The 144179-nt window shown below is 47.8% G+C and overlaps 1 protein-coding gene and 1 pseudogene across 2 annotated transcripts; both read left to right on the top strand.

The window, feature by feature from the left end:
* Positions 1–47444: 47444 nt before the first annotated feature.
* On the top strand, positions 47445–99382 carry PGAP3 (post-GPI attachment to proteins phospholipase 3). Of its 2 annotated transcripts, none has more exons than XR_013595076.1 (8): positions 47445–47702; positions 61831–61928; positions 63848–64057; positions 65861–65923; positions 74468–74529; positions 88259–88395; positions 89007–89211; positions 93591–99382. XR_013595076.1 is itself a non-coding variant. In XM_078645659.1 (8 exons), exons 1-8 carry the CDS (start codon positions 47531–47533, stop codon positions 93652–93654), a joined length of 954 nt encoding a protein of 317 aa, XP_078501785.1. In that variant the 5' UTR covers positions 47456–47530; the 3' UTR covers positions 93655–99382. The 2 variants fall into 2 exon arrangements, 1 of the variants encoding a protein (XP_078501785.1); XM_078645659.1 differs by having other exon boundaries at positions 47456–47702; positions 63848–64000.
* A 40554-nt stretch (positions 99383–139936) lies between these two features.
* LOC144752835 (telethonin-like) overlaps positions 139937–144179 on the top strand; it is a 13216-nt pseudogene continuing 8973 nt past the window's right edge.

The following is a 144179-nucleotide window of genomic DNA, read 5'->3' as shown; positions in this document are numbered from 1 at the left end:
TTGTTCAGCTCCTGCCCGGTGACCTTGAGTTTCAGATAGCCTAGGCACGGAAGGCATCCTCCCTTCTCACCTTTCAGACTTCTTCAAAGACCTTCCGGGTATCTCCTTAAATCTAAATCTAAGAATAACGAGGTCGAATTCCTGCACCTGCAGAAGGATGAGAACATACTGTCTTTGCACACAAAAAGGATTCATTTAATTATTTCTTGAGCAACCAATGCGAGTGCGTGTAAACCATGAGTATAATGCACCCATACAATTTAGAGTGCTGTAAGCGCTCTCTCACATGGCAGGGAAAACTGCCTTTGGCATGCAGAAAAAGACTATTTTTCTGTATTCATAAGTCACCCTAAAAGTGATATTTTGTAAAGTTATTTCCCTGCTTAGTTTTTAAAATCTGACTTAAATGTAAAACCATATTTCTGATAACTTAAGCAGAGAAGTACAGTTGTAAACATAGTATTTTGGTTGCCTAAGACCGAACTGGAATACACATCTTTGGCTTGGAGAGTTAACAATGTGGCTCCGAGGACAATGACTTGCCTGTGGGCCCAGGAGAGACCAATGAGTGTTAACTGTGAAGAACATTTAGCATGATTAATTATCTGGGAGTGGACAGGGACAGTTGGCAGAATCTTAGTACTACCTCTCTTGACTTGGCAATGCGAAGGAGAGCTTTTCTATTCATTGCCAGGATTCTTATAGACAGTTAGGCTCCGCCAGTAGAGCATGGGAAACCGATTTTGACCCTGTCAGAGAGGGGAGTGAGTAAGAATCTGAAGACCAGTATGCCTTGTTTCAGATGGTGCCACCATCTTGAAACAGGCGTTCCTAGGTAATTTTACAGTAAGACAAATTGGGTGGGAGGAATTCCTCCAATCACTGGCTGGTACACAGGATAAATATAGTAGCTCCACACCCACCTCCTCAGAAGAAGCCTGGACTTCATCTGAAGAAGAAGGCCCGGCTAAAAGAAGCTAGCGGCTGCAGGACTTACCCAAAATAACATTTGTAGAAGTCTGAAGGTAAAACCTTTGATTTGGATTACCCACTTGGCGTATCTGAGCTCCACTTCATTGTGTTTTGCCTGAAATTGTGCCTAGGTCCCTGTCCACCACGAACTGTTGTTTTTCGATCATGCTTGAATTTTTTAGGTGCTTTTGCATTAAACGTTAAAAATCCAAATATCTGGTTCCCTTTATGATCTTATATGCTCATTAATATTTTCTCTATTTTCTAAATTGATTTGAAATTTTCTTGTGTTGTGTTCGTCACTCTAAAATTGTTAATACTGTTTGAATTTAGCACACACTTCTCTAGGAACTGCCTGATTCTTGAGCAATAGTTACTACAGGTAAAGCAGACATTCTTCAGATAGAGTAGTGCCCATCTTGATGGTGGAAGACAATATCGCTGCCATCTCGCTGGTGCTATGCCTGTCAAATGTAGAGATGACCGCCGTCCCAGCGGTCACTCAGTACTCTGATCTGTCCCTCAGTGACAGATTTTTCCTGGTGGTGAAAGACAGGAAAAGAAGGCCAATGGTGATGTGGGGGTGCGCAGATCAAAGAAGTCCACTAGACATGTAGCAGTATAAAAATATAAAGTTCTTTATTTTCCCAATTTTTGTTTAAGATTCAGCAAATTGAGATAATCAGCCAACCTGTTTCATTCCCACATAGGGAACTTCATCAGGGCTGAAATAATGACAAACAATACAAATATTACAATCAAAAACAAATGAAGCACAGGAAAAACACAACTAAATATACATACATTGATACCATAATAGGACTAGACTGTGATATACATCTAAAATACTAAATCACACAACTTCAATAAACATTCATTTGGACCAACTGAAACAAAAATATATAATAAACTTCAGACACTTAGGGTGACATTTACCTTGGAAATTTTAAACCAAAAAGCACACAGGACAAATACAGTTGTGATGAGAATTAGAAAAACAAGCAGAGCGTGTGTGGACATTAGAGCATAATCGTCCATATGCAACAATGCCCACAGAAGATGACAGAAAGCTGTGAATGGAATCAGAAAAAAGAGAGATGGAACCCAAGCTCAACAGGCTTGATATTGGAGGGTTTTAAAGCATACTAGTCTTTTATTGAAAATACAAACAGAGGACAACAAAACCCATGATAAGTATCTGGGTACGGATAGAGTGTAAGGTAATACAACTTTATATTTGCGTGACATAGGACAGACCAGTTATCAAGGTAAATGCAGCCATCATGGTATTATATTTGTTAAAAAGTGAAGCATAATATAAGATGCAGGTTCGGGGCAGGACAGGAAAACATGGAGCCGCAATAGGTACCAACCAACGGAAAATAAACGCTGGAATGTGCTGACTTGCAAAATAATGTGTGAGTATAGCACGAACTGTAGGTACCCCCCTTTTATGGAATCAATATATGTCCATATAAAGACTGGTAAATTAAAAACGTTCAATTTTAGATGCATAGACAAATAAAGCAATAATATATCAAAGCCATAGAATCTACACAGATATAGGGCAAAGTATGCCTTGCAAGGCTTAAGGGGGACAAATCCAATTAATATACGTCCATATAGGTTAAATATCATCCACTAAGTTATGACATTGTAGTGTTGAAATGATGGGGTGAGAGGCAGAGGCAGAAATGAAAATTCCCAAGAGTACTGGTCTTGACTATAGTGCTAATGTCAGGGGAACCGCTAGCAAAACCAAATAATACCTACCAGGAAAGTATCAATAAAGTTCAGTATATCAGAAATGTAAGCGAGCGATTAAATCAACTGCAGACTCCTCAATAGGATATCTAATATAATACAAGCTCTTAGGGGAAACCTGTTAAATTGAAATAATACAAAGTTAGTGGAAAGGAACAATGAGTGATGGCCTAGTGAAACTTGAAAAGTCTGAAAAGAGTGGTAGTACTTAACCAGATTATCATCATAAATGTACCGGAAGCTAAGTATTGAAACACTTCAATTATAGAGTGACCATGTAGTTATTAGTCCAGTTCAGTCTGTTGGGACTGTCCAAAATTCGCTGGCAGGTATGATAAGTCCTGCTAGTGTGATTCTATAAAAGGAAAGAAAGACCATAGCTGGAATCATGATCAGAGTCAATTGTTCTAAATTGTATTGAAAATGGAAAAATAATGTGCCCCCTTAAATACGTCTAAATGGAACCTGAAACACTCACCCAATTGTTAACCCCCAGGTAGCAGGCTTACAACGGCGATGAAACTGCAATAAGCATATTAGCAACAATATCCTCCTGAGTCCATTAATAAACGTGGTGCCTTGTCCCCTAACTTTAAAATAAGCACAGTTGAAAAGCCCCTGCCATGCATCCTAATCAGTGCATCCAGATTCACGGGCACAAACCTCCAAGTAGTCTAAACGCAATTATATATGGACATAGAATGATTCCCATCAGCCCCCCAAACTAACAGAGGGAGCTCTACAGAAAAGTAACCACCCCTCATATTGGCCGCATGCACAAGAAACCCGACAGCCCACTGGACATAAGCATCTTACCTTGAGAAATGGCGTCCTGTAATGTAAAGTAGGCGCCATCTTGAAATTACTAGTGGCGACATAAAAATGGAAATATAGTAAATAACGGGTGGCTATGTAAATCGACATCCGTTCAAGGAGCTGGAATGGTTGTAAAGTAAACTCAACCCCCTCAGTGAAACAATCAAAATTGTATGGATTCCAAAATTAGACACAGCAGAAACAAGGTGTTCGAAAATGTATAAGTTGTAAAAGCGTCATCTTAGAATTGCTAGTGGCGTCATGCCGAGTGTTACATTTTTTTTTCAGAAATGCAAAAATTGGGGGGCGTGGCTAAGGCAGCCAGTATGGCGGACGCGGCTTAGGTGAGCTCCGTCCTGCCGATTGACTACCCGTCCAATTATCCTGGTTCCCCCCCTCACCCGTGCGTGTCCCGCAGCAGGGGAAAGTAGCAGAAGGTGTCGAGCAGGCGCTGGGAGGCTCTGCACCGCATCGGTGACGCTGGTCGTGGGCTATCGTTCCCGGAGGCGGAGCGGCAGGCGCTGAGGAGCAGCGCCGGGGCCTCGAGTTTGGAGGCATCCGGAGGTGTGTGCCGACCGTCGGCGGGCGGTCCGACGCGGCCGCGGGAGCCGCCCGCCCTTCACGGGGTGGAAACACTGAAGAGAGCGCCTTGTTGAGGTGGAGGGTCGGCCCCGGTGCTGCACCGAGAGACCTGGCTGGCCGCTAGATCACAGCGACCGACGGAACACGGATTGGCTGACCGGAGGCGGCGGAGGGAGCCCTGATGGACCCCCGGGCCCGGAGACGCGACCCCTGCGGTGGGTGTACACAGGGGTGCGCGGTGGCGGCCCTGGGAGGCGGTGGAGCAAGGGAGACAACACTGGGAGCCCGGCTGTCATTTCGGGCCACGACCGACCTTGGGGTGGAGAGCACAGGACGGCGTCCATTTTGGCTGGGAGTCGCCTAAGACTCGGCGGTGGATTCGGGCACAGCGAGCTCCTGGGGAGGCCCTAGCAGTGGCACGGAGATCCTCTGGGTGCTAGGACCATTTGCAATCAGTGCCACACGTCGTGGGACCACCCCCCTCTCGACCGCCCAGCCAGCCATAAATAATCTGAGGCAGTTGCCTTGGGGTGTCCTCGGGCCCCGGGACCACACGACCGTATCCTGACCGGGAGTGAGTGGTATCGCGGGACACTTTGGTGTGCGCTGAGGAAGTGCTAGGGGCCCGTGGAGCCGCCATTGGAGGCAGCAGCTCAGTCTGGAGAACCACCAAGTGCGGCCAGTGCTGTTGACCGTTTGAACCCGGTGCCCCGCAGAGAGCGAGCTGCTGGCCCTGCGAGCAGCCTGCAGACGGAGACGGCCCTTGGGGTTGAGGCAGTGGTGCCCCGAGGTGCTCCGGCAGGACTCCCCATAAGTCCGACCCACCGGCCACGGAACATGACCAGAGGCGGGAGTGGCGGCCGAGCCTCGAAACAAGGTACTCTTGACAAATTCACCGGCTCCGGTGGAGCGGCCGGGGCCTCCGGGAGTCCTCCGCTCCAGGGGCCGGATAATGCGGCACTCCTGGCGGTGATCACCCAGTCTAGAGACACCCTGGACACCAAGATAGGGGCCGTTGGGGCTGATGTTACTTTATTGCGCCAAGATTTGCGAAATGCGGTAACCCGCATTACTGAAGCCGAAGCGAGGATCACCGGAGTAGAGGACGATGTGGCAATACTGAAGAAGAAAGTGGCCACCATGGAAGGGATTCAGAAGGGCCTGGCGCTCAGGGCGGAGGATGCCGAAGGACGGGCTCGGCGCAACAACCTGCGGTTTGTCGGCTTTCCGGAGGATTGTGAAAAAGGGAATATGGAGGCCTTCCTCACTCAGTGGCTGGAGGGCTGGCTGCCACCGGATACCCTCTCTCGCTGTTTTGTCATTGAGCGGGCTCACAGAGCGCTCGCTCCGAAGCCGCCGGTGGGGGAGCGCCCACGACCGGTGATAGCCAAACTGCTTAATTACCATGATCGGGACACTATCCTGAGACAAGCCCGCTTGAAAGAACCCCTCATGTGTGACAATCAGCGGATTATGATTTTTCCGGACTATACAAGGCTGGTGCAGCGACAGCGGCAATCCTTCACAGCGGCCAAAGCTCGCCTGAGAAGCCTCAAAATCCAATATGCCCTACTATACCCGGCCACTCTGCGGGTGGTGTATCAGTCACGTACTCTGTTCTTTAATACTCCGGAGGAAGTCTTCACATGGACTGATGAGACGGTGAGAGCTCGGCCGCGAACCTCGCCGGCAAGGGACTCTGATTCGTCCTCCTCGACGGCGCCGCGGCGGACTCACCGACGTTCTCGCAGCAGGAGCAACTGGAGGTCCCGCTCAACCAGGATGTCCCCCGCCAGGAAGGGAGATACGGAGGAGGTTGATCCTCCGGACACTCAGACAGTAGACCCGTGAATGGCGATGGACCGTACGCTACCACTTTTGAGTTATGCAGCGATATGGGACCTGTAAGCGGTGACATGCGGCCCAGCTGATGATGGTATATGCCTTGTAGAAGCACTGAAATACTGTGTTACAGCCTTCTGCTGTTACTTATGGGATGCGGGAATGGGAAGGGTGGGGGGGGGGGAGCAGACAGTAAGGTGGACATTTGCCTTAGGGTGTGGTTTATGGGGATCCATTGGAGTGGGTGGCCCCCGACCTCCCGTTGGGGGTTGGGGCGCTCCTGCACCACGACAGATACTTCAATGTTGCTGAGGTATAGGGGTGGGGGGAGGCCAGAATTTGAGGAGTTGGGTTGGGGTTTGGTTGGGGGCTGAGGGGGGGGGCATGAGAGTTGGGGACCAATAGGGGTAGCCTTTTACAGCACGATGGTACACCAGGTTCTATTGGGGTTTCGTATACAGATGCATCTCCCTACACCCGGACATTTGGACATTTACCCGATTGATGGCGGCTAGAGGCCTTGCTTTGGAGGCCCCCAGGGCCGCGTTGCGAATAGTGAGCTGGAATGTACGGGGCATGCTAGACAAAATTAAAAGGGGCGCTGTACTGCCACAAGGGAAAAGAGAGAAGGCAGATGTCCTATTGTTGCAAGAAACGCACCTTCTGGGTACCAAGACCCTTAGTTTGCAGCGATACGGATATCAACAGGTGTTCCATGCCGGTTTTGTTAGAGGGTCCAGGTTGTGGCGATATTGATTCACCGTAGGATATCTTATGAGCACTCCACACAGTGGGTAGATGCCCAGGGCAGATACATGTTTGTTAAGGGGATGATTGATGGTGAGCCAGTGGTCTTTAGCAGTGTGTATGCCCCCCCCCCCGCTGCAATGGTCTCTTGTGGAGAAACTGTTCACCGTCTGGGCTGCGATTCCGGACGTGCTGGCTGTGATTGGAGGTGACTGGAACGATGTTATGAATTGTAATGTAGATCGCTACAGACCGGGTGGTGGGCAGCCGATAACTACCCCTACGAGATTGAATGATATGGTGAGGGGCATGGGCTGGACGGATGCATGGCGTTACCAACATACATATAGCCGGGAGTACACGTATGTTTCGGCGGTCCATAAATCCTTCTCCAGATTAGATTACCTGTTTGTTCCTTGTGCCAGGATGGGGAGGGTGGAATCAACGGCTATACTACCACGTGGGCTCTCTGACCACTCCCCCATTGTCCTTAACTTACTTCTGGATAGGAGGCAGAAGCCATTACAATGGCGCCTCTCAACCTGGCACCTGCAGCAGGACGATTACCAGTCCCATGTGCGGGAGGCCATAGCCCATTACTGGAACGATAATGAGACGTCAGGATTGGATGCTGTGACCCTCTGGGAGGCTATGAAGCCCACACTCCGTGGAGTAGACATAGCCTGGTGTGCGACAGCTCGTAGGAAGCGTAGGGAGGGCCTAGAAAGTGCGGCGGCTCGGGTCCGCACTCTGGAGGAACAATGCACCGAGGCGGGGGAAGAGGGAGACGTAAGGCGGCTGCTACAGGAGTCATGTCAGGTATGGCTTGCCACACAAAGCAGAATCTACCAGTGGGCGGATAAGTCCAGCACGATGCTGTATAGACTTTGCCAGAGCACGTTTCAAACACAGATGTTGCCGGAGCTTCGAGATGCGGCCGGAGATTCTATGTCAGATCCGAAGGTAATTGCAGACAGCTTTGCGAGCTACTATGCGACACAGTATGCCCCTAGGGAACTCCTCCCAGCAGATGCTATTGATCAATTTCTTGCGGATCTCCTGCCACAGGGGATCTCGGATGAGGAGCGCGGTCGCCTTGAGCTTCCACTGTCAGCGGAAGAACTAGGGAAGGCCCTCGGCGAGCTGAATGCAGGGAAGGCCCTAGGACCCAACGGGTTCCCGTGCGAGTTTTTTCGGAAATATCATCTCCAGTTAGGGGCACGTTATAAAAAGGTGCTGGACACTGCTAGGGAGTTGGGTCACCTACCGGGGGATTGGAGACACGCCGAGATAGTGGTCTTTTGCAAGCCTGGGAGACCCCCCGACCGTCCCGTATCTTATCGGCCCATTTCACTACTGAATATCGAGGCGAAGATACTGGCCAAAGCCCTCGACAACTGCCTCCTCCCGCTGATCACTAACCTGGTCCATCCGGACCAGGCCGGTTTTATGCCACACAGAGCTACAAGACACAATATTAAGCAGGCCCAAGTGACATTAGAAATGATGCGCGCCACCGGAACTCCGTTAGCGCTGTTGCTGGCTGATATTGATAGAGCCTTTGACTCGCTGAGCTGGGTGTACCTGCACGCGCTACTACCTTGCTTGAATCTGGGTCCCCACTTCCTCTCCTACATACGGCTGCTATATACGGATTTGACGGCGTCTGTGAGAGTGGCCGGCGCGGTCTCGGGCGCCTTTCCTATTGGACGAGGCACCCGACAGGGGTGCCCCCTCTCGCCGTACCTGTTCGCCCTTGCCATGGAACCGTTAGCGGCGTGGGTACGCATTGACGCGCAGATGAAAGGTTTTGAATGGGAGGCTGGACCATCTGATAGGATCGCACTCTATGCTGACGACGTGCTCTTCTTTCTCACAAATCTAAATAGGTCGGGACCGAGAGTCCTTGAAATTATGCGAGTTTTCAGAGAGGTTTTGGGGCTCCATCTTAATGTGCGGAAATCCACTCTATGGACCCTGGGAGGTAGTGTGGAACTAGGGGACTGGGCGTCGGTTCTACAGAGGGCTACCAGGGGTATTAAATACCTCGGGGTATTCCTGACGGACATACCGGGAGTTTCATGGGAACGCAACGTAGTTCCAGTATGGGACCGAGTCCGGTCTGACATGAAAACATGGTCCCGTATGCCCTTAAATCTCTATGGCCGCTCGGCCATCTTCAAGATGGTGGCCCTCCCTCGTCTGCTCTATCAGTTGCAGAACCACCCCTACTCAGTCTTGCCGCAGTGGTTTCGTCAGGTTAATTCGGCACTGGGATGCTTTCTGTGGGCCGGGGGCACCGTCCGGGTGGCACTCCGCACCTGCTTCCTATCTACCTATTGTGGCGGCCTTGCGTCGTCGGATATTCTATCCTATTATCAAGCATCTCACTTGTTAGTACTAAATGAGTGGTGGTACGGGGATCGAGGTGACCCGGCGTATGCCCTGGAGAGATTTTTGATGGAACCGGACACTATCCATACGCTATTGTACTCGGCGGGGAAGAGGAAGAGGCCCCCGGTGGTTACCCAGGTGGTCTTTCGGATCTGGCGTGGAGCGCTTTGCCGCATGGGATGGTGGAACAGGCTAACAGAGGAGACCCCGTTGTGGCGGAATGGCCAATTGCCGGCTTTGGCGGCCCTGCAGGGGTTCAGTGGCTGGGATGCGATAGGGATCTCGGCGCTGGGCCATGTCATGAAGGGCTCGACCCTTAAATCATTTCAGGACCTGAGGGACGAATATAACATGCCTCACACTCAATTTTTCAAATACTTGCAGTTCAGACATGCCATTTCCCCTGCCCTGGAGGGATTGGACTCCCTTCCGGAGTTCAGTCCACTGGAAGCTAAGTTATTTATGGGGGATCTGGAGGAGAAGAAAATATCCCGCATTTACCAGTCACTGGTCACTCACTGCTCCCCTTCTCTGGACAAACTACGGATCACCTGGGAGAGAGACGTGGGAGACTTCGATGAAGACGGTTGGAGGGAGGCTCTCGCTGCTCCGAGGGAAGCGGCTATCGCCGTACGATTGCGCTTTATCCAATTTAAATACTTACATAGAGCCTATTTTACGACAGAGAGGTTGTGGCGGGCCGGTTTGATTGCTTCCCCCGATTGCCAGAGATGTGGCTGGGAGGTGGGTACGTTCCTGCATACAGTGTGGTCTTGTGGGGCATTGGAGAGATACTGGATGCGTGTATGGGATTGCCTGGACGAGGTGTTGGGTTGGAGGCTCCCCCGTACCTCACAGCTGGGCCTTCTTCACGTCATGGAACAGGTGGGTGGTAACATCTACAAACGACACTTACTACTTCTAGGTCTCACGGTAGCCAAGAGAGATGTGGCCCGTGCTTGGAAGGACCCCAGGGCCCCCCCGTTAGAGGTGTGGAAACAAGGATTGGATTATTGTATGGGCTTGGAACGTCCAGTATATGAGGCCCGGGGCTGCCCCAGAAAGCACTATAAAATTTGGAAGAGATGGGTGGAGTACAGAGGACTGTGGCTCGAGCCGCCGCTACAGCGGGATGTCGCTGATCAACAAATGTTTTGAGAACCGGGGTGGGGATGGAGTGCATCACCAATTCAAAATGACTATTTTGTTTGCAGACCTGAGTGGACATTGTGAACGGGGTTAGGGTGGGACCCGGGAGGGGGTAGTTCTTACAGGGTAGGGGGGGTGGGGATTTTTCTGATTATACTGTTTAATTTTGACTGCTGTATTGATTGCAACTCCTTGCATTTTGCTTTTTCTTCTCACAGTCCCTCCGATGTTCGGAGTACTGTGGATGTCATGCAATCTTACTTTAAATCAACAATAAAATCTTGTTCTGAAAAAAAAGAAATGCAAAAATTGAGCAAGCGACATCTTAAAATTGCTAGTGGTGACATGAAAAGAGACATAAAATAAAAACGGCTTCATAAATCTTAGTTGGTACAAAGAATAGGATAAGTTGCGATGTTGACTAAACCTCGTTAATTAAAAGTCATATGTAATGTAATCCGTAATTAAATAGAGCAAAAGTAGAGTCGCCCAGACAAGTTATTATGGGAATAATTGGTAATGACCATAACTGAAACAACAATTGGGCACTATTTGGAAGTAAATAATTACTCTAGTGATCCATTTGAGCCAGTAAGATAATGGCACATATAACTTTGAAAGAAAGGGCAAAATTGGATGCAAGATTGATGCCGAAATAAAAAGAAGCTCAAGATGAGGCCAGAAACAAGGTGAAAAACATGATCTGTTTGTTTACCCTGTTTCTCTGCAAAACATGTTTTTTAGGACATGAAGCCCTATTTCTTAAAAAACGCTTGAAAATCAATAAACAGGATACCAAAGGTGTCAGAATAAGAAGTTTGTAATCTGTTTAGGTAAGCAGGAATTCCAACCAAATAAGCTAACAGGAAGGGTAAACTAGATCCAAAAATAAGCAGAGATAAAGTAAAGCCACACTCCATGGATATTTCAAGAGCTGAAGTTGAAAATGTAATAAACAGTAAAGTATAAAGTTTTGAGTACTGGAGTAGGGACAAAATTGTGTTCTAATCCCATCTACTTAAGGCATTACAGGGAAACTGGTTTCGGAGCAAAGGGTAGGAGTTCAAATCAAGTAAAAAAGAGACATGGAGTATCATGAATCCACAGATTTAAGGGATGAAAAGTGGTGGAACAACAAACTGTGGATATTCCCAGGTATTCAATAGTAAAGGTGTATGCAGTAAATTAATTGCAGTGACAACCTTTAAAGTAGAATAAGAGAGAAATTATGACAATTTTTGTGCCACACGTAGGGTGTTGTAGAAATGTACACTATACATTAAAATGCTTAATACGGACACGGTCACATTTGGCAACACAACATAATAGGGCAAGTTTGGGAATACAGCAATGTTCTCATATGGATGGATATATTTTACGCTTGAAGTGATTATAGGTGTTTTGCAGTAAATGAAGCAACAGTTCAAGGTCTATGCCCAACAAGTTGTCCTCTTCAACCACTTTCTAAGAAGTAATGTATTTCATTATCAGTGTTAAACCTTGACTAATGCTCTGTAATTTGCAAATCCATTTGGATTCACATTGCCTCATACGGAGTTCCCTGTCACCACCCCTCGTTCCCATTTCAACATGGTCAATGGCATGGAACCAAAAAGTGGCATCCCCTTGATAATGATGATGATGCTTACAATAGTGTTCCGTCATAGGGTACCTCAGGTCCCCCTTAATAATCGTTCTCCTATGTTCTTGTACACATAACTTCAGGCTTCTTTTGGTGCTTCCCACATAAATTATGCCGCGGGTTTCTTGTGCATGCGCCCAATATGAGGGGTGGTTACTTTTCTGTAGCGCTCCCTCTGTTAGTTTGGGGGGCTGATGGGAATAATTCTATTTCCAAATATATTTGCGTTTCGACTACTTGGAGGATTGCCGTCATGTGCCCGTGAATCTGGATGCACTGATTAGGATGCATGGCAGGGGCTTTTCAAAAGTGCCTATTTAAAAGTTAGGGGACAAGACACCACGTTTATTACTGGACACAGGAGGATATCGTTGCTAATATGCTGCATTGCAGTTTCATCGCCATTGTGAGCCCGCTACCTCGGGGTTAACAATTGGTTGAGTGTTTCAGGTTCCATTTATGGTTTAAATCTTTTATTGTTTTCAAACATGACAAAAGGAAACAGGACCCCCTGCTCCTCAAGACAAAGCGATACAGACATCAGTTGTCAGCGCTGTCAGTGTTACCAAGTAATTGCTGTGAGCGGATCAACAATAGACAACTCAGGGGTAACAAATGAGGGGATCAAAACATCAAACCGTTCCCACCCCACCCTTCCCCTGTCCACAAATCATACGGGTAAAACCAGAAAGGGGATAAATGGTGCCAGCATTGTGGGAGTTACCGTGACCTCTGGGGAGCACGTTTCTAAGGGATTTGCGTGTCCGCCAGCCGGAGGAGCCGTAGATGTTGAGGGCATGTCAGTTCCCTGAACTCCGCTTTAAGCAGTGTCAAGAAGGGTCATCACAGCTCAGGGAACTCGTCCCTCCTACCCGCCAAAGTGAGAGAGAGTTTCCTCATCCCCAGCACAATCCATAACCTTTATAACCAGCCGGTGTGTGGGGGAGCCTGGGCAGAGCACCAGTGGGTGAGTATGTTTTGGGTAGCTGCTCCTAAAGCAATGGCAATGAGGCGGCCTCTTCTAGATTTCAAGGGGTATATCAGCTGGGAAGCGTGGGAGTTGAGTTTCAAGATGGGAGTCTATGTCGTCTAGGATTGTAGTCCAGTATGAATGGATTCTATCACAGCTCCACAACAGGTGCTCTAAGGTGCCCAGTTCCCCACACCCCCTCCAACATCGGTCGCTAATGCGAGGGTCGAAACTGTGGAAAGGGTGTAGGCGTTCAGGTGTGTGGTACCAGTAAGTAGCAACTTTGGTCAGTGTCTCCGTGAGTCCTGCGTGATAAGCTGAATGCCGTGCCCTATAGTATATGCCACTCCATTCTTTGTGTGAAAGGGTCCTGCCTAGGTCCCGCTCCCACCTTACCTGACTGGCGTTGTAAGTGTGAGTGTTGGCCGCAAGGAGGTGTTTATACAGGTCAGAGATTAGTTTTTTGTCTGATGATCACGTAACCAGCCATTTCTCATAAGGGGTTAATAATCTTTGTGCTCCAGGTTTAATTTGGGGTTGGAGAGCCCAGTGCCTAAGTTGCAAATAATACAGTCTGTCTGTTTCTGGAATGCCATAGTACTCCCTAATTTGTGGGAATGGGATGATGCCCTGTAAGTCAAACAGGTGTCCCAGAGATCGACAAGGGGAGAGACGCCAGTTCACAAACGCTTTGGTGTCCAGTCCCGGAGTAAAATTGGGGTTATTGAACAAAGGAGTCATGAGAGAGGGAAACGAGGACAGCCCGCGTGAGAGGGCTGTGCGGTCCCAAGCTTCCAGGAGTGTACTCGTGACCTGGGAGGCGTAGAGATTAAGAGGTCTGTGTTTCTTCCAGATAAAGGGAATACCCCGCCAGGGCCTGCCTGCAACCGCCTGGTCCTGGAACAACCAGTGTTTTTCGGGTTCCAGGCTGTGGCACTCCACCAGATAGCGGAGCTGCGCCGCATAGTAGTAAAGCTGCAGGTCCGGTATACCGACTCCACCCTGTTCTGGGGGGAGGAACGCAATAGCTTGCTTAAACCGTGGCCTTCGACCTCGCCAGATGAAGTGCGCTAGCTCTGATTAGGTTTGTTGGATCCAGCCTGACTGAGGGCGCAGTGGGAGAGTTTGAAAAAGGTATAGTGTACGGGGGAGGTTCATCATCTTGATGGCAGCTATCCTGCCTAACCATGACAAAGGGTGATGCTTCCATCTGCGTAATTCCCCGCGAATTGTGGCTTGAAGCTTATCGTAGTTAGCCGTGGTGGTAGCCGGGATGTTAGGGCCCAATTGCACTCCCAAGTAGGGAACCGTAGTGTCTGACCATTGGACAGGGTGTTTCTCCTGTATGTGGGTCAATGTAGCCTCGGATAACGAGATATTAAGGGCAACTGATTTGTCTGCTTAAATCTTAAACCCCGAGGCCAGCGCAAAGGTATGCAACTCAATAAAGAGGGTCCGAAGGGTCTGAGCAGGGTCAGTGATGGAAAGCAAGATGTCATCTGCATATAAGCTAATTTTGAGGACATTTCCCCCAAATGTAATCCCTTTAATGTGAGGGTGGTGCCAGACTCTCTGCGCAAGTGGCTCCATATAGAGCGAGAAAAGAAGGGGGGAGAGGGGACACCCCTGGCGGGTACCTCTACCTATGAGGAAGCGGGAGGACGTTTGGCCGTTGACCCGCACTGTCGCTTGAGGCGAGCGATAATAATTGAGGATGCGGGTACAAAGGACCTCCCCTAAGCCAAATCGCTGTAGCACTTGTTCTAGGTAGGGCCAGTGGACCCTGTCAAAGGCCTTTTCCACGTCAATGGCCAGTAACATGCAGTCCCTTGGGACATGCGATGCTGTTTCTATGAGGTGTATCACCCTTTTTGTGTTGCCGCTGGTTTGGCGCTGTGTGATAAAACCTGCTTGATCCGGCTCCACTAATTGAGGTATATAAGGGGCTAATCGCGACGCAAGGATACTCGTGTATAATTTAATGTTGATGTTGAGGAAAGAAATCGGCCTGTACGCGCTACAGCTAGCGGCGTCTTTCCTGGGTTTCGGGATAACTATGATCGAGACCTCCAGCGTTTCTTCCGGGATAGCACCAGGTTAGGAAAATGTGTTAAAAAGGTCACGCAGCACAGGAGCCACCTGCGAGCAGAAGGTCTTATAAAAGGCTGCAGAGTAGCCATCCGGGCTGGGGGATTTCCTAGACGGAGGCGCGGGATGGCCGCAATGACCTCCTCCAACCCAATCGCCTGATCTAAGTGTGCGGCCTGAGCCGGGTCCAGAGGAGGGAGCCATGCCCCGTCGAGATAAGCCCCACTATGAACCGCGTCACCCGAGTATAACCTGGCGTAGAAGTCCCGGAAGGTTTCAGCTATAGTGACATCATCAGAGACGAGGGCACCTCCAAGAGTGCGAATATTTTGTACTCCCTGCTTCTGTCTCATTTCCCGCAGTTTGTGCGCTAATAGGCCGCCGCATCTATCTCCCCCGGTATAACAGGAGTGACGCAGTCAGAGGGCTGCGTACTCAGCTTTATCTTGGTCCAGGGCCGCAAGTTGCTTTTGCTCCGTACAAAGTTGCCTCTAGGCCCTGGCCACCCCAGTGCGCTGATGCAGCTGCTCCAGCTCTGCCACTCGTTGCGTAAGCTCGGCTCACTTCTGGCACCGGTCCTTATTAATGGCCGTGGAGATGGCTATGAATTCTCCCCATAGGACGGCTTTAAGGGCAGTCCACTGTGTCGCCAGCGAAGTGTCGGCGTTGGCGTTGAGGGCTAAGTAGTTCGAGATTGAGGTCTTAATTTGATCAGTGACAGAGGCCTGGTGCAGAAGTGAGTTGCAGAGGCGCCAATGCCACTGCAGTGGCTGAGCGCATGGGAGGGAGAAAGACCTCGTGACTGGGGAGTGGTCTGAAAGTTGCGCATTGAGTACGTCGGCGTCCGTTGCGAAGATCGCTAATGGAGTAGAACACAGGAAATAGTCCAGCCTAGCATACGTCTTGAGGGCCCCTGAATAGTAGGTGTAGGACCAACTATGGGGATGAAAGTGCCGCCATAAATCAACTAGGCCCAGATCTTGAAAATGTGCAAGGCCAGCCCGTGAGAGGGCCCCCACCTGACTAGTGCGTTGGCATGAGCGGTCGGCAAGGTTGTCGAAGACAAGGTTTTAGTCGCCCCCCAGAAGCAGGCGCCTCTCAGGGTTGGCTGTGGCGTCAATGAGCGCGAGAATTTGTCCCGGCCTTCATTGGGAGCATATAGCGACCCTAAAGGGACACACCCGTAACTAAGAATTGGTAAGTGATCTCCACCTCCTTTTGAACCACTTTGCCGTGGAAGGAGGGGGAGACCAAAATTGCTACCCCAGCTGACTTGGTGGAGAGTGAGAAGAATAGCTGTATGGGGAAGACTCGGGATTTCATCCTGTGTTGGTCCTTGTATAGTAAGTGGGTCTCCTGGAGGAGGCAAACATCAGCCGCTAAGTGCTCTAGGAAATTCAGGACTGTCCGCCGCTTAATAGGGTTGTTCAGTCCCCGGACATTGAGGATCAATACCTTAAGTGTGCTGTGCGCCATCTAGTAGGGAGGAAAGAAAGGAATCTGACGCCGATGCCCAGCCGTTATGACGCAAGAATAATGCAGGGGGAAGGCCGCAGTAGTAGCCTTGGGCACGTTGCGCACTAGCATATGGGGGAGAGTGTGGATAGGGGGACCCACCCGGCAAAGGGCAGAAACTGAAGGAAAAAAGGAAAAAACCCAGGGGGAAAAAGAAGGGGACCCAAAAACCCAGGCCAAAGGATACCCGACTCACCCTAACCCCAACACAGTATAAGCCAAAACAATCTTCGAACAAAGTCCGTCATCCTAAGACGACCGGAGTAACAACCCTGTGGGGACCATAGTCAGTCAATGACGAGAGACGCCCCACCCCCGCCGCCCGCCCAAACCCAGCAAGGACGCATCAGAGGGAATCTTGACTGGGAATATTTACTGGACCCTCATTTGTCGTCCGAGTTCCCTCCGGCAAGGGCCTCCGTAGCTGTGGCCAGGGTATCCTGTTGGTTCCGAGCGATTTCCTATGGCAGGTGGTTTCCGGGGACGCCGTCTCCTGGTTTTGCCACTGCCAGCCTGACGGGGAGATCTCAGGTCCCACTATCGGGTCATCGGTGTCGCCTTCCTCGCTTGGGGGTGTCAGGCCCAGCAGGCGGCCGGCGGCCATCAGTGAGCTATCTGGTGCAGTTTATTGTTAAATCGGAATATGGGAAACCTTGTTGCCGCAGGTGATCGGTCACAGGGTGGAAATGCCTGCGTCTCTGCATCGTGATTAATGCTAGGTCTTGGTACAGCACCGGTGTGTGACCCTGGAATGAAATCGGGTGCAGGGTCCTTGCTTTGGATAAGATGGTTTCTTTAGTCTTGAAGTCCTGCACACACATACTTGTAGTCACCCAAGATATGCCGGAAGAGGCTGGTTGTGTAGGCAAACAGGTCTCTAGTGTCGTCAGAGCTTCTGACCCCCCGGATTCGAATATTATGCCTTCGGGATCGGTTCTCAATGTCCTCAAGGCGCATCTGCATATCCACATTTTGTTCTTGCAACCTGAAACTTCTTGCTGTATTGTTGTCAAGTCCTTAACCATAACATCACTCTTCTCCTCAAGCGTGGTTACTTGCCCTCCAATATTATCAAAGTCTCGGCGCACTTCTATAAGTTCCGTGGCAAACTTGGCTTTCACCGACTTGATGTCCTCTCGCAGCGTGAGGAAGAGCGACTCTAGAAAGGCCTTCGTGATGGGCTCATCCCCAGGGGTCGTAGGCTGTTTCAACGCCACGTCTTCCGACGCTGTAGTTGCCATGTCCAGGTTGGACTGAGCACGGCCAAAGATGTCTTTCTGGGGCTTCACCTTAACACTTCTGGTTTTGGACATGCTATTTGTGCTCCAATACCACCGGGGCGGAAGGTAGAACCTCGAGGGCACAGATCCATCCGCGGGAAGCCGCTATCTGCAGAGGGCGCATCGCAAATTAGGGAGGGCTCGTAAACAGATCCCAGAATCCGGTACTGAGTGTTAGAGGCAGATCTCAGGTCCCGAGTCACAATGCCGCCCAGGGAGCTGGCGCGAGATCGCTGGGTCAGCTGTTTCTGGGTCACCGTAGGCCCAGAGAGCAGACCTCTCACCGTCTGTGCGAGGCCTCAGGACCTCCTGCCGTGCCGCGCCCAAAAATGGTGCAAAATCCTATGCTTTGGGTGGTCCGGTCTTCCATATCATCTGAGGCCTGTCCCAGGCCTCGCCGCTCTGGACGCCACTGAGGTGGGGCACGAGTCCACAGCAGACTCAGGTGATTTGTCGGTTGAGGGTGTCAGTCAGGTGTGTTGGCGCCAGGTAGGGAGAAGGGGCCTGTGAGATTGAGCCACCTCTCGGGAAGGGCCCCCCAAGACCAGGCTGCTCCGGTGAAGAGTCCGAGGGCAGACACAGTACTCAGCAGATCTGGCGTAGGGAAGGAGCACTGTCTACGGGCCACGCTCCCAAGGGCCTGGCCTCTCCTGCGTCGCTGCGCTGTCCCGTAGCAGGCCACCCGGTCTGTCACAACCTCGGGCTGGGGACCCACACGCCCTGCCCTGCTGGTGCAAGAGGCTTGGGCAACCCGCACTAACCCCAGGGGGAGGCTTGGGGAAAAATCCTCCTCAGGCATGTGGAGCAGCCGGGCAGGCCCCGGTTAGAGCATAGCTGTCCGGGGGGGGGGGGGTCGAGGAATCCTCCAGCTGCCTCCCAACCGCCCGGCTCTCACCTGCCGTATCACTGCAGAGTGTGAAGAGGTGTAGGGCCCCCTCCCACCCACACCGAGCCGGGGATCTGCACGCCCTGGCACTATGATACCGGGTCGCGAGCAGCACTCAACCCGTGCCCGGCGGGGGGTCTGTGAGACCTCCTTGTGCCAGTCGTGTGGAGGTCGCTAATGTCCTGGGCAGACATTGCCGATTGCGGGCACCAGGTTGCGGTCCAGTTCATCTAGGTGCTAGTCGGCACTTTTCACAGGTGCGGTAGTCCTCGGTGCCTCCTTCAACCTTTAGTGGCAGGCCGCCATCTGAGCCATCAGTAGTCAATATCCACGGGGTAGGGGCTACCACGGGTCAGACAAGCACCCATGGTCACCGTGTGACTCTCCATGGGTGCCGACATGCAAGGGTTCCAGCCAGTGTCAGCACGCGAGCCGCCCCAGGAACCATGGGGCTCGCGTGGCCAGCCGCCACCCCCGCTGTGCTCCGTACCGGCAGGCGTGCACTCGAGGCCGGCGATCCGTGTGGCCCAGATCTTCGTGCAGGCCCAGGGACTCTGCTGTGTGACCCTGCCAGAAGTAACGTCCGCCGGGGCATCTTCAGTGCACCGACCAGAGCCCCGGGGACCATCCGTCAGTCGCACATATGGGTAGGGGGCCGGGTGGGCGACTGGAGAGGGAAGAAGCTGGCCTCAGTGCCCCAATTCCCGAGCACTGCGTTGTCGAGGCCGCACAGATGTGGGCGGCGGGGTGCGCCTCACCGTTCCTTCTGTCTCCGTCACCACAGGAGTCAAGATGCAGACTCAGGTGCGTCGGCGGGTATCCAGTGGGCACACAAGTCCGATCCCCCACTAAACGGGCCCCCAGGGAGCCGTGCTGTGCTGACTCGGGCGAGCGATGGGCAGGAGCTTGAAAACCAGCGTTCTACCCCGCCGCCATCATGACCACGCCCCTTCAGATTCCATTTAGACGTATTTAAAGGGACACATTATTTTTCCAATTTCAATACAATTTAGAACCATTGACTTTGATCATGATTCGAGATATGGTCTTTCTTTCATTTAATAGAATCGCACTAGCAGGACTTATCATACCTAGCGCCGAGACGCCCCTGGGCATTTGCGCGCTCTATAAATTTCATAAATAAATTAATACCTGCCAGCGAATTTTGGACAGTCCCAACAGACTTCACTAGACTACCCACATGGTCTCTCTTAGAATTGAAGCGTTTCAATACTTAGTTTCAGGTACGTTTATGATGATAATCTGCTTAAGTACTAACACTCTTTTCAGACTTTTCAAGTTTGATTAGGCCATCACTCATTGTTCCTTTCCACTAACTTTGTATTATTTCAATTTAACAGGTTTTGCCCTAAGAGCTTGTATTATATTTGATATCCTATTGAGGAGTCTGCATTTGATTTCATGGCTCACTTACATTTCTGATGTACTGAAATTTATTGATACTCTCCTGGTAGGTATTACTTGGTTTTGCTAGCGGTTCCCCTGATATTAGCAATATAGCCAAGACCAGTACTCTTGGGAATTTTCATTTCTGCCTCTTCCTCTCGCTCCATCATTTCAACGCTACAATGTCATAACTTAGTGGAGCAAGACCGCGGACTCATTGTCTGTGAAATTGCTCTCCCTCCCTCCCAGCTCCACCATTAAGTGAGGCCTTCCCCCGAGCCCCTGCACTCTCGAGTGTTGGTGTTCGAGGCTCTCCTCCACTCGCAGGTTTCACCTGCGCCTCTTTCCTGGTGGCCCAGTGGACCTCTGTCTCCATTCTCTGGCTCCGCTTTTTCTCTACTTTTTTACTTGTTTTTTCCCTCACATCTATCTCCCCCTTCATTCTCCTTCTGTTATGTTATGTTATGTTAATGGGAATTTGTTGAGCGCACTGTCACCATGAGTTTCCTGGCGCTAATAGGACACTGAGACTGTACAAGAGGGATTTTATTGGGAGTGTGAGAAAAACAGAGTTTTTAAAGATTTCCTAAATGATAAGAGGGAATATGAGGTCTTGAGTGAGAGTGGGAGAGAATTCCATAACTTGGGAGCCAGATGAGAGAAGCTGCGGCCACCTAATTTGATAAGTTTGAACCGGGGAATGACTAGGAGCTGAAGGTGAGTGGACCTTAAAGTACGGGAAGGGCAGTAGGGGATAACCAAGGACTTCAAGAAAACAGGAGAGGGACCAGTCAAGGCTTTGAAGACCAGGCAGCCAACCTTGAAGGCTATTCTTTCACTAACTGGTAGCCAATGTAGTTGATGTAATAAAGGTTTGGCCGACTGCCATCTGGGGATTTTAAATGCCAGTCTGGCAGCCTGGTTTTGGATGATCTGTAGCCTAGACAGCAGGGATTTGGAGAGGCCAAGATACAAGGAATTGGAGAAATCCAGACGAGACATCACCAATGCTATTAGGACTTGTAGCAGAGCTCCAGGGGTCAAGAGGTGGGCAGCTTTCCGTATCCTGTGTAGCTGGAACATACAGGAAGATGTTACGGCCCTCACCTGGGCCTTGAGAGTGAGCTCAGAGTCAATAATGACGCCGAGACTCTTTACACAGCCAGCAGGAGAAGGAGACGGACCAAGCTCAGATGGCCAGTACTGGGGGCCCCAGTGGGAAGCGTTTCTCCCAGGGAGGAGGAGCTCAGTTTTCCCAGGGTTGAGCTTTAATTGATTTTGATTCATCCAATGCTGGATGTGTATCATGACCGCCTTAAAGTTGGTGACGGCGTCAGGAGAGGAAAGGGGAAAAATAATTTGTAAGTCGTCAGCGTAATTGAATACTGTGACGTCCCAACTACCCAGGGAGTGAATAATAGGCTGAAGATACAAATTAAAAAGGAGGGGGGACAGAGAAGAACCCTGGGGAACCCGCAAGATGAAGGTGCACTGGTGGCGCTGAAGGGACCCAAGCTGACTGCTTGGAATCTACCCTCTAGGAAAGACTTAACCCAGGACAGGGCGAGCCCACGGACTCCGGCAGACTCGACACGGTGGAGTAAGATGTTGTGATCCACCGTGTCGAATGCCGCCGACAAATCCAATAGGACCAATGCCTGGGGGCGTCCTCTGTCGGCATTACATCTGAGGTTGTCCAACACGGCGAGGATCACAGCCTCGGTAGAATGGGCTGGTCTGAAGCGGGCCTGGTTCATTTCCAGGAAGTTGGACTCCTCGATGAATTGCGAGAGGCAAGTAGTCACGTGTGCCTCCAAGATTTTAGACAGGTAAGGCAAGAGAGAGATGGGCCGATAGTTGGCGAGGACCGCTGGGTCCGCGCCAGGTTTTTTCAGCAAGGGCACCAGTACAGCCTCCTTGAAAGAACTAGGGACTGTGCCAGAATTAAGGGAAGTGTTAAGTAGGGGTAGAATACAGTGCGGTAGAGTATGACAAATGTCACAGAACACAGAAGGAGGACAACAATCCTTGGGGGAGCCAGATTTCACCCGAGTAGCCAACTTGGCTAGGGAGTCGGGATCAAGTGTGGGAAAACAAGTCAGAGTCGAAGTGTTGATGGGGGGGACTACAGCTATAGCTGAGAAAGGGGAATGAGGGATGGAATTTTTAATTGCCAGGATCTTGTCAATAAAAAAGGTGTTCAAGGCATTACATGACTCTGCGGAGGGGGGCAAATTCGGAAGTGTCCTGGTGTCCGATGTTAATTCACCGAGGACCTTGAAAATCTCTTTAGATTTGTTGGGGGCTGTTGATATTCTCTCAGAGAAAAAAGCAGACTTAGTTGTGATAATGGCTTTTTTGTATGCCTTACGTGCAAGCACGTACCCCTCCCTATCTATACTAGAATAATTACGCCTCCACCTGCGCTCCAATTGGCGCAGCTCGAGATGTTGTACTTTCAGTGTTGAATTGAACCATTTGTGGGATTTACTATGGCGTGAGTGAGGGAAACGGGACAGGGGGGCGAATTGGTCGCTAGCAGTAGTGAGCCAATGCGCAATATTAGCGTCCAGTATATTGACGCCAAGAGCATTACTGGGTAGGGGCTGAGTCTCCGCAAGAAAGGAGAGAAAGGCAGAGGAGTCAAGAGCGTTCCATTTCCGAGCGATCCCACCCTTCAGAGGGGGTGGCTTGACCAGGCCCTTTACAGAGATAGAGGACTCGATCAGCGAGTGGTCAGACCAGACGCAGGGGGAAATACTCGGACAGGAGAGCGATACCCCCTGCGTCCAGATATGATCCAGGATGTGGCCCCCGATATGAGTAGGGGTGGTGATATGCTGGGTCAGGTTTAGACTGAGGAGTGCCTCAAACAGTTCAGTGGCGTGGGGGCCGGCATCGGCATGGTTAAACCAGTAATTGAAATCACCGAACATGGCAATGCAGGCAGAAGAGGTCATCAGGGCGGCGAGCTGTTCACTAAGGGCAGCGGGAAACAGGGGCATAGGAGTGGGGGGACGATACAAGACGATAAGGGTCAAGGCACCAGCTTCCGTTGCCAGATTGATGACAAGATTCTCAGCCTCAGGGAGACATAGCGAAGAAGATGCAATGAGTGTCAGATCTTTACGTATGATTGCCGCCACCCCCCCGCCACGTCGAGCTGTAGGCCGATTGGCATTCAACATGTAGTAGTTAGGAGGTAGGGCAGCCAGGATGTCGGGGAGGGAGAGATCAGACAGCCAGGTCTCAGTAAGCAACAGGACTTCGGGGTTCTCAGCTGTCAACAGGAGAAAAATATCGGCGTGATGTTGGGGGAGGGAACGTGTGTTAAGATATAGTATACGAATCTGGGTCTCGGACAGGGTGAAGGCCGACAAGGAATTTTGGGTGAGCCTAGGAGAAGGTGTGTCAGCCGAAATGCCAAGGGATACAAGGCGGTCCCAGATTGTAGACAGATGGGCACAAGGAGGGTGTTGTAGACCTCTAAGTGTGGCAGAAGAGTAAGTAATGGAGAGGGCAGCGCCCCAAGGCCCTGGGCCCGTCTGGCCGCGGACGGGCGCAGACGGGCAGGACTTTGGCGCGCTGACGGCGTGCCCGCTGCGCCCGTCCGCTGCGCTCCCTGTAGGGGGGCGCCATTTTATAGGGCTGATGGCGTGAGGGGCCGAGCGCTATACCGCTCGCCTAGTGACCCTCCTCACCCAAGATGGCGGCTAACTACGAGTCCCGGCAGGACTTTGATCTCCTGCAGGGGCCGAGTGGTGATGAAAGGGGGACAGATGCGGCGCTAATAATGCCCAGCGCGCATCAACAGAAGTACCTGCACAACAAAAAATTTAATTAGAAACACAAATATTAAAATGTCATTAAAATGCGCGGAGTGCGCAAATCAAGTCGAGCGAGTAGCAGAAATCCCACAGAGCCACTCGGACAAGCCTCGAGCGTCCAATCAATTGGGAGGCTAAATCAGAATGACTTTTATAGGGCTGATGGCGTGAGGGGCCGAGCGCTATATCGCTCGCCTAGTGACCCTCCTCACCCAAGATGGCGGCCAACTACGAGTCCCGGCAGGACTTTGATCTCCTGCAGGGGCCGAGTGGTGATGAAAGGGGGACAGATGCAGCGCTAATAATGCCCAGCGCGCATCAACAGAAGTACCTGCACAACAAAAAATTTAATTAGAAACACAAATATTAAAATGTCATTAAAATGCGCGGAGTGCGCAAATCAAGTCGAGCGAGTAGCAGAAATCCCACAGAGCCACTCGGACAAGCCTCGAGCGTCCAATCAATTGGGAGGCTAAATCAGAATGACTTTTATAGGGCTGATGGCGTGAGGGGCCGAGCGCTATACCGCTCGCCTAGTGACCCTCCTCACCCAAGATGGCAGCCAACTACGAGTCCCGGCAGGACTTTGATCTCCTGCAGGGGCCAAGTGGTGATGAAAGGGGGACAGATGCGGTGCTAATAATGCCCAGCGCGCATCAACAGAAGTACCTGCACAACAAAAAATTTAATTAGAAACACAAATATTAAAATGTCATTAAAATGCGCGGAGTGCGCAAATCAAGTCGAGCGAGTAGCAGAAATCCCACAGAGCCACTCGGACAAGCCTCGAGCGTCCGATCAATCTTCTGGGTCTTAACCTCCATTTTCTGTTGTTTTCCCTTCATTTCAAGCTCCCTCCTTCACTCTCCTCTGTCTTTCCTCTGTTTTTCACTCATTTTTTACCCTCATCTCATTCTCCCCCTTTCACTCTTCTGTGTCCTCTGTCTTTCCTCCACTCTTTCTTGCACTTTTACTGCCTTATTTGCACTTTTCTCTCTCTTTTTCCCTTTTTCCTTTTTTAGCCCGTTTTTCCTCGCCGCTGCTGTCCCCGCGGCCCATCCCCCCAGCACGACCAGTGCAACCGCCCAATCCAGCTACCCTCCCCACCTCCCAGCTGTCCAGCCCTCCCCGATCCCTACTTAATGGAGGCCACTGCGCGGCTGCTGTGCAGCCGCCCCGCCGGAGCGCCAAAGGCAAACCCATCTTCGTCCGCGACCCGACTACGACCAGCGCCAAGAAACCTGGATCTCTGCACCGGCAACGCTACGACCCAGCGGCACTCCACGCTATCAACCCAGGCCACAACAACAACTGCAAGCTAGCATCACCAGCCGACACCCACGGACCCTTCAGCTGTCACCGGCACACCTGCAGCACCGCCAAGACCACTGACACAGCGCAATCCGCCCGCAAGAACACAACCGAACCGAAGACCCCGCAATGCATCCTCCTCAACGTACGATCCCTCCACAAACACACCACCGAAATCTGGGACCTCCTCGACAGCACTACCCCGGACGTAGCATTGTTTACCGAAACCTTGACCAACACCACCTTGGGACCGGACATCGTCATTGCCATTCCCCAAGGACACAAGATCTCCAGGAAGGACCTCCCCACCCGCACTGGAGGAGGAATCGCCATCGTCCACAAATCCACCCTCCGCCTGAGCACAGTCCCCGACGAGCCCACAGACCTGATGGAACACCTTCACTTCAAGATACTGGCCAGCCCTACCTCCACCCTCCGTGGAACCCTCATCTACCGACCCCCTGCACCCCGCGGACTTTTTGCCAACTCCATCACGGACATCATCTCCCCGCATGCCATCGCATCCACCAACTACAACCTACTGGGAAACCTCAATTTCCACCTAGACAACCAACTGGACCCCAGCACCATATACCTCCTGGCAAACATCTACAACATTGGACTTCGCCAGATCATGACCAAACCCACGTACTCAGCAGGACACACCCTTGACCCCCTTTTCACAACAGGAAACTCCATCACCTTCAGCCACACCACCAAACTCCCATGGACTGACCATCGATGCGTCCATTTCACCTTCAGAACACCCACCATCCACAGACACCAGCACCTGCTCCCACGAAGAAACTGGACCAGAATCACCGACGACCAGCTAACCTCATCACTTAGCAACTCCACCCTAACCATCGCGGAAAACGACGACGCCAACACCGCAGCCCGAACCCTGCACAGATGGATCTCCGACAGCGCCAACACCATAGCCCCCCTCAAAAAAAACAATAACACCCATGCCAATAAAGCTAGATGGTTCACCACTGAACTTTGAGAGTTCAGACGCACTTGTCGCCGCCTCGAAAAGGCCAGGAGGAACACCAAATCCAAAGAAGCCCACAACAACTTCAGAGCCGCCTCCAACTCCCACCACCAACTCATCAGAAAAAACGAGGAAAAAAGAGATTGAAGACAGAATCTCCACTCATGCACACAACAGCAAAGAACTCTTCAACATCATCAAGGAGTTCACCCAACCCACCAGCGAGTTCACCGACATCCCTCCCTCACAAGAGCTCTGCGACATTTCAGCACCTTTTTCCACCACAAAAACACTCTGAACCCTCACCAACCACCCCCGACACCCTGAAGCCAGTGATGGCGATGAAGTAAATCCACTCCGGGGCACCCACGGACCTCTGCCTCACCACATTTTCAACAGAGCCTCCGACACCATCGCACCCATGCTCTGCCATGCCATCAACCGCTCCCTGGCAACCGCCTCGATCCCTGATGACTGGAAACATGCTGAGATTTACCCCCTCCTGAAGATACCCTCAGCGGACCCCACCGACCTCAAAAACTACAGACCCATCTCCCTGCTCCCGTTAACAGTGAAAGTCATCGAGAAAGCCATCAACAGCCAACTCGCCACATTCATCGAAGAGAACAACATCCTCGGCTTCAGAAAAAAACCCTGTACGGAAACCGCCCTCCTTGCCGCAATAGACAACATCCATACCTTACTGGACAAAGAAAAAACAGCAGCCCTCATCCTCCTCGACCTCTCAGCGGCGTTCGACACAGCCTCTCACCACACCCTAATACGCAGACTCCACAACGCAGGGATCCAAGACAAGGCCCTCAACTGCATCCGCTCCTTTCCTGGCAGAACGTAGTAGGTCAGACTCCTCCCTTTCCTCTCAGACCCTACACCTATCATCTGCGGAGTCCCCCAGGGGACCTCCCTCAGCCCTACGCTGTTCAACGTCTTCATGGCTCCGCTCGCCCCCGTCATCAGAACCTATGAACTCAACATTGTGTCATACGCAGACGACACCCAACTCATCCTCTCCCTATCCAATGAACCCAACACCGCCAGACACAACTTTCGAGAAGGCATGGAAGCCGTCGCCAAATGGATGAAAAACAGCTGCCTACAACTAAACACAAACAAAACGGAAGTACTCATCATGGACCCAAACTCAGATGCCTGGAACGACACCTGGTGGCCCCCCGCCCTCGGAAGCCCGCCCACCCCCACGGACCACGCATGCAACCTGGGAATAATCCTGGACTAAGAGCTCAAAATGGACCGCCAGATCAACTCTATCTCGTCCTCCTGCTTCCACAACCTCTGCCTCCTTTGTAAGACCTTCAAATGGATCCCTCTCGAACACAGAAAGACCATCACTCAAGCCCTGGTCACCAGCAGGCTTGACTACGGCAATGCACTCTATGCCGGAATAAACAAAAACCTCACCCCCAAGCTACAGAACATCCAAGACTGGTCCTCGACCTTCCAAGCCACTGCCACATCTCCCAGCACCTGCGCACACTCCACTGGCTCCCTATCGAAGCTAGAGTCACCTTCAAGATGCTAACCCACGCTAACAAGGCTCTCTACAACACTGGACCAGCATACCTGAACAGCCGACTCAAATTCCACGCACCCCAAAGGACCCTACGATCAGCCCAGCTCTCCTATGCCGTGGTCCCCCACACCAGAAAGACCAGATCGGAAGGCCGCTCCTTCTCCTTCTGGGTGGCAAGTGCCTGGAACGACCTTCCGCTCCACCTCAGACAGATAACATCGCTCCCCATCTTCGCAAGAAACCTCAAAACCTGGCTCTTCGACAGACCCCCTTCTTGATGGACTGGAACCTGTGAACAAAGCCCCCCTCCTCCTCCCTCCCAGCGCCTTGAGACCCTTACGGGTGAGTAGTCGCTCTCAACAAACACCTGATTTGATTTGATTTACTTGACCCATATGAACGTATATTCATTGGATTTATCCCCCTTAAGCCTTTCGAGGCATACTTTGCCCTGTTTCTGCATAGATTCTATGGCTTTGATATATTATTGCTTTATTTATCTATGCATCTAAAATGTAATGTTTTTAATTTACTAGGTCTTTATATGGACATATATTGAGTTCATCAAAAGGGACCACCTACAGTTCGTGCTATACTCACACATTCTTTTGCAAGTCAGCACATTCCAGCGTTTATTTTCCGTTGGTAGGTACCTATTGCGGCTCTAGGTTTTCTTGTCCTGCCCCGAATCCACATCTTATATTAATTCAATGGTACGTTATATATCATTCGATGAAAGGATAAGATCAAACTCCACTGTTATTGTCTTGTTTGTTATTTATTTAGTCCAGTGAGAGTATTTGTTTCACCAAAAAACCAGCCGACACGTGTTTCGTCAACACAAACTCGGAGAACCGACGGACTACTCCCCCTTTTTTCTCGCAACGGCAATAAGCCGACGAATTGGGGCAAGCGGATCGGCTTGCCAGTGTTTTGACCGACCGCATACCCGGCGGCGGACCTTTCTACCCCTAACATTTCTTGGATGCTTTGGAAGTACTCCCTTTCGCGTCCGATATTATTTACACCCGATTAGGACCGGGTTGGAATTATCACCGGTTCGACGATACTGCCTTCATCTGAACTTCGACAGCCCTGAAGAGTCACGGGTCTACCCCGTTATTGAGGAAACACGTGTCGGCTGGTTTTTTTGTGAAACAAATACTCTCACTGGACTAAATAAATAACAAACAAGACAATAACAGTGGAGTTTGATCTTATCCTTTCATCGAATGATATATAACGTACCATTGAACTAACTTAGGTTGTGTGCGCTTGACTTTGCTTACATGTATACAGAAGGTGGAGCTCTTCTCTCCCCTCTTTTCTCAGAGACCAAAGTTATCTCTGATCAAGAAGCACCAACCACTTAAAACCTCACAATTACCCTACAACCACTACCTGTAGAGTGCCATCATATTTCTGAACACTCTCATAACCCTTCGCTGAACTTTGTACACATCTTATATTATGCTTCACTTTTTAACAAATATAATACCATGATAGCTGCGTTTAGCTTGAGAACTGGTCTGCCCTATGGCACGCAAATATAACGTTGTATTAACTTACACTCTACCCTTATACAGATACTTATCATGGGTTTTGTTGTCCTCTGTTTGTATTTACAGTAAAAGACTAGTATGCTTTAAAGCCCTCCAATATCGGACCTGATGAGCTTACGCTCCATCTCTCTTTTTTCTGATTCCATTCACAGCTTTCTGTCATCTTTTGTGTGCATTGTTGCATAAGGACGGGTATGCTCTAATGTCCAAACACATCTAGTCTGACCAACACACGCTCTGCCTGTTTTTCTAATTCTCATCAAAATTGTTTTTGTCCTGTGTGCTTTTTTGTTTAAAAAATCCCAGGTAAATGTCACCCTAAGTGTCTGAAGTTTATTATATATTTTTGTCTCAGTTGGTCCAAATGAATGTTTATTGAAGTTGTGTGATTTAGTATTTTAGATGTATGTCACAGTCTAGTCCTGTTATGGTATCAATGTATGTATATTTAGTTTTGTTTGTCCTGTGCTTCATTCGTTTTTGATTGTAATATTTGTATTGTTTGTCATTATTTCAGGCCTGATGAAGTTCCCAATGCGGGAATGAAACGATTGGCTGATTATCTCGATTTGCTGAATCTTAAAAAAAATTGGGAAAATAAAGAACTTTATATTTTTATATTACTACATGCCTATTGGACTTCTTTGATCTACGCACCCCCCCTTCACCATTGACAATTCTTGATTGGGAGCACAGTAACGCCAAACAACGGCTGGTGTTGGGGTCGACTGTGCAGAAGCATTATCAATTGGAAATTGCATGAGGTGCTGAACTAGGTCCACCATTGTTTCTTTGGACATTCAGACAGGAAAAAAGGCTTCATATTATTTGTCCTAAATATGGCATATGGTGTAATGTTTATCCTCAGATGGCCTCAACTCAGTGGGACAGCTGGTGAAAGCATTCCAATTACAGAGCCAGGGCAGGCTCAGGTGATGAAATACTTACGGCTCGTCTGACTCTAAATACTGAGGGCGGACTGAGGGTTTGGCAGGCAGGGTATTCTGATGCTGTTGCAACAGAATACCTAACTCTAAATCAGCTCCTGTGTTTTGACCTCATCAGAGTTGGTCTATTGAGTTAGCCAGGGTGCACCCCAACCCAAATTAATAATCCAACTTCTGACATAGGAATATGCTCAATTTCCCTTCTCAAAGATAAAGCTTCTGGAGGTTTCATATCAGATTTCGGCTTAAAGTCGGTCCCTTCTTGGGTCAAGATGATCCATTTTGATGAAGTTTTTCCAGAAAGCGATTCCAATGATTGTTGTTGGTTAGTAACTGGTCCCTGTATCCCGAAAGGATGTTCCTCTGCATGTAACAATTGTAAAAACTTGTATCGTTATAAAAGATCACTAAGTGCTCACTTCAAGGAATCATCACAACCCTTGTTAGGGTGAAACCTCAACGTCACTAAATTTACCTGAGCTTAACCCTCTGGAAGCTATGGCACAGAGCATACAGGCTTAATTTAGGGCAATGTATATGGCATTTGTACAGTACAAAACAGCAATAAAGTCAAAACATAAACCAATAAAAATCTCAAACTAAATTTGAAAAATAGAGTGAAATGTAAACAACAAAATGACTCCAAAATTTAAGAAAATCAATAAGAGGGACTAGGGATATGATTTTTTAATGTTTTAAGTTTAAATTGTGCCAAAAAGCATAAAGCGCCATTGGTTGCGGTAGACCGGGACCTATGCATAATTTGAGGCTGACCGTGATGGATCATAGGCTGCATATACCAACTAGTTTTGCCCTGGTCAAAGATTTTACCTTCTGACTGTGGTCCTGATTCACAAAGGCAACTTACATTTTAGAATAGGTTTACACTTTTGAGTAAATGTACTACTTTTCCATATTCACAAATTCTGAGTGTTAGTTACTGCTATAAAACACAGTAGCACGTCTAGCCCTACCCATGGCCAAACACAGGCCATGTGTCACCCCTGGATCTCTCCACCTGTAGTGCCAGGCACATTCCTTTCCTTTCTCAGAAGGCATCCTTGCTTCTATGCGCGGAGATAGCTCCTCAGTTCTTCCAGCAGAACATTTTGATCAGATGATGAACACTCACCTCTGGGAGACTGGCTGTCAGGCTGACACTGGTACTAGGGGCACAGCAGCTTTTTGAGTACTCTATGGAACACTTCCTTTCTGAAGAAGAACTTGGGACTGAAACAAAGTGAAGTAATTTCAATCCCCTTTTCTATACATTTTCCAGACAGAAGGTGAGTATTAATGGTTTATGGTTGATTCTCTTTCGAATGCCTTTTCTTGGCTGCTTTCCAAACACAGACTTGAACAGAATGATTTTGGTAGCAATGGGCTGGCTCCAAGCAGGAGTACCCAAAACATGGGTACAATGAAATGTGAGATCTCTGAACTTGGTCGTCATCACCCTTCATGCAGCAGGGACAGACAAAAGGGTATGGCCTGCCTTGACACATCCTCACATTGAACAGCAGAAACTGCAGTCCCTCCCCGAATTCTTATCATTCACCAAATGGTAGTGCTTGGGAAGAACTAATCAGAAGTATTTTGCTAACATGGCCCTAATGGAATTTCTAAAGGTAGCCTGGGTGCTGGATAGTAATTACAGCCACCAACTTCTAATTCTCTGCTGCACGTTAAAGCCTCCACAGTTGGCAGGTTGTAATATACATATGTAAAACTGCCTCAGAGTATTTTTTTATTTTCCTTAAAAGGAAGCTCGTCACAAAGTTGTTGTGAGTGATGAACATGTATCTGATATACATAAGAGTAGGCAAGGAGCGAACAACAGCAAATGTCTCCATAGAGGGATTATCGGCACATAGAATTTTGCTGGAGTAGTAGTATACCTTAGCCGAGGCGTCCGTTTTTGTAGGATTTGTGGGCAGTTTGGACTCCGATAAAACCTCAGCGGATTAATAAATCTGCCATATTATTTCAAAGAGGGAACACAATCTCAATCCCTGTTAAGCATCTCAACTGCAATTTACCAGGGAAAATAGCGGTTGTTTTAAAGTTCTTTCCTTTAATAAACACAAATTACATTTCCTTACAACACATGAGAAAAGTGTAACCAATAAAACTGTAAAATACGCCAATCACATAGCAGGCTCACATATATCCCCTAATGACGTCCTTTTCTCTTTGTTCATGTGAGGATGTTAACCATTTTTCCTTTCACTGGTACATTTTCTGTACTATACCTAAGGGGATAATGTAGAGTCTGTTATTGAGCTTCTGTATTTAATATTGATTTCCAATCTTTTATACATTCTTAACTGTAATACCTACATTACTACTTCCTAGAACCATCTCTGAAACCTTACTTTGTTTGCTGAAAAAACAACAAAATAGATCCAAAACATTGAAGTATATATGTCATAACCATGCTTGAAACCCACGATTGGCCATAATGGAAAATGTATTACTTACTTCTAGCCATCATTTCTCCAGGGCACGGAACTGAATCTCATTTCCTCAAGATTCCTGGGAGGGATAATCCTCGCCTCAGTTTCCTTAACAGAATTGAAACTTTGCTTCTCAACAGCTAGGAAATTTTACATTCTATGTCATGTTTAAAGCTTACTTACCACCATTACAGCTGCGTCAGAAATCTGTTTAAAGTAGAATTTTTTGAAGGACGATTCAGATGACCAGTCTGCAGCATTCAAATCTTCAAGTCTTCCTCCTATTGCTATTGCCTTGGAGGCCTTTTCCCTGCTAGTTGAGTGAGCCCCAAATCTACTTATATCAGTTTGAGTCTCTTGCATGATCCATTTTACCTACCTGGCAATAGAAGGGGATGAAACAGTCTTAAAAGGTAATTGTGTCTCTCCTAGAAAATTACCTCTGCAATCATATTCTTGTTGGACCCGGCCTCGTGGCGTGGTTCGCCTCGGTCCCTCCACACCCTGTGAGCGTAAGCCTGCACCCCGAGCCTGGTCGTCCCCCTCCAAGTAAACCTAGATCCCCCGAGAACCTCGACCAGGCCTGCCTTTTCCGCTCCACGCCCGGCTCCGAGCGCCTAACCTTGCATGGCCCACAAGGCCCGGACGCCATCTTCCCTTCCCGACATCCCTGTCTCCCTGGGCCTAGCGTGACCCCGGCCCCAGCGAACCCCAGACTCCAAAGGCGCGCCAGTCCCGGCTGGGGGGTAAAGGGCTCCCCGAGTGAGATAAGCCAGGGAGTTTCTATGGCACCTCCGGCCTCCCCTGAGGGGCTGGTTTCTGTCACACCTTTGGCCCTCCCCTGTGAGCCAGTTTCGATCGCACCTCTGGCCTCCCCGAGCGCTGGCTCCAGACCCGCTGGGCGTCAGGGAGTTCCCGGACCCATCTTTCAAAGGGATCAAAGAGCCGACCGCCGGACCCCGCCAACGACCAGCCCCCCGGGCAGGAGACCTCTGCCTGCGAGGGTCCGGAGATCAAAGAGCAAAAGGACTATAACTGGGCCCACCCGACAACTAGCGGGCAGTTGTATCTTGGACCTGAAGCCTGCTGATCTGATCGCGGCTGACCCTAAGAAGACTCATCCTGAACCTCTGAGCCCTGCTGACGCTGTCGCGGCTCCTTCCTCGCCTTAAAGAACTGAACCACCTGAGCCCTGCTGACGCTGTCGCAGCTCAAGCTGAACGTGTAACCATCGGAGCCCTGCTGACGCTGTCGCGGCTCGATCTCTCAGACCACCGGAGCCCTGCTGACGCTGTCGCGGCTCAAGCTGAACTTGTAACCATCGGAGCCCTGCTGACGCTGTCGCGGCTCGACCTCTAAGACCACCCGAGCCCTGCTGAGGCTGTCGCGGCTCGATCTCTAAGACCACCCAAGCCCTGCTGACGCTGACGCGGCTCCTCACGAACTTCTCCAGATCGAGCCCTGCTGACCTCGCCGCGGCTCGAGGAGTACTCTGGTCCGGCTGGACCATCGAGACCACCATCACGACCGAGCCGACTCGACGGAGGTGAGGCAGCCAGTACGACCATCATCCCGTATCCCCCGGCTCGAGGATTGAGAGCTGTGCGTAGGGTACGCCTCGTACTGACCCAGAGACTAAAAGACTGTCCCGCTTCCCCCTTCCTGAATCCTCCAAGACTTTGTGGTCCCTCGACCACTGTGTATATAAGAGTGCTTTCTTCATTTATTGCTTATATAAAGACCTTGTTACTAGATTCCAACGGTGTGGTGTCTGTTCATAGTGTGGTGTGAGCTCCGTGTGTACTATCCTGGACTCGAAGTCCTCCCCGGTGAGGACCTCACAATCAAGACTCGGCAAGTTCTGTGGGAGAGGTGGGTCTGGGGGTGTCTGGGTGAGCACAACCGGGCCCTCTGAGATCGCCCCTTCTAACATTGGTGGCAGCGTCGCGATAAGAACCTACGTCTAGGGATCGTACAGCACTGACACACTACCCGAACGAAGAGCAACCATGAGCATCACCAACGACGAAACCACCTTCCAGATGGAACTTCTGGGAGATTATACACACCGGCAGCTGAAGCAGTTTTGCATAAATCGCCAAATCCCGACAACGGGACTAAACACCAAATGGGGTCCTAGTCCCCCTTCCTAATTCCCCTATTCCCTAGGTGTTGACTGAAAGATGTTAGTTGATTGCTCCTGATAGTCTGTTTTGGGTCTGGATTGATCGGGATGGATGTGGATGCACACTGATGTTCCACTGGCACATCTGGGGGAGGTGGGGGGCAGAGTTAAGGGTGGGAGGGGTAGTTTCAGGGGGGGGAGAGGATGAGGCGAGGTTTAGCAGGTTGAACGGGTGGAGACTGTTGGACAGCAACGCAGAAGAATAATTACTGATCCCACTAGGAACTGTGCATGGGGGGGAGACAAGGAGAACTGGAAAGTAGCATTGCCATTTCAAGGACGCCCAGATGCTACGGAGTCATACTATATCTCCTTACACGAGTTTTCATTTCCGGTTGCGCCGCTCGACCTCCGGGGTGTGAGCTAAACGGCTGTGTGGAACAAGTACAGGAGACTAATGGGTATACCGGGCAACGGGGGGATTGATGCTAATGCTTTGTTTGTACCACCTAATTTGCTGCAATAAAAATATATTTACAAAAAAAAAAACGGGACTAAACACCAAAGAGGACTTTCAACAAGCTCTAACAGCCTGGATGGAGACCGGAGCCCAACCTCCAGCACCGACAGAAGCCGATGGAGGGGGAGCCCCCCGGATCGAAACCCACGCCCCAGAGCAAGAAAGAGCAGAGTCCCCGACGCGGACTCACAGCACAGAGAGAGGTCTATCTCGAGAAGAGATGACCGACCGAGAACGCAACCGAAGCCACGAGCTAGAACTAGCCCGTTTGAAGATGGAGGTAGAACTCAAGCTGGCCGAGAAAAAGCTAGCCATCGAGCAGCTGCGGCTGCAAGGAGAACTGGAGGAGAAGAAACTCCAGCGAGAACATGACGGAAAGAAGCTCCAGCTGGAGCACGAGCGCAGCATATTGGAAATAGAACTAAAGGCCCGGAACGAAGACAACCGAACAGCAGCGACCCGAGAGTCCGTTCCCCCGGTGGAACCCAAGGTCCACATCCCCAAGGATGTGGTCAAAGAATATTACAAAAACGATGACATCCAGCAATGGTTCAAGGCCTACGAGGTCGCCATGACCTCCCACCGAGTTCCGCGGAAAGATTGGGGAGCCGGGCTGTGTGGTCGATTCCTGAGTGAGGGGAGAGACACCCTACTCGACTTACCGTCTGCCGAACAGACCTCCTACAGCCACATGAAAGAGGCCCTCCTCACAAGGTACGGGCTCACTCCAGAAATGTACCGCCAACGCTTCCGAGAATGCAAGAAGATCCCCGGCACCACATGGGTAGAATATGTCAATTTCTACAGCTGGGCCCTGGAAGGGTGGATCAAGGGCAGCAAAGTATCCACCTTTGAGGGACTCATCGACCTCATTGCGTATGAACATTTGTCCCTGAATTGCTTTGTGGAACTCCGACAGCACCTCCTGGACAGCAAGTTGGCTGACCCACGGAAACTGGCCGTCGAGGCCGATCGCTGGGTGAGCACCAGAGTACCCCGGGGGCCCAGGGGAGACTCTGGCCGAAATGAACAGGGATCTTCCCGCCAAAGGGGAGGGGGGAATCAGAATAGACAGAGGGGATCCCAGGGAGGGTCCCCGCGCAGCCCCCCCAGAAACCAGCCTGGCACCTCGCCTCCCACAGCGCGAGCAGGGTTCCCCCCAACTAAACCAGGGCCCCGGGTCAGCCAAGCCTGCTACCATTGCCAGCAACCCGGGCACTATGCCAATGACCCCCGCTGCCCTTTGTTCAAGAAGCCTGCCGCTGCAGGGCCCCCAGTGCGCCACATCACCTCAGTAGCCCTAGAAGAGGAGGGGGAGGAAGAGTTCGAGGGAGCGGACCCCGCAGCGATGATGTTAGTCTCCCTGGGTGATAGGGAGATGGTCCCAGGAGCCCCCCTACCTGACAACACAGAGAAATACCGACAGCAGGTGACTGTCAATGGCCATCACATAGGGGCGCTCCGAGACACGGGGGCCAGTATCACTGCCGTCAAACGGCACCTCGTCACCGAAGCCCAGATTGTTCCCCACATCTCCTGCAGGGTGATCGCAGCCGATAACTCCGTCCGCACCTGCCGGATAGCTCAAGTCCCGTTCGAATGGGGGGGCGTCCCTGGAGAGTTACGAGTGGCGGTCCGCTCAGACATGCCCGTGGACTGCCTGCTCGGCAACGATCTAGAGAGCTTCCCATGGCAGCGGGTTGAGAAAAGGACCCACTTGGAGATGGTGGGCCTGCCCGAGTGGGCCTGTGTGAGTACCCGGTCGATGACCGCCCGAAGGACCACCCCCGAAGGGGCGACCGTAGAGGCGGCACCGGCAACCCCCGAGGACCCCGAGGTCCCTGAACTCTCTGAGACCCCTGGGCTGTTCCCCGGAGGGAGCTTCCCCCCCGACGCAGGTCCCCTCAGCCCTGGCGTCGAACCGACCCCGAGCCTGGACGACCTTCCTGAGCTGGCCCAGTGGCGCCAGGAAGGAGGACCGTCCCGAGAAGAATTCTGCCTAGAACAGACCTCCTGTCCATCCTTGGTTGGGCCGCGGCAGCAGGCCGCCGCCCAGGCCGCCGGTGACCAGTCCGGCTCCCACTTTGTCTATTGGGAAAACGGCCTCTTGTATAGCGAACAAAAGTCCGCCGAGCTAGGGTCAAGCCGAGTGCTGGTGGTACCCCTACGCTTCCGCGGCTTTCTCCTGAATCTGGCCCACGATGTGCCCCTGGCGGGACACTTGGGTCAAGACAAAACATATCACCGCCTAGTCACCCACTTTTACTGGCCGTGCATGCGCTCCGATGTGGAGGCCCACTGTAAGTCCTGCCCCGCGTGTCAGTCCAGCGGAAAGAGCGGGGGGAAGCGCAAGGCTCCCCTACAACCCTTCCCCGTGGTCAGTACCCCCTTTGAAAGGGTGGGAATCGACATCGTGGGCCCCCTCGACCCCCGGACCTCCTTGGGGCATCGCTTTATCCTTGTCCTGGTGGACCATGCCACCCGATACCCCGAAGCCATTCCCCTCCGAACGGTGACCGCCCCCGTAGTGGGGCGGGCCCTCATGGCCATCTTCTCCCAGGTGGGATTCCCCCGAGAGGTCGTCAGCGACCGAGGGACCAACTTCATCTCGAAATACATGAAGTCCCTGTGACAACAATGTGGGGTGACGTACAAATTTACCACCCCATATCACCCCCAGGGTAACGGTCTGGTGGAGCGATTCAACCGGACCCTCAAGGGAATGATCATGGGTCTCGAAGAGCCCCTGAGGCGTAAGTGGGACGTCCTCCTTCCCTGTCTCCTCTTCGCATACCGCGAAGTCCCCCAGAAGTCCCTGGGGTTCAGCCCCTTCGAGCTCCTCTACGGGCACCCCGTCAGGGGACCCCTCACCCTGGTCAAGGAAGGGTGGGAGACGGCGGCCCCAGAGCCCCCTCCCGATGTGTTTCGATACATTCTGGCCCTCTGGAACCAGACGAGGAAGTTCAGAGAACTGGCCGAGGCAAACCTCGAGGCCAGTCAGGAAGAAATGAAACGGTGGTAGGACCAGAATGCCATTCTGGTCGGGTTTCAGCCCGGACAACAGGTCTGGGTGATGGCCCCCGTGGAGCCCTGTGCCCTGCAAGACAAGTGGACAGGGCCCTTCAAGGTGGTGGAACGTAAGAGCCAGGTGACCTACCTCATTGATGTAGAGTCCCCCAGGAACCCCTTGAGGGTCCTCCACGTGAACCGCCTCAAGCCCCACTTCGCCCGGTCCGAGTTGAGCTTGCTCCTCGCCACGGACGATGGAGAAGAAGAAGAGACGGAGCCTCTCCCCGACCTCCTGCGCTTGAAAGAAAAAGATGGCTCCGTAGAGGGGGTGAGTCTCTCCTCCTCCCTCTCTCCCGAGCAGCGCGAGGACTGTCGCCAGTTGTTGGGACAGTTCTCGGACCTCTTCTCCCTCACCCCCGGCGTCACCAACTGGTGCGTCCATGACGTGGACACCGGGGACAGCCCACCGGTACGGCACAGAGCCTACCGCGTCCCTGACCGAGTCCGGGCCTGCATCAAGGCCGAGGTATCAAAGATGTTAGCTCTCGGGGTGGTCGAAGCCTCTGACAGCCCATGGGCTAGCCCTGTGGTCCTGGTTCCGAAGGCAGCCGCCCCCGGTGCTGTTCCCGAGCTGAGGTTCTGCGTTGACTACCGCGGGCTCAACGCAGTCACCAGAACCGATGCGCATCCCATACCCCGAGCCGATGAGCTTATCGATCGCCTTGGGGCTGCTCGCTTCCTTAGCACGTTCGACCTGACCAGTGGATACTGGCAGATCGCACTCACCGAGGGAGCTAAGGAAAGATCCGCTTTTTCCACCCCGGATGGTCACTACCATTTCCGGGTGATGCCCTTCGGGATGAAGAACGCCCCCGCCACCTTCCAGAGACTGGTGAACCAGGTACTGGCGGGGTTGGAGGAGTTCAGCGCTGCGTATCTGGACGATATCGCAGTGTACAGTTCCCACTGGCCCGAGCACCTCCAGCACCTCTGGGCGGTGCTGACGGCCCTGAGAAGGGCCGGACTTACCATTAAGGCGAGCAAGTGCCAGATCGGACAAGGGTCCGTAGTCTACCTCGGACACCAGGTCGGAAGCGGCCTCGTAGCCCCCCTCCAGCCCAAGATCGATGCCATCGTGGCCTGGGAGGCCCCCACGACCCAGACGGAAGTGCGGGCGTTTCTAGGGCTCACGGGGTACTACCGCCGGTTCATCAAGGGTTACGGCAGCATCGTAGCCCCCCTCACGGAGTTAACCTCCAAAAACCAGCCGAAGAAAGTCAGATGGACCTCCACCTGCCAAGAGGCGTTCGAAACGTTGAAAGACGCCATGTGCACCGCCCCCATCCTACAGGCCCCCGACTACTCACGAGAGTTTGTAGTCCAGACGGACGCGTCCGAGCATGGCATCGGAGCAGTCCTGTCCCAGGTGAACGAGAGCGGCCTAGACCAACCAGTGGCATTCATTAGCCGGAGGCTACTCCCTCGAGAACGAAGGTGGAGCACCATCGAGCGGGAGGCCTTCGCGGTGGTTTGGGCCCTGAAAAAGCTGAGGCCCTACCTGTTCGGTACTCACTTCCGGGTCCAGACCGACCACCGACCTCTCCGGTGGCTAATGCAAATGAGAGGGGAAAATCCCAAATTGCTGCGCTGGTCCATCTCGACTTCACTGTGGAGCACCGGCCTGGTTCGGACCACGCCAACGCCGACGGCCTGTCCCGATTCTTCCGCCTCAGCGAAGAGAACCCCCAAGAGGATGGGTAGTTCTCCCCGCCTTCAGCTGGGGGGGACGCGTGTTGGACCCGGCCTCGTGGCGTGGTTCGCCTCGGTCCCTCCACACCCTGTGAGCGTAAGCCTGCACCCCGAGCCTGGTCGTCCCCCTCCAAGTAAACCTAGATCCCCCGAGAACCTCGACCAGGCCTGCCTTTTCCGCTCCACGCCCGGCTCCGAGCACCTAACCTTGCATGCCCCACAAGGCCCGGACGCCATCTTCCCTTCCCAACATCCCTGTCTCCCATGGCCTAGCGTGACCCCGGCCCCAGCGAACCCCAGACTCCAAAGGCGCGCCAGTCCCGGCTGGGGGGTAAAGGGCTCCCCGAGTGAGATAAGCCAGGGAGTTTCGATGGCACCTCCGGCCTCCCCTGAGGGGCTGGTTTCTGTCACACCTTTGGCCCTCCCCTGTGAGCCAGTTTCGATCGCACCTCTGGCCTCCCCGAGCGCTGGCTCCAGACCCGCTGGGCGTCTGGGAGTTCCCGGACCCATCTTTCAAAGGGATCAAATAGCCGACCGCCGGACCCCGCCAACGACCAGCCCCCCGGGCAGGAGACCTCTGCCTGCGAGGGTCCGGAGATCAAAGAGCAAAAGGACTATAACTGGGCCCGCCCGACAACTAGCGGGCAGTTGTATCTTGGACCTGAAGCCTGCTGATCTGATCGCGGCTGACCCTAAGACTCATCCTGAACCTCTGAGCCCTGCTGACGCTGTCGTGGCTCCTTCCTCGCCTTAAAGAACTGAACCACCTGAGCCCTGCTGACGCTGTCGCGGCTCAAGCTGAACGTGTAACCATCGGAGCCCTGCTGATGCTGTCGCGGCTCGATCTCTCAGACCACCGGAGCCCTGCTGACGCTGTCGCGGCTCAAGCTGAACTTGTAACCATCGGAGCTCTGCTGACGCTGTCGCGGCTCGACCTCTAAGACCACCCGAGCCCTGCTGACGCTGTCGCGGCTCGATCTCTAAGACCACCCAAGCCCTGCTGACGCTGTCGCGGCTCCTCACGAACTTCTCCAGATCGAGCCCTGCTGACCTCGCCGCGGCTCGAGGAGTACTCTGGTCCGGCTGGACCATCGAGACCACCATCACGACCGAGCCGACTCGACGGAGGTGAGGCAGCCAGTACGACCATCATCCCGTATCCCCCGGCTCGAGGATTGAGAGCTGTGCGTAGGGTACGCCTCGTACTGACCCAGAGACTAAAAGACTGTCCCGCTTCCCCCTTCCTGAATCCTCCAAGACTTTGTGGTCCCTCGACCACTGTGTATATAAGAGTGCTTTCTTCATTTATTGCTTATATAAAGACCTTGTTACTAGATTCCAACGGTGTGGTGTCTGTTCATAGTGTGGTGTGAGCTCCGTGTGTACTATCCTGGACTCGAAGTCCTCCCCGGTGAGGACCTCACAATCAAGACTCGGCAAGTTCTGTGGGAGAGGTGGGTCTGGGGGTGTCTGGGTGAGCACAACCTGGCCCTCTGAGATCGCCCCTTCTAACAATTCTCATATGCGTTTATGCATCTAACAGCACCTAATTTAGGTTTATAATTGAAAGATGGGTATGATACTTACCTTGTATCTGTTTTTTTTTTTTTTAGGTGTAAACATATGCTCTGAAATATCCAACGCCCTGACATCTGATACTGTTTTGCAGGAAAACAAACAGAAGAGCATTGCCAATTTCCTGGTCAATAGTTTATCTTGCCAATTGAGAAGGAATAGTAGGACAAAAATGAACGTTTCAGAGATTGGAATAGCTGGTTTCTACAGGTTTTGATGATTTAATTATTTTCAATAAATTGCAGACCAAATTAAATTTTCCCTACAACGGTCTCCTTAATTGGGTTATGCCTTGAGGAAATTGTCAAACTGAACCTATTAGCCATTCTGTAAGTGAGCCTGGTCCGGGCTTTCAAGGAAATTCAATATATGGACAATTCCTGCCCTCATGGGATTCAAATGTTTCTCCAAGCGGCCTCTCTTGATGGTAGCTGCTGCCCATGCTTATTTCAAGAATTTTGCAGTGACCTCTGAAAAATGGTTGTTTTTAAATCATCCTGTAAAATTCTCCAAGCCTTGAGTCTGAGATGGCCTTGCATCACTAGTGGATGTGTTTCTGTCACGAGGAACTACCAGTTTGCTGTTTGCTTTGTTGTGTTGGCCTGCTGTTGGTGCTGCTTTGATCTTGGGCAGTGAAATGACTGAACTTTGCTTTCTGTAGCCTGGCTTCCAAAGTTCACCAAGGGCTTGAATTAAGCTGGCCTCCTGTTGCAGAAGTCTCAGGGACATCAAAAACTTCCTCCACATCTTGTGACCAGCACTTGGAATCTTCTGCTGTGAATTCTGCATTCCCAAGTGGTGCTAAAACCAGTTCTGGGCCCTTGGAACTGAATGGCTGTGCGGTAATCCCAAGAAAAGCAATCCAGACGCCGTCCTCATGCCAATGCTTGCACCGTAGCCGTGGTCACCACTCGTGAAGATCAAGAAGCACCGTCCGCGACAACATCGCAACTCCTGGTTTGTCAACAACAGTGGCATCAACTTAGGCAAACGGCACCGCTGCCTGCACCGTGGCTGTGGGCACCTGGACTCCTCTGTTGTGAATCCTGCGTTCCTAAGTGGTGCCAAAACCAGTCAGGGACTCTTGGAACTGAGTGACTGTGCTGTAATCCCCAGAAAAGCAATCCCAATGCCGTCCTCCATGCCAATGCTTGCACTGATGCCATGGTCACCACTCGTGAAGATCAAGACGCACCGACCCCGACAACATCGCAATTCCTGGTTTGTCGACGACAGTGGCATCGACAAACAACACCGCTGTCTGCACCATGGCTGAGGGCACTGCTCGTGAAGTACACAATTCAATACCTGGTCTCACAACTCAGCCCCGGGTCTGCAGTTGACCGTGCTCAGTACAGCCACCGCGCCATTGCCTGCACCGAAGACATGGTCACCGCTTGTGAAGAGCACGAAGCATTGTAGTTAAACAAAATGGAATCCACTCTGGAAAGTGGTTGTGATCACTATCAAGTGCTCCTACGTAGCCGCAAGTCGTAGCACGCCGCACTCCGTAGAGGGGTGCGAAGGCCCCGATGATGAAGCATGACACCAAGGGGCCTTTTGGTGTGTGAGGGGCATTTAAACAACACTGTGTGCTCCCCATCACTTTAGGGATCACGACCACTTTCCAGAGTGGATTCCATTTTGTTTAACTATATTGCCAAGGGAGACCGAATCCACTTGTCTCTCTCTCTCCCCTCTTTGTTGTATCTGAGCACGAAGCATTGACCATGACAAAATCGTAGCCCCGGCCCCGCCGGCACCAGCGCACCTGACCTCGACATTGTGGAGCTCGGTCCCCAGCATGTGTGATTCCAAAAACTCAAGGACTTCTGCACGACTTTTGGAATCGATGCCTGCCGATGCATCTTCTTCAGATTTCATCACAAGTTCCCGAGGCCTCTCCACTTCCAACAATACTGTTTTGCAGGTCTGTGCGACGCCCCTTCACTGAACTGTTGGATTTGTGTTGTTCCCGATGCTGTTATAGACCGAGTTGGCGCAATCGACTTCAAGGAACTGTATTTGTAAGTTTATTCTTGCAAAATCCATAACTTTACTTGTGTATGTTGGATTTTTATCATTTTGGTCTTGTTTTACTCAGATAAATGGTGTCTCTTTTTCTAAACTGGTGTGGAGTCCTTTTGTAGTGTTTTCACTATTTTGCTGTGTGTGTGTACAAATACTTTATACATTGCTTCTGAGATAAGCCTGACTGCTCGTGCCAAGCTACCACGGGGGTGAGCTGGGGTTATATTAGCTGTGTAACGTACTTACCCTGACAAAGTGAGGGTCCCTACTTGGACAGCGCGCATACCGATTGCCAACTAGAGACCCCATTTCTAACAGGTCCCTCGCCCTGTCCCTGGCGAGGGGCCTAATGGCAAAACAACCAGACAGAAGTTCCAGGCAATTTATATGGAGGTTCAATTCCTCTTTTGACCATCTTCTTCCCACCAAAATGTCCCTGCATCTGGCTGCCCATCCCCACTGACTGGTGCCTGATTCTATTTTCAGTTCAGGTGAGGCACAGAAGATCACTCTCCCATTTCAGTCGTCCATGCGATCCAGTCATCACTGAATCTCCATCCTGGCTTCCGATGACAAGGGATTTAGAAATTGGGCTACTGGCTGGCAGGCGTATGCACCCTGTCGAAGCAGGAACCATAATCCTAGTCAGGATAAGGCACAACGCATCTTAAATTATTAAATCATGTACTGAGAATAATACAAATTTCTACTGACAGAATTAATTGAACATATTTATTGCTCAGATCTTTTCTTGCATGTTCACAAACTTTATCTTCATTTTGATCACTTTTTAAAATGTTTACAATAATCTTCTTCCAGATATACAGGGAAATGCATCCAAGCCTTGATACAAGATTCTTTTTTAAAAGATACAAAGAATTACAGCCAAGCCAACACGTGTTTTGCAAAATTAATTTGCTTTTTCAGGGCTGCCAATGTGAGAATACATCCTTGTGTATCCAATGTAAAAATCTAAACTTTTCAAAAACTATTCTCAGTACATGATTTAATTTAAGAAAATCCCTGGAAGGAAAACAGGGAACTGAGAAATAGCGCTGGGCAACGTTTCTCTTTTTTTCCTGTGTTAGAACCAATGCACCTTAAATCATCTTGTGGTCACCCTTTGATAGCTTGGCATAGAGCAGTCAGGATTAACTTAAGAGGCAATGTGTAAAGTATTTGTGTAACACTTCAAACAGTAACACAGTGAAAACACCACAAAAAGACTCCACACCAGTTTAGAAAAATAAAGAATAATTTTATAAATAAAACAAGACCAAAATGAAAAAAACCAAACAAGTAGGAGTCGAGCTATGCATTTTTAAAGAATACATGTAAAATAAAGCTTAGAAGCAATAAGAGCCTAAATGGTATATATGGTTGCGCTGGACCAGGGCAAAATCAAATGTTCAGCCTGACTGTGAGGCAGCATGGGACGGAAAATTTAGGCCTGCAGAACCAAAGTACTTTGATGTGGGATGTGCCGTCATCGACAAAGATGTGCGGTGCCGCCAAAGCGATGCGTTGATGTCACGACATGCAGTGGACAAGTTGCGTCAATTTTCGCCACACAACTGCGGCAATGCACAGCTTCACAAGTTCAGAAGTGTACTGAAGTCATGGTGTTAGACGTCCGACACCTATACTCAGTTGTGCCTTTGAAGTGGGGAAGACCTCAAAGAAAGCTTTGAAGTGCACAGAGGTACTCCCTTCCTGTCCTGGCTCCAGACTCACTGCACCCCTTTGTGTTTGGACAGGATGCAGCCTATTCAGGTGTAAGTGTAAGGCTCTGCTCAGCTCTTCCCTCCCATCACCCAGGATAGCCCATCAAGACACACCTAAACTTCCTTTGTGTGTGGCTGTCCAGAGAAAATACACAACGCCAATTTGAGCAGTTGTTCGCTAATAGGTGTGGTAGCTATGAAAATGGCTGGGATCGGGCTCTATCTTCCTCTCCTGGAAGTTGCTTGTCCTCAAGGAGTCATTCCTACTCTTCTCTCTCATATTACTGGGAATATTTTTGGTCTCTAAAGGGCTCCATTGAATGTGGGTGGGAGCACCGATAATATACCACATAGTAGGCACTTAAAATGTATTACACCCTTACTGTGTATACGGACAGCCCCCTCACTGGTGCTCAGTTTAAGTATTTTTTTTAATATTTTTGCTTATTTTACCCAAAAGTTATCAGGCAAGAGGGGCTGAGATGGAAGCCCTAGGTTGCCTTTTCCACGGTAAGGGAATTCCCTCAAGCGCACCGCGACTGCAGCGGGTAGGGGTTCAGGGACTTCCCTGCCTCAGATCATAGTCACTCGCACCTATGAGAACACAGAACAGCACTACCTAGGGATTCTCGCACAGGTGTAGAGGACCCAGAGTGCTCATCTTCCACACCTGAACTGAAGCCTACAGCGCTACAAATGGACACAGGGTTGCGTTCCAAAGTGAAATACACCAAGGGCCTCGTGTAGGTAAATAGTATTTACTGATTCGTAAATACCGAATTTTACCGATTCGGTATTTACGAATCGGTAAATGCTATGTAGCTAAAAAATCGGTAAAAATTACCGAATCGTTAAGATTCGGTAATTGGCATTCATTCCTATGGGCCTGGAGGCCCATAGGAATGAATGTCAATTACCGAATCGGTAAATACCGATACGGTAAAAGGGGGAAAACATTGAAGGGTGGCAGGGTGTCACTTTGACACCCTGTTGCACCCCTCAATTGTTTATGGGTGCACATGTTGCAACATGGCACTGAAGCAATTTGCATTAAATTGCTTTTTTTTTTTCTTTTCGTTATACAAGTTGGGCTTTAACGAATCCTAACATGGGAGAAGCACTCATTTAAGTGATCCCTACATTAGGAATTCGGTAACTTACCGAATCGGTATTTAAGAAATCATTACCGAATCCTTAATTTCGGCCCCCTACATAAGAAAAGCCCATTACCGGTCGGTAACGGCCGAAATTCGTTAATTTCAATTCGTTAATTTCGGACGTTACCGACCGGTAATGAGCCACCTACATCTGGCCCTCGATCACTTAAGGTTTTAACAACAGAGAGAAAAACTGTAAGACCACTTAACTAATGAGCAGTGAAAAAGAAGGAAAGGACTTCATGTGGGTATACACCAGCCTGGTATGTGATTGGCGGACTATACTGTTATTTGGTTACTTTTTCCCAATGCGGTTTGTGTATATTAAAGGAAGGAACTTTAAAGCACTGCTATTAGTAAAAAAATGAAAAAAGATGTGCATAATCCTCGCCCCCGGTCCTGACAGAATGTACTCAGAGTAATTAACACATTATATAACTGAGTCACAGCCTCACTGTATACACCAGCAAACATATCAATGACGAGCAATCTTATCAACCAATAAGTCCTAGCTGTTGGAAGCCATGAATTCCAAGGTACTACGGTGCTTTCTCGGTGGTTTGTTGGTATCCTACAGGTTTCGTGACAGCAGCAGGACTTCCTAATTATGTAGGCATGATTCGGGGCCAGCAATGCGGTGGCACCTTCTGTCGCTCTGTTTTGTAAACTCACAAGCTGGTTGGTACTCTTATAACGATTCTATGTCCCTGTCGGCCCCCTCGTGTAAATCTGTGTTTCTGCTCAGCTTCTTTCTTTTGAGCGCTAAATTTTTCCCCTAACTCTTTCGGTGTGTTCCCGTTTCCGTCTTTTGATAGAAGTCACTTCCGGTGGTGTTCCCTTTTCGCATTCCCCTTCCAGATGCGCTTCCTGTGTGCTGTTGTTATTGTTCCCCCTCTGGGTCCAAAGATAGCTTCCTGCTTCTCCATCCTGGGGGCGGATGGCGGCTCGGGCAGCGCTGCTGCTGCTCCTTCTGGGGGTGGCCGGCGCCTCCCAGGGGGACAGAGAGCCCATGTACCGGGACTGCGTGAGCCAGTGTGACCGCAGCAACTGCACCGGGGCCCGCGGGCGGCAGTGGAAGGAGCGGCAGCCCTTCTACATGAACCTGACGGGTGAGTAGGGCTCGGGGGGAGGCAGGTGGAAGTGTGTCTCGGTGGGCATATTCGTTTTCTCGACAGTCCGTTTGCACCTCTTACTTTGGATTATGACATTAGTCTCCTTTCTACATTATAATATAGAACAAGCTACCAGCCTTTGAGAAGCAAATTAATTTATTCATGGATTGTTTGAATAGCGTTTTTACGCAAGAAACCACGAAGGAGCACCACACAACACACAATTACACACATGGTATTCTTATCTGTGTAGTTCTCCACCTAACTGAGCAGCTGGATTTAGAGTGCCTCACTGACCTTGAGGGATGTCAGTCTATTTCGAAGTGCGGGTCACATCAAAAGATTGGAGGACGCTTACAGTTTAGGTATTGATCTGTGTACTTCCTGTTTGACAAGGCTTATAATTCTATGGCAGCATCGCAGGCAATGGTAATACTGTTACGCTATACAATGTAATGGCAGCCAAAACACAACAACACTATAATGCACATATTTCCATTGGCTAAAAGTGCAATAAATGACCCCAGTCAGTCCTACAGTATTTACATATATCTTCTCAGTATTCTCTTTCTTCATGACAGCTAAATGCCCTCCATTTTATTTGATGCTGGACATTTACGTGCTTAGGGCAAAGAGAGCATACCTGTCAAGTGGCTGCATGATTATTGTGCCAATTTGTGAGGGTGATTGCTTGCAGTGGCTTTTTCTTCCTCCCGCGCACGGGTAGAATATCACTGGCCTTTCCAAGCACTCCTATATTCTTTCCTTTGCATCAGCAGTGCCAACAGAAGTACGTCTGGCTATTTTAAATATTTGTTTAGCTTCTGGACACCTGTTTTAATTATTTACCAGTTTGAGCAGCATAGCGTGGATCTATTTTTTTTCTATCCTACTCAAAGTGTAGATAATATTTTGTCCTGAGGTGTCCACATATGATTTATGTTTTTCCTTATCTATAGCTGATATGATTTATGTTTTTCCTTATCTATAGCTCACAGATTAGAATGCAACACGGAGCGATTGCCATTGGTTAGATTTTTTTAGCAAGCATTCCGCCCGTCACCTTTGTGTGTTTGATGACTTAAGTGGCTAAGGGTATGCCCAGTCATGGGTCCTGTGCTCACTGTGCTACTGGAACGAAGCTGCTCCCAACTGAAGAGCAGCAATAACGAGGAAACCGGTCTTTGGTTGATTATGTTCTGGTTCAGGAAGATCCTGGCAGTTCAGACTGTACTGCCCCGACTGGAGCAAAGTCAAGACTGATATGTAAACTGCTGCCTGGATATGGAACGACCTCCCCCTCTGGCAAAGCCCTACACTTCTGTAGTTAAGGAAAGATCTCGAGAACTCACTCTTCAGATGACCTCAACGGAGCTGCACACACCCCACCTAGCATCTTGAGACCCTAGCGGGTGAGTAATGTGCTTTACAAACCACTGACTGATTGAATGGTGGGCAAAAGAATGATGGGTTGGGATGCCCCACTGAGCAATTGATATTGGTTAGACTTATTGCAAGCATTCCTTCCATCCCCTTTTGTGTTTCTGCGCCATAATTGCACACTTTTAGTTCTGCCTTCACAGTGCAGCTCTCACTATACCTTGAGTGAACTCCAGAAAAAGATTTAAGAAGACATATTAAGATAGGGTCTTAGCTTCTGCCTATGTGTTGGTCTTTTTCTGTACAAACTTGATTAGGCAGGAGGTGTGTGCTTCTACTGAAAAAGAGTGCTTGTTTTGCCTTGTGGAAACGTTTTTGCTCATTACGGTGAGCTTGAGTTGGTTATGGCTACAAGCCTGATTGTTTTGTCCGGAAACTTTTTGTCAGCTGCTATAAGTCCTGTCCATTTACAATAAGAAGGTAGAAGACCTACCTTACTCATTGTGAAAAGATATTGAATCCAATAGAACTTTTTAAGGGTGAGTAGTAATTAAATCTGTTGAAGCCTCCACATAGGTGTTTTGTTACCTAGAATCTCACAGCTTGGCTTGTTTTTTCCCTCTGACAAACCTTAGGGGCAGACGATTTGTACTAAGAGAACCTTTTTAGGCTCTTCTTTTTAAGAGGTTTCCTATTTTGTCAACTGTAATTTTGTACATATTTCTAATTTCACGACTATATATCTGATAGTTGCCTTGTGCAAAAGCTTTTTTCCCTCAATATAGTATACCTTGGGTGGTTATGGTGACCGGTTAGTGTTAAAATCTGTGGCTTGGTTGGTTTGTTGTTTAAAGTTATGTCAGATGCCATAGGCATGATCTGTTTATTATAAAAAAAGTGGTGACAAAGACAGTAGGCCTGAATGTTGGGGTGTTGTAAAGAATATGTTAAAGCCAATTGACCTTTGGTTGTGAATTTTTATTTCAATACGTTAAGGCATGACGACAGGTATTTTTCTACGTAGAATCTGTTGTTAGGCAGGGTTTTTGGGTGTTGGTTACCCCTCTGAAACACTTAAGGGATAGATTTGCACTGTGATAACTCTCACTAGGCCCTCTTGGGAGGTTGTTTATTGTGTTTTTTGTTTACTCGATTATAGTTTCTTTTATAACCGTCAAATCTCTGTACCAACAATGAAATGCCTGCGAATATTAAAATTGCGGGACAGTTTTCCCCATATACCAGAGACCCAGGGCAGGTTTTTGCTTGTGCAACCAACATAGTTCTCTCGTTTTCCTTAGCTTTATACTCTGTGCCACCCGGGGAGCTTATCGGTAATTTCTCGCCATTCCTGAATATTACCAGGAATCCTCTCATCCGCTCTCACCATAGACATTCCAGTGTTCTCTGAACCCTTTATTTGCATCTCTTCAGCAGAAATCTCGTCCGAGTTAGGCCTAATGGTTGTAATCGGTGTATTCTGCTTTTTGCTAATAAGAATGTGTTGTACCTTAATTCCCTCAAGTGCATCCTCTCCTTAGCTGCTCAGCCAGAATTAATGTGATGACTGCGTGGAATGTTGGAATGCCTGATGAGAGAGAGAGAGAGAGAGAGAGAGAGTGGAATGTTTGTGTGCCAGCTGGTGTGGAGAGAGTGACAGTTGGAGAGAGTGGGCTGAGCAGCAACCATGCTGCTCCTGGTGGGACCTCTATGAAACTTGTAACATACTTCTACTGAACCAACCAATAAACCTTCTACTTGTATTTGTAGCAAATAATGTTCTTGAATCCAGTGAGTATAAGTAGGTATGATTTATTGTAGGTTAATCCAAGTTAAGTTAACAATTAAATGATCAATAGATGTAATAATACAAACCCCACCAGGAGCAGTTCTTCTCTCGCTCAGCCTGTCTGCCATCAACTGCCTCTACTCAGAGCAGTCAGGTACCAAACATTCTAGTGTGTCATCAAACATTCTTCTAGATGCAGTGGCTAAGCAATGGGGAAATCCAAGCAAGGGAAATGCAGAGCATAAGCAAGATGTAACACATCCCCCTTCCTTAGAAAACAACAAACAAAGATAAGAGAATATATATACAAATCATATGAATGGAACACATTGCATTGCATTCCCAAATATATAACAGTTGAAATATAATAAGGATTGCATTCACAAATATAGTGACCCCATCCCCCTTCCTAGGGAAAATTAAACAGATGTTCATATAATCTTCGACAACCTCCATATCCAAAATACATACTATATGAACTCCTCTAAACATTAGAGCACTTCCGTGGTTCATATCAGCCAATAGAGTAACTTGCGGCTCTTCACAACAAAATAAATACAATATGAACTCCTCTAAACATTAGAGCACTTGCGTGGTTCATATCAGCCAATAGAGTAACTTGCGGCTTTTAACAACATTGAACAATGGAACTCCTCAGAGTCCATAACAAGAAAATTGAGCAACTACGGCTCTTCTAAACTTCAACAATTGAACCCCTCAGAGTCCATAACAAGAAAATTGAGCAACTACGGCTCTTCACAGCATTAAACAATTGAACCCCTCAGAGTCCAAAACCAGAAAATTGAGCAACCTACGGCTCTTCACAACATTAAACAATTGAAAAGGATGGAGCGCCTCAAAAATGAGCACCGAAGTGGCTCCCCCAAAATTACATATCCAAAATGGAGCGCCTCAAACATGAGCACCGAAGTGGCTTCCGCAAAAGTACATATCCAAAATGGAGCGCCTCAAACATGAGCACCGAAGTGGCTCCAGCAAAAATACACTCTAATAAGTTCAAACACCTGAACAACTAATCTTCAACAAAAACAAAATTGCATTGAACACCTCAAAAACAAAATGAGCACACTTGTGGTTCAAATCAGCATATCAGAATCAAAAATATCTGCAAATAAACACGAGAAAAAAAACAAATTGAGCACCACAACCAAAAGTAGAGTATAATAATGGCTCACTCCATAAATAGCTAAAACCAGAAATCTGAATAAAAATGATAGGGCACCTCAACATACGTTGAGCATAAACATGGCTCTCACATACAAAGTACACACATACAAAGTACACACATGCAAAGTACACACATGCAAAGTACACGCATGCAACTAATATGAGAAGAAATACATTGCAAATTAAAAATGATGTGCTGTCCTCCCAATAAATACATAAATGAAACTTCCCTCTGAAAACAAGTTATAATAAAGATGTTAAATTTCTACAAAAAGATGAACATACACTCCGGTGAGCGAACTCTCTCACCCGAGAAGTGCAGAACTCATCCAATGCTGATCGACAAAATCTCTTTTCCAGTACCCACGTTGATTATCACCAGCAGTCACTAGTAGAAGTCCAACAGTCACTTGTTGAAGTCCAGTCACTAGCTGAAGAAGAACGATGTTACCGCTGGACATCGCACAAGTAATGTAGACAAATGACACCATCCAAGAGTCAAGCTACAAAATTGCTCAAGAACAACCGGTGAAAATAAAAGCTCTTGAAATCAGTAACCAGAAGAAAAAAAAAATCCCCGAAGGTGTCACATAAATATGACGTTACGCACAGTTTACTGCAACGTTATGACATGTAGAATCTTCCGATTGCCATGGGGAGAGTAGAGATCCCAGAGCGGACAGAGCGTCTGACGTATGCTCACAGTAGAGATTCCAGAGGGACAGAGTGTCTGAGGTACACCCACAGTAGAAATTCCAGAGCGGGCAGAGCGTCTGACGTACGCTCACACGCCAGAGACACTCTTCACAGACTCCCTTCGAACATTCCACGACGTCACCAGAAAGCAACAGATAGCAGTCAGGAAGGATCGCTCTGCTCCTGTCAACCAACTGCCACAATGCCAGGGAAGACAGCATGGCACACGTTGAAAACAAGAGGTAACAATCTCAAATATTGCCAAACCACAAATGTTTCCTGCAGACTTTAAACTCTTATCTTTGAGGAAAAACACAGCTGGCAATGTGAAAGACTTAGCTGACAGAGTTTCCATGCTTCCATAAATCAAATTCACAAGCACCTCCGATGTGCTCAGTTCATGAATGCAAGTGCAGGGCCTCAAGAAAAATAAACGGACTCTTTTTTTTTTTCATGCTGCACATTCAGTACCTATAACTGATGGTAGACACGGTTTTCTCTTTACATTTTAAATATAACGTTGCGAAGCAAAACTTTCACTCTCAAAAATGTAGCCAATATGTAAAAGTTCACTCTCCAAATATGAAAATTCAGGCCAATGTGATATAAAGTTCTCTTGCAAACCAGGCCAAATCACGCAGTCTGAAATCAAACACCCTGGGATGGTAGGCTGTCCAGATGACTGGGGACACTGGTGGGGCTAACCAGGGCGTTTCTGTAAATTTACCTTTTCTGTTCCGGCTTAAGTAGTTCCTTGGTTGCAGTAGTAATTCATTAAAACAGTCCTCTTTCCACGCATAGGTTCTGTTCTGTACCTCGTCGCCAATTTGTAGCAAATAATGTTCTTGAATCCAGTGAGTATAAGTAGGTATGATTTATTGTAGGTTAATCCAAGTTAAGTTAACAATTAAATGATCAATAGATGTAATAATAAAAACCCCACCAGGAGCAGTTCTTCTCTCGCTCAGCCTGTCTGCCATCAACTGCCTCTTCTAGATGCAGTGGCTAAGCAATGGGAAAATCCAAGCAAGGGAAATGCAGAGCATAAGCAAGATGTAACAATTATACCTCCTGTCTACCTCTGATCATCATTTGGATCCAACCGTGTACCATTTCAACATTGGCAACGATCTAGAAGAAACCCTGCGTGCTTTGGCACAAGACTACAGAAGGTGAGGAAACTTACAATTTTACAGAACTTTATATGTTCAAGAAACTACTTAAAGCAGTTCAACTTTAAAAACAAAGGAAAAGAACGCCCTCCCGAGTCCCACCAGTCTCCTCCAACATCTGGACAGCCTACCCAGGGCGCTTTACATTCCTTATATTTATGGATTTATACTTCAAAGGAAAATAAATGTACCGTTAATCAGTATACGTTTGAGACTGGCTTACTTTAAAAATCCTGCCTACCAAAACGTGAACCTGGAATAAAAGAATAAAAAATTGACAATCTTTAAACTAATGTCTTTAAACTACTGCCTTCAGCAGAGTTTAACAGTGTGTTCAAACATTTGGAGATGCCCTCATTTGCAACCTTCAGAAACGGTTACGGCAAACTGTATTATCTTTTGGTGTGTAGAGAGCACCATCCACTCTGAAACTTGTCATTCACCTAATATCGGTAAATATCTTTATTCTAGCAGAGCTGCAACTATCACCATAGATGATGATTTGGCATTAAATAACTTATCTACAGTGTTTGGAAACGAGCGCTCCCTAACTGACACGACAAGCTCCATTTACTATGGCTGCATATGTATTTCAACTGACATTACAGCATTTGCTTTTCACCGGGTTGGCAGCTACTGGACAAGAGTTGTGTGTCTTGAGTCATGGGCAAGTATGGAGCTATACCTATGTCATGGGTGAGTTTTTGTCCGTGTTGGTTTTTAAACTTTGAGCCTTGTTGAGGGTGTGAGCCGTTAGCAATGCGCATTGATGTTTGCTATTTGAAAATGTTGCGCGTGGCTTCCTCAGCATGCTCGAGCTCACCTGCATTTCCTCGTAAGGCGTCTCTGCTTCGATGCCTGTCAGAGCTGCTCCTGGACGGCTGTGTGCACAGACACAATGTGAGCCACCGGCACGGCATCATGAAGCGTGCTGCCATAGTGTGTTTCCACCAGACTCATGTACCTAAGTCACGCTGTCTTCCTGTGTTCACTCCGTGGTGCTGCTTCTGCCAACCACGTTTGTTTTCCTTTTGGGGGACAATAACGTTTTTCCGAACAACACCAGGACATCGTATCCTGCTAATTCTTCAAGGTCCTGCCTGCTCTGATGCTCTGTGGAAATCAAGTAGCGCAGCTTAATGAACAGACATGTTGCAGTGGAGCAAAAAACTTTGGGACTAACTTACAACAATTGCAGAGAAGTATCCTTGAAACTGGAACTACGGTGACAACTTTAGTTGTGTTAGTTTATTGTGTTACAATGGACAGCATGTCTTGACATTTGTTTTCCACTGTGGTTACTTCCTATGTTTACATGCTTTCTTTGTCTGTAATGTATTCTTTATTAGTTATACTACAATCTTAGTGACATCTCACAGTAGTGAGTTGTTCACTCTTCATAATACTTACATTATGATTTCCCGTGACACCTCATAGAGTTATGCTTCGCCTTATTGTTATTTGGTGTGTTTAAGGGTCACTTTTTAGATCTAATTTTTGCACCTTTGGCAGTATATCTAATTGGTTTTTCCTGACTTAGATACTTTCAGGGTATCAGGCATTTTCTTTAGGGTATTTGTTGTTTAGGAGCTGGTCTTCTTACACTTGTTTTCATTCTTTAGTGGGGGTAGTGCGCACACCCTTTACACTGATTTCACCCTGCACAGTCTTTTGTACCTAGCAGTAGTGTTACACTTGCATTACCATTTAGATTGTTATCTAGCAGTGGTTACTTGCGCAATGGGCAGTGTACCCATCTTTAGTTATATACGCAATGGGCAGTGTACCCATCTTTTATTTAGAAATGCGTAATGGGCAGTGTACCCATCTTTAGTTGGAATGCGCAATGGTACCTTATGTAGAAATATGAAATGGGCGGTGTACCCATCTTTAGTTAAAATGCGCAATGGGCAGTGTACCCATCTTTATTTGTAATGCGCAATGGGCAGTGTACTCGTACTTCATTTGGGCTGTGAACCAACTTTTAAGTTGAAATGCGCAATGGGCGGTGAACCCACTCTTCGGTTTGTTATGCACAGTGGTACATTAGTATATTAGTATATGAGGCGTGCAAAAGAGGATGAGTGCATAGGTCTTTACATCTCCCCGGAGTTCTTCACTCTCCCAGACCTGCACTATCTCCTCTATTGTGCGGTGTGTAGAAACGTAGTTAGGGTGTTAGACCTTTTGGTCTCCCTTTTCTCCAGCTTTCAGTTACGCTACCGCCTTGCACCTTTTACTTAATTTCATTGTTTTGCCTTCTCTACCCTCTCTTATTATCCCCTTATATTCTGTTTTTCCTCTCTTTACTTTTATCATACTTTACTTGAATGTTTTACACGCTGTTTTACATGCAATGTTCTAACCTTTTCTATTATTTTTCCCAAGGGAAGGGGAAGTGCTATCTTGTATCTTTTCGAACTCGAATCTTTGCTAACTTTCCCACATGAATCTTTGCTAACTTTCACACTTCCTTCATTCTAGTTTCTTTTTGCTATTTACTCACCTCTTACTTCTTTCTCACTGTATTTTCATCCTTACTCTTCATATTTATTGTGCGCGATGTTACATGCATGTTCATTCTTATTTTTATGCTGCAATGTCGCAATTATTGTTGTTTATTGTTGCCAGGGGAAGGGGATATGTTGTACCTTAATTCACTCAAGTGCATCCTCTCCTTAGCTACTCAGCCAGAATGAATGTGATGACTGCGTGGAATGTTGGAATGCCTGATGAGAGAGAGATTGGAATGTTTGTGCGCCTGCTTGTGTGGAGAGAGTGACAGTTGGAGAGAGTGGGATGAGCAGCAACCATGCTGCTCCTGGTGGGACCTCAGGATTATACAAAAAAAACTAACAGCATTATCCTATGGCCCTTCATTAAAGACCATATCAGCAAAATTATTACTGACCTTGACATATGGCTCTGAAGTATTAAACGGGAAAGATGCGAAGATAATTAATAATGCAGTTGCTAAAATCTACAAGATCTTATTTCATCTACCGTATAATGCCTCGCAAGCACAGGTGAGGTTGGAGTTTGGGATAAATAACCAGCTATACGCACGAAAAGTCAGTTTCTTAAAGTATGGAACCGTATAAAAAATGACCTTGGAAATCAAATGTCCCAGATACTGTGGCAAGAAGTCAAAGATAACCGGAAATTGCAAGCTTGGGCCTATCTAAATGAAGCGAAGGAAGAATTCGGTGTAATGTCAATTTGGGAGAATACAATAACCCAAGAAAGTTTCAAAAGAACAATTAACAAACTGACTAATCGCCTGTCGCTGATAAAAGACAAGGAGGTATTTGTAAAAGGAAGACACGCATGGCCAATTATAAATGGATAAAAAAAAAACAAGGCCAAGAATATCTTGAAACATCATGGTCACAGCAAAATAAACACATTTTTATGAGAGCGCGTTTTGGATTATGGCCGAGTTTATGTCATCTACCTTCATGGAAGAGTAGTGAGGACAATACTACATGTAGGCTATGCAAATGTGGGCAAGAGGATATTATACATCTACTATGTCTTTGTTCTGAAATAGAAGTTGAAAGGAAAATTATCCTCAAGAGACTATTCAATGCTCGTGGAGTAAGGACATGTAGACAAGCGTTGATGGCATGCCTAAATCCGAAAGGCGTATTTATGAATTCTGCATTTGTAAAACTTTTATGTGTTATTGGTAACTTGAAAAGAACATTTTTGTGTTGTATTAACTATGCGATATTAGAAAAATCATGTATATGGTGTTTTACATTTTTATACTTGGTTGATATTTTAAGCATTTTTGTAAGATTTTAATTAATCAAACAAATAAACTTGACTTGGTGGGACCTCTGTGAAACTTGTAACATACTTCTACTAAACCAACCAATAAACCTTATACTTGTATTATACCTCCTGGCTACCACTGGTCATCACTTGGATCCAACCTTGTACCATTTCAACAGAATCAGACAGACAGACAGACACAGACAGACACAGACAGACAGACACAGACACACACACACATTTTTGTTTTTCCTTTATTAGTTATACAGTGAAGACCCAGTATGCAATGTGTTAATGAGAAAGTAACGGATCACTGTTTTGATATAAGGCATTATTCTGATCCACTCTGTGTACAGTGTTTCGTTATCTTTTTCTCATTTTTCTTATAATACTAGGAAATGTAGCTGTGCGTTAACTATAAGTGTATTAAAGTACTTCTGGCCTAACAGATTTAGTGCTCTGCCAGGTGCTTGTGGTGGAAAAAAAGGCTATTTGAATGATACACACATTAAGGGTTTTTGTGTCAGTCGTCTTCAGCCATTTGTCTTGTCGAGGGTCATTCATATTCATCTGCCCATGAAAGCATGCAGCAGTGGGTCAGTCCATTGGCTGTATTACCACTTGACAACCAGAATTTGCACATGTGCCTGAAAATGGACCCTGTTAAGTGTTTGAGCTGGTGGGCATTTTGTTCAGTTTTTCATATTCCCATTTTATTGGTACCCTTTTACTTCTTTTTGTTCTGGTATAGGGCTCGCCTCAACAGCTTTATCAGTATGGAAAGAGCTCGTTCACTCTTACACCACCCAATACATCAGGTACACACATATATAAAGGGGCTTTGGACATCCTCCTTTCTGCCAAAGGCTACTATGGTTTATCTAGTTAATGCATTGGCTTTTGTGATTGTACATCTGTGCTGGAATTAACCCACTACCTTTTGCTGATGTGAACTCCTTAAGTAAAGAAGGATCGCTCACACATAGTGCCTACAGTTAATTTTAATCTGTTTTGTAAAATTGTATTTTTAATTGCGGAATGGACTCTAAGCGCCCAGTGTGTTGAATCTCCCCAGCCTAATCTGTTTGCTGCTCAGCTGTTCTCCGCAAGTCCCCAACCACACCACCCGCATTATGAAGGTAAAGGGCCTCACAGGTTTGAACGAAAAGGAAAAGCGTTTTCGAGGAAAAGAATAGTAAGAACATATGTTTCTTTAATTCCTTGCGCCTGGAATGTCGTAATACATGGCGGAGTTCAATTTTAGACTAAAGAAGGGTGACCTGTGCCACAGTTTGAGAATCTCTTTAGTAGGATTCGAAGAGACAAATCCTCTTCGTTTCAATGTAACCTTCTATTTCAATATTTTACGCAACGTGCTAGCATTTCGGTGCAAATTTAGTGTGACAGAATGTTGTACCTTAGCTATAGTGCTATTCATGTCATCCACTGCTCCACCAGTGGAACCCTGTAAGGATGATGTAACATGGAATGTTGGTGTATGAAAACCACAGTTGGATAAGGGCTGAGCACCACGCTGGCTGCTCCTGGTGAGGCTGTATTACTGCTGTACTATTGCTTTACAATAAATACTCCTAAAACATCTCAACCAGCCTGGAGTGATTACTACACAGAATAAAAATTAAGCGGCAATAACAATGCCTCACAGAATTCAGCGCTTTTTCTTAAGTACTCTGACCGTCCCAAGTTAACTAATTCTGTAGAATTTGATTTAGGAGTAAAGAGATTCTCTCCAGCTGCCATAGAGCGGCTCAAAATCAAGGGACTTCATGACGAGTATTTCATAGGACTTCTCAGCAAATCCATGGCACTAGAGAAACACCCATCCACGTCAATGTGGTCTTATAAAATAGTCTGTAAAATGTCAGTTGAGTGGAATATATTCGTGAAGAACACGCAGTTAATTCAGCAATTTGACAGCAAATGCTTAGTACAAGTTTGAAGGAACACTTTCATAAGTCTGAGCGCTGTTCAGCGCAGCATCTATGGAACTGTATCTAAATAATCTGAACTGGCCTCAAAATGCTGTCAAGGTGCACAGCTGAACAGACCCATCACCTCGGTTATGTGATCCGGGTTCTGAAGGTATTGTGGTGGTCAATCAAGGAGCAGCTTCCTCACCCTGTGGACAGAACCAGCATATTTACCAAAGTGATGGGTAGTGAGGCCATAAACCACTGACTACTCGTGTACCCAGAGAAAATGGCTCACAGTTTTGGTCTGTATTCTTAACTCCTACAGAGGGGCTCGAGATTAGCCTGAACTGTTAAAAAGTTGTATTTTGTCAAGAGTCAAATAAGGCACTCTTGATAAAAAAAAAGTATCAACATTTCCTTTTGTCAAAGTGTGGTTTATGTGCCTGGAGACACTAATACTCATGATTCTACGTGGCGTGGGAAGTATTGTATGTACACATCCCTATTGGACAGATTCCGTTTTATGAGTTATCCTCTCTTTTTACCGGCTGGGCATGAAGCCCATAGTCTCTCTCAGACCACTGTCCGTCCCCATGGGCCGTGCATACAGTCACCCCTCCTCCATGTGGTCACCTGTTCATCACCACTCATACCAGAAGGTCCTGTATTCTCTCCCTGTGTCCCTTCCACTTCCACCCATTCACTGACTGTTTCTCCCATGTGCCAGAACGCCATTCACACCCTGCCTGTCTGCCAGCCATTCACTGCGCGTGGCTTCTGCTGCTGAACCACAGGCCTATTTTGTAATGGTTTATTTCCATAGTATAAAAAAGGAACGTTTAAATGATGATAAGTGTATGTCATCTAAACTAAGATTTGAAAGAAAAAAATATTTTCTTGTTGTTTTGCTTGTGTTATAGAAAGCAGGCTTATTTTTAGTCTGACATTTGCTGAATTACTTTTTATGTGAAAACGTGAGATCTTTTATGCATTTTCCTCTTTGATGTTGAATCAAAGTCAGTTTGCATTTCTTGTAACTTGAAAGATTTTGATATGTTTATTTTGCAAGGCGCATTTACTAGGAACAGAGTAATAATTTCACTTTTGAAAGATTGTTAAACACATAATGTTTTTGGGTAAAACTGGAGTACATATTGTTCAGTGCATAAATTGCAGACCGCCTGACAGGGAGACTTGGGCAGAAACCCTGGTTTCCTTGATTGAGGACATTGAATTGTATCAGTTTGAACCGCTGTGCTTCACTGTCTTTGTCAAATTCAGGAGAGTTAAAAGTGCTTTACATCAGATAGTAAACTATACAAAAATAAAATCCTTGCTTGTGTTTGGCTTAAGCGTAAAATTTTGATAGTTAAATGGTGCACATCACAGCCTCAGTTGTCTCTTGGCAACGAGCAGCACCTTGCAGAAACAGAGCGTTTTGTGTTTCAATTTTAAACCTTTCCAAACGTCTTCACCAATCCAAATGTGCCTTTATGTCTGAGGATGAACTTAGTAGATAAGTGGAGATAAGATTCTAATTTTCTGTATTCCTGTTTTTTTGTTGTGTGTTGCTCAGCACAGGCATTAAGTAGGAGTTGGTGCATAATGTCTTCCTATACTATTATTAATTTTAATTTACCATGAACTAATCTAACTTTAAGTACTAGTATGGCAGGTATTAAAGAAATAGACTGTTTCCTCCGTACATGGCCCTTCTATTGATGGCCTGGCTCGTATTTTGATTCTTAGGATCAAGCCAGTCAGCCAGTTTAGCTCTCCCTATGAATTTGCTAGCTTGCCTACCTCTATTCCAATAAGCACTTTGTCTCCCCCCTATCTCTTTATCCTATGTTCTTCACACTGTCTGACACTCTGTCACTCTCTCTTCCTCTGATTATCAAACACTGTCCATCGCATGCTTTTCTCTATTTTTTTAATTGTTTCCTCTTCAGTCATACACTTTCCTCTCCCTCCATGCAACGATGATCCTCATTGCCCCTTTCATAAAGTCGATCTCGTTCAGAGACGTTGTTAACTGCAAGGCAATATTCGCATTAAACCACTCTCCATAAAGACGAAAGCCTGCATGGAGGTCTATCCTAAGCTGTTGTGAGCAGCACGAATTACTGGAGCCAGAGAAGGCCTTGCCATCCTCTCTGCTGAGCCACTGTCTCTCTTTCTCCTGTCAGGCTGGAGCTGCCATGATGATTGCAAGTACGACTGCATGTGGTACATCGTTGGGCTGTACATCAGGGAAGGCTACAAAGTGCCTCAGTTCCACGGCAAGGTGAGTGGGTTCTGAAGTGTTTTACCAGAGGGGCGTCGGCTGCCTTTGAGCTGGAGAAGGTCCCAAAATGTTTGATGGCCCATGGCCTTGTCTAGGGAGTGAATGGGCAAACTGAGCTGGACCTGAGGATGGTACTTGATGAGTTTATTTGAAGCACTAACAATTGTAGGCTTCTTTCATTTCTAAAGGAGTGGGAGAGAATTCCCTATTTCAGACTCAGCAGTTTCATGAGGCTCCTACACCGTGAAGAGCTACTAGCCAGGCATGGAATGTTTACTGGATCTTGTTGCTACTCGTGTACGAGCTTTAGCTTTCTCAGGGAATACACGTTTCAGCAATTAATCTAGTTTAGAAAGCTGTTTAGGTTTCTGGAGGATCTTGCAGTATGGAGTAAAATGTTAATTAGGGTCCTAGCTCTCCATCCCTCAAAATAGCAGGCTACCTCGAAAGGCGGTAGAAGTTTATTAGAGAAGGGAAGTTCCTAGTGGGCGGAGGTATTGCTAACTCTACAGTGAAAAATGTGATGTGAGATGGGGTTGATCTGTTATGATGGAATTATACTATGGTTTTGTAATGTGACACAGTCTGAGCTGAGTTGTTTGTGTATTGTTTTGGCAAGACATTAATCAACAGATTTTATTTTTTGTTTGTTAAAAGGAAGTTGTTTAGTTTACACCCCAACCTCTGAGGATCACAGAAAGAGAAACCCTCTCACAGAAGGTCAGAGGTGTAACCCCATATGTCAGAGGTGTAACCCCAGATGTATAACTAGGAGGGGAGAGTCACCATCAGCTTTTACTTGTGAGGTGCTAGCGCCCAAGTATAGAAAGCCCGTGGTCTGTTGTGTTTTTTACACTCTTCCCCCCTCCGCACTTCTTATTTGCTTGAGAGGGCGCGGCTCGAATGTATAGCAAAGTCATCCTCTAGTAAGCACTCATGCTTCCGCAAAGAGGGTGCGCAGACACTTGCCATATTAAAGGGATCATCTAGTAAGTGCTTACCTTTCCGCAAAGAGGGCGCACAGACACTGTTGGCATATCAAAGCCATCTCTGGTGAGCGCTCACGCTACCACAAAGATGGTGTGCAGACACTATTGCCAGTGTCCTCACAATATGGCATTGGTTTGGCTCCATGGCATAGGATGGCACCCTGGTGCAGCAGAATATTTTTTTGAAAGAGCAGACATTCATGCACCAGTTACCACAAGTGATGAGGCAGACGGTGGAACTGCTATAATGTGGAAGGAACCGTCTGTGTTTAGCTTTTGCTGAGATACAAGAGTGAAAGGACACTGGTTCACAAGGGGCACCCAGTGAGTTGTGGGCATGTGGCGTGGGCTTGGCCACTCTTTGAGCGTCCATTCTGTCTCCCCATCACACAGTGTCCCTTTTATGCCCTTCGCTGAAATAATGGAAATGAAGTCAAAGAGCAGTGGTAAATGGGTCAACCGTAGTAGAAGGAGGCACTGGGCCCAGGCTACTCATTGACCCTTGAGAGAACTAGATAATTATAATGAATAAGAAATTCTTATGTCAACCAAGCCAGACAAAGTTACTGGTTCAAGCATGGGTAAGAGATGCCTACCACACCAATTTCCAGGCATGGTTCTGAGCCTTTGTAATATATAATGCTAAATGTTTCAAAGGTGTCTCAGGATAGAGGTATTGTAATGCCAACATTTCGGATGGTTAGTCAGATAGTGGCTTTTCCACTGGATTGCTGTATGAGGCCTGAGACGTTCCTCCCAAAGGTGTTGGGACGCAGGTTGGTGTGACATTGAGTGTCGGTGTTTCTGCCTAGGTGCAGCTGGTTTCTTGTACACGTTGCTGTTTCTGGCTAGGTTGCTACCGCTGGATATTCCAGAGACTTCTGTTGTCCCTAGTGATCTGTTTTTCCTTGTTCCTTCCTTCCTTCCTAGTGGCCGTTCTACCGGTTCCTGTTTGTCCAAGAGCCAGCCTCTGCATTTGCCTCATTCCTCAATGGACTTGCCAACTTTGTGATGCTGAATCGCTACCGGACCTTAGTCCCCCCTGCATCTCCCATGTACCACACCTGCGTGGCCTTCGCTGTGGTAAGCAGTGCAAGGCCTGGACATATGTGATTTATTTGAAGCTCCTCTTCATGGCAGGTATTACAAATGCAACTTCTCCTATATTTTTCAGGCAGATCCAAATACATCTAGATAATGTCCTCTCAAGTTTAAGCACATTGTGTCATCTGGTCAAAACAAAAATGCCTTGGTGACTATACGAATATGTGAGGTCATGGTTTACATTTGCTCCCTTTTTTAATCATCACATACTATGTTCCAACTCTGAGCAAGGTTTGTTTTTCTAGTACAAGGTAAAATTCTGCATTTTGTAAGTTGTAATTTTATACATCCCCCATCCAGGCTGCTCGGGTTCTTCGTCAGAAGTGAGAGTTTATAGCTGAAGTGGTAGGCTTAAATAAAACGAGTACTGCATCCATTGTCCAAGTGGTTTTAACCTTTATTATTTGATTATGTGAAAGCCCTACAAGTTAAGTAATTAATCTGCAGTTAAAAAAATCCAGATTGGGTTGATAAAATACAGCATCACGAAATACACTTAACTGGACTTTCGGGTAGGGAAGACTTTGCAATTTTCAAAATACACAGTCAGATACTCGATATCTGGAGGAATCCCCTAAAACAAACAAACTGTTTTCTCCAGCATTCGAGTATGTGACTTCAGGCCAGATGTATCAAGTCTTTTTGCGGACACAAAGGGTCCGATTCACAAAATCTATCCATCTGTGACCACAAAATGCCCTTTTTTGTAATGTACCAAATCCAACATTAACGAATCGCAATTTGGGTTTGTGACTGAAAACCAAATTGATATTTTGAAGAACATGTTTAGCGAGTCCCTTCCAAAAAGCATTTCGAAATGGGATGTATTAATGGTTCGTGGCTGAAATCCGGTCACTAGCAATTCATATTTTACTGCCCACTCAAAGGTAGGGGTTAACTATTTTGCAAACAGGAAGGGGTCCCTCAGGGTTCCCTCCTCCTCTGTAAATATTGACATGCATTTTTTTTCAAGAGCTCTTAAAAAATGATTGTGTACGATTCCCTTTTATTTTTTTTTTTTAAGAAAATTGAAGACAAGTAGGCTGCAAAAGTTTTTTAAAAAAACTTGTTTATTTTAATACAATTACAGACATGGTAGCCTGCTAGCCACCATCCCTGTGCTGGAAGCGAATCACAGTGGGTTTCAATTTGCAGCCTGCCTTATTAATATTCATAAGGTAGGTCGGATTTCGACCAACTATGATTCAGTATTTTATGAACTAACATATTTGCACTGGTCACAAAAATACTGGTCGAAAATTGTGACCTGTATTTTGTAACGAGTGTTTAGTGAATCTAGCCTTAATTATTTTGAAACTTGCAGAAACCCTTCGTATTGTGATTTTTTAAAAATTTATGTCAATTGATTATACATTTGATTTCAGTGTCACTTTTTCACTGTGCGATCACCTAAGAAAACACAAATATTTTTAAGACCCTGTATATGTTTAGTTTAAATATAACTTTTTCTAGATATTATGGCGCATATTGTAGCTGTGATTTTTGATTATCAATAAAACAAACAAATATTGTGCATTTTGTATATATCATAAAGATTACTTGGCAGCACAAGGGAAAAGCAGAATAGGTTGCTAGATGGCTGTCCTACCAGAGGCTCATTTTTGCTTTTGTACTGAACTGGTTTAGCAGAATCACTGCATAGAAATGCTGACAGATCACAGAGGTGGTATAAATGGTGTTATTGTCAGAATACTAAAAACATGCACTCGGCTTATTGAGATATAGGTCGAGTGCATGTCATGAGTGTTCTGGTTGCCCTAGTTACTGTAGCATTCCTACTGAAGGTGTACTGACTGGTTTTTCTGCTCTCTGTCCTAGATCTCTTTAAACGCCTGGTTCTGGAGTACTGTGTTCCACACCAGGGATACTGCATTGACCGAGGTGCGTTAAGTTAAAAAGAGTGCTGCTTGTGTTGTGCAACTTATACCGTACAGGGGAATGTCTGTTCAACGGAGAGAGTCCTCTGTGAAACAAGAGTGTTTTTGACAATAAGAATCAAGCACAAGTAATTTTGTATGAATGTGTCACGTTTTTGCTCTCCATCGTCTTAAGGGCAGGTAGTAAAACTCTTTTATGTAATCAGCTCTCCTCCCTGTATCAGGGTCTTTGGGATTCTGGGCTGTCTCATCTACTCACTCCATTTTACTCGTCTGTGTCTTACCATGCCCAGGTACATGCCTTTGGTCTCTTCAGCACCTCCTGTGCCAGCGTTTCAGTGCTGCATGTACTATGAGAACTAGTCCGCACCTCCCTGTGTCTGGCTTTCACTCCATCTACATACCCTCCTTGCCCCAGCAGATGATTGTAGGCTTTACTTCTGCATCTGGCAGCTCTTTGACGGCTGCCTCTTCCTTGGGTATCTTTAGAATATTACCACCTTCCTCTATCCTGCTGCTCGTTCATCACATTCTGACTTACTGTCCTAGAGAAATCCCTGGTTTTTAAGTCTCTGCTTCAGACATCGATAAGACCTGTTTTTTTTATACATAAAGTGGGCTTCAGGACACGCTCCTTGCCTCTGATTGGATTACTTTCTTCTAGTTTCGTGTTTGTCCCACCCTGGAGCATTTTGGTCTCAGTATCTTGATTGATTGAGGTATCCTTCCACTGCTGATGCCAGACATTGCCTTGCATGTAAGGGACTATTTTCCCCCTCTCTGTCTACCTGCTTTCCCTTCTCCCTCTATTTATTTTTCACTCCATCATATTTATAAAATAGAAACCCTTCTCCTTGTCCTCCCATCATCCCCTTGCCCATGACCCCAGCCATATGTATTTCTGGTCATCCACCTCACCAGAGCAGGCGGCAGTATTCACATCTTTTGACCATTTCTAGATGGTTACCTACATGATCAGCAGGCGCCTTTCAGTGAGTAGGTTTTAATTAATCCTAACAGCCATCTTTGAACAAGATTGGTAAAATGCTTGTAAAAATCAAATGCTTTTATAGTTGGCAGCCGTAGATCCACTGTAGGTGCAGTAGGCACCTTTTGAATGCATTTTATTTGACCTTTCACAATCCAGTTTAAAGATGGCTGCCACAGACTAGCCCATTCCTTCCTCCACCTTCCATGAAGCAAAAAGATTTGGCACAGCCAATAGGTTTCATTGCCTAGACGTATTGCCTTTACCTGGGCTGATTGTAGTTCTGACTTTGACACCAGCAGAAGTTTCTGTTCTACTTTTGGATCTCATGGTATATTCCTATCGGTGTATATAAGGCACATAGACCTAAGTTGTATCAGTCTCTGCACTACTACCTAGGAGCAATGGTACCTGATCTAGGGTCTACCCTTGCAACGAAAGCAGAGTACTGGTAATCTTATAGTTCTCGGCTGGGTTACATGTACGGCAATAGGTGTGAGTTTTTCGTTCAGTGATTAACTGTGGTCTGTTGCGCTTAACTTCTTGCAACGGACTAACAAATGCGGCCGGCATGCCTCGCGGGCAGGCGGTTGCTGGGGAGGTTGCACGGGGGATCATAATATTTTTTAAACAAAAACAATTTAAAACTGACTTTAAGGCCGGATCCCGCGTCTTCTCAGCTCCTGCTGGAACTGGAAGCAGGCAGCCAGACTCCCTCCCCTAAACCAATCCTGACGCTGCAAGCAGTGTTGTAATTGTTCTGGAGCGCTGTAACACGGCGCTCAACCAGGGGCTAGAGGGGTGGCATGTTCTCCATGCAGCCTACACATGGCTGTTTTGGGCGGCCCGAGAGGGCCAACCAAACAGTCTTTGCACACTCAGGAGTGGGCACACCTCTCCTCCCCTGTCCTGCTCGGAGAGCAGAGCAGCCCCGCCCACCTACAAAACAAACATAAAATGGTAATAACTAAAAGTTATTACCATTTTATATTTTTGCTTCTCACACTGCGAGAAAGCAGTGGGGCGACACTCCTCCACCATGGCAGAGGAGCCGCCCCTGCTGACTAATGTCTTCTGGCTTGCAAAGGCTTTGATATGCTTGTTGTTGATGTTTGACCAAGAGGCAGTGGACCCTCCTTGTGGCCCTGCCATCGGTAAGAGGCTAACTGAGTAGTGTCAGGGGGCTGTGATAGCATAGCAGACTGAAGCTTACATGTGGGCTGATGCTTGGCGGCTCTGAACTAGCCTCCTCCTATCCTATCCATTAAACTACCGACTTCCCTTTTTAGGTCTCGGCAACGAGAACTATTGTCGCCTAGTAAGCTAGCAAGGGACTACAGAGAGGTGGACGAGCCGACCAGGGTCTGTGGACGCGCACACACAAAGGCAGGCAGGCAGGCAGGCACACACCAGACACACACAGACACAGACAGACACACGCACGCACACACACACACACACACACGCACACACACACCCTCCCTCTCTGCCCACTCCCTCTCTGCCGCACCCCCTCTACCCCCACTCACCGGGCTCTTTCCCTCCGCAGCGGGTCAGTCACGGCAGCAGGCAGACTCGGAATCTTCTCCGGCGATCTTCAGCTGATGTGCACGCTCACGCTGCGTCTCCTGCGCGCCCACCACGCTGTTTCGCGCCCGTTGATGCTCAGCTTGTGATTACTACTCCTTCTAACCCGGATTCCAAATTACTATTTCTTGGTTCTCTAACTCCACTCTGTTGATTCATAACAAACTGATATTCAGCACATTTCACAGTCTCGCTTTTGCTTCTCATAAATACAAGAAGATTATTTTAAGCAATGTCTACCCTTCTTTTGGTTCTGTGCCTATTATGCTTCGGACTATAGAGTTTTAGAAAGTGTGGTGGAAGAGTCCATGATATCAGTGGTGTGCACAGTGCAGAGTGAGTGTGCAGAGTGCAGAGTAGTGAGTGCAGAGTGAGTGTGCAGAGTAGTGAGTGCAGAGTAGTGAGTGCAGAGTAGTGAGTGCAGAGTAGTGAGTGCAGAGTAGTGAGTGCAGAGTAGTGAGTGCAGAGTAGTGAGTGCGAAGAGTAGTGAGTGCGAAGAGTAGTGAGTGCGCAGAGTAGTGAGTGCGCAGAGTAGTGAGTGCGCAGAGTAGTGAGTGCAGAGTAGTGAGTAGTGAGTGCAGAGTAGTGAGTAGTGAGTGCAGAGTAGTGAGTGCAGAGTAGTGAGTGCAGAGTAGTGAGTAGTGAGTGCAGAGTAGTGAGTAGTGAGTAGTGAGTGCAGAGTAGTGAGTAGTGAGTGCAGAGTAGTGAGTGCAGAGTGCAGAGTAGTGAGTAGTGAGTGCAGAGTAGTGAGTGCAGAGTAGTGAGTGCAGAGTAGTGAGTAGTGAGTGCAGAGTAGTGAGTGCAGAGTAGTGAGTGCAGAGTAGTGAGTAGTGAGTGCAGAGTAGTGAGTAGTAAGTGCAGAGTAGTGAGTAGTAAGTGCAGAGTAGTGAGTAGTGAGTAGTGAGTGCAGAGTAGTGAGTAGTGAGTGCAGAGTAGTGAGTGCAGAGTAGTGAGTAGTGAGTGCAGAGTAGTGAGTAGTAAGTGCAGAGTAGTGAGTAGTGAGTGCAGAGTAGTGAGAAGTGAGTGCAGAGTAGTGAGTGCAGAGTAGTGAGTGCAGAATGCAGAGTAGGGAGTGCAGAGTAGTGAGTAGTGAGTGCAGAGTAGTGAGTGCAGAGTGCAGAGTAGTGAGTAGTGAGTGCAGAGTAGTGAGTAGTGAGTGCAGAGTAGTGAGTAGTGAGTGCAGATTAGTGAGTAGTGAGTGCAGAGTAGTGAGTGCAGAGTGCAGAGTAGTGAGTAGTGAGTGCAGAGTAGTGAGTGCAGAGTAGTGAGTGCAGAGTAGTGAGTAGTGAGTGCAGAGTAGTGAGTAGTGAGTGCAGAGTAGTGAGTAGTGAGTGCAGAGTAGTGAGTAGTGAGTGCAGAGTAGTCAGTGCAGAGTGCAGAGTAGTGAGTGCAGAGTAGTGAGTGCAGAGTAGTGAGTGCAGAGTAGTGAGTAGTGAGTGCAGAGTAGTGAGTGCAGAGTAGTGAGTAGTGAGTGCAGATTAGTGAGTAGTGAGTGCAGAGTAGTGAGTGCAGAGTAGTGAGTGCAGAGTAGTGAGTACAGAGTAGTGAGTGCAGAGTAGTGAGTGCAGAGTAGTGAGTGCAGAGTAGTGAGTGCGCAGAGTAGTGAGTGCGCAGAGTAGTGAGTGCGCAGAGTAGTGAGTGCGCAGAGTAGTGAGTGCGCAGAGTAGTGAGTGCAGAGTAGTGAGTAGTGAGTGCAGAGTAGTGAGTGCAGAGTAGTGAGTGCAGAGTAGTGAGTGCAGAGTAGTGAGTAGTGAGTGCAGAGTAGTGAGTAGTGAGTAGTGAGTGCAGAGTAGTGAGTAGTGAGTGCAGAGTAGTGAGTGCAGAGTGCAGAGTAGTGAGTAGTGAGTGCAGAGTAGTGAGTGCAGAGTAGTGAGTGCAGAGTAGTGAGTGCAGAGTAGTGAGTGCAGAGTAGTGAGTGCAGAGTAGTGAGTGCAGAGTAGTGAGTGCAGAGTAGTGAGTGCAGAGTAGTGAGTAGTGAGTGCAGAGTAGTGAGTAGTGAGTGCAGAGTAGTGAGTAGTGAGTGCAGAGTAGTGAGTAGTGAGTGCAGAGTAGTGAGTAGTGAGTGCAGAGTAGTGAGTGCAGAGTAGTGAGTGCAGAGTAGTGAGTGCAGAGTAGTGAGTGCAGAGTAGTGAGTGCAGAGTAGTGAGTGCAGAGTAGTGAGTGCAGAGTAGTGAGTGCAGAGTAGTGAGTGCAGAGTAGTGAGTGCAGAGTAGTGAGTAGTGAGTGCAGAGTAGTGAGTAGTGAGTGCAGAGTAGTGAGTAGTGAGAGCAGAGTAGTGAGTGCAGAGTAGTGAGTGCAGAGTAGTGAGTAGTAAGTGCAGAGTAGTGAGTAGTGAGTGCAGAGTAGTGAGTGCAGAGTAGTGAGTGCAGAGTAGTGAGTGCAGAATGCAGAGTAGGGAGTGCAGAGTTGTGAGTAGTGAGTGCAGAGTAGTGAGTAGTGAGTGCAGAGTAGTGAGTGCAGAGTAGTGAGTGCAGAGTAGTGAGTGCAGAGTGCAGAGTAGTGAGTAGTGAGTGCAGAGTAGTGAGTAGTGAGTGCAGATTAGTGAGTAGTGAGTGCAGAGTAGTGAGTGCAGAGTGCAGAGTAGTGAGTAGTGAGTGCAGAGTAGTGAGTGCAGAGTAGTGAGTGCAGAGTAGTGAGTAGTGAGTGCAGAGTAGTGAGTAGTGAGTGCAGAGTAGTGAGTAGTGAGTGCAGAGTAGTGAGTAGTGAGTGGAGAGTGCAGAGTAGTGAGTGCAGAGTAGTGAGTGCAGAGTGCAGAGTAGTGAGTGCAGAGTAGTGAGTGCAGAGTAGTGAGTGCAGAGTAGTGAGTGCAGAGTGCAGTGCAGTGCAGGTGAGTGCAGTGCAGTGCAGGTGAGTGCAGTGCAGTGCAGGTGAGTGCAGTGCAGTGCCGTGCAGGTGAGTGCAGTGCAGTGCAGTGCAGGTGAGTGCAGTGCAGTGCAGGTGAGTGCAGTGCAGTGCAGGTGAGTGCAGTGCAGGTGAGTGCAGTGGAGTGCAGTGCAGTGCAGTGCAGGTGAGTGCAGTGCAGTGCAGTGCAGGTGAGTGCAGTGCAGTGCAAGTGAGTGCAGTGCAGTGCAGGTCAGAGCAGTGCAGGTGAGTGCAGGTCAGAGCAGTGCAGGTGAGTGCAGGCGAGTGCAGTGCAGGTGAGTGCAGTGCAGTGGAGTGCATGCGAGTGCAGTGCAGTGCAGGTGAGTGCAGTGCAGGTGAGTGGAGTGCAGGTGAGTGGAGTGCAGGTGAGTGGAGTGCAGGTGAGTGGAGTGCAGGTGAGTGGAGTGCAGGTGAGTGGAGTGCAGGTGAGTGCAGTGCAGGTGAGTGCAGTGCAGTGCAGGTGAGTGCAGTGCAGTGCAGGTGAGTGCAGTGCAGGTGAGTGCAGTGCAGGTGAGTGCAGTGCAGGTGTGTGCAGTGCAGGTGAGTGCAGTGCAATGCAGGTGAGTGCAGTGCAGGTGAGTGCAGTGCAGTGCAGGTGAGTGCAGTGCAGTGCAGGTGAGTGCAGTGCAGGTGAGTGCAGTGCAGTGCAGGTGAGTGCAGTGCAGGTGAGTGCAGTGCAGGTGAGTGCAGTGCAGGTGAGTGCAGTGCAGGTGTGTGCAGTGCAGGTGAGTGCAGTGCAGGTGAGTGCAGTGCAGTGCAGGTGAGTGCAGTGCAGGTGAGTGCAGTGCAGGTGAGTGCAGTGCAGGTGAGTGCAGTGCAGGTGAGTGCAGTGCAATGCAGGTGAGTGCAGTGCAGGTGAGTGCAGTGCAGTGCAGGTGAGTGTAGTGCAGTGCAGGTGAGTGCAGTGCAGTGCAGGTGAGTGCAGTGCAGTGCAGGTGAGTGCAGTGCAGGTGAGTGCAGTGCAGGTGAGTGCAGTGCAGGTGTGTGCAGTGCAGGTGAGTGCAGTGCAATGCAGGTGAGTGCAGTGCAGTGCAGGTGAGTGCAGTGCAGTGCAGGTGAGTGCAGTGCAGTAGAGTGCAGGTGAGTGCAGTGCAGGTGAGTGCAGTGCAGGTGAGTGCAGTGCGTGCAGTGCAGGTGAGTGCAGTGCAGGTGAGTGCAGTGCGTGCAGTGCAGGTGAGTGCAGTGCAGTGCAGGTGAGTGCAGTGCAGGTGAGTGCAGTGCAGTGCAGGTGAGTGCAGTGCAGGTGAGTGCAGTGCAGTGCAGGTGAGTGCAGTGCAGGTGAGTGCAGTGCAGTGCAGGTGAGTGCATTGCAGGCGAGTGCAGTGCAGGTGAGTGCATTGCAGGCGAGTGCAGTGCAGTGCAGGTGAGTGCAGTGCAGGTGAGTGCAGTGCAGTGCAGGTGAGTGCAGTGCAGTGCAGGCGAGTGCAGTGCAGGCGAGTGCAGTGCAGGCGAGTGCAGTGCGTGCAGTGCAGGTGAGTGCAGTGCAGGTGAGTGCAGTGCAGTGCAGGTGAGTGCAGTGCAGGTGAGCGCAGTACAGTGCAGGTGAGTGCAGTACAGTGCAGGTGAGTGGAGTGCAGGTGAGTGCAATGCAGGTGAGTGCAGTGCAGTGCAGTGCAGGTGAGTGCAGTGCAGGTGAGTGCAGTGCAGGTGAGTGCAGTGCAGGTGAGTGCAGTGCAGTGCAGGTGAGTGCAGTGCAGGTGAGTGCAGTGCAGGTGAGTGCAGTGCAGTGCAAGTGAGTGCAGTGCAGGTGAGTGCAGTGCAGGTGAGTGCAGTGCAGTGCAGGTGAGTGCAGTGCAGGTGAGTGCAGTGCAGTGCAGGTGAGTGCAGTGCAGTGCAGGTGAGTGCATTGCAGGCGAGTGCAGTGCAGTGCAGGTGAGTGCAGTGCAGGCGAGTGCAGTGCAGTGCAGGTGAGTGCAGTGCAGTGCAGGCGAGTGCAGTGCAGGCGAGTGCAGTGCAGGCGAGTGCAGTGCGTGCAGTGCAGGCGAGTGCAGTGCAGTGCAGGTGAGTGCAGTGCAGGTGAGTGCAGTGCAGGTGAGTGCAGTACAGTGCAGGTGAGTGCAGTGCAGGTGAGTGCAGTGCAGGTGAGTGCAGTGCAGGTGAGTGCAGTGCAGTGCAGGTGAGTGCAGTGCAGTGCAGGTGAGTGCAGTGCAGTGCAGGTGAGTGCAGTTGAGTGCAGTGCAGGTGAGTGCAGGTGAGTGCAGTGCAGTGCTGGTGAGTGCAGTTGAGTGCAGTGCAGGTGAGTGCAGTTGAGTGCAGAGTGGTGTGTATTGACAATGTAAATGACAATGCCATTTATTTATGATTTAAAGAAAAAAAAATTGTCATGAGCAATGCCAATAGCTCTACCTTTAATGATGCCGAGACCATTGCATTGTAAATGCTTGTTTTTTTACTGATGCTTACACGCAACTAATGACAAAAACAATTGGTTTCACTGATTGTGTTAATTTTAATAATGGAAAAAACATAGTACGTTTTATTTTGAGACTCTTTCCATGTCATCAGTCCCAACTGCCTGATTCGTATTGGAGTTGTTTGCCAGTAGAGGGGATGATAAATAAAAATAAAAAAAAGATAGGATTTCCTTTAAAATTTTAAATAGCTGCAGATGGTCATATGTACTTCTGTTACAATGCTAGTCATTTTAGGGTTGTCTTATGTTACTTTATAAGGCCATTTGGCTCACTAAAAACAGGAGAAACTGAGTGTGAATAATCATTTATCAAGTAAATACGTTTGAACTTGTGGTAGGTAGGAGTAACATTTTTTAAATTACCCAAAAATAGATATTTATAAATACCAGTAAATGGAATTGATAAATATGTATAAAAATGTAAAAAATTAAAACGCCAGATGAATCTGGGGTTGTATTTGATGTGGCTCAAGAGCATATGTGAGTACTGACTGAATTTAGGATTATGGGGTTGTTTTGTGAGCCTGAGGCATGGGTGTCTATGGGTAATAAGGGTCCTGGGAGCATATCTAATTAAGAACCCTTGTTCCAGAGTGGTGATCATGCCTTGCTAGGTGTAATCCTTATGGAAATGGCTTCTGCTAGCTGTGTGTTAGTGTCATTCACTGTAATTTTTGACTGATCACCTCTTCTTACAGAAAATGGATTACTTCTGCGCATCGGCTGTCATTCTGCACTCCATCTACCTTTGCAGCATGAGGTAAGGCCCAGCATAACCAGAAGAGGCACAAGAGCTCATCCTGATAAACGTGCCTTCTTGCGCAAAGGATGAGGGTGCAAGAAAAAAAATCTCTTTTAGGTCTTATGTATTGCCGCTTGAGTGTCCATGTAGCTCTGCTTCCAAAGCTTATTCGAAGAGAGCTTTTCTAGAGAGCAAGAACTATTTGGATACCTGAGATGATACAGCACTCATTTTTAACGACAATGGGGTCCGCACTCTTCAGTGTATTTATTTTATTTTATACTAGCGTACCCGCTGCGCGTTGCTGCGATCTCTGAAGAAAGGAAATTCAAGGAAACTCTTCATGATAACATTCAATTTACATTGTGTCATTTTTATTGAAACGTATTCATTTTAATATGGAAAACATTTCAAAGTGTCATTTTAATTCTATTTATTTATTCGAGTGCTTTTGGATACACGATTTTTTGTTTTTCCGTCTGGTGCGTACATCAGAATGCGAAAGATTATGAGGGCCCTGGGGGGGCCGATATTAAAAAAAATTGTATGCCAGAAACCTTTGTGGGAGTGTACTCAACAACTTCCCAAAGTTTCCTGGCGATCGGATGAATGGTGTTATAATTCTATTTATTTATTAGAGTGCTTGTGGATACACGATTTTTTGTTTTTCGGTCTTGTGCGTACATCAGTATTCAAAAGATTATGAGGGCCCTGGGGGGCCGATATTTAAAAAAGAAATATGGCAGAAACCTTCGCGGGAGTGTACTCAACAACTTCCCAAAGTTTCATGGCGACAGGATGAATGGTGTTTTAATTCTATTTATTTATTGGAGTGCTTGTGGATACACAATTTGTTGTTTTTCCATCTTGTGCGTACATCAGCATTCGAAAGATTATGAGGGCCCTGGGGGGCCGATATTTAAAAAAATGTATGCCAGAAACCTTTGCGGTAGTGTAATCAACAACTTCCCAAAGTTTCATGGCGATCGGATGAATGGTGTAGTAATGCATAAAGGACAAACAGACAGACAGACATACATTTGTTTTTATATATATATAGATATAGCACGAACAAGACCACAGGGGGTATCTGAGCGCTTTAAAGATGGGTAGTTACCAGGGTACAAGAAATAATGACATTAGCACAGACCAGCCCAGCAAAGGCCAACCTTGGTCACAACAGTCAAACATTTCAATAAAGGCAAAAGTAAGAAAGAAAATCCTAGGGTAAGACTGAAGGTCTAAATAGAGATTTCTTCAACAGAACTCTTTTAACTTTCTTAGGAAAGAAGCCGAAGTTCATATCACAACGAACAGTACAGGGGCAAAACAAATAATATCTTTCCTGGCAGATTCACTCGAGACAAGAGTGAGATAGCGAGACCTCAGGACTAGCTCAGGAATTTCTTTATCAGAATCGGTTTGCTTTCCTTTTTGAAGGAAGCTGTGGAATTATTCTCTCTTGTTTCAGGTGGTAAGGGAGCTACAAATTCTAGGTGAAATACCTGAGAATGCTTGATTGTAAGTTTACTTTTTATGGAATTTCTGACGTTCAAGTAGTAAGGTGCTGGAGCCCCTAAAGGATCTGGAGCCTCCAGAGAGCTCAGGTGTTGAGAAAGATATAACGGGGTGTTGAAGTGTAGAGCTTTGCATGCAAGCAATTTTTAGTTGAATTGTTGCTTCATACAGGAGTCATTTAAGAGCTTTTAACTCAGGCGAGATATGATGATAAGGCCTCTCTCAGTTCCCCTGTGAGGAATGTTAAGTGGAGCTATTTTCAGTGTTTTATCTAATGTTTAATATTCTGCTCTTTTAACAATTAACTTAAATTCAACACAAATTTGTCTGGACACCGTTAAATGGCACAATCAGTACTATTTAGCTGGTCAGCGATTGGTTAAGGAACGCTCTCTAAGCAGAGATAACTTTAACTTCCAGAATAAATGTATTTAGTTAATTATATAGTAGTTTTGTAACAGGCTAGCATGTCACCTTCCGGTTACTTTAGTGTGTTGAAGTGACAAGAAGTATTTTAATTTGTTTACAGTTATTTTAATAGCTAAATGCAACAAAAGCCAAACACGCTGTTCTTTTTAAAAAAACGATTTCTCATTTATTTTATGTACCGCATTTTCTGGCGTATAAGGCGACTGGGCGTATAAGACAACCCCCTACTTTTCCTTAAAAATATAGGATTTGGGCTATATTCGCTTGCTCATAAAATGATCCCGGCGTATAAGACGACCCCCGACGTTTGAAAAGATTTTCAAGGGTTAAAAAGTCGTCTTATACGCCAGAAAATACGGTATGTGAAGGCGAATTGTGTTCTCTATGGCTCCCATAGAGAGCCTCTTTTTTTCAGTTTCTTAATGTAATAACTCGCTGCCATGACACAGAAACAGTGGATAACAACACTTTTGAGCCACTGTTGTGTAGTCATAAAGGCCTTTCAGGCCAGGCTGACGGGGCTGTCCAAGAGCCTGTAGCGCAGCGCTGCTTGTCATCTTTAACCTCATCAATGCTACAGCAATTTCCCGTGAGTGCTGTTACTCCAGATTTCCCATTGTTCATGACGAGCTCAGCTCGTCATGAGCACACGAGCAGTGTACTGCATGACGAGCTGAGCTCGTCATGAGCATGGAAGGGGTTAAATGAAAGCAGACAGCACATCTGCAGGAGGCAGAAGCAAGGCAGAGAAGTTGGGCGGGTTTGGTTAGGCATTGCAAGTAAGTATTTTTTAAATTTTTATTTGGGCCAGGGCGGAGAGGCTGTGTTATTTATAACTCCCCCATGAATTCTCTGCTCCTATGTAGCAGTTGAAAGCAGGTGAAGATGATTTTGGAGCCTTACATAACACAAAATTATAGATGGGTAATAAATGAATTACGGTGATGTTTTTCACTTCGGGGTTCTGAGTGACATCATGGACAACTCAAGCTTTGCTCTCATTGTCTATTTGTTGTCACTCAGAACTTCTCAGTGAAAAACATCCCTGTAATTCGCTGTTAATCGTCTACATATTGCTACACTATTGCAACATAGTTCAGTGGCTTGGCCCGTTATTTAAATTTTTCCTGATGGTTTATTGTGTAACCCAATACATTTCTGACTTCCTGCTTTCTCGGGGCAATTCAGTCATCAATTTACAAACTCATCGACCCTCATACTCTAAAGACTAATCAAAAACTTCTCCTTGATAAATCAATCCAAGTAAAGCCAGATTAACCAAATAGACCTTATATGGGTTATGTGGGCTACACAGTTTCACTGAACCTGTTACTTTTCAGCTTTTTGTAATTTGTATTGCTCCTTTTATATTACTGCCTCCGCAGTATCCATCTCAAGTTTTAGGACAACTGCTTTAGTCCTGTCTACTTATTCAGACTTTTCTGAAACCGTTAAAATAATTCTAATCATCATTAATCATCATCCACATTTGTAAAGAGCGAACAATCACCCGTAAGGGTCTCTAGGCGCTGGGGGCCGTCGGGAAGATTAAGCAAGCTATTGCCCAGAGTCACATGGTTCTGGGCTAATCTGCTGCCGGCACCGGGGATCGAACTGTGACCCCCAGATTCCGCAGTCAGTCGCCCTGGCCGCGGCGCCACACCTCTTCAAATTTTCTGAATCGTATGTACAGAATATAATGTTTGCAACATGTATTGATGTAGATCACATGCTCATGCATAGCTAAGGGTGTCTGGATTGAGTCTGGAATTCCAGTTGTACCTCATTGGCCTGTCCTTTGTTGAAGAACTCCTCTTTGGGCCGCAGGTTAATTCCATGTTGAAGAAAACACGGGCAGCAGCAAAAGCATCAAGCACTAGATAAAGCAGTACCAGATGCAGCAGTCCTTTCTTGAAAGTCAAACCACTAAAACTTACTCGGAGGCGGATGAGTGGAAATAACAATGGAAAGGATGGAGCCACCCAAAACAGGGTGTCCTTGGCATCTAAATAGTGGCCATCACTAATTTCGACTGATCACACAACCCATATTGGGGAATGAGTAAGCTTTTTTTTATTGCTCTTTATTAGAAGTTCTCCATACTGATGACAACAACATTTAGTATATGTTATGTATCAAGTATAGGACCGAGTTGCTTTTACAGTTCAGAATCTTGGACACAGTGAGTTGAGTGCAAAGAAATCACAGTCGGTAAGACCCATGTGAGTGAAGAAAAGTAGAGTGGTGCCCCAGTGTGTGCAGTGCTTGGTAACCTGCCGGGGACAACATGCACCAGTATCGGCGAGAGAGGGAGTAGCGAGCAGTGTTAACACCAGTAGCGGGGGGGGTGCAACAGTGTTAAGTGGTGCAAGCCACAGTGGGCGCTACTGTACTGCCCGGCTCATTTCACCAGGTTAATTGATCAACCCCTCATGGCAGCCGCAAGTCAGAATTGGGTTCCAGCACCACGCGTGATGTGCATCCCTTGTGCCCAGCCTGTCGCTGGAGCCGTTGCATCACATCTTTGGTTCATGCCTAGAAGTGGATTGAGTTCCTGCTTCTAACCCACTACTGGTGGTGCCAAGACCACTTTTCAGTATATTGTAGTCAGTCACCCGCCAGTGGTAGCGGCAAGTCTATGAATTTGCACCAGCTTTGTCAGTTTTTGGGCAAGGCACCCGAACCAGCACTCACATTTTTTGGCTTGCGGAGTCTTCCCATTATATGTGTTGTGTTGGCACAGACTTCTGTCCCGAACAAGACCAGTGTTGTGCACTGTCACATCATATGATAAAGGGCAGCAAATTCTGTACCACATCTGGGGCATATATGTGGCACTGTACTTAACAATCTGTGTAACTGCGAGGGGTAGGTCAAGTATGTGTAGTGTGTTGAATATAGAAACCAAAATCCTGGCTACTATACTTGCGACACGCCTTTTAGCAGTCATCACCTCCGTGATTCTCTAAGATCAATCTGGCTTTATGCCAAAACGAGCCACACACTACAACCTACGAAGAGTAGCCTATTGGATGGATGCTGTCCGAGAACTGGAAGAGGCCCACTTGCTCCTTTCCCTTGATGTTGAGAAGGCGTTTGACACCATCCACTGGTCTTTTGTGAGGCACGCTCTAGAGAAATTCGGATTTGGCCTGGGTTTTAGGGAATGGGTTGTGCTGCTTTATACTAAGCCTGAGGCTAGGGTTCGGGTTAACGGAGCTCTATCGGAAACCTGGCCAATTCAAAGAGGGACCAGACAGAGATGTCCCCTTTCCCCCCTACTTTTTGCTCTTATTCTAGAACCCTTGGCCTGTGTCATTAGAGCTTCCCCGGGGTTGGTGGACTTGTAGATGACTCCCGATTGCTAGATGAAGAACGCATGTCCAGCTATGCGGACGATATTTTACTTTATGTGACTAACCCAAAAGAGACGCTCCACAACTCCTACACATTTTTTAGACATCCGGGTGTCATGTGGGATATAAAATCAATTGAAGTAAGTCAACCCTATACCCAGTCGGGGGGAGGTGGAGCCCCAAACATAACCCGGTAGTTTACGCTGGTCGACCAAATGATTTACCTATCTAGCCTCTACATCACTACAGATGGGACAGCGAGCCTAAGTAATATTAGGCGGGCCCTCTCAAACTTTCAGGAAGAAGTCTAGAGATGGAGAAGACTTCCCTTAACTATTATGGGGAGGCTGCTATGTACAAAATGATTACACTTCCCCAGCTGCTCTATGTGTTTCAAAATATTATAATTTCAGACATGATGTTCAAACTCATAAGATAGCGAATTGCGCTTGCTCCTCTGGGATGGGGCCTATCCACGCATGGCACTTCAAACTCTACAGAGAAATCCATATAATGGGGGTTTGACCCTCCCAGACATTAGGGCATACCATAGAACATCCCACCTCATAGTTATCAATGACTGGATTCACGCATCGAGGGATCACTCGACGTATCAGCTGGAAAGGTTACAGTTTTAGAGAATGCACACACCTTCACTATATCTATAGGGGCAAGGGAAGCAGGCAATTGCTACAGGCGACCCAGAGGAAATTAGAGACATGGAAAAGCTCCGAACGACAAATGCAATGGGACCGGAGGTGTACCAGGGAGACCCCGCTGTGGAAAGGAAATAGGTTGACTGAAGTTGGGAAGCTGAGAGTCTTTAAGAAATGGGAACTGATAAGCATTTCTAAAATAGGGGATATCCTGGACCGGGTGAGTTGGCCTCTTTTAACACACTCCAAGCCAGGTATCAGCTACACGACACTCAGGCATATGCATTCCTTCGTCTGAAGCATGCATGAATTGCGGAAGGGCTGGAGAGGGAGACACTGCCCGAATAAGCCCTGTTAGAGGGTCGACTCCCGCAGGAAGAGATCCCAGCTAAAGCCATTTCATTTTCCTATAAGACGTTACTCAACAATATGCCTGACAAATTAGGTCCACTCTGAACTAAATGGGAAACCAACACCGGAGTTCTGGAAGATATAGATTGGGAGACTGCTCTCTTGCATCCACAGGAAGTGGCCATCAAACTTAGGTTACGTCTCATCCAGTACAAAATTCTCCACCGAACCTACTTTGATAGAGCACAATTGCATAAAATAGGGAGGGCGGAAAGTCCAGAATGCCTCAGGTGCTATGTAGCAAGCGGAACGTTCATACATTCCCTGTGAGAATGCACACAGATCCAGGTATACTGGTGAAAGATTGTGAGGGAGCTTAATAACATACTTGAAGTCCAAATGGAATTAGAGCCACGGTTTCTTCTCCCGACCGACGTGAATATCCCAAGACGCAAACTTATATTAGCCAACTTGGAGTTAGTGGTGGCCAAACGGGATATAGCAAAATATTGGGGGCTGAACAAACACCAACACTCAATGAATGGAGGACTAGTCTTGATCTGTATATGGTGGCAGAATTAGTGATGTATAGGGCTAGGGGCTGTCAGTGGAAATTTCGGAAGATATGGGCACCGTGGAAATAAAATATTACGATCGTGAGGTGGAAGGGGAAGCGGAGGGAGGGGGATTGTTATCAGGACAACCGGGGGGGGGGACCTTGAATGATGTAATGTATGTCCCTGCTCTTGGGAAAGATGTGTATTACAGTCTTGGATTTTTTTTCATGCCTGCCCGGCTCGTTCAAACTCCGACAGATCCACTTACAATGGCCTTTACATTTGGACAATTGCCATGGGAGACAAGTGTTGAAGGACAATTATTGTGCATTGTGTATCATTCCTTGTTTAATGTGTTATTTTCTTTTCAAAATAAAAATATATTTTTTTTAAATTATGTGTAGTGTGTATAATTTAACTGCAACAATTTCAGTCACAAATTTCTTGTGATTTGCGTGATATAGTTCAGGATCCTGTTTCAGGCCTCATCTGTAAAGGCAATTTGGAAGTCCTGGCTTTAGTGTTGCCTCAAACTGATCAGTGCTGGTTCCACCGCCTTGCCAAGCGATGTGTTCCCATTAAGTGATTCTGTGCCTTGTGAAGAGGTGTGGCGCAGCGGCCAGGGTGCCTGACTCCTGACCATGGGGTTCACGGTTTTATCCCGAGTGCCGGCGGCAGGTTAGCCCAGCACCATGTGACTCTGGGCAATAGCTCGCTTAATCTTCCCGAGGGCCCCCAGCGCCGGGACACCTCTCCGGAGGTAGCTGTGCGCTTTACAAATGCTGGTATTTTATTTCATTTCCATGTTAGCATGAGTAGTGCTGGCTTGGGGAATAGGTAAGGTTATATATTCCCATTGGGAAGAGATCACCTCGGATAAGTGGTTATTATTCACAGCTAGACTTCCAGACCACACCACCAAATATTTCAACTACTGGCACACCATCAGCTAAAACCAAAAAAAGGCTTTTGCAAGAGGAAATGCAGGCACTGCTTTAAACGGGAGCAGTAGATCCATTAGTGGTGAAAAATGGATTACTCTTGTACTTCCTTATTCCCAAAACAAGATGGCACACTGAGGCCAATAATCCATTTCTGACTGCTCAACCGGTATATCTTCTTTGAGCACGTCAAAATTACACACTCTGGTGCCCTATATGTGACTTGTGTGGCGACCCTCAATTTCAAATCGCCTACTTTCACATCTCCATCCACCCAGCCCATCACCTGTCCTTCTGCTTCATGGTAGGTGGCAAACATTACTACTTCAAACTACTACCCATTGGGGTGACATCAGCCCAATGGTGTTTATCTAATGTCTGGTAGTGGTTGTAGTGCAGCCTTGCCACTATTCTGTTTAGATCTTTCCACATCAGGATGACTGGCTGCTAAAGAGCAACAGCCAACAGCAGTGTCTTGCCCACTGTCAACAGTGTTCCTTCATCACAAGCTGAGCTTTAGAATCTAGAAGTTCACCAAACGTTCCTATGTGGGTGTTCGCATCTGCCAAGATGCACAAGGCGGACAACCTGTTCTTTAGACATTGTTCCAAACATCTCCCGCTACAACTAGCAAGCTACCCCTTTAGTGAGAAATGCACTGCTTTTCCGTGTCTGCAAAGCAGATGCTGCAAACCTGAAATGTTACTTACCTGTAACAATTGGTTTGCAGCTTTAAGTACTGAAGATTCTCATGTGTCCTCCCACTTCCCCATAGACAAGATTATGGTATGATATTTTGGATAGTAATTACCTTCAAATACGTAGTCTTACCACATCAGTCTAAATAGAATGCGCTGCTTAGCATCTCTTGAACCGGTGTGCCTAGGTAACAGCACCTTACCCTTTTGAAAGTGGCCACATGGGAGCAAACGCGTGAAAACCGAAAACGCTCACACCCAATGGCGTTATAATACATTTAATTGATAGCAGCAACAATCAGTGGAATGGCTGCACTATTATCAGAGCGTAGATGTTATCCCATTCACTCAGTGGGGCTACTCCTGGCACGTTCACTGTTTCCATCATATATTCTTGTGGTTAGGACACGTTCTCAAGGCCAGTCTTCACTCTCTGTCGGCAGTAGCACTTTACTAGGGTACCCCCGTCATACGCCTTAGTTTGGAACTTTCCAGAATAATTTGTGTATACAAAGGCAATGGCTTGCTTCCTCCTGCGGTCTCTTTTTTCCTGCACCCTGTGCATGATTGTTACCTTTTTCTCCTATGGAGAATTACTAGACTGGGATGGTGTCTCTTTGCTAAATAAGAAGTATCCCTGCTTCTCGAGTCCCTTCCCAATAGTTATATTATCTGTCACCAACTTACACTCAAACTGATACTTTACCCCAGTGACATTACACACCACTTTCCAGATCATGTTCACATTCAAAATCAATGCTCAAACCATTTGTATATTCCTGCACTTGAATCTTCATTTTTTTAGCTGATTCTAAGCAGGTAGTTCAAAGAAACTCTACTCCCCGTTTGAATCCCTGTACCTTTCTCAATATTGCAATCTACACCGCTCCCTGTAGGCATTACATCATCTGCCCAACTTTTGTGTACAGCTTTCACGCCTATTCTGCACTTCTCTTTCTCGCCCTACATTACATTGACAGATAAACTTAATGTCTTATCAGTGCACACTTTTAACAAACTCTGCCTCGAAGTCATATGCACTTAAATTAGCTCTTTTTCTTCAGTCAGTGCTATACATCCAATGTGCTAATTCTAATTAAATCTTCACTGCCTTGCTGTTCTTTCTCATCAGGCACAGATTTTCCAGTGCATGCAACTAACAGCTAGCTAGTTTCCTGTCCAAATAAACAATATCTGCCCGCTGCTGTAGCTTGTTTACGCTTTGCACCCAAAGTAATAGATTTCTTCACATCTAGTTGAACTTGAACATTATTTCCTTGAAATATTATTTCCTTTATTTATTTATTTATTTATTTTTTAGAGTTTTATATAGCGCGAACTTGAACCGATTAGGTTATCAGAGTGCTTTACATAGCACCAGTTCCGTTACATGTTATCAAAGCACTTTACATAGAATCAGTTACGTTACATAAGGAACACATTTCTTTTTGTTCTAGTGAATAGGGTTATCTCTTCACACGGGGGAAGGGATACACCTGGCTATACTTAGGATTACATGCGTTATAAAACAGGTACAACAGAAAAAAATTGCAAATGTACAAGAGATAGTCACACAAGGAGAAGGTGCAAAAGGATAAACTCTAGGCATATACTAGTGATATCTCTATCTACTTAGGGAGGGGATACACATGGATATACTCTAAGAGTCACATAGGAATGTTAGAGAGCAAAGCGGACTCCTGCATAAACTAGTGATTAGAGTTATCTCTATATATATAGGGAAGGGGTAAAACTGGATATACTCTAAAAATCAAATAGGAATGGAAAAGAACAAAGCGGACTACTGCATGTTCAAGTGATTAGAGTTATCTCTATATACATAGGGAAGGGATACACATGGGATACACTCCTTTCATAACTGTCTCGAACTCTGCATTTCTTATCTGGCGCACCCCTAAAAGAATCACCCTGTTCTTTCTCTCCGTAATCTGCTCCCATGTTACCTTTCTTGCATCAGCCAACAAAGTTGCCACTTCTCTCTGTTTCTACTAGGTGATCAGCACTCTCAGTTGATCCCTCTGTTTTGCTGCACCTTGCGATTTGAACCGCAGTTAACACCAGATAGGGTTGCAGCCTGGTCCCATTCAACCGTATCTTTGCCTACCCCACTTTTCTGCGATTTTCTTCTATTTTCTGTTAAATGGAGTCCTAGTGTAATTTAATTGATAACAGAAATAACTGATGGAATAACAGCCTTATTATCTGACCATAGATGACATCCCATAAGAGTTACATAAATCCGATATATAACATGATGGTACAGATATTAGGGACAAGGTTTTCTACGTCCCTGTGAAGCGATGCCGGAGACTCCTCGTTGTCACTACCAGTACATGGTAGAGGAATTGAAATCTGGGCAGCAAAAAGATGTCCGGTGATAGTCTTTTATAACTAATATGTTGGCAGTCATTCTTATTGATCCAGTTGTTATACGTTAATGTATACGTTGGGGCTATTTGTCTATGTAAAACATGTCAGTTTTGTCCCTGGGATCCAGTGGAGTGTTCCAAATGCCCTAGCGGAGGCTTCCATCCCTATCAAGGTCTATGCATGTCACGGTGCCCTGTTCCATCTGGAAATGTTCTCAACGTTGATCGACTTACTAGGACAAGGGAAACTCCAGCAATATATTTAGCTTGCTTTGGAAATCCTTGGCAACAGTTAAGCTACCGAAGACTACTCGTTTAAGAGAAAATGAGCAAATGCAGCCTGTATTTACATTTGCACATAGCAATCAACAAATCTAAGTTCACTCTTGCGTAACATTGAGATTCTTGAACTCTTGTATTACAGCATCACTACTCCCACTTACTGCCTTCTGTGCTGGAAATGCACAATCTAAGGTGGATCCGTCCTGGTACATTTAGTGTTTTGGGGGAGGCATCTTGAATCCCCATGAAACAAATGCCTGTAATTAGAAAAAAAACAATTTGCCCCCACTCAACACTAGATGACAAAAACTATGTAGCACTTATGAATCTGTAGCACTACAGCTGCAAACTGATTTTTACCGGTAAGTAACATTTTTCCTGCTCCTGAGCCCTGTGAAGGATAGAAGTCATTTCCTGTCGGCGAAGAGGCTTACATGGTTTCAAAGCATGTGCACAAGTAACCTTTTAAATATATTAAAGTAGTTTACAGCAAGAAAAAATACATTTTAAAAGGTGCAATGTTGTGATTGCTGCTGGTGATCACCTCATTTACATCCACATCTGTCAGAACGCATGCGTGCACCAGTGGAACGCTGCTGGCACCATTTGCCTAAATTGTATTAACTAAAATAGTTGTAACTAGAAATAAAAATATTTAGTAAGTTTAATTTGGGAATAATTCTTCCCTGTGCACCTACTTCAAGTGGTTTTTGATCAGATTCATTATAGTGGAAGTATCTGGGATGTCATGTAACTGACAATAGCTTGCCATGCATTGTAAGTGTCAGTGCAGCCATTAATCTTCCGGGTGCACGGACAGCAGCAAGTGCTCCATATGTGTGCACAGAAAGTGGCATATGCTCCCAGGGTGGAGAGAAAATGGCACATGCTCCCTGGGGCCCAGAGAAACAGCAGCATTTTGTGCTGCAGTGGTGACTCCTCCGCTAAGGTGGAGGAGAGTCGCACCACTGCTCTGCAAGCATGTTAAAAAGGAAAACTAAAATGATGATAACCGATGTTGTTATTATTTTAATTTTCTGTTTTCTGCTTAGGGGCTGGGCTGGCCAGAGCAGTGAACAAGGGGAGGAGTGGTGAGCATGCACTAAAGTGCGCATGACGGTTTGGCCGGCCGTCTTGGGCGGGCAAACCGTCACGCACTCTTTGCATGTTCCCCACCAGCTGTATTGCACAGTTTGGGTGAAGAACATGACCAGTCTCCCACCCCCTCTCTGAGCACCGAACGACGGCGCTCAGAACAATGCGGATGATGCTGTAAGGCAGCTTCGTGATTGGGTAGGGGAGTCTGGGACCTATCTGCTCTCGAAGAGCCGAAGAGGACCTAGAGGCGCTGGCCCAGCCAGCCAGCAGGTAAGTGTTTTTTTTCTTTTTCTTTTCATTTACCCTCCCCTCGCCTGCCACCGCCGTTAAATAGCGGCCTCCACAGTTCCTCCCGGAGGCAGTCCCAGAGGCACACACAGACAAAAGCACATGCAACCTGGGAATGTACAGACAGCAGCACGCCCAGCCTGGTTGTTCTCTAACAGTGTCCTGTGCACATACACACAAAGATGCATTATAAAAGTGGTTTTAGATTACTCTGGGGATCTTGCGCAACTGCTATCTCTGCATGCAGACTCCAAGACTCCATGAACAAGGGAGCCTTCTTCCAGTTGCTGGCTCACTATTAATGCAAGACTGCATTTTAACAACAGTCACTTCCTACTATTTCCCTCTTCGGAGGAAATTTGCAAAACTGGGTCTTCATAGTGAAAGAAAGAAAGAAAGAAGATTGATTAGCCAGCGATGAAGTTCTTGTGAAATTGAAGTATGCTTGATGAAAGGGAAAGATTTTACTCCCTTTCTGAAATTGGTATAGTGATTTAAGTGATGATGCGCAGGACTGAATTGCAAAGTTGTGCACCATCTGTTGTGATAGTCTCCTAGTCAGTCGGCTTAGCAATGTGCTAAGTCATCAAGCCAGCTCCTAGCAGGCTCCTAAACTCTAGTACCAAGGGAACATTGGCATCCCATTGGAGTCCTAGATAGCAGGAGATGGCTCTTGATGGGACACCAAAGACCAAGGTACTCTGGACATTCGACTGGCTCGTTCCGAGAGCCAGAATCCAACCAAAATGATGTGATTTATCTAGAAAGGCCTATGAGGCAGATCCCTCTGTGCATTCAAATACATGTCCACCCTTACATGCCGTCGCTGCTCTTTACAAACTCCACTAGAGATGTGTTGTCCACAGGGGTGGGAGCGTGGTTTGGGGTGGGAGAGAGGCAGGCATCTCTGTATCCAAGCCTCAAGCTCATTAACCTCCCTCTGTTTATCACAGTTTCCACACTTGTCTTTTAAAAGAAACCTCCAGTAGTTTTCCTTTGGATGGTAGACACTAGATTGCTGGTAGATGGTTACTTGTCTAATCTGTGATGAGAACAACATTTTATCAGGTGGGAATTGGGATCCGTGATGATGGAACTGTGTTCAAAATTGACTCATTAATAAGCCTAAATAAATGTGGGCTGATGGACTGGACTTGACCTCTCGGAGTTTCCCATTTTATAGGACTCTTGGCCTGAAGCATCCCGCCTTCTCCAGTGCCTTCAGAGCAATCCTCATCATTCTGTTCGTCTGCCACGTGGCCTATCTATCCCTGAGAGGCTTCGACTATGGATACAACATGGCAGCTAATGTGGCCTTTGGTATGTGCACCTGCCAGTGGAATAATATACTGCCATCTATCAGAGCCTTATAGACTGCTGTTACTATGCATACTCTGTTTGCAGTGCAGTTCAGCTCCCTTCTGACTCCTGGATTTAAAAGCACTCTTTGGCTTGTCACCAGAATAGGTGTGGTGTGAGAGAAGCACTGCTTAGATACGTGTGCCCTTTGTTGCACATGGCAACCATAGCAATAGCACCATATCTTTTGGCAATGAATGATAATTTGATACAGATTATTTATGGGTAGTTTGAAGGCCCTAGTAGGGTAGATATGCCCCAAACTCTCCCTGTACCTCCAAAACCCCCACCCACTGGTGCTGGAGGTGGTGCTGTGCCAGGAATTCTAAGTGCACATGTCCACACAAAAAGTCCCAGTGTATATGGAGGTGTGCCCAGCGGAAGTACAAAAGGTGAAGTTGATGGCACAACTTTTCTTAGCTGACGCAGGTAATTTTTATCTTGGTAAACCTAAAGAATAGGTGGAACAGCAGCATTGAATGTGGGGTCAGGGCAGAATAGAGATGCTGGGAAGTGGGTCATGATGTGCAATCAGACTGTGTGAAAAACTGTCTTCTGTCTGACCTCTACAGGTATGGTGAACCTTTGCTGGTGGCTGGGCTGGTGTCTGCGTAACAAGCAGCGTCAGCCGTACCTGTGGAAGTGTGTGCTGGTTGTGCTGCTGCTCCAGGGACTGGCGCTACTGGAGCTGCTCGACTTCCCTCCCCTGTTCTGGGTCTTCGATGCGCATGCCATGTGGCACATCAGCACCATTCCACTGCACGTACTGTTCTACAGGTCAGCTTTATGTTCAATGTGCATGCTCTTATATGGTGTGAGCCCTTTGACCTTGTAGCCCACGCTGTTCTGTATTGTTAATGCAAATGTGCTTTTTTTTACTGCGAGTTCTCTGCACCTGATGCACATGCCCTACTACAAGTCTGCTTCAAGTACAAAACATATAGGTCCTCTGATGCACGTGGACCAAGTATAAACTCCTTGCCCTGCAGCAAGTGCTGTAGTGAAGGTGAGCTCCAGGCTGCATCCTAAGTGCTCATTCTCTTATTTGGGTAGAAGCGGTGGCTGGTGTTTGCGAGCATGATGGGCAGGGCCCCTCCATTTCTGAGAACTGAGGAGAAGAGGGCATGCAAGATGAGCCCCATACGCTGGCTGTTTCATATTAAAATAGGTTGGAGATTGTTTTTTTTTTGTGTGGGCATGCAACTGTGCAGACTCTAGCCCTTGTGCTCAAGCAAGGTCAGTAAAGTCAACTGTGGGCCCTGGCATTCTTTCAGTAATTTTAATTTTGTGTTCTCTCAGACACTGACGCCATGGCTCGGTGCAGAGTGAGCATAATGTATGAGGAGCATAGTCAGCAAATGGGGGGAGGTGGGGAGGCAGGAGGCATATACAAGGGTGGGACGTTTCCGGGGGCTGGCCATTGGGGGCAGCTGCTCCGCAATGGCGGAGGAGCGTTGCCCCACTGGCTCAGAGCCAGCAGCTGAAAAAGAAAACAATATTTTAATAACGTTTGATTTTTCAGCTGCTGGCTGTGAACCAGCGTGTGCAGGGAGGAGAAGGGCCGTGGATGGGGGGAGGAGGAGTGGCAGATGCACGTATGTCATTTTGGCCTGCTGTCTCTGGCCAGCCAAACTGATATGCGCATTTAGATTTCTACAACCTGGCTGAATTGCACAGCCTTGTTGGAGAAACAGCATGGATTCCCTGTGCCTGAGCGAGCATTGATCCTGCATACACGCATCATCCACCCCCCCATCTACGGCCCGGCTCCTCCCTGCAACGTAAAAAATATAAAGAAAACTTCATTTTTTTTGTTTTAACGAAGTCCATTTTCCTTTAAGGAAGGCGATCAGCATTATAAAAAAAAGATTGCTTTATATAAAAGCAATCGCAGACATGGTGGTCTGCTGACCCCAGCAGGCCACCATCCCCATGATTTTAGCGTTTCCTAGGGGGTTGCAAATTGCGATCTACTGTAGTGTAGTTCCTATATTCCCAACAGGCTCTGCGCATTGGAATAATAATATATCCAGTAGGACGTAGGACTTATGTCTACTAGGTCTCTATCGAAATAAATAAGACTTAATTGTGAGTGCCAGCTAGCTCAGAGGTCTCTAGAAATGTTCTCGAATTCACAAGAAGGGATTTAGTTTCTGACAACCGCGTAAACATGACAACTTTGTTTCCCAGGATAAAACTGATCTTCAGAGTCGTGGAAACAATAGATAGATATTTTACCCAGTCAATCGTGCATGCTTCGTTTCACCAGAGGTGGAGAGAAATAGATAGACGGGCGTTTTCAATAAAAGGTTTTATTGAACAGTCTTCTTTCTCAAGCATAAGAAATTAATGCTACAATCGTAAAACTGGTTGCAAAATATAATGCATACAGTAAAAAGAGTAGAATAAAATACTGTAAGAGCATTGTATGGTTCCTAAACCATAGATAAAATACGCCTACCCCAATGTAACTAACCTAAGCTTAGTACGAGGGAAGAAGTAAGTGAGGTGTATCATAAATTTTGTATTCTTCGCCAAGAATCTATCCAAGATTTCTCTTAGGGTCTAATCAGCTCCGTACCTTGGTTTAGAATGAAGACGGTCAATCTCAGGACTCGATTTCCCAACAACCCGCAAGGGTAGCTTGGAAACACTGGAGCTGGATTTCTCGGCATGAGAAAAGACAGCGTCTCTCTCAGTGCGTCTGCTGGAGGGTCGGCTTCCTTCGGCACTTGCTGTAGCAGGATGCGTCGGGCAAGTAGATAGTCGAACTGCTCCAAACCACTGTGTGTTTGCTATGGCAAGTGTGGGCATATTTATACCTTGAAGGTGCCGAGTTTGACGTAAAGGTGGACATAACGTCATCAAAGAGTCTCAGTTCTTTCAAAACTCCATGAGTTTATGGACAAGTCAATATTCGAACAAGGAGAAGTCCCTAGCTGCTTAAGCCGAGTTTTCCAAAAAAAAGTTGTGGATTTTCGGAACTAGTGGAAGTAGCCCTGTCGTATTTGGACTGTATGAGCTATGTCTAAATATGGTTATGAATTCTATGCCTATATAAGGTTATGGTGATTTATACCTATATAAGGGCATGAATCGGGAAAATTACAATAGGGTCCTAAAATACTATACAACACTACCTCATTAATATTAATGAGGTCGGCCGATTTGTGACTCACTAGGAATCTGTATATGAACCTCATGGAGATTCATACATTGGAAATTGCGATTACCTAATTGCGATTTACTGAGAATTGCAGTTGGGTGATCGCAATTTCCACATTTGATACGTGGCCCAATATGTTTTTGATTAGACCTGCATGATGCGCTTATGCGCACTGATTTCTTTTTTTGTAAGAATACCTGACTTAGTGTACCCCAGTATTGACTAACTGCTCCAAGAAGCCTCAGGGCCCAATTTCTTAGTAGCAGAGCGATCATTTTCTCTGATCTGACTTGCCATCTCAAGCTTTTGAATTTGTATGCAAATTGTGTACCAAAATGTTCATAGAGGGGAGTCCTCACCACTTCCATCACCTCTTGTATCTGTCAGTCTTGCTCGCAACCTGACATTTGGTAACGCATTTTACGCCCCAGCACTTTCAAGTCACCAACTGCCACTGGTGGGTGGCAAGTTCCCAGCCCTGCTCCATGTGCTCTTCTACTGGCAGCTTCTATTCTCCCTTTGTGCATGTTCTTGCAAAGATCTGGCCCTTTTTTCAAGAGCACACACACACTTCTACAGTTGACATGCCCCTATGCACATTTTCTTCATTGGCTAGGAACTGCGTTCCTATTGCACTTCCACAGATAAATGTCTTGCACAGATTGCACATACTCCTTTGCATGTGAATCGTGGAGTAGCCTGACTGCACATGCCCTTTGTGTAAACTCATGCCCTGCTGCAGGCAGTTTTCTACAGTACAATTGAGGTTGATTATGTGTGTACTTTAGTTCTGGCAACCTCCAGGGTTTTTATAACCAGCATTTACAATGCAATATTCTCGCAATTGTGAGATTTTGAGCCATTGGCATTGTAAATGGCAGCGCCTTTTATAATATTAAAAGGCATTGTCATTTACAATACCAATAGGTCAAACTTTGGCAAAAGCAAGTCCTATTGTATTGTAGAACACAGTGTCTGTTAAACGGGTGCTGCGTTCACCAATAAAGTAAAAAAGAAAATAATGAAATTGGGCGTGGTGTCCCTAAAGCGGGTGCCGCACTCAGCATGCAGATTTATATTTTTTAAAAAGGTGAAAGAATGTCACTATTGTGCTATGGGGGTAAGGGCACCCACTCTTATAGTGGCCTAGCGCTCTATACGAAAAGCGGCTGCCATTGTCCTGTGTGGACGTGCTGAAAATACAAAATACATTTCAATAAATTGGCTCAGTGGAAGCTACTAATTGAGCATCCTCCGGTTCTCTCTTTGACTGTCTATAGATATGTGCTTCAATATCAGATTTCCCATCCTCAGTCAATTGTTTTTCTTCAGAGTCTCTTCTCTTGTCTCGGAGATAAAACAATTGGTGCTCCTCGTAGTGATAAAACAGATCTCATTTGCGAGGTAAGACTAGGATTTCTTTTCTGAGTTCTATGAAAATGTGAGGTCCGATTACTGTACTACTCTTCAAGCAGTGTATCTCTTGTCCGTAATAGATCTTCAGGATGCTCTGTGTAACCTGTGCAGACCAGTCTTGATCACGTAGCCTTAGCCTTGGACTCTCTTCAACAAGGGATTTCTGATGACTGAACAAGTCATCTGTAAGCCCCTTTAGAACATCCTGCTCATGGGGCAACCCTTGGATCATCATTTAGTAAAAAGAACCCCCTCTGAAGTGGGTCAGAAGCTTGTGTCTTCTGTAGTTAGGCTATTCAGTTTCTATCCATAAGAGAAGGGAAAAGGACTTAGGATGCAGACCCACCTGCACTAAATGTTTTAATCTGCATCAGGCCAGTGTTCTCATGTTGCTTTTTGTTGTTCTCTCCTGCACCTTTTTGTTATCCTCCTATATCATTCTTACTCTCATCCCCTTTATTTCTTCCGTAATATTTTTTCTCTCGTTACATCGTTGCCTATGTGCACGTTTTGCTTACTTCCATTCATATTTTGTGTACAGTTTTATGGTTTTATGTGTACTTCTGTCTTCTAGCTTCCTGGTGGATGACAGTCTATACCTTTTGAAGATAAACTCGGATGTTATCAAGTTGGACTGAAACAGCCAGGATGCCGGGGAGGTTGCCAACGTGGTCGCGGTTGGGAATGCAGGCGATGCCTTATGCCAGCATGGCATGATTCTATGCTCTGGGCTGGAATCTACAGTCATCCCAGTGACTGCGTCGGCAGGAAGCATTACTCCGAACGGCACTTAAAGACTGTCACCTTGGCCTGTATTGCTGCTCTGGAATATGTTGAAAGCTGTGCCGCGGCCATGTTGCCATACTCATGTCCTATCTGTGAGTATGGGAGGCAAGGCATTTGTCCACGTTGGCTGCTATGGGGATGAATGGCATCAGTGCCCTTGTCCACCCAGGTATGCTGGCTACTCTGTGATTCAATGGAGGCAGTGCTTGTGTGCTGGTTAATATGTTGATGGCTCTGTGACTGAATGGAGGCAGTGACCTTGTGATCCTTGGTATGATACCTGCTCTGTGGATAAATGGTGGACCTGAATGTGTCCACATTGACTTCATTGGTTGACAGGAAGGCAGGGGATTTGTCCTTGCTAGAGGCTTTAAAATAAATGAGGCTTTGCACTTCTCCTCATGTTGCCCTCTGAGATTGAATGAAGGATGTTCCCTTGTCAAGGTTAGTATATTTATTCCTTCTGGTTTCAACCGCATCTTAAGCGTTGTCCATTGTTGACTGCTTTTCCAGTTCTAGCGTGATTCAAATCTTGTCTATAATTGGTACATTGACTTTGTGAGATTGAAGGAAGGCAGTACCCTCGTCCAAATTGATAGACTGTTTGCTGGGAAGTTGAATGGGTGTCTGTGTTCTTGTTCATGGTGGTATGTTGGTTGTTTTGCAGTTAAATAGAAGCAAACTCCATAATTTACTGCTTTCTGTTTTTGTGACAGGAAGGGTTTGTATTCAGCATGTCCTTTTTGCAGCTTTGGGATGAGTTTATTTAAGCTGTGTGGTTGAACTTAGGCAAATTCCTTGCCTATGTTGAAGTGTTGTTTAAATATGGACAGGGCTTTTCATTATTTTCTCGATTTCAGTGGAAGACAAAGTAGATGCCTTGTTTGAAATGTTAGCTGCTTGTGGACAACTGGGCAGAGAGCCCTTGTCTGTTGGCTGTGATGAATTAAAGAGAAGACAATGCCTTGTGCGTGGTCTGATTTGTGGTAAAATAGAAGCAGTATTCTTGCCCATGCTGGGCAAAGTGGTGTATTGACTGGTTTGAGGTTCAGCTGAGGCAGTACTCTTGTGCACTGAGTGCACTTTTCTATATTAGTGTTTGCTGCTTTTACATTAACTCCAAATATTGCCCTTGTCCATGAGGTTAAGTTAAGTTAGTGCCATTGATTCCCTTGGTGTGTTGACTGCTTTGCGGTTGAACCAATGGAGTGGGCTGCTTTAGGGTTGAATGGAGACAGTTCTGTTGTCCACACTGGTGTGCAGACAGATTTTGGCTTGAATGTCCACACTGGTGTGCAGACAGATTTTGGCTTGAATGTAAGTAGGGTCTTCGTCCATCTTGCCTTTGGGCTACCTATGGATTCAATAGACCTGTTGCCACACATGGCACGTTATCATGGTTTGGGCATTACTCTGAAGAGTTTACCTTTCTTGGGTGAAGAGGTGAGGGCTATGGTTGCACTTTAAGCTTACTATATTATTCCATGATGTATTTTATGTATAAATGAATGTTTATTTTGTACAGAGCTCACTTCATGTTTATGGAATGGAATACCTAGTACTGCCCTGAAGAATTGATGGGGTATCGACGGTCTAGTAGGATTTAAACCCACTAGAGTTGCCATTTCTTTAGCATGTGGTACAGGCATTGCAGTAGCACTATAGTTTCTCTTTAACAACATGGCCAACCTTGTGGCTGTAAGTGCTATTTCCTTCCGTTGGCAAAAGATGCAGACAATCAATTAGAGCTACAAGAGATTATTTGTGGTCCGGATGAGATCCTTGCAGAATAATGGTTGAATTGAAATCTTTCCATTTGGCAGAGACGCCCTACTTCTTATCCTATTCTAAGCCAGTTAACTCTCAGTTTGATTGCTATTATTTTTAAAATGTGTTATTTTTACACTGGGTATTGGTTGTTGTGAATTAAACCCACATTTATGAACATTTTAAGAACATTTAGTTTTGGTTTCATCATACTGCTCTACATAGTGGCATCGAACTAACTGAGCTCCAGGGATCTCCGTGAGGCTTGATCTACCCAAAAGGGAGGGCATCTGTGCATGTGATAATCATGAGCCTTCAAACAACTGTGTGAGATGCTGGTCAGGAAATATCCTGCAATGGCATCTGCTGCAGTCCCTTTTGGGCTGTTGCCAGCAAGATCCTAAGACTGGGTCAGACACTCCCTGAAGGACAACGAACTCAGTCTTTCATCCCTGGCTAGAATCCACTCTGCAAAGAGTAAAAATTTGGCCTAGTTCCGAGGCTTCAGGTGTTTTTATATGGACTATTGATTTACAGTAGCGCATATATAAAGATAACGCACCAAAGAGTAAGGTTTATTTGGGGAGTATAGATTATTAATAAAAATCACACCAATTATAGGAAGCATTAACTAAGGTCTATAAGAATAAAATTTAAAAGATACCTAGCAATTATCCTCTCAATAAGCTGCAAAATCAGTGGGGAGCAAGTTTAAAAGATCCTTCTTTCTGCCTGCATAGCCATTGGAGGGAGATCTTACAGAGAGCATGACCTTCTTTTTTTACTGTGTTCCTAGGTTCGAGGTAATCAAATGGATCAACTGCAAGTAAACACAGAGGACCTAATTACGAGTTTAGCTATTACCCCTGATAAATAACAATACCACAGGGTACGCTGTTTATTTGGTGCGATAAATAACACCTAATATGAGTTTATGGGGAATAACATGTGGATTTTGGTTTTTAACATACCAAATCTGCATCATACAGTAAAAAATGTATGTTTTCCCCTGATAAATTTTGCAGGTTTGACTTGCCGAAATTGAACGAATGTCTGGATTTTAACTTATCCGATAATTATCACATGCGTTACATAAAACCAAACTTGTAATTCCTTCCTGTGGTTAAACCCCTGTTTACGCATGGGATGGAATTTATCAAGCCACTCGTAATTAGGCCCAGTGTGATTTGTACTTTGGAAAAATCTATCCTGATGAACTGTTGTCAGTTCTCCAGTTCACTAATATACACACCTCCGGGTTCGCATCCATCCTAAACAACCAGCGAATCCCCTCCACGGTTTGTTAGTTTTTCTGCACTTGGGCTAGCTTCTGCATTTGTCCGGTTTCTTCTTTATTTGGGCATTAGTTGTATGCTTGTGCTGCATGTCCCCGGTTTTGAACTCGTTTTCCCAGGGTTCGAACTGCTAACTGTTACATTCTTTAAGTAACAGGGCTGTCTCCTTGTGCCGCGGGTAATCACATTATAACTGATTAATACTGAGACTGTAGCTGCTGCCATGCCTGCTCTACCCTGCTGCTGTTGATGGAAAACTATTGCCCATCTGTGTATCTGCCATCGACTTTCCTTAAGTTTTAATGGCACATGACTGCTTCCTCTGGTCTAACAAAAAAAAAGTGAAGGTATGAGCTTGAATGAGATTCTACAAGTCTTGAAATGTTGGTGAGATTGTCTGAAAGGTATCAATGGGTATTGTGGTATGAAGAGAAGACGACTGTGCTTAGCTGAAAAAAAAATGTGCAAGGCTTTGTTTGGAAGATGTTGTAGGTTTCAATGCAGAGAAATGGAATGTTTAGCAATATCTTTGGAGTGACTTGCCGAACCCATGGACATTTTGGTGTTTCAGTCTAGTTCATACATGTGACTCCAGCACAATACTGAAAGGATAATCTTCCAGAGAACTGAGTGCCAGCCTCTCCTTCCCGGTGTCCCTGAAGTAAGTCAAAGATTAACTCACCCGGTCTATCCTTCTAAAAGAGATTGTCTCTTATTCGCTGAAAACACCCAATGTTCTCACCTGCTCCTTCTTGACATGTGGGGCCTATCCTTTGGCAGAGAGCTGATAACTTGCTAAATGTTCTGGATAAATTGTATTGAGGGGTAGATCTTTCCGGTAACAATATCCGGGTATTCCCCTGCCGGCCACAAGATGATAGTAAAGATTTTGGTTTCGCCTTGCAACCTAATGCAATTTATAGGGAGAACAACGTTTTTGTGTGTGCTTTCATCGGTACATTCCTTTCACATCCTTGTATTTAATTCACAGCACATCCGCAAGGGCAACAGATTTTGTAACGGGGCCATCCATTCAGTATATCTGGACATTTTGGCTTTTTGACAAGTAAATGTCTGGGACCATTTGCGACATTCCTTTAAAGTCGGAGGATGTAAAAGTTGTTCTTTGTTTTGAGTGAATAGTTACAAAGATAAAAAAGAAAATAATTTTTCTCCAAAATGTCTAGCTGGGTGTATATATATTTCAACGCATTACTTCCAATGACAACATTTTGAAAGATGCGTTCTGTTTGTAAAATGAATGCCCATGTCCAAAGAATGTCCGATTGGGGTAACTCTGATAAAGAGAAATGCACTTTAATTTCCCGCAAACTATCCTGTGCCTTTTTTGAAGGTGCTGTACTCTGTTTCAGGACCGATTCTTTATTTTTTTATTTTTATGCATACACACTTTACCTTTAGCATGGACATTGTACTTTGGGGTACTTTCAATGGGAGACCCTTAATTAGCCACTGTTGTGCTTAACAGTGTTGTTGGCATCTTGGATTCCTGTACCCACAGAAACAAAAATCTAACCTTTATTTCTTTGTGTGGATGTACCTGGTAAAAACATGTCACACTTATCATGCCAATGAAGTGCTGTGCATAATGGGGACATCAGCTGACTCCTTCCCCTCCTGATTTGTTTGGCATGTTGTTGGTTGCGTGCAGGAGGTAGGTTGTACTTGATGTGTTTCCAAACATGGTTAACATTCATTTTAATGATGCCAAGAACGACTGATGCATTCTGTACATTGTTTCCATGTCTTATTGCCAAATAATGCCATGCTAGCAGAGTAGTAGATGTTAAGGACACCCTGCTGGTCTCCAAAAAAACGACTACACCCTCCCCTGCAGTGCGGGTTGGTAAATCTATCTCACGGAGGCATTGTTCGCAGGAGGTCTAACAGAAGGGGGAGGGAGTAGCAATGTGCCTGTTCATGCCTTCTGTAAGTTATGACATAACTGTTGTTGTCACTGTTTATTTATTCAGAGTTGTTGTTTTGCTTGCAGTGAAATAAGATGCTCAACAAGGCTGCTAACCCAATAACAACTTTATTAGTAGAGTAGTCAAAGACGGCAGTACCTACTACTGGACGGTGAAAATTTTAAGTACATTTGAAAAAATACTCCCACATCCCCAGTCCGTGTAGCTTCTCTCTGCTCTACTGTCCCACAGAGCATGGGCAGTTTTTGAATAGCACTTTTCAAACCTCCCTTTCATGGTGACCTTGTCTCCTCCACGCAAGGCTTATTCTCCCCAGAGTGCATTGGTGTACCCTCGCCTAGCTGTAGCGGGTTGCGCATGTTTTATCTGCATTTTGCCTTTATTACTCTCACATTGTATTTATATCCAGCTTGGGCTGTGTATGGTGTGGGACTTGAAGTTTTGTGTGATGGGAAGAGGGGTTATGCTCCTATATCTGATTTTTGTGACAATGCTGTTTTTCTTTTATCAATTGTATTCCACCCACGTTGCCTACTTTCAGTGCAATAAAGTATTTTTGTGGTGAAAGATTTCCATTGTGTGCTTGTTTTTCTCACTCTTCATGCACGGCACTGCTTGATGTATTAAGAGACTGACTACTTTTTTCACTTGAATAGGATGTTGGTTTATGAATACCATGTACCTATTTTAAGTTCTTATGCATCATAAGGGATGATCTTCAGTGGTACTTTAAGGGTGTACGTTGGTTTCCTAGAGGGATAGAAATCTGTCGTGCAAATGTTCCTCAGTGTCCCGCCCCAAGAAAGGAACTGTTTGTTTCCAATTTAAATCAGAACATATTTCTATTTTGGTTTTTTATGATTATATGTTTTCCTCTCTTATCCAGGACAAATAGTCTTTTGTAAACGCCTTCATGTATGTCACCCATATATAAAAATAGTTGTGCACATGCTGCTTTTGTGCCGATAGTCCTCTACCCCCCCATCTCATTTTGAGTATAGACTGCGGTTTCTAAGTATGTTTAACATATTTATGCATAGGTAGAATTGTACTCGTATTGGACATTGTCATATAATAAAAATTGTTTATAAATAACGTTCTGCAGGTATGTTTTCATACTTGCTAAAATGTCAGATTTTTTTAAGCAGACTGACCGTTGTTGCAAAGATCTACTTCTATTGGCAACACCAGTGCTCCCTACTTGCCGATAGTAAAACTTGCTGGAGTCCTGTTTTGTGGTGACGTGACCTCTTACAGTCTGACGTGGAATAAAGTGTAACCTGTGACCTTCCTGTGGAGCATTTTAGGCAGTTTATTCATAAAAAGGCCATACAACTCCTGATCGAATTAGAAGCAGCCTAGCTTTCATCTGATCTGTAGGCATGTAGACTGCCTTACTGGTTTGTTCTTAAATCCACCCAGATGCCTGTCTTTCAACAGTGCATAGTTTCAAGTTAACCTTCTTCAGTAATTTCTTCACAAAGCACGCAAATGACCTTATCTTATGCAAAAAGTACTACCCAGGTAGTTAATTTTTTAGGTCGAGCCTGGGCATGCTCTGCGAGGCATGCTGTAGTGAGGTAGGTACTTGAAGCTCCGCCCACTCTCCACCCACATTTTTCATTGGCTTGTCATCGTCCAAAGTAAGCTGTGGCTGTTAATTGGTCAAAAGGCTCAGTAGTCCCTCCTTAGTACCGCCTTGTCTCCTTTTGTAACCTCCCATGGTGACATCCCCTATTACGTGTTGTTGTTGCTGGGTAGGCTTTAATGACAGTCTCCGAGCACTATTTTCTCAACTAGCCTAGTCCTACCTGGACAAGCTGTCTCCTAACGGTTTTAAAAAAAAATTATAGCACTCATTTGCAATGGAATAGGTCTTGCATTTGCGAGAATGTAAGCTTTTGGCATTGTAAATGACAGTGCCTTTTATTTATCTGTTTTAAAAACAACACAGAAATAAAGGCATTGTCATTTACAATGCAATAGCTCAAACTCTCATACATGCGAGACCTATTGTATTTCAAATGCTTGTTGTTTTTGTGAGCATGACACATTTTGGAGTCTGCTAAAGACGCAGACAATAACAAGCTTTTCTTTGAGCAGTCCTTTGATTGTTTAACTGGGCATGTCCTTTGTAGACTTGCGCCTGCAAGGATGAAACTTGCATACCTGCAGGCTCCGTTAACAGTTTACCCAGGAGTTTTATAAAGGAATTATGGCATGGCCAACATAGGATCACTTAGGCCACTTAAGCCATGGCTAAGTATTTTTTCTTCCCTTTGTGAAGAGGGACGATAAAACCTTTAGCCAGATCCTAAGCCTAAAGTCCGATTCACCCTAACTTTAGGTTGAAAAGCACCAAAGGCTCAAACATATCAAGGTACCCATTATGAGGCAATCCTTAGTTACATAAGGCATGTACTATTTACCTTGATGTTAATAACAGCAAATTTGGCAATTGACATATTAGATCGGGGAAAATGTATTCTTTTTAAGAAAATGTGTCATTTGGAAAATTAATTTTCATCATGATTGAAGATTGACTTGCAGTTTACCAACAATTGTTGATTGTGAAAGTTGCAGGTGATTCTAGTAAGGACTTTAAAGTGACACAGCCTATGTGTCTGTTGGAATTGTATTGAAAGTTAATCTAATTTGTTCAGTAAAACTCAACAATGATAAAGAAGGAGTAGGTGATGGGATTAGATCCGGAGAACAGATGACTTGGATTCTTAGTTTGATGTACCAGACATTGATAATATCAGACCATAAGCAAATATTTCTGCAATTATTTAAATATTCTGTACATTAAACCGAATTAGGGACACAGATCCACGTAGTTTTCTATGTAAAGATCTGGGTTATTTAACATACATTTTCAGATTCTATTAGTTTGAATATATTTTGGAATGAAGTAGTCGTCTGCTTCCCTGAAAATATTAGCACATTTTGTGAACAAAATCATGTAAGAATTTTTTGGGGAACAGACTCGATGAGTCAACAAAAATAAGATCATTAATGTTTTATGGATACCAATATCCTTACATTAGGTTCACTTGTTTGGGTTGTAGGATACTTGTTGTGCAATTGATGATATATTAAAAGAGGTAGTATCCAAAAACCGTTCTTCCCACCCAAAAGACAATTTTGGGTGTTTGTGATTAAGAGACCTCGATTGATACAGAATTTAATGTTTACAGGGTTCTCCACTGCATGGACCTGAATCTTTTTGCAGGATCTGCCACAAACACGGCCCAATTTTAGAAATCCTAATCCCTCTGCCAAAGTGTAGTCCTAGCTAATTTACCAACCCGAATCGGAATCTGGCGGACTGTAATCTCAAACCTCCCAAGCATTACCTGTTGAAGTTGTTAACAGGAAACGATCAGTCCTATGAAGCGATAGGATTATTTGTATTATTAATGAATTCTGTAACTTCTTCCTCCATGGTTAGGCACACACTCAAAACCAACACTATATAATTTGTAAGATGTTATTAAAAATGAATGCCCTTACCTAGCACGGATTAAACAAACAGAAGTAACTATAAAAACAAAACCGTAGCAATTAAAGAAATTTACCAACAATATATTAAAAAAATAACAACACATTTGATAGTATTTTTTTAAATCAACCATTAAATGATAAAACCAGTCTTTTGTAACCAATTCCTCCCTTTTCCCTTCTAGCTGGACCTTCTTACATCAAAATGTCCATTTGAGTTTCTTTGGTCACCTCTAACCCCCTTACTTTTGCTGAATAATATAATTATTTTCAGTCACCTTCTATTATTTCAAATGGTCACTGTTGGTCATTCGTTGTTCAAAAGCTGAAAAATATGCAGATGAGGGTCTGGTTCTAGGGAGCTGGTGGCCTTCACTGAAGATTTTTGCAGTACTCGCCCCGAATAAAGCTCCCAGAAAAGCAAAATATGTGTCTGTACTACACTTTTGTTTTTCTTACCAATCTTGGTTTTATTTAACAGTTTCATAATCTATGGTATGATAGCATAGCAGAGCACACTCAGCAGTGTTATTTAAATAGAAATGGTACAACCAGTACATCAATAAATAAGCATTTGCAATGCAATAGGTCTCGCATTAGGAAAGTTTGAGCTATTGGTATTGTAAATGACAAATTTTGTATTTATGTGTTGGTTTTGAAAATAGCGAAATTAATAGCTTTGTCATTTACAATGCCAATAGTTTTGCAAATGTGACACCTATAGCATTTGTAATGCAATATGTGTTGTATTTACGTGATTAGATGTATTGATATTACCAATAACAATGGCTTTAAAAATGTTTTAATAATTAATACTTAGATAAGAGCTATTGTAATTTATATTGGCAATAGCTTAAACTTTTGTAAATAACTTTTGTGAAGAATATGTTCAGTGTATTTTATTGTGACGAAAATCCAAGAACAGAAGTGAAATATTAACATCTTTTTGTGATATTTGTAATATAGCTTGAAACATTGAAAGAACATATTTGGACCAGTTGTTGTTGAATGGTTGTACAGATTGATGCTGTGGTGGCGACGAGTGATGCTGTGGCGTTCAGTGATGCTGTGGTAGCGCATAGTGATGTTGTGGTGCCTCTGAGTGATGCTGTGGTGGTGCTGAGTGATGCTGTGGTGATGCGATAGAGTGAGTGCGATAGATAGAGTGAGGGCGATAGATAGATAGAGGGATGCCGATAGATAGAGGGAGGGCGATAAATAGAGGGAGGGCGATAGATAGAGTGATGGCGATAGATAGACAGAGTGAGGGGGAGCGATAGATAGAGTGATGGCGATAGATAGAGTGATGGGGATAGAGTGATGGCGATAGATAGAGTGATGGCGATAGATAGACAGAGTGAGGGCGAGCGATAGATAGAGTGATGGCGATAGATAGAGTGATGGCGATAGATAGAGTGATGGCGATAGATAGAGTGATGGCGATAGATAGAGTGATGGCGATAGATAGAGTGATGGCGATAGATAGAGTGATGGCGATAGATAGAGTGATGGCGATAGAGTGATGGCGATAGATAGAGTGATGGCGATAGATAGAGTGATGGCGATAGATAGAGTGATGGCGATAGATAGAGTGATGGCGATAGATAGAGTGATGGCGATAGATAGAGTGATGGCGATAGATAGAGTGATGGCGATAGATAGAGTGATGGCGATAGATAGAGTGAGGGCGATAGATCGAGTGAGGGCGATAGAGTGAGGGCGATAGAGTGAGGGCGATAGAGTGAGGGCGATAGATAGGGTGAGGGCGATAGATAGAGTGAGGGCGATAGATAGAGTGAGGGCGATAGATAGAGTGAGGGCGATAGATAGAGTGAGGGCGATAGATAGAGTGAGGGCGATAGATAGAGTGAGGGCGATTGATAGAGTGAGGGCGATTGATAGAGTGAGGGCTGATAGATAGAGGGCTGATAGATAGAGTGAGGTGGCCTCGTGGTGGATGTGGTGGTGGTGGTGGACATTGTGATGGTGGATGTGGTGGACATGGTGGTGGAGGATGTGGTGGTGGAGGATGTGGTGGTGGTGGATGTGGTGGTGGTGGTCGTGGCGGTGGTGGATGTAGTGGTAGTGGTGGTGGACATGGTGGACGTGGTGGTTGTGGACGTGATGGTTGTGGACGTGGTGGTTGTGGACGTGGTGGTGGTGGACGTGATGGTGGTGGTGGACGCGGTGGTAGTGGTGGTGGACGCGGTGGTGGTCGATGTGGTGGGGTGGGTGTGGTGGGGTGGATGTGGTAGATGTGGTGGTGGGTGTGGTGGTGGTTGGAGATGGTGGTGGACATAGTGGTGGAGGTAGGTGTGGTGGTGGTGGACGTGGTGATGGATGACGTGGTGGTGGTGGACATGGTGGTGGTGGTGGACAAGGTGGTGGATGTAGTGGTGGTGGACATGGTGGTGGTGGACGTGGTGGTGATGTACATGATGGTGGTGATGGATGTGGTGGTGGTGGACATAGTGGTGGTGGACGTGGTCGTGGTGGTGGTGGTAGTGGTGGTGGACATGGTGGTGGTGGATGTGGTGGTGGAGGTGGGTGTGGTGGTGGTGGAGGTGGGTGTGGTGGTGGTGGTGGAGGTGGGTGTGGTGGTGGTGGAAGTGGTGGTGGACATGGTGGTGGTGGTGGACACGGTGGTGGTGGACGCGGTGGTGGACGCGGTGGTACACGTGGTGGTGGACATGGTGGTGGTGGTGGTGGATGTGGTGGTGGTGGTGGTAGTGGAAGTGGTGGTGGTGCAGGTAGACGTGGTGGTGGTGGTGGACGTGGTAGTGGCCTCGGTGTAGTGGCCTCGGTGTAGTGGCCTCAGTCGTGGACTTGGTGGTGATGGAGGTGGTGGTGATGGAGGTGGTGGTGATGGAGGTGGTGGTGATGGACGTGGTGGTGGTGGACGTGGTGGTGGTGGATGTGGCGGTGGTGGATGTGGCGGTGGTGGATGTGGCGGTGGTGGATGTGGCGGTGGTGGATGTGGTGGTGGTGGATGTGGTGGTGGTGGTGGATGTGGATGTGGTTGTGGTGGTGGTGGATGTGGTGGTGGTGGATGTGGTGGACGTGGTGGTGGTGGACGTGGTGGTGGTGGATGTGGTGGTGGTGGACGTGGTGGTGGTGGACGTGGTGATGGTGGACGTGGTGATGGTGGACGTGGTGATGGTGGACGTGGTGATGGTGGACGTGGTGGTGCTGGACGTGGTGGTGCTGGACGTGGTGGTGCTGGACGTGGTGGTGCTGGACGTGGTGGTGCTGGACGTGGTGGTGCTGGACGTGGTGGTGCTGGACGTGGTGGTGCTGGACGTGGTGGTGCTGGACGTGGTGGTGCTGGACGTGGTGGACGTGGTGGTGGTGGCTGTGGTGGAGGTAGACGTGGTGGACGTGGTGGTGGTGGAGGATGTGGTGGTGGTGGTAGAGGATGTGGTGTTGGTGGACGTGCTGGTGGTGGATGTAGTGGTGGTGGTGGAGGATGTGGTTGTGGTGGTGGTGGAGGATGTGGTTGTGGTGGTGGTGGAGGATGTGGTGGTGGTGGTGGTGGTGGAGGATGTGGTGGTTGTGGTAGATAGCTAGAGTGAGGGCGATAGATAGCTAGAGTGAGGGCGATAGATAGCTAGAGTGAGGACGATAGCTAGAGTGAGGGCGATAGCTAGAGTGAGGGCGATAGCTAGAGTGAGGGCGATAGCTAGAGTGAGGGCGATAGCTAGAGTGAGGGCGATAGCTAGAGTGAGGGCGATAGCTAGAGTGAGGGCGATAGCTAGAGTGAGGGCGATAGCTAGAGTGAGGGCGATAGCTAGAGTGAGGGCGATAGCTAGAGTGAGGGCGATAGCTAGGAGTGAGGGCGATAGCTAGAGTGAGGGCGATAGCTAGAGTGAGGGCGATAGCTAGAGTGAGGGCGATAGCTAGAGTGAGGGCGATAGCTAGAGTGAGGGCGATAGCTAGAGTGAGGGCGATAGCTAGAGTGAGGGCGATAGCTAGAGTGAGGGCGATAGCTAGAGTGAGGGCGATAGCTAGAGTGAGGGCGATAGCTAGAGTGAGGGCGATAGCTAGAGTGAGGGCGATAGCTAGAGTTAGGGCGATAGCTAGAGTGAGGGCGATAGCTAGAGTGAGGGCGATAGAGTGAGGGCGATAGAGTGAGGGCGATAGAGTGAGGGCGATAGAGTGAGGGCGATAGAGTGAGGGCGATAGAGTGAGGGCGATAGAGTGAGGGCGATAGAGTGAGGGCGATAGATGGATAGAGTGAGGGCGATAGAGTGAGGGCGATAGAGTGAGGGCGATAAATGGATAGAGTGAGGGCGATAGAGTGAGGGCGATAAATGGATAGAGTGAGGGCGATAGAGTGAGGGCGATGGATAGAGTGTGGTGGACGTGTTGGTAGCCTCGTGGTGGTGGTAGTGGTGGACAAGGTGGTGGTGGACATGGTGGTGGTGGACATGGTGGTGGTGGACATGGTGGTGGTGGACATGGTGCTGGTGGACATGGTGCTGGTGGACATGGTGCTGGTGGACATGGTGCTGGTGGACATGGTGCTGGTGGACATGGTGGTGGTGGACATGGTGCTGGTGGACGTGGTGGTGGTGGACGTGGTGGAGGTGGTGGTGGTGGAGGTGGTGGAGGTGGACGTGGTGGTGGTGGACGTAGTGGTGGTGGACATGGTGGTGGTGGATGTGGTGTGGACGTGGTGGTGGTGGTGGTGGTGGGTGTGGTGGTGGGTGTGATGGTGGTGGTGGAGGACGTGGTGGTGGAGGACGTGGTGGAGGTGGACGTGGTGGTGGTGGACATAGCGGTGGTGGACATAGCGGTGGTGGACATGGCGGTGGTGGACATGCTGGTGGTGGACGTGCTGGTGGTGGATATGCTGGTGGTGGACATGCTGGTGGTGGACGTGCTGGTGGTGGACGTGGTGGTGGTGTACGTGCTGGTGGTGTACGTGCTGGTGGTGTACGTGCTGGTGGTGTACGTGCTGGTGGTGTATGTGCTGGTGGTGTACGTGCTGGTGGTGTACGTGCTGGTGGTGGACGTGGTGGTGGTGGACGTGGTGGTGGTGGACGTGGTGGTGGTGGACGTGGTGGTAGTGGACGTGGTGGTGTTGGACGTGGTGGTGGTGGAGGATGTGGTGGTGGTGGTGGAGGATGTGGTGGTGGTGGACGTGCTGGTGGTGGATGTAGTGGTGGTGGTGGAGGATGTGGTTGTGGTGGTGGTGGAGGATGTGGTTGTGGTGGTGGTGGAGGATGTGGTGGTGGTGGTGGTGGTGGAGGATGTGGTGGTTGTGGTAGATAGCTAGAGTGAGGGCGATAGATAGCTAGAGTGAGGGCGATAGATAGCTAGAGTGAGGGCGATAGATAGCTAGAGTGAGGGCGATAGATAGCTAGAGTGAGGGCGATAGATAGCTAGAGTGAGGGCGATAGATAGCTAGAGTGAGGGCGATAGATAGCTAGAGTGAGGGCGATAGATAGCTAGAGTGAGGGCGATAGATAGCTAGAGTGAGGGCGATAGATAGCTAGAGTGAGGGCGATAGATAGCTAGAGTGAGGGCGATAGATAGCTAGAGTGAGGGCGATAGATAGCTAGAGTGAGGGCGATAGATAGCTAGAGTGAGGGCGATAGATAGCTAGAGTGAGGGCGATGGATAGAGTGTGGTGGACGTGTTGGTAGCCTCGTGGTGGTGGTAGTGGTGGACATGGTGCTGGTGGACATGGTGCTGGTGGACATGGTGCTGGTGGACATGGTGCTGGTGGACATGGTGCTGGTGGACATGGTGCTGGTGGACATGGTGCTGGTGGACATGGTGCTGGTGGACATGGTGCTGGTGGACGTGGTGGAGGTGGTGGTGGTGGACGTGGTGGAGGTGGTCGTGGTGGTGGTGGACGTAGTGGTGGACGTAGTGGTGGTGGACATGGTGGTGGTGGACATGGTGGTGGTGGATGTGGTGTGGACGTGGTGGTGGTGGGTGTGGTGGTGTGGTGGTGGTGGTGGATGTGGTGGTGGAGGTGGACGTGGTGGTGGTGGACATAGCGGTGGTGGACATGGCGGTGGTGGACATGGTGGTGGACATGCTGGTGGTGGACGTGCTGGTGGTGGACGTGCTGGTGGTGGACGTGCTGGTGGTGGACGTGCTGGTGGTGGACGTGCTGGTGGTGGACGTGCTGGTGGTGTACGTGCTGGTGGTGTACGTGCTGGTGGTGTACGTGCTGGTGGTGTACGTGCTGGTGGTGTACGTGCTGGTGGTGTACGTGCTGGTGGTGGACGTGGTGGTGGTGGACGTGGTGGTGGTGGACGTGGTGGTGTTGGACGTCGTGGTGGTGGTGGTGGAGGATGTGGTGGTGGTGGTGGAGGATGTGGTGGTGGTGGACGTGGTGATGGTGGATGTAGTGGTGGTGGTGGAGGATGTGGTGGTGGTGGAGGATGTGGTGGTGGTGGATGTGGTGGTGGTGGAGGATGTGGTGGTGGTGGTAGATAGCTAGAGTGAGGGCGATAGATAGCTAGAGTGAGGGCGATAGATAGCTAGAGTGAGGGCGATAGATAGCTAGAGTGAGGGCGATAGATAGCTAGAGTGAGGGCGATAGATAGCTAGAGTGAGGGCGATAGATAGCTAGAGTGAGGGCGATAGATAGCTAGAGTGAGGGCGATAGATAGCTAGAGTGAGGGCGATAGATAGCTAGAGTGAGGGCGATAGATAGCTAGAGTGAGGGCGATAGATAGCTAGAGTGAGGGCGATAGATAGCTAGAGTGAGGGCGATAGAGTGAGAGCGATAGATAGCTAGAGTGAGGGCGATAGAGTGAGAGCGATAGATAGCTAGAGTGAGAGCGATAGATAGCTAGAGTGAGGGCGATAGATAGCTAGAGTGAGGGCGATAGATAGCTAGAGTGAGGGCGATAGATAGCTAGAGTGAGGGCGATAGATAGCTAGAGTGAGGGCGATAGATAGCTAGAGTGAGGGCGATAGATAGAGTGAGGGCGATAGATAGCTAGAGTGAGGGCGATAGATAGCTAGAGTGAGGGCGATAGAGTGAGAGCGATAGATAGCTAGAGTGAGGGCGATAGATAGCTAGAGTGAGGGCGATAGATAGCTAGAGTGAGGGCGATAGATAGCTAGAGTGAGGGCGATAGATAGCTAGAGTGAGGGCGATAGATAGCTAGAGTGAGGGCGATAGATAGCTAGAGTGAAGGCGATAGATAGCTAGAGTGAGGGCGATAGATAGCTAGAGTGAGGGCGATAGATAGCTAGAGTGAGGGCGATAGATAGCTAGAGTGAGGGCGATAGATAGCTAGAGTGAGGGCGATAGAGTGAGAGCGATAGATAGCTAGAGTGAGGGCGATAGCTAGAGTGAGGGCGATAGCTAGAGTGAGGGCGATAGCTAGAGTGAGGGCGATAGCTAGAGTGAGGGCGATAGCTAGAGTGAGGGCGATAGCTAGAGTGAGGGCGATAGCTAGAGTGAGGGCGATAGCTAGAGTGAGGGCGATAGATAGCTAGAGTGAGGGCGATAGAGTGAGAGCGATAGATAGCTAGAGTGAGAGCGATAGATAGCTAGAGTGAGGGCGATAGATAGCTAGAGTGAGGGCGATAGATAGCTAGAGTGAGGGCGATAGATAGCTAGAGTGAGGGCGATAGATAGCTAGAGTGAGGGCGATAGATAGCTAGAGTGAGGGCGATAGATAGCTAGAGTGAGGGCGATAGCTAGAGTGAGGGCGATAGCTAGAGTGAGGGCGATAGCTAGAGTGAGGGCGATAGCTAGATAGAAAGAGTGAGGGGCGATAGATGGATAGAGTGAGGGCGATAGATGGATAGAGTGTGGTGGACGTGGTGGTGGCCTCATGGTGGTGGTGGTGGTGGTGGACAAGGTGGTGGTGGACAAGGTGGTGGTGGACAAGGTGGTGGTGGAGAAGGTGGTTGTGGACAAGGTGGTGGTGGACATGGTGGTGATGGACGTGGTGGTGGTGGAGGACGTGGTGGTGGTGGAGGACGTGGTGGTCGACATGGTGGTCGACATGGTGGTGGTGGTGGACATGGTGGTCGACATGGTGGTGGTGGACACGGCGGTGGTGGATGTGGTGGAGGTGGACGTGGTGGTAGTGGGTGTGGATGTGGTGGAGGTGGACGTGGTGGTGGTGGAGGACGTGGTGGTGGACATGGTGGTGGTGGACATGGTGGTGGTGGACATGGGGGTGGTGGGCGTGGTGGAGGTGGGCGGGGTGGAGGTGGGCGTGGTGGAGGTGGGCGTGGTGGTGGTGGACGTGATGGTGGTGGACGTGATGGTGGTGGACGTGATGGTGGTGGACGTGATGGTGGTGGTGGACGTGATGGTGGTGGTGGACGTGATGGTGGTGGACATGGTGGTGGTGGACATGGTGGTGGTGGACATGGTGGTGGTGGACATGGTGGTGGTGGACATGGTGGTGGTGGACATGGTGGTGGTGGACATGGTGGTGGTGGACGTGGTGGAGGTGGGTGTGGTGGTGGTGGACGTGGTGGAGGTGGGTGTGGTGGTGGTTGACGTGATGGTGGTGGACATGGTGGTGGTGGACATGGTGGTGGTGGACATGGTGATGGTGGACATGGTGATGGTGGACATGGTGATGGTGGACATGGTGATGGTGGACATGGTGATGGTGGACATGGTGATGGTGGACATGGTGATGGTGGACATAGTGGTGGTGTGGATGTGGTGGTGGGTGTGGTGTGGATGTGGTGGTGGGTGTGGTGGTGGAGGACATGTTGGTGGTGAACATGGTGGTGGTGGACGTGCTGGTGGTGGATGTGCTGGTGGTGGATGTGCTGGTGGTGGATGTGCTGGTGGTGGACGTGCTGGTGGTGGACGTGCTGGTGGTGGACGTGCTGGTGGTGGACGTGCTGGTGGTGGACGTGCTGGTGGTGTAGGTGCTGGCGGTGGGCGTGGTGGTGGTGGTGGGTGTGGTGGTGGTGGATGTGGTGGTGGTGGACGTGGTGGTGGTGGAGGATGTGGTGGTGGAGGATGTGGTGGTGGATAGATAGAGTGAGGGCGATAGCTAGAGTGAGGGCAATAGCTAGAGTGAGGGCGATAGCTAGAGTGAGGGCGATAGATAGATAGAAAGAGTAAGGGGCGATAGATGGATAGAGTGAGGGCGATAGATGGATAGAGTGAGGGCGATAGATGGATAGAGTGTGGTGGACGTGGTGGTGGCCTCGTGGTGGTGGTGGACAAGATGGTGGTGGACAAGGTGGTGGTGGACATGGTGATGGTGGACATGGTGATGGTGGACTTGGTGGTGGTGGTGGACGTGGTGGAGGGGGACGTGGTGGAGGGGGACGTGGTGGAGGTGGACGTGGTGGAGGTGGACGTGGTGGTGGTGGACGTGGTGGTGGTGGACGTGGTGGTGGTGGACGTGGTGGTGGTGGATGTGGTGGTGGTGGACATGGTGGTGGACGTGGTGGTGGTGGACGTGGTGGTGGTGGACATGGTGGTGGTGGACGTGGTGGTGGTGGACGTGGTGGAGGTGGACGTGGTGGTGGACGTGGTGGTGGTGGACGCGGTGGCGGTGGACGCGGTGGCGGTGGACGCGGTGGTGGAGGACGTGGTGGTGGAGAACGTGGTGGTGGAGGACGCGGTGGTGGAGGACGCGGTGGTGGAGGACGCGGTGGTGGAGGACGCGGTGGTGGAGGATGCGGTGGTGGAGGACGCGGTGGTGGAGGACGCGGTGGTGGAGGACGCGGTGGTGGAGGACGCGGTGGCGGAGGACGCGGTGGCGGAGGACGCGGTGGCGGAGGACGTGGTGGCGGAGGACGTGGTGGCGGAGGACGTGGTGACGGTGTACGTGCTGGTGTTGTACGTGCTGGTGTTGTACGTGCTGGTGTACGTGCTGGTGTACGTGCTGGTGTACGTGGTGGATGCGGTGGTGGTGGATGCGGTGGTGGTGGACGCGGTGGTGGTGGACGCGGTGGTGGTGGACGTGGTGGTGGTGGACGCAGTGGTGGTGGACGGGGTGGCGGTGATTGTGGACGTGGTGGTGGTGGACATGGGGGTGGTAGACGTGGCGGTGGTGGTGGGTGTGGTGTCGGTGGTGGACATGGTGGTGGTGCTGTGGTGGTGGACATGGTGGTGGGCGTGGTGGTGGACGTGGTGGTGGTGGTGGATGCGGTGGTGGTGGACGCGGTGGTGGTGATTGTGGACGTGGTGCTGGTGATTGTGGACATGGTGGTGGTGGACGTGGCGGTGGTGGTGGGTGTGGTGTTGGTGGTGGACATGGTTGTGGACGTGTTGGTGGTGGACATGCTGTGGTGGTGGACATGGTGGTGGTGGTGGTGGACGTGGTGGTGGTGGACGTGGTGGTGGTCGTGGATGTTGTGGTGGTTGTGGATGTGGTGGTGGTGGATGTGGTGGTGGTGGATGTGGTGGAGGTGGGTGTGGTGGTGGTGGGTGTGGTGATGGATGTGGTGGTGGTGGATGTGGTGGTGGTGGACATGGTGGTAGACGTTGTGGTGGATGTGGTGGTGGTGGAGGTGGTGATTGTGGACGTGGTGGTGGTGGTGGACGTGGTGGTGATGGTGGACGTGGTGAACGCGGTGGTGGTGGATGCGGTGGTGGTGGATGTGGTGGTGCCCAATGTTCAGAGGGGACTGGCCCCTTCATGCAACAATAGTTGTGTTTACACAACAGAGCTGCCGGTTGCTCAGTCAGTTGTTGTCAAGGATTGTTTGGGTTTAGAAACCGGTTCTGCATTGGCATAGCCAATAGGTCTTGCTTTTGGGACCTTATAAGTATTTAGTTATGCAGCACAATATCCTTAGTGCAACATCAACCGTTGCATGACTAAACACTTATAAGGTCCCATGCTTGTTGTGGCTTGGACTAGCTTGGATTCAGTGCGTCCTGCTGCACCCAGAGTGCTGGGCAGGGATACACACTGCACTGGCTTGGGTATATGCCCATACTGTAAATGTGGTAGGATGTGTGTGTGCTGATCTGAGTTTTGGTGCCGTTCTGTGTGTGTTTGTGGGTGCCGGAGTCTTGTATGCGTGCTTGTAAGTGTTCTTGCATACTTGTGTTTATTGTGTATATAAATATATTGCGTACCATTGTGTGCCTGTGTATCTTTGGTGCTTGGGTATGTATGGTGTTTGTGTGTCTTCTATACTTGTTTCTATGAGTGTTTTTATATGTGCGAGTGTCTGTGCTTTCTGTGTGTTACTAAGTATGTGTTAATCTGCGTGTCTGTGTTTGGTTACGTTCCTCACATATGTTAACTCCAGCTGTGGTGGACACAGAAACCCCCTTTGTTAGGCAAAATGTAGAAACAGATATATTTTTTTTACTTTCTCAAGCTAAAACAGCCCCATCAGTAGATAGGTTAATGTTATTATTTCTGCAACAACATATTTCTGAAACGTGCCGATAACTAGCACTATACCACAAACACTTAGCGTACCTTTTCCGATAAGAGTTAGGACTCCTTTTACCAGCATTGGAAGGATGAAAGGTTGGTCTACCAATTGGTAGCTAGTAACATAGTATGGAAAAATAAGTCCCACGACTGTATAGAGTGGTATGTAAATAGGTTCAGGTCATGGATGGACGAAATTGAAACAAATTTTCAGGAAGTATGAACAGCCTGGAGAAATGCGATGGGGGTGGGGGGAGCTTTGAGGAGAGAAGATGACAGCATATGCTAACAAGGGTGTGGACTTGAAAAGACGGGAAGATCCAGAGGACTGATTATGTGTTAATGATAGGGAAGGTAAGAGAGCAGAGTAGGAGAGGAAACGGACAGAGAAATGAAGCAAGGAAATGTGGAGTGGGAGAAAAAGAGAGAACAGAGAAAAGTACAGAGAGGCAGAGTTGCGAGGAAAGAGAGAGAATAGAGAGGTGAAAAGAAATAATAGATTGAGAGAAAAAATATAGAGAGGAAAAAAGAAGAGGGAGCGAGAGCAAGCTCGATTGGGAGCGAGAAAAGAGAAAGCAAGAACACAGAGGTGGGGAGGGGGCAGAGCACCGCTCGGGGTGTGGGGCACTGAAGGGGGAAGTGGGCAGGAAGGGGCAACACTGAACAACAGGACCAAACAAACTCTGGCATTGCGCGGGGGTGGGATCGGCTTCCTTTGAAGTCTGATGCCGACGGTGTGCCATGTGCACGTGCCCTGCTCACATGCACTGTAGGGAATCCGCCTTAGGGTGCATTTTTTCAGAGCCTTTTATATCTCGCCAAGCATCCCTAACGGGATGGCTTAGGCTCGACCTAAAAACAGGCAAAACAACGATCCACAGATTGTGGCCGAAGCCCTTCTTCCACAAACGTTTCTGGTTAAGCAACAATCTGCATATATCAGACATAGAAATGCAGCAGCATTGCAATTTAAGAATATGCTACCGAAGAAACTAGAACAGCCATTGTAACAAACAAGTAAAACAAAGAATTCAAAAACCCCATCAGCGGCAGCTAACACCCATTGTGGTTTCAGCCCCCAAGTGCCCCCCCGCACCTCCCCCCCCTCAGTCCCCTGCCTGCCAGAGTGGGCCAGTAACCCAGGTGAAAGAGCAGGGAGGGAGCAAGGGGGCCAAGACATGAGGAGGTCCCAGGATTCCCAACTTAAAGGGTGGGGGCCCTTCATACCATCGGCTAAAACATTGGCATATACACATCCAGGGATCTGGGGGCAGGGAGGGGGTCCTAAACATCAACCAAGGGCATCACAGAGTTTGTCACCGGTGAGTGCCCCGTGCGCGAGGCTGGCTGTGGCTCCTTGGCTGTCAGCCCAATCCTCCATGTCCCTCTCTGCATTCTCATCCAGGGCAGATCTGCCTTAACATAAGATACACTAGAGGGTCCCTGAATGTCATGATATAAGGAGAAGAAGGCAGGGAAAAACAAGGTACATAACAACAATAACTTCTCCCAAGTCAACAATTCAATGTTTGGTAGTACATCCAAGATACAGATACAATTGTCCCACAAAGCAATAATTTTTGGTTGTCAAGAGTGGGAGGTATTTTTTAACATAAGAAGCATGCTTAAACATGAGCTTGGACCTGGGTCCTCATAGAGAGGGCACTATCCATAGAGATGCCTATATTTTTAATCGTTGTTTGAACTGCACGTGGTGGTGACAGCTCCTCCGGCCACCATACAGTCCAATTACTCATTGCAGGTTGGCCAAAATAAACAGTCTCGGATTTATCCGGATTGCCTTTCAACTATTAAACACCTCTGTAAGACACAATCTGATGTTTTCACTATCGAAGTCTGTTCCCTTTTCGCAGTTAAAAATCAGTTGAGTATCGTCCGTGTAGGATATAATCTTAGCACCATTAGCTTCTTCTAAGGGTGCCAAGGGGGACATATATAAGTTAAAAAGAGTAGGGCAAAGAATAGATCCCTGGGGTACTCCTACATTCGTCCTGAGCATGGGGGATGAGAAAGGAGGTATCCATAGTTCCAGAGATCTGTCTTGCAGAAAAGAGGTCCTCCAGACCAGTGCTGTCCCACCAATACCCAAGTTCCTCAGTCTGTCAATAAGTCTCTCATGTGGGACAGTATTAAATGCCACCAAAAGATCAAGCAATATAAGGACGGCCCTACCCACCTTATTCAGTTTTCCCTGATTTGCTCAGTCAACTCCAACATGGCAGTCTCTGTGCTATAGTTAGCCCTGAAACCAGATTGGGACGGAATAAGCAGATTATAGTATTCTGCATGATCTAAAATAGCTTTATTCACGTGTTTTTCGAAAACTTTAGAGCGGGATAGGAGGAGAGAAATGGTCTTCTAATTGGTCGGATCATTATGATCGGCGTGGTATGTTTTTTTAGAAATGGTAAAATGTTTGCCTGCTTCCAGATATGTGGCACTTTGCCGGTAGAAAGAGATAGGTTAAGTACCTTATTTACTGTGAAATTGATAGTGGGAGCAAGAGATGCTAATAGTTTAGCTGGACAAGCATCTATTGGAGACTCCGACTTGAGGCGTTTTAGGTAAGTGAGCGAATCGGCCGGTAGTATTTCAGGGAGCTCTGATAATGTAGGAGTCAGCAGGGCAGCAGGCTTTCTCATCGGGGGTTGCTCTATGACTTGGTCCTCTTCGGTATTTTTACAGAAAGATTGTTGGATTATAGCAATCGTATTATGGAAGGATAGTGCCACCTGCTTAGTTCACTCAGGTGAGTGAGGGGAATCATTCTTAATCGCCGAAGGGGAGGTGAACGATTTTACAATGTTGAAAATTTCTTTTCTCTTATTGCAGATAAATCTTTTTGGCTCCTTTCACCTGAAGATAATAGGATTTTAAGGCAGCCGTATAGTTCTTCCTGTCTTCAGGTGAGAAGTATCTGTGCCATTTCCTTTATAGACCTCTACATTTACTTTTACTTACTCTTAGGGATTCATTAGACCATGGAGCGGGGCAGGACCTCCTTGAGGTACGTGAGGACAGAGGAGCAGAAGCTTTCGTATTTGACCTGAACCAAGATTCAAGTGCTGTGGCATTGGTTTCAAGATTGCCAGATATCCCTGGGACGGACACTAAAAGAGCCTCCACCAACATGAGAAGAGATATTTTATGGAAGGCTCTAAATTTGTGCTCCATCCTGATGGTCTTGGGCAGGGGGCCTATACCTAGACTAGGTATCTTAAAATTAATAAGAAAGTGGTCGGACCAAGTGATGGGGGACGGAGGGTAGGTCACCACTTCCATGTTACAGAAAATCTGATCAAAGATGTGGCCCAAATGCGTTGGAGCGAAGATAAAGTGGGTCAGATTGCAGGCCGACTTAGTTTCGGTCAGGGAGATTATGCAGGGGTCCAGTGGCTTGTCCATATAAGTTAAAGTCTCCCAAGAGGAGGAACTGATTATATTTTAGGGCAAGAGGGTTAATAGCTTAGTTAAGTGAGGGAATAACGTTTCCAGGCGCCCCTGGAGGCCTGTACATCAAAATCCTGGCTAAGCATTGTCGGGGAGACAAGTAACAGCGGAAGCCTAAACATTCTGCACCCTCAATCGGGTCTAACAAGAAAGGGCTGCAGTCTAACTTTTAAAACAAAATAATGGCGACACAGCCCGCTTTCTCACTCAGACGATCTTTCCTTAAAATGTTGTACCCCTCAGGAATGGCCGCAGCAATGATGGGATTAGAGGACTCGGATAACCATGTTTCTTTAAGAAACAGGAGATCCGGACGGTCCTCTACCAAAAGGTCATGAATTTGAGCTTAATGCTTTTGCAGCTGGCTTGTGTTCAGTAATATAGCTCTAAAATGCATCCCGTGTTTGTCTAGGCAGTTTGCCCTGTGAATTGAGGAGGAAGTGTTAAAAGGATCATCTATAAGCCGGGGAGGGGTCCAGTTGTAAGCAGGGCACTGAAAATTAGCCCACGTTTCTGTATTAGTAGCTAAACACTGTACAGATGGGAAAACATTTAAGTTATTCAATCAATCAATCAGAGTACTTGTAAAGCACGCGACTTACCCATGAGGGTCCCAAGGCGCTGAGGGGAGGGAGGTGCTGCTACTGCTCGAAGAGCCAGGTCTTGAGGAGTCTTCTGAAGGCGAGTAGGTCTTGGGTCTGCTGTATGTGGGTAGAGAGGGTGTTCCAGGTCTTGGCGGCGAGGTAGGAGAAGGATCTGCCGCTGGAGGTAGTTCGTTGGATGCGGCGGACAGCGGCGAGGCTGGCGGAGCGGAGCTGGCGGGCGAGGGTGTGGAAGCTGAGTCTGCTGTTCAGGTAGGCTGCTCCGGCATTGTGGAGTGCTTTGTGTGCGTGGGTGAGGAGCTTGAAGGTGATACTCTTGTCGACGGGGAGCCAGTGTAGGTCTCTCAGGTGGGGGGTGATGTGGCTGCAAGTTAAGCAATTCCTTGCTTTTATAATATAAAGTATGGCTCAAACCTGGGGAGGAAGTGGCAGTGGCAGCATGGCTGGCGTTGGCCGCCTCTGGGATGCTGACAGACTTGCCTTAAACCCGCCTTTGGTGCTCCCACTGCGCGTCCACTCTGCCATGCTTTAAATAAGCGGTAGGCTGTGTAGACTAGACTGCACACCCTAACGGAAGAGCTAGAGAAGAAGTGAACTGAAGAGCTCCACCCTGCCCTCCGTGCAAACAGCAATGCAGCCACGTCGGAACTCAGCAAATGGTAAACAAATGTGCAACAAGTGAGTACAAATATAAAAAATACCTAAAAGCTCATCAAAAGTTGCAGGAGAAGTTACCTTCCACACTAGAGAAAACGTTTCTTTTGAAAAAAGCAGTACGGTATCAGCAGACCCTACCACTGTCTGCTGCGCGTCCGCTCTGCCATGCTTTAAATAAGCGGTAGGCTGTGTAGACTAGACTGCTCACCCTACCGTAAGAACTAGACTAGAAATGAACGGAAGAGCTCCACCCTGCCCTCCGAGTAAATGGCAATGCAGCCGCGTCGGAACGGGACAAGTGGTAAACAAATGTGTAACAAGTGAGTATGAATATTAACCACTTCCATGCTAATGACAAGGTCAGCTTGTCATGCAGTTTACTGGAGCTGTGCTTATGACGAGTTGACCTTGTCATGAACAATGGGAATTCATGAAGTTTAGCACCCAGCGGGAATTGCCTTAGCAGGCAAGGTGTTAAAAATACCTAAAAGTTAACTAAAAGTTGAAAGAGAAGTTACCTTCCACACTATGCAAGAGAAGTTACCTTCCAATAAAGTACTGTGGGACGCCACAGAATCTTGGTTTTCATGGAAAAGGTTGCATCTCCTGTTTTACAAATTCCCTACACTTCTCGTCTGTTAAGTACCACGCATTAAAAGGCCACATGGGACGGGGTAAATTTGCAGAAGCACCCGACTCAAAGAGGAGAGGGGCGTGGTCTGAAATGCCTCTTGACAATATTTGGGTAGTCTGAACTTGTAATTGGTCATAGGCTGGGAGTCAAAAAAAGGTCAATGCAAGATTTAGTTCCATGGGCAGCCGATAGATGCATATAGGAATGACGCATGGGGCTCTAACTACTCCAAATCTCACAAAGCCCCATAGGGTCAGCCCAGGAAAGAAGACATGCAGATCACATCCTCCCACCAGGTCGTGGGGCATTAGGCTAACCCTGGGCGGCGAACTCTGCTCCGCCAGTGGAGCTTGCAGAGTTTTGCCAACTCCTGCGTTCCGTTGGGAATGCGGAGTTCAGGCAAAACTCCATGGCATAGCGGAGTTAGCCCCTGTGCCACACCCACACTAAAAACAAAAACCACACACCTGCTCTCTGGCGTCCGGGCTGCCCTCCTCCTCGCCGTGGTCTCGCCTCCTCACCGCCGTCCTCGTCCTCGCTGCAAACCCCTATGTTGTATGTCTTTCGTGGACTGCACTTGCACAGTCCACGTAAGGCGTAGGGGTTTGCAACGAGGATGGCGGCGAGAAGGAGAGACCACGGCGAGGAGGAGGGCAGCCCGGAGACGCCAAAGAGCAGGTAAGTGGGTTTTTTCTCTTTTTTTTTTTTATATATTGGGAGTGGAACTTGGGAAGGTGGAATGGAGCGGAGTGCCACAGTTTGTTTTTTTAACTCGGCGAAGTGCCACTCCGCAAACTCTTACATTAGATATGTCGTTGTCAGGATCTGCATTGTAGTCCCTTTCAGTAAAAGTTATTCCAGGAGGAAGGGTCGAGAGGTTAAATCACCTTCAGTGTGGGTTGTAAGAGTTGCGGGGGGACATAACCGGATACAAAGTTGAAATGTTTGGCGTACAACTGCCCCTCAATGCCCACATACTGCCCCTGAGCGTCCCAATGATCTGATCTGTTTGCTAGCAGACCAGTAGCTTTAGATAGAAACCTGTACATAGACATATTAGTCTCCATTGCCTATCCTGTCTGAGCCAAACAATGTCAGATTGTAAGTGCCATTCTGAACCATTTCATTCAAATTACTAGAAGTAATATTTTCTTTCTAATTCCAGGTTGCAAAATGTGCCAAACTAATGTTTGCAAATGATGGGGGTCTTCAAATCTGAAAGGAAAGCTGAGCTCATGCACGTGGAATGCTGCAAAGTTTTATTTAAAAAGACAATTTCTCTGAGTCGTACATGCTCTAAACAAGTTATCAGTTCCTTGAACTTGCCTAAATTTACATCCCCCACACACTGCTTATTTATATTTTCCTTCAAATACGTATAACCCTGGACCAGACCCCAAGCAAAGGAGTGAATGCTTCCAACCAAAGAGAATGGGTGAATGAGGGTTGGTTGCGCTGAGAGGAACAACAAGTGAAAAAGATACAATATCAGATCAGCTCTAAGGACAAGATTTCAGTCACCCCACAGAAATCAAACAATGTAACTCAAACTGAGCCACCCTTGTACAGTTACAAAACACACATTATGTCCTGAGCTAAAAAGTACAACGAAGTAAAGGTACAAATATTAAATTCCAAAGTTTCAGTTTCTTTTCAAATTTCTTGATTTATTTCCATTGGTGATGTAATCCAATCTTCACCCATACATAGGAAAAAACAAACGCTGCCAACACGTGTTTCGTCTCGGTCCCAAAGACCTCAGACTTCATCAGGGCATATAAATCACAAACTACGCTGTTCCGTGATGCAGATAACAATAGTGTTTGATTCTGAATTCGAAAGCACCTTGTATAGCGATAAATCAGATAATCCCAGGGTGCAGGTATATCGAGAAAAGTCCAGTCCTTTAAAAGTAGTATCCAAAATTTGTACCGGGATACCGTTAGTGTATACCCATGTAGCTCATCATTATAGTTCCGGTGGAGAGATCCTGTCCTCCGAGTGCAGAGAACCACGTTTCCAAGTCAGGCGGCGTGACTTGGAAACGTGGTTCTCTGCACTCGGAGGACAGGACATAATGTGTGTTTTGTAAAGGAGTGAATGCCCCTTTGTGATCCCAATTGTGCAAAATGCATGCTAGGGTGATCTGTCTTGTAGGAGGGTCCACATATGAATCAGCTCCTCCCTTTATAACGCCAAACCCAAGGGTGCCAGCAGTGGCCGCAAATGCCACTTGCACCCTTGGGCACTTTTTCCAATACCGTTCCAGGTTTGGGAACCTCCTGCCTGTTTTGGAAGACTTGAATAGAAACGTCTCCAAATCTGGATATGTAGAAACCTTACAGCATGTTTTCAGTATGAGCAGCCTGACCGTGCCAACGTCTTACAGCCTTGCTTGCTTCCCACTGCAGAAAGTTATAATCTCCAGCTTACACTGTTTAACCGGGGGAGAGGTGGTCATGGCACAAAGAATTGTCGTGAAACATGGAATCAGATAATGAGCACTAGGCCAGTCTGGTCTCTCTATTTGCTGAGTGCCCCGCTACACACCTTAAATTATGTCCATCTTTACCCTTGCATGTTCAGCTTTGTGCCAGGCTTATATTAACGTTTGTGACTATGAGAGGAAGGAAAGAAGAATGGAATTAAAATAGGGTAAGAAAAGAAGAGGAAACATCCTGCTCCACAAACTGGCATATTCAGCCATCCAGCCCCCTTTCTTTGTTCATCTAGCCACTCTTCCAAACCCATGCATTCATATATTTACCTTATTCATTCATTACCTGCACCATCACATTCATGTCTCAAACACGGGCATTCATCCATCAATCCACACTCCTTCCTGCACACACTTTCCAAAATCTTGCCAACCACCCCGAACCTATGAATCCATCCAGCACAGGTGCGTCCGTCAATCAATCCATCCATCAATCCATTCAGCTCAATCATATTGCAGAATGAAAGAAAGCAGATGCTCGGGAGGCTCATATAAGTCTAAAACGTTTGGAATGCAAAAATTGCCAGCAAGCATCAAACACATTTAATGTACAGATTGCCAGTTTCAATAGACCAGGGTTCCGCTGTCAGATCAGTTGTAAAAAACACAGTTGATGGACAGAATGTAGAACAATGTCATACATTCACCCCAGTACAAGGATCTGGGCCTAAATCCATCGTTTTTTTGCACTCCACACCACCCTGGGTTAGACACTGGCTATATGCAAATCAGCTCTGACCCTGTGCCTCATGGGAACAGTCCAGTCCGAACTACCAAGCCATGTCTTTCCCAGACCGGAATCAAGCATCCAAGGACCGGTTTCTGGCTATCAGCCTTCATCAGCCTGGATAGCTTGACTCCAGTGGTGTGGAGAGCCTGGGACTCACGTCTGAGCATACTCAGCCCACTCGGGGTGAAAATTGCAAAAAACACAGTTGATGGACAGAATGTAGAACAATGTCATACATTCACCGCAGTACAAGGATCTGGGCCTAAATCCATCGTTTTTTTGCACTCCACACCACCCTGGGTTAGACACTGGCTATATGCAAATCAGCTCTGACCCTGTGCCTCATGGGAACAGTCCAGTCCGAACTACCAAGCCATGTCTTTCCCAGACCGGAATCAAGAATCCAAGGACCGGTTTCTGGCTATCAGCCTTCATCAGCCTGGATAGCTTGACTCCAGTGGTGTGGAGAGCCTGGGACTCACGTCTGAGCATACCCAGCCCACTCGGGGTGAAAATTGCAAAAAACACAGTTGATGGACAGAATGTAGAACAATGTCATACATTCACCCCAGTACAAGGATCTGGGCCTAAATCCATCGTTTTTTTGCACTCCACACCACCCTGGGTTAGACACTGGCTATATGCAAATCAGCTCTGACCCCGTGCCTCATGGGAACAGTCCAGTCCGAACTACCAAGCCATGTCTTTCCCAGACCGGAATCAAGCATCCAAGGACCGGTTTCTGGCTATCAGCCTTCATCAGCCTGGATAGCTTGACTCCAGTGGTGTGGAGAGCCTGGGACTCACGTCTGAGCATACCCAGCCCAATCGGGGTGAAAATTGCAAAAAACACAGTTGATGGACAGAATGTAGAACAATGTCATACATTCACCCCAGTACAAGGATCTGGGCCTAAATCCATCGTTTTTTTTGCACTCCACACCACCCTGGGTTAGACACTGGCTATATGCAAATCAGTTCTGACCCTGTGCCTCATGGGAACAGTCCAGTCCGAACTACCAAGCCATGTCTTTCCCAGACCGGAATCAAGCATCCAAGGACCGGTTTCTGGCTATCAGCCTTCATCAGCCTGGATAGCTTGACTCCAGTGGTGTGGAGAGCCTGGGACTCACGTCTGAGCATACCCAGCCCACTCGGGGTGAAAATTGCAAAAAACACAGTTGATGGACAGAATGTAGAACAATGTCATACATTCACCCCAGTACAAGGATCGGGGCCTAAATCCATCGTTTTTTTGCACTCCACACCACCCTGGGTTAGACACTGGCTATATGCAAATCAGCTCTGACCCCGTGCCTCATGGGAACAGTCCAGTCCGAACTACCAAGCCAGGTAAAATCCCTGCGCAGGTAAAATCCCTGCATGCTGCCAGTTCCTTTCTCTCAAGCCTTCAAACGTGGATATAGAACGCTGCTCCCTTTTTATTACTTGATTAATTCTTTCCAAACTCTTTTCTAGTGTGCAAGGGACCCGTGTCTCCACTGAAGACTACAGATTTCAGACTCTGCCGTGTCTGCTGGACTCCGATGTCAGTGATGGACCCATGCGAGGTATACCTCTGGTGCTTGGGCTCGAGGCCCAACTGTAAAAAGTGCGAAGAATGTATCCTCATGCACCTGAAGGGGACCCAGGACCCTGAAGCAAAGCTGTATGTCTGCAAACGCAGACAGATTTCACAGAACTCCTGTAAGTCTTGTTCCCGCGCCGAATCGAAGTCCACTCCTGCGACAGGTCGTCCAGTAAGTGAAAGACTAAATCTAAGAAGAAGCATAAGCTGTCAAAGTGGGGCTCGACCCCATCCCCCACACTCTGTCCAAAGAGAAGTCTGGAGGATGTCAAGGTGCCAATTGATCTCGCTCCTGATCGCAGAGTTGATTCATCAACTGGTCCTGTTGTAACTCGAATTTCCCAGGCCAACGGCGACGCAGTAGAGAGTCCTTGAAGGAGGCCACACTGCATATTTTGACACTCTTCCGGCAATCTCTAGTGTGCTTTGGACCAAAGGATCCTAGGAGTAGGAAGTTGGGTCTCCATCTGTGGGTCCATCTTTGCCCTTCGAACCTGCTTCTGCTTTCTCACCGACTCCAGTGTGAACTTCATTCCGGCTCCAGGACCTTTGCTGGTTCCTTCTCTACCGACTCCAATCCCAATGTCGCTGAAGGTTAAGCCTCTGCTGATTCCAGCGTCTGACCTCGAGCTGACTCTGTTTGGACCCCGACTGAGAGTGCGCCTTGACTCCAATTCAGCACACCTGTCCCCGTTCGCTCTGATTCAGACAAAACACTTCCTCTAATACCACAAGGCCTTCCTCAGAGACTTAATCACCTTTTTGGTTTGGATTCCGATCAACCTAACAATGACGACGGTGATGATTTACCCCATACTATGATGAAGATATCTGTATAGACATGCAGGATGCCAGTTGGCTAGATAGTATCTCCCCTGACACAGTATTGGTTGGACCGCCAATGAAGGAGAGTGTATCATTTGCCATAGTGCAGTGGTCTTCAAAGTGCTTGCGCCTTGGACCCCAAGAGAAGTACAACCTTACTCTAGGTTGGGGGGCGCTAGCTGGGCAACATAGCATACAGGCTTTGTTTTCTACACATTGGCAGATCTTGTAAGCATGCCCAACTACCAGTAGAAAAAGTACAAAGCAAGCTAACCCACACAGTGACAACGATACATACGTCGACCTGATTGTGTGGGTGGTTTGTTTTGGTCTTATTTCCTACGGCTGTTGGCCTTGTTGTAAGAGCCAGATCCCTGCTCTTAGAGCAGATTAGTAACAAGCATTTGCAATGCAATAGGTCTCGCATTTACGCGAGACCTATTACCTTGTAAATGGTAGGCATCATGGACAACGGGAGGGAGGGAGGGAGGGATGGTAGGTGGGCGGGCGGGAGAAGACACAGACAACGGGAGGTAGGGCAGTCGGGGGGGGAGAAGGCACAGACCTGCAGTAGAAGAACCACATTAACGAAAATAGTGCTCACAGTTTAAATAACACGTACCGTGTAACAACCGAAGTAAAGAGGCCAGTCGCCATGAGAAGTGACAAATGAGGAGCCGGTACTAAGGAGGGACTAACACATCCCCATGCCCCCTACCTCCTCCCCCCCAAAAAAAAAACAAGATGTGAAGCATTGGCAGTGGAATTGACAGCTTCCCTTAAACACAGAACAGCTGCCCTAAACCTCATTGCTGGATATTGTTATTTTCCTTAATTTTTTCCACTAATATTTAATTTACAAAAAGGACAACTAAATGCCATTGTTGTTAAGATTTCTTAGTGTACATTTCTTTTCTCAATATCCTATTAGCTTTCAAAATACATGAAACCTTTCGCTTACTCAAAAAATCAGGGGCCCCTACAAACAATTTCATATCATGGGGGGCTTGATACCAAAAAGTTTGAAGACCACTGCCATAGTGAGTTAACATGCAGCTGAGGTCCTGAACCTACAGCTGCCTTCATGTGAACAAATGTCCTTACTGAGGTTTTGTACCTGGGTCCCCATCATCTGAGCCCTTACATCCATTTAGTGAACGCTTGACTGACACCCTTGGTTACCAGGGTGAAGTCTTGCTCTTGCCCTCCATGAACAAGTAGGTGACCAGGCGCTGGGCAACCTAGACTTTCTTACGCAGCACCTCACGCTCCTGAGAGCTTGCGGTCCAAGCTTCCTCTAGCAAAATGAACCTTCATTCGTTCCCTGTGATCCCTCTAGACAGGAAGTCAAAAAGGATTGTGGCCCTTGGTAAGCTAATAGTCTCTTCTGCCAGATTGCCGTGGAGGTCAGTCAATGAGTTCTGCTTATTTGTCCGTTATATGCATGCCTTTGGGACCAGCAAGATCTTGATGGCTCAACACTATCTGGCCAGGATGCAGCAAAATATGTAACTATGACTGACCTGGATACTATTGACTGCTTGGTATGTGCAGTGGACTCGGGTGTGATGCTTCATGATCCAGTGGCTTTTCTAGGGACGTGCAGGCATATCTAATGGATATGCATTTTGATAGGTCCCACCTCTGGTGAAAAGTTTGATCCTGTCCTCCAACACTTTAAAGAAGCAGAGCCACAGCATGTTCATGTGTCATTCAACCCCTACCAGACAGTTTCCTCTGCAACTGCAACCCTTCTGAGATTTCTCTGGAGGACTTAGTGTATGAGCACCTCTAGACCCGTCATCACTTCAGCAGTCACTCCAGCTCTTTTGTGGATGGGTATCGAGCAGATAGTGTTCCAGGGACTCTGTTCCACTCAGTCCATCACCCCCGCAGCATCATCCTTTAAGCCAATTCAGTTGCCCTTAGTGGCACACAACCATCCTGTGGGATGCAGGATCAGACATTTTCTTCCAGGGTGGCAGGTTATCACATCTGACTGATGGGTCGTCCAGCAGGGAAATGCCCTGCGAATCCCTTGCGACTCACTTCAATTTCCTCCCACTTCAGATTAGCTTTCAGAGGAGCACCTTGATGCAAGAGGTGCCGACTCTACCGGCCAAAGGAACAGTTGTGCGGGTGTCGTCCTTGGTTGTTACTTCTGCTATTTCCTCATGCTGAAGAATGATGGAAGCCTTCTTCCTATTTTAGATCTTCGCCATCTGTGTGCCTTCGTATGGAAGGGCAAATAAAAAATGCTCACACTGGCCCAAATTCTGTCTGCCTTGGATCCGGGCAACTGGATAGTTGGCTTAGACCTGCTGGACACATACTTTTATGTGCCCCACCTGCAGTCCCACAGACGTTACCTGGAGTTCAAGGTCAGCCAAAAGCATTTTCAGTTTGATGCATTCCCCTTTGGCCTTAACAGTGCTCCTCGGGTGTCCACAAAAGTGATTGCGGTGGTCGCTGCTCATCTTTGAAGGTTGGAATTTCTGTTTTCTCCTACCTTAGCAGGCTCTTAAAGGTGGCTTCCCACAATCAGTCATAGACCACCTCTGGTAGATGACTTTGGAGTTCTTGATCAACGAGCTAAAGTCAAACCTGACTTCACACAGGCTTCGATTTATAGGAGCTGTTCTGGACATGGTGCAGTTCAGTGCCTTTCCTCTGGTACTAGTCCAGGACATGGAGACTACGATCCTGTTGTTTCAGCCTCTGTCCTTGATATTAGTGAGGGCAGCTCTGAGGCTTCTGGGCCTGATGACCTCATTAATCCTGCTTGTCCACTTTGCCAGCTTGCATATGCGAGCTATGCTGTGGAATTTGAAGTCTCAGTGGGCCTAGTTCCAAGGAAACCTATTATGTCATCCAGTTTTCAGAAGAGGCTGCATGAGATCTTCATTGGTGGCTCCTAGACTGTAACCCGACAAGCGGCAGTCTCCTCTCCTTCCCCACCCAAAGCTGACCCCAGTGAAGAATGTGCCCCTGATGGGCTGGAAAGGTCATCTGGGAAAAGTGGAAATAAATCAAAAGACTCTGTTCTTTGGCAGAAACCTGGCTCCACATAAATCTGTTGGAGTTGCGGCCTATCTGCCTTCTGTTGAAGGCCTTCCTGTCGTCCACCGAGGGAAGGCTGCAGCAGGATATCACAGAACACACCACCACCATGTGGTATTGCAACAAGCATGGCGGAGTGGGACCCCCGGGGTCCTTTGCGGAGAGGGGCTGCACCTCTGGATTGTCTTGGTCGGGCAGGATTTTTAAACAACAGGGTAGACAAGCTCAGCTGGTGATGCATGGTGGATTACGAATGGTGGTGGCCTCCTGAGGTGGTTGTGGATGACTTCCGACAATGGGGAGAGCCTTGGCAAGGGCCTTTTCACCACCACAGAAAAAGCGCTATGTTAAAACTTCTACACATTGGAGTTCTCAAGAATGCTTTCTCTAGGAGATGCATTCAGGCTAAAGTGGAGCACAGGACTCCTCTATACCTTTCCACCACTGCCTCTCTTGACCCGAGTTGTGGTGATGATCAGGTTGACCGGGCCTATGTCAACCTAGTGGCTCTATATCGGGCCAGAAGAGTGTTGCAAACACAATAAGATAATGAAAAGGTATTTCCTCCTGTTCGGGTTTTTTTGATCCTGGGGATTTTGAGTAGAGATTTCGAGCCTGACTGTAAGACCCTTTGGGGGATATAATGATAGAGCCTCTCCGCCAAATAGGAGAGTCCATTTCCCCATATTGCCTTGTGTGTCAGGCAACAGATCTTAAACTTCACACGTTTCCGCACAGGTAACCAGTGTAGTTGGTGTAGCAAAGGGAGTGAAGCTGATGAAGGTTGCTACCCGGCAACCGGTCCCAGGATGCTTGTTTCCAGTCCAGGGAAGACATTGCTTGGCAGTTCGGACTGGACTGTTATCATGAGGCACAGGGTCAACACTGATTTGTATATAGCTGTGTCTGAATTGGAGTGGCAAAGTGAGCTACAGAATGATGATAGATTCAACCCCGATCTGTGACTGGGGGCGAGTGTCTGGAAAGTTTCAGCGCTCCGTCCATCATCTCCGTATTTGCCACAAGAATGTTGGACATCAATCAAAGTACTTGTAAAGTGCACTACTTACCCGTGAGGGTCTCAAGGCGCTGAGGGGAGAGGGGAGATGCTACTGCTCGATGAGCCAGGTCTTAAGGAGCCTTCTGAAGGTGAGTAGGTCTTGGGTCTGCCGTAGGTGGGTCGGGAGGGTGTTCCAGGTCTTGGCGGCAAGGTAGGAGAAAGATCTGCCGCCAAAGGTCTTTCATTGGATGCGGGGGACAGCGGCGGTGGCAAGGCTGGCGTAGCGGAGCTGGCGGGTGGGGGTGTAGAAGCTGACTCTGCTGTTCAGGTAGGCTGGTCCAGCGTTGTGGAGTGCTTTGTGTGCGTGGGTGAGAAGCTTGAAGGTGATCCTCTTGTCGACGGGGAGCCAGTGTAGGTCTCTTAGGTGGGGGGTGATGTGGCTGCGGCCGGGAACGTTGAGGATAATTTTGGCGGAGGTGTTTTGGATGCGTTGTAGTCGACGCAGGTGTTTGGCTGGGATTACTGCGTAGAGTGCTTTGCCGTAGTCCAGCCTGCTGCTGACGAGGGCCTGTGTCACTGTTCTTTTTGTTTCGGTCGGGATCCACTTGTAGATCCTGCGGAGCATGCGGAGGGTGTTGTAGCAGAAGGAGGAGTCGGCGCTGACCTGTTTTGACATGGAGAGGGAGGAGTTGAGGACAAATCCTAGGTTGCGTGCGTGGTTGATGGGTGTCGGTGCTGTTCCCAGAGTGGTCGGCCACCAGGTGTCGTTCCAGGCTGAGGGGGTGGGTCCGAGGATGAGGACCTCCGTCTTTTCCGAGTTAAGCTGCAGACGGCTGTTCCTTATTGGCGACGGCCTTCATTCCCTCGTGGAGGTTGGTTTTGGCGGTGTGAAGGTCCTTGGTGTGGGAGAGGATGAGCTGGGTGTCGTCGGAGTAGGAGATGATGTTGAGGTTGTGTTGGTGGGCCATTTGTGCGAGGGGGGACATGTAGACGTTGAACAGCGTCGGGTTGAGGGATGAGCCCTGGGGGACGCCGCAGATGATGTCGGTGGCTTCGGATTGGAAGGGTGGGAGGCGGACGCTCTGGGTTCTGCCGGAGAGGAAGGACGTGGTCCAGTCGAGGGCCTTCTCTTGGATTCTGGCTTCTTGGAGGCGTGTCTTTAGAGTGCGGTGGCAGACCGTGTTGAAGGTGGCTGACAGGTCCAGGAGGATGAGGGCTGATGTTTCGCCGTTGTCTAGTTGGTGCCTGATGTCGTCTGTGGCGGCGATGTGGGCTGTCTCGGTGCTGTGGTTTCGTCTGAACTGGGAGGGGTCTAAGATGTTGTTGCCTTTGAGGTGGCAGGCCAGTTTCATGTTGACTATTTTTTCGATGACATTCGCCGGGAACGGGATTAGGGAGATGGGCCAGTAGTTCTTGAGGTCCTTGGGGTCCGCCTTGGGCTTCTTGAGGAGGGCGCTGATTTCAGCTGTTGATGACCTTTTGTAGTTGGGGTGCGATGGCTGCGTCTGCTTTGTTGAATACATGGTGAGGGCATGGGTCTGAGGGGGATCCTGAGTGGATGGAGTTCATGACCTAGCGTGTCTCATCGTCGTCGTCGTTGACGTTGGTCCAGGAGGTCAGGCGGCTGGTGTGGGTGGTGTTCGCAGGGGGGTGGAGTCTGGCATAGTCGGCGGTCGTGGTGTTGAAGCGGTCGTGGATGTCAGCTATCTTGCGGTGGAAGAAGGTGGCCAGTGAGTCGCACAGTTCTTGTGAGGTCGGGATGTCATTGGTGTTGGCGCTGGGTTTGAGAGTTCCTTCACGATGCTGAAGAGCTCTTTTCTGTTGTGTGTGTTGTTCTCCAGGCGGTCTTTGAAGGAGGATCTCTTGGCTTGTCTGATGAGGTGGTGATGTCTGCGGGTGGCGTCCTTGTGGGCTGCGTGGCTGTCCGGTGTGCGTTCGTGGAGCCATTTCTTCTCCAGTGTCCGGCATGAGAGTTTGGAGGTCTGGAGCTCGTCGGTGAACCAGGTGGCTTTCTTGCTGGTGTGACTGTTGGAGGGTTTTTTGAGCGGTGCGAGGGTGTTGGCGCAGTCGTTGGTTGGGGGCGGCAGCGTCTGGGTCGGTGGGGTTGGTGGGTGGGTTTTGGGTGAGGGTGGAGGTCAGCTGGTCTTCGGTGACTTTGCTCCAGCGGCGGTGGGGCAGCAGTTGGGTGCGGTGGTACGTGGTTTGTTTCTTGAAGGTGAAATGGATGCAGCAGTGGTCGGTCCAATGGAGCTCTGTGGTATGGTGGTAGGTGATGTGGGTGCTAGTGGAGAAGATGGGGTCCAGTGTGTGTCCGGTGGCGAGGGTGGGTGCAGTGACGAGTTGTTTGAGGCCGAGGTTGTCGAGGTTGTCGATCAGGGTGGTGGAGTTGGTGTCGTTGTGGTCCTCTAGGTGGAAGTTCAGGTCCCCAAGGAGGATGTAGTCCGTGGCGGCGAATGCGTGGGTGCTCGCGAGGTCGGCGATGGAGTCGCTAATCTGTGCCTGGGGTCCGGGGGGTCTGTAGATGAGTGTTCTTCTGAGGGTGGTGTTGGGGTCGGTGTGGATCCGGAAGTGCAGGTGTTTGGCGGTGTTGAGGGTGTCGTCCGCGTGGGTAGAGACCTTGAGGGTGGACTTGTGGACGATGGCTATTCCTCCTCCGATTCCGTTGGCGCGAGCCCTGCGGGTGATCTTGTAGCCGTCTGGGATGGCTATGGCGATGTCGGCGCCGAGGAGTCGTTCCACCAGGTCTCGGTCAGGAAGGCGACATCTGGGGCGGAGGTGTCGAGCAGGTCCGAGAGCTCGACGGCGTGTTTGCGTGCGGAGCGGGTGTTGAGGAGTATGCAGCGAAGGTGGTTGGGGCCGGTCCTAGGAGTATTGGTGGTGCTGTCACAGGTGAAGCTGCAGGTGCGGCAGGAGAAAGGTCCGTGGTTGCGATTTGGGGCGGCCTGGAAGCAGCGGTGGTTTCGTCCGGCGTTGAGGGCGTGGAGGGTGCTGGCGTTGTAGTGGAGTCTGGTGGCGTGGGGGTTGCAGGGTCCAGGGGTTCTGGCGCTAGGCGCTGGGCGCGGTCCAGGCGCTGACGGGCTTGCGCAACAGCCGCCATTTTTTTATTTTTTTGTTTATTACATTTTTTATTGCATTTCTGATGAAAGTACATCCATTTACATTCTTACTCCCCAACGTGGACTCCCCTCCCCCCGATCTGACTATGGCCAACAACCAATTGTCCTTTAGCAGTATAACATCGGTACGGTCATTAATATACACAGCCATTCAGCCAACAAACCTTACAGAGGGCAGGCGGCGCTCCACCACATTCGCTTGTCACTTGGATGGTAGCTAACACCGTAATAGACTCGCAGCTATAACCTTCAATTGAGATCTAGATCTGTCCCGCACCTTTCAGCCAGCACTTTAATCCTCTCCCCGTGGAGAGTTAGGAGCGTTATCATTACGTTTGCTCGTTAAATATGTGTGATAGAGACTCCAGAAATTTTTAGGTCTGCTGGTGGGGGGCTGCAGTTCGCTATCATTTTCGGATTGGGTACAGCAGTAGAGCATGTCGCGCTCCCAGCGTTTCAGTACAGGTAAGGGGCCTCTCATCCAGCAGCATGCAAGCACTCTGCGGGCCATTAGAAGACCCATATCAACCAGTCGTCTAACTGCTCTGGGTAGTTTTTTAGTGTAACCCAATAGTGCCATCAGGGGGCCCGGGGCTATCTCAACCTCTGTTAGTGCGCTTATTTCAGCGAAGATTTTCTCCCAGAACTCCCTGATTCCCGGGCACTGCCAATCAAGGTGCAGGAAATCCGCCTCAGAGGCGCTGCACCTTTCACAACCTGCCGTATCCCTTAGGCCATATCGGAAGAGTCGCGCAGGGGTGTAATATACTCTATTTAAGAACTTGAAGTGAATCAATCTATGTCTGCCATTTAGAGAAACCTTCTTAGTGATTGTGCAGCAGTAGCGCCACGTGTTATCGTCTAGTGCTAGGCCCAGGTCTGTTTGCCATGCTAGCCGCGCCTTGGTATATGGGTACCGGGTAGGTGTTTGTGTGAGTTTATATAAGCTAGACAGTAGTCCTCTGGGTGTTGTGGTTTTGAGTACATGCGTGAGTTCGGGGACCTCTGGGGGTTCCGCCATGTCTCCTCCCAATAGATCTACCAAGGCGCTGCGCACCCTGTGGAACTGAAAACGCGTCAGTAACGGAGGCGGCAAACCAGAGTCCAAGGCCTGCTCCCATGTCTTGACCGTGCCGTCTATAAATAAGTTTCCTGCCGTATGTATGTTCAGGGCATGCATAGCTGCGATTACTCCCTTCTCCCTGAGCGGCGGAATCCATCTAGCCCAGTCAAGCGGCATTATCGGCGAGTATAGCAGTGCCCCGCCCTGCATCCGCAATAGATTGTGCCATGCGTGATTGGTGGCCGTCAGGGAGTCAAGAATGCCCGTTCTACGGTCCGGTTCTTTGAAAACTGTGTGGGGGAGACTATCTGTCTGTGCAAAAATGGTTTCCATTCGTACATGAGGTATGTTTCTGTCTCCGTGTAGCCATGTGTGTAAATATGACGCCTGCGCCGTCCTGTAGTACGCCTCCATGTCCGGTGCTCGCAGCCCGCCCAACTCGTAAGGCATAATAAGTGTCGTCCATTTAACTCTTGGCTGACCTCCCGCCCAAGCTAGTTTCGTCATCTGCTGCTGTAGTCGTGTAAAAAAAGATTTGGGGTGGACTATCGGTAGAGTAAGGAACAGGAACAAGAACCTCGGGAGCACAACCATTTTCATTATGGAAATGCGTCCCATCAGGGATAGTGGGAGTTTGCTCCATCGTACCACATCGTCCTCCAATGTACTTACCGCGGTGCCATAGTTGTCCCTGAAGAGAGTTTCCGATTCTGTGTGTAGGTGTATCCCTAAATATCGAACCGTGTCTGTGGTCCAATGGAGGGGGTATTCCATTTGTGTCTGTTGCGTGAGCGGTGTGAGGGGAAAGGCAAGCGATTTGGTCCAGTTGACCCGGAGTCCAGAGAGCGCCCCAATTCGTACCACTTCCCGAAGTACTGGTGATAAGTTCTTGTCTGGGTCACATATGTACAACAAGGTGTCATTAGCGTACATTGAAACTATTATTCTATAACCCGGAAAACCTATGCCTTCGTTTCCGTGATATTCTCGCAAAGCGCAGACCAGCGGTTCCGCCACCAGAGCGTATAGGAGGGGCGAGAGGGGGCACCCCTGTCGGGTGCCTCTGCTGATTGGGAACGGGTCAGTGACCAGGACCCCCATACGGAGCCTCTCCTTCGGACCATGATATAATGCCCCTAGCATTTGTTGGAAAGGCTGCCCTAGGCCCCCTCGCTGTAGCACCTTGCGCATAAATGGCCATTCCACGGAGTCAAAGGCCTTCTCCATGTCGAGGAAGACTGCCAGTGCCTTCACATCTGGTCTGACATGTTGAATCACCCCCAAGACAATACGTATGTTATATAGTAGGTTCCTGCCCGGAACGAACCCCGCCTGCTCTGGGGCTATCAGTCCGCCCACCAGCAAGGCTAACCGGGTGGCTAGCACCTTAGCAAACAGTTTGGTATCGACATTAAGCAGCGACAGGGGCCTGTACGAACTGCACTCCTCTTGTGATTTTCCCAGTTTCAGTATGGCAACAAGAAGTGCCTCTCTCATGGAGTGCGGCATTTCGCCCTCCACGCATATATCATCAAAAAGGGTCGACAGGTGTGGAAGCAGTTGGTCCCTGAAAGCTTTATAAAATCCAGCCGTTAAGCCGTCCGCCCCTGGCGCGCTACTCGATTTCATGCTAGCAAGCGCGTCTAGTATCTCGTCTTTTTCAATCGGCTGCATAAGGAATTCCCTGTCATGGTCGGCCAGAGTAGGAATGTCTATGTGACTGAGATAGTCATCTATTTCCTCCTCCATATCCCCCACTTTAGAGGAGTACAATTCCGAATAATAAGACTTGAAAGTGTCAGCTATTTCTCTCTCGTCTGTGGCAGGGGTACCCACCGCTGTGCGAACCATAGATATATGTTGGCGTGGTCTCATTCCTTTCATAAGGTTGGCTAACACCGCGCTCGGGCGCTCTCCCTCTCCATACACCCATGCTGTGGAGTATTTGCTCATGTGGCAGAACTCTCTGTCCGCCTCCTCATGGTACTCCGCTAGTAGTGTCTTAATTTCAGCGCTCACTACATCATCCGCATAGAGGTACCGTCTGCGCTCCAATTCTCCTAGCTTCCTCTCTATATCCGCTAGGTTCCTTCTGATTGCTTTAAGAATGTCCGAGTGTTTGGCTATCGCCACACCTCGGATATAGACCTTAAAGGCTTCCCACACTGTCTGAAAGCTCTCGACCGATCCTGTGTTTAAAAAAAAAAAATACGTCTATTGCTTCAGCGAGTTCCGCCTTAAACACCGGATCTAGCAATGAGTTTGGCGGGAACCTCCAGGTAAACGGTGGTATGTGCTTGCCCGGTAAACGGATGTTCATAAGGATCGGTGAGTGATCAGACAAGGTTCTTGGCAAGACCTTGCAGTCCCTCACTCGTTGAAGTAGGGAGGTGGAAGTCAGTAAGTAATCTATCCTAGTATGGATATTATGGAATGCGGAGAAGTGCGTGTATCCCCCCTGTTGTGGATTCCTAGATCGCCACACATCCACCGGGTCTAGGCAGGTGATGGCGCTCTGCAGCTCCAGGGCAGCCGCCGCCGGTCGGCGGGGGGGGGCGGAGGATCTGTCCAAGGCCGGATCCAACGTAAGATTGAAGTCTCCCCCCCCACAGCAACAGATCCTCATTATCTGCAGTTTGGATTTCGGGTTAACCCAAGTCAAGACCCCTCTGGAGCTAGTGGTAAACCCCGCCACCAAGATGTTGCCCTCCATCCCTCTGCAACGGAGCATGCGATTATGTGATGGGAGGTGTGTTTCCTGGAGCAATGCTATATCGACATGCTGGCGCTGCAGATAACTAACAACCTTTCTGACTTTGCGGTGGTCGTTCAGTCCGCGGACATTCCAGGTGAGAATAGACATTATAGGAGTGTGTGTAGGTGTCTCATCCGAGTTGGTGTCAGCCATTACGCCTTGAAGGTGAGTGGTCAGTAAGCAAATGTGAGACTGTGTAAACCATGTTTTCCTTGTGCCATGTCAGATCGCGTAATTTCCCCCACATAACAATGTGAACTTCTGCATAATGCGGCAACTCTGTTAAATAGTACCCCATAACTCCTCCTCCCCCCTCCCACAGCAGACCAACCCCAACTTGGCCCAGCATGTCAACGTCCCCCACCCAAATAATACCCATTACTATCAAACAGTCCAGAAATGGGATCAACATTGCACACAGTGCGGGGGCCAAGGTTGCCAGGTGGGTGGCCGTTACTCCAGGCAGTGACTCCCCGGGCATCACCCCTGCTGCTAACGCCCATAAAAGGTGACACCAGTGGAAGCCATTCAGGCACAGATTGGCCGCTTTAACTTGTGTGCCAGCATGCGCGGTCTCCAACCCAAGTGTAGCATGCAAGGGCTAAGGTCCGAGCCACCCCAGATTCCCGCCCCTATATCACAATTAGTTTGTCATTCAGGCTCAATGTTCGGCTGGGGAATGCTAAGCAAAACAATCTCACCCAGGTCTCTGAGCCTCCGGAATCTTTAGATCTGTACACATAAGCGTAGACAGGAACAGCCCAGTATTCGATGTGGTCCATATGGCCACGCCTGTGCTTTAGGTCGCGGCAAAGCACGCCGTCAGCAGTCAGTGGTCCCTGAAGTAGCTGCTCCCCTGTTCAATGCAGTCCTTCAATCCTGATTGTCCAGCTGACTACCTGTGACCTCCTCGTCGTTCTGGCTCCTAGGGCTGCCTCTTCGTTCAGACTTTCAAAGCCTTGTGCAGGTCTTTAGGATCTGTGAAAATGTGTGAGTGGCCTTGTCTATTAATTCTTAATTTCGTGGGATAGAGCATAGCATAATCCAAGCCCAGGTCGCGGAGCTGTCTTTTGTACGGGTGAAAGTGTTTGCGTTCTTCCTGCACCTTCGTGGTAAAGTCCGGGTAAATAGAGATGTTTGAGCCCTCGTACTGCAATGTGCCCTTCTCACGGGCCGTGCGCAAGGCTGCGTCTCTATCTCTGTAATTCAGTACTTTTGCTATGATCGGCCTTGGCGGCGCTCCCGTCTTTGGGCGTGGGCCCAATGTCCGGTGCGCTCGTTCCACAATAAACATCGGAGAGAACACCTCCGCTCCCAGCAGTGTCGTCAGCAGTTTCTCGACGAAGAGCTCCATTTTGCCTGTTTGTGTGGTCTCCGGTACTCCCGTGATCCGTATGTTCGATCTTCGAGAGCGGGCCTCCAAATCCTCGGACTTTTCTTGTATGACTTGGAGAATTTTGTCGTGCTGCTTTTGAAATTTGTCTTGTTCCTTTTGGGCCTCCTCGACCTCTGTTATGCGCCTCTCCGCCATGTCCAATCTTTCTGCGTGCTTGTCGACCCTCTCCGTCATACGGTCCATGCGGTAAGATAAGGCATCTATTTTGGAGCCCAATGATGCTATGCTCTCTTGGAGGCCTTTCTCCATCGACACTAGCAGTGTTTTGATGTCCGAGTAAAACGTGGCCTCAGCTCCTTTCGCCTGTTGGTCCGGTTCCATTGTCTACGTCTCCGGGGTTCTGGTGCGACGCTGTTCGAATGGCAACTTGGTTTGGGTCTTGTCCCCTTTACCCATTTGGCTCGCTGGGCTCCGGGTGGGCAGCCCCACGCACTTTCGCTATGTCCTGAGGATGCGGTTGCGTCGGTCGGACACCCAGGTCGCGTTCACCACTATCCCGGACCCTTACGGCAACTCCGTCCCCAGTGGGAAGGGCGCAGGATTATCAAGCTCTTTGTGCAGTCCACGTCACAGTCACGACTCTTCTGGGCCCCAACTCCTTCTCTCTATACGGTCTGGATACGCTCCCGCTATACCGACTGTGGAGGTAGGCCCCTTCCGTCGCTCGTGAGCTAGCGTCACCAGTGAGCTTACCCGCAGCGCGGCCGCAGAGGTCGTGTAGACTACGCCTGGTCGCAGCTAGCGTTTAAATCCCAGTGGGGCTGGCAGTCACTTTCCTCGTGTCTGGCGCTTCAGTCGGGGGCTCCTCAGGTTTTACTCCAGTAGGCCTTACCCTGCTAACGGCCGCTGCAGAGGTTCTGGGTGGTCGGTCCTCTGGGCCCCCAAGTGGCGTTTCTAGGGTGAGCTAGTTTGGGGCCCTGGTGTGTGGGCGTGCAGACCGAGTTGTGGTCTTCCGCAGTTCCGCAGGGGGGGCCGCAGTGTCTTCCACATCCTCCATAGCTCTCCACTCCCCCCCCGGGCCGACATCGCCGCGGCCGGCCGCACGCCTTAGCATGTACAGCGGGCGCCGCGGCAACTCGAGGTCGGGGATTAGCGGCCTAAGTTGCCGGCTCCCTTTCACCCGCCGCGTAGGTCACCGCGGCTCACAGCGGCTCCGCTCTTCTAGTTCTTGGTTGCGGAGCCTTCAGGCACCGTGTGGCCACCTCTGAAACTCAATTTGGCCTCCACTAGTAGGATATTTTAAGGATATTACGGGCGTTAGTGCGGAGCGTCTTCAACACGCATCCGCCATCGGCCGTGGCAAGCTCCGCCCCCAACATCCGCCATTTAAGGAGAGGTGGAAGGGAGGAGCAGCTGGGAGGTGGGAGCGGGGCGGCGAGTGGGATACAGAAGATAAAAATGGAGCGGTCGCAGTGGAGCAGCGGCGGGAGCGGGGACAACGGCGAGGGGTACCGAAAGCAAAGGGAGGGATGCTGGAAAACAGGGGGCACAAAGGAACAGTCAAAGGGCAATGGAACAGTTTACAGTACAAATACAAATACAATTGACAGGAGTACAAAAGAGCCTTAATCTTTTACATTGATTGCATCAGCTTTTTATGGGATACTATGGGGCAAAAAAGGTAAGGTGGTGCAGCAAAGCACTTTGTCAAGGTGGATAATACTGTGCATTAAGTTCTGCTAAGCACAGGGCAAGAAGCGGCCTCTGTAATGACTGAGGGCATACTCCACTAGGGTCACGGCGGCTATTATTGTGTTTGCACGTGGAGTACCTGTTCTTGCCATCTGCCAGACTGCAACATAGGCGTTTGTGCACACATTCATGAAACATTACTGCCATGCCTACAAGGGCTGCTGGGAAGAGCATTTGGCTCGTTCGGTCTTGCAGGTCTGAGAGCATTCCACAGACCATCCACCGTCCACTGCTTTAGTATCTATTCTAAAGGTAAAGAATCTGAAGTTGGAAGTATCAATCACAAGAACAAGTTCCTTACCTTTTGTAACACTCTTTCAGTTGAATACTCGATCTAACTGCAGATTCCTCACTACACTCCAACCTCCCGGCTCTGTGGAGTGATCTTTTTTCTGTTTAAAAAGGTTCCAAATGAGATATCTGCACACTGGTACCTCCAATTATTTTATGCTCTATGACCCAGGGCGTGGAAAGAGTCGATCAAGAAACTGCTGTTAATGAGCCGGGTGGTACCTTTAAGCAGCTCTTGAACAGATGAGGTCAACCCAGAGCCACACCTCACCACCTAGAAATGAAACACTCCTGCAAAAACCTCTGGATCCAGTCTGGTGCCCCAGAACTATTCTGAAATTGAGGAATCTGTTAGAAGTTTCCACCAGAAATAGCATTTCCGAAGAGAAGTAACTTGTTCTTCTCGGTTCATTTTGCCCACTTTGGAATGAGGCTACGCTTAATGGAACAGACTGGCAAAATGTGCAATATACAATATGGGGTAACAAAATGGCAATACATTTAAAAATGTGTGTTAATGTGCAAAAATGCTGAGATAATAAGATAATGGTGATACCCTGGGTAGGTGTGTCATGCAGTTCCTACTAATTAAGTAGGACTGCGTATCAGGTCAGCATGTAATTCAGAATATAGGGACTTGGTCCACACATACCATCAGAAAATGTTGACAGAATTCCTAGCTAGCTCATAGTGCTCCATCTGACCCCTAACCTTACTAGGGTACCAGATCGTATCAGCAAACTCGAACATGACCACTCTTATTCCCAAGGAAATTGTGAAAACAGATCTACCCTTTTGTTATTACTCTGAATGCCCAAGGTCAACACAAGAAAGACACGAAAATGACTCTTCAAACAATTATTGAAACAACCGTATTCTTGTATAGAAAGCATGTGCTGTGAATATTCGGCTGATGAAATAAAGCATTGTAAGCAGCGTTATGAGAATGGTGACAAAGATAAACAATTCAACCATGGTAAAGTTACTATGTTGTTACACTCCTACTTACTTCTACCTCCTAACGAGAGCATAGTGAGAGTACCCTCTGTTGGATCCGTTGAGATAGCCTACCTTCTCACCCCCAATACCTGAGTAATATGTGCCAGGAAGCTGGTCTGATGTAGAACAGTCTATATCGTCCCTTGCAGGATGGAGGTCAGAGTCAGCAGGGCTGCATCTCAGTCATATTGCACCGCATTCCAGGGTAATCCCAGCAGAAGTGCTCCTCTGCCAAATGTAGCACAGAGGCCGTTTATATAAGAAGAGCACCTTTCATATTGCTCTGTGTCAAAGATGCAGAGCTGAAGCAATGGTTTGTCTGGAGCCTTAGAGCTGTCTTCAACGGACAACATAAGCACAAGGGCGTTGCGTTCTCTGCGTCTATCTTTGGACAGAGTGTACAGACAAGGCAGCAATGCTTACTAGAAATAAGCTGCACATACAATAGCTTCTCAGGACATTATCGTGTTAATATAAAAACATGTAAAAGGTCACCATTAGAAAAAGATTTCAAGCTAAAACTTGAAATCTAAAATGGGGACTCAGCATGGGCCCTAATATAATTCACTACAGTGTAAAAACGAAGTCAGATTTTATTACAGACAGGATACACACATATATATAAATGTTCTCTTGGTAGTCATGCATTCTCCAAACAACCCTCATGCATTTGTCTGTCCACCCATATGCACTCCCTTTGATACATTCATCCACCAGCACCCAGGGGCCCCTTCATTCACCCACATCTGTTCTTCTAGTCCTCTTTACATCCATCCATGTCTGACGTAATCCATCCACCAGCTCATTTCATCCAATGTCAGCGCTTTATTTGCTAGAAGGTTAATAGCAGAGCGGTCTAGAGATACATTATGAAATTTTCTACGAGACCTAGTACAGCTGGGCCAGGGTCAGTCAATTGTCAGGAAGAGCAGGACTACCCAAGGCCACAGGAAGTTTAGGTTTTTCTCTAGGGGTCGTGTGTGTCTGTGGCTATGGTGTGTGGGAGGGGACAGCTAGTCAGAACCCCCCAGGATTTTGGAGCTTTGGGTGGCAAATTTCGCAGCCAAAATTTGCAGCTCAAAATTTGCGGTATTTTTGTGGTGGGCAAAATGTGCCTGCCACAAAAATACTGCAGACTTGTGCTTTCAAATGGCCTGCTGAACCCCGCAGGGGGCACACAAAGGTGTGAGGCGGCCTGCAGGCTAATTGCTCAGCAGGAGACGAGGTGCATTTCAAAGGCAGTTGACAGAGGGATTTATCACCTCTGCTGCCTGCCTGTTGCTCACCCTCCCTTTAATGGCTCAGTGGCAGCACAGAGCCAGTAAAGAGAGGATAAACACCATTTTTAAAAGTTTTTTACATATTATGCAGCCACTTTTGTAAATATCGCACATTTTTACAAAAGTGCAGATTTTGTGCTTTATTTGTAAATTGCAAAATCCTGGGGGGGGTCTCGGCTAGTGGTGGTAGATGGGCTGTGCTGATGTAGGGTGACAAGACGTCCCGGTTTTCTCCAGACGGTCCCCGTCTTTGGAGAAGTGTCCCGGTGTCCTGACACTTTTCTCCAAGACTAAGTGAATGAAATGTCCCGGTTTTCGAACAGTGTCCGGGCTAAATATAGAAATGTCCTGTTTTTTAATTATTTTTCATGTTGAGCATGCGCGCGCATGCTCTCTTTGCACTGCTTAAGGCGTGTGACGTCACTTAGGTGAGCGTTGTAGTAGGAAGGGAAATCCTTTGATGAGAGACATTTTCTCTCGGGATTTCCCTTCTCTTTGTACCTGCTGTGAGTGACTCTCAAAACGAAGGTAAAACAAGGCAAATATTGAGAGCCACTGGTTCCCCAGAATTCTAAAATATTGTTACAATTGAGAATTTTAGTTTTGCTTCAAGCTGCATTAAAAATGTTCAGGCACAATTCAGAAGTAAGTAGATATCTCAAGTCAACAGTAAAGGCAACCCAGACGGACCCCTCTGAGTTTCATTTTCATCTACTTTCACATTGCTCTGCTCTTCCTATGTTTACTTATCCTGGTGTAATTAAGTCCTGTGTGGCACTCTATACAGGTGGGGAATAAACAATCCCATTGGCTGATACCAGGCACAAAGCTGTTGTGCAACTTCGCTTCCACTCGTGATTTGACAAATCCATTACACTTGGGTTTCTCAGTGAGGAAAAAGTGATGGGTGGAATGCTTGAATTATACCATATTTTATGTTTTTGAAAAATGACATCAAACATCTTGAAGGAAACCATTGGTCAGCATCAAGTGCCTTTCTTAACTATGCAGTCTCGGCGAAATTGCTTATTTACTACAGGGATACCAAATAACACTTACTTGAAATTAGACAGTTTCCCTTACATGTGTAATAAGAGAATAATTGAAGAAAAATGGGAAGGAATGGACCACAAGTGCTCACTTAAAACCAGCCCAACAAACTTGCCAAATTTGCTCCGATTACTGTGGAATTTCTCTCTGGTGATAGTTAAGTTAGCTCCAGTCTTGAATTTGCCATTTTATCCAAACAACTGGTGGGAAATATCCTCTCCTAAGTACACTGGTTAGTTGGTAAAAATACACATTTTGGGGCTTTGGATGTAGATGTTACCGAAAAAGTGTCCAGTACTGGCACAAACTAGGCCACAATGAGGGAAAATTAACCAAGATCCATGCAGTTTGATCTGACTTCAAATTAGAGTAGATAATAAAGGAAATGGCAATGCGTGATTGAGATATTAAGAGGAAAAGCAAACTCATATTGCCCCAGTAAGAAGCCTTGCAGGATGATAACTCTGGTGTTTCTTGATATTTCATACTTATTCACTCTCAGGTCGTTCCTAAATGCCCCAAACACCACCAATATCAGAAACTGGTGTATTCCTTACTTACTCAATATATAAATTAACGCACATATATGCTGTAGTACTGTTTGAGTTTTACCTTTTCTACCCAAAGACCAGAATATCCTATTGCAAACTCCCCCTCCCCTTATATCTAATTTTAAGGGTTTCAAAGATGTGCTATTGCTAATGGCCAGGTCATTTTGCTGATTAAACAAACCTTGCAGATTCACATTGATAACATAAATAGACATACCGACCCATCTCCCTGATCTCCCATACTACATCTTTCTCCCTTGTGGATCTCAGCGATTTCCTGACAACTCCTTGCATTAGGACAAAGTGATGCACTTTTATAACAACCAGACGTTATGATTTCTTTATCATGGGAAGGATGAACGACTGAGACAGGGCCTCATTGATCTGAAACAGCACCTTGAATGTAATCCATAGATCACTGCAGGGGTATACATGCACTCACTGAGCTACCTTACGGGCTTCAGTTAGGCTTGTTAGGCACTGGGTGGTCGGTGAGCGCCTCCAACGAGGAGGAGGGAGGGTGGTTTGTGCCTCTGAGTCCTTCAAAGAGTGAATCTTCAGATCTCACGGATCCAGCTGAAAGGGGTTTAGAGACGAGAACAGAGGAGGCTTCAAACCCTGATGGGTTTGGCGGTGCTTTCACATGTTCTGTTGTCCCTCTGGTACTAATTGGCTTATCCTCTCATTGGTTATGCTGTTCTGCATCTCTTTCATGTGAGTGCTGTGCTTGGAGTGGTGCATTGGCAGGAGAGACAGACTGGCACACAGGCAAATAGAGTGGTTTGGGAGGTCTGTGCCTGTACAGTGGTCACATTAATCACCGTCAGGGACTTTCTTGGGACAGCTTGGTGCATTCTGGATGTTGTAGTCTTGGTTTGCTTCCATTGACTTCCTCAGATGAGCAAACCTGATTGCAATGAATTATCTGAAAAGCCTAGGACTGGAAACAATTGACAAGGAGTGAGGTGGCCACTTGAGGTGCCCCTCAAAGGTGAATGTCTCCTGCCACGCTAAGCCGTAGTCATGTTGAAGTCATTGCAGCCATTTCAGAAATACAAAGTCTGTTGCAGAATGTTCCAGAATCCTGAAAAAAGTATGGGTTAGCATAGGCAATGCACATTATTGTCACAGGAAGTGATGTCATAGGAGAATCTATCTATCTATCTATCTATCTATCTATCTATCTATCTATCTATCTATCTATCTATCTATCTATCTATCTATCTATCTATCTATCCACACACATATACACAT

The sequence above is a fragment of the Lissotriton helveticus genome, chromosome 5_1, assembly GCF_964261635.1.
Source record: "Lissotriton helveticus chromosome 5_1, aLisHel1.1, whole genome shotgun sequence".
In the NCBI taxonomy this organism is placed as follows: domain Eukaryota; kingdom Metazoa; phylum Chordata; class Amphibia; order Caudata; family Salamandridae; genus Lissotriton; species Lissotriton helveticus.
Note: the sequence above shows the minus strand (reverse complement) of the source record. Positions and strands in the feature narration are given on the sequence as shown.

Excerpts from the sequence above, each read along its gene's own strand:
- PGAP3 (XM_078645659.1), top strand. The coding sequence starts at position 47,531 with ATGGCGGCTCGGGCAGCGCTGCTGCTGCTCCTTCTGGGGGTGGCCGGC. Across the intron at positions 64,001-65,860 it reads CCTGCGTGGCCTTCGCTGTG|ATCTCTTTAAACGCCTGGTT; the intron begins GTAAGCAGTGCA and ends TCTCTGTCCTAG. Across the intron at positions 88,396-89,006 it reads GGCAGCTAATGTGGCCTTTG|GTATGGTGAACCTTTGCTGG; the intron begins GTATGTGCACCT and ends TGACCTCTACAG.